The 103,245-nt window shown below is 31.5% G+C and overlaps 10 protein-coding genes and 2 pseudogenes across 14 annotated transcripts in view; 8 read left to right on the top strand and 4 right to left on the bottom strand.

Annotated features, from left to right (window-relative positions):
* Positions 1 to 15,898: 15,898 nt before the first annotated feature.
* Positions 15,899 to 16,715, bottom strand: LOC114181593 (uncharacterized protein PAM68-like). Its single transcript, XM_028068090.1, has one exon. It carries the CDS (start codon positions 16,667 to 16,669, stop codon positions 16,121 to 16,123), a length of 549 nt encoding a protein of 182 aa, XP_027923891.1. The 5' UTR covers positions 16,670 to 16,715; the 3' UTR covers positions 15,899 to 16,120.
* Positions 16,716 to 17,662: 947 nt separating this feature from the next.
* Positions 17,663 to 20,428, bottom strand: LOC114180847 (DUF21 domain-containing protein At5g52790-like; the record flags this gene model as incomplete). The annotated part of the gene is made up of 9 exons (XM_028067138.1): positions 17,663 to 18,148; positions 18,244 to 18,317; positions 18,735 to 18,822; positions 18,921 to 19,060; positions 19,142 to 19,228; positions 19,380 to 19,493; positions 19,588 to 19,671; positions 20,083 to 20,159; positions 20,245 to 20,428. Coding segments are annotated over 9 exons (1,089 nt in total), but the record flags the coding sequence as incomplete, so codon positions are not given.
* Positions 20,429 to 21,314: 886 nt separating this feature from the next.
* LOC114180239 (putative F-box protein At1g58310) lies at positions 21,315 to 23,496 on the top strand. Its single transcript, XM_028066524.1, has 2 exons — positions 21,315 to 22,395; positions 23,216 to 23,496. Exons 1-2 carry the CDS (start codon positions 21,490 to 21,492, stop codon positions 23,390 to 23,392), a joined length of 1,083 nt encoding a protein of 360 aa, XP_027922325.1. The 5' UTR covers positions 21,315 to 21,489; the 3' UTR covers positions 23,393 to 23,496.
* A 693-nt stretch (positions 23,497 to 24,189) lies between these two features.
* Positions 24,190 to 25,547, top strand: LOC114182482 (annotated as a pseudogene).
* Positions 25,548 to 27,141: 1,594 nt separating this feature from the next.
* On the top strand, positions 27,142 to 30,449 carry LOC114180846 (DUF21 domain-containing protein At2g14520-like). Its single transcript, XM_028067137.1, has 12 exons — positions 27,142 to 27,331; positions 27,670 to 27,746; positions 27,955 to 28,038; positions 28,132 to 28,245; positions 28,605 to 28,691; positions 28,760 to 28,899; positions 28,970 to 29,057; positions 29,226 to 29,299; positions 29,531 to 29,661; positions 29,800 to 30,059; positions 30,168 to 30,214; positions 30,305 to 30,449. The coding sequence occupies exons 1-12, from the start codon at positions 27,142 to 27,144 to the stop codon at positions 30,447 to 30,449; spliced, it is 1,437 nt and encodes a 478-aa protein (XP_027922938.1).
* Positions 30,450 to 32,981: 2,532 nt separating this feature from the next.
* Positions 32,982 to 40,069, top strand: LOC114181468 (DNA-directed primase/polymerase protein). 3 transcript variants are annotated; one of them, XM_028067935.1, is made up of 14 exons: positions 32,983 to 33,114; positions 33,247 to 33,392; positions 34,239 to 34,414; positions 34,540 to 34,686; positions 34,781 to 34,832; positions 34,963 to 35,137; positions 35,853 to 35,935; positions 36,186 to 36,398; positions 36,846 to 36,962; positions 37,661 to 37,817; positions 38,012 to 38,119; positions 38,391 to 38,456; positions 38,554 to 38,816; positions 39,668 to 40,069. In XM_028067935.1, exons 1-14 carry the CDS (start codon positions 33,060 to 33,062, stop codon positions 39,770 to 39,772), a joined length of 1,863 nt encoding a protein of 620 aa, XP_027923736.1. In that variant the 5' UTR covers positions 32,983 to 33,059; the 3' UTR covers positions 39,773 to 40,069. The 3 variants fall into 3 exon arrangements, with proteins under 3 accessions (XP_027923737.1, XP_027923736.1, XP_027923735.1); XM_028067934.1 differs by having other exon boundaries at positions 39,665 to 40,069; XM_028067936.1 differs by lacking the exon at positions 39,668 to 40,069 and having other exon boundaries at positions 32,982 to 33,114; positions 38,391 to 38,471; positions 38,554 to 38,644.
* A 1,297-nt stretch (positions 40,070 to 41,366) lies between these two features.
* On the top strand, positions 41,367 to 42,420 carry LOC114182751. The gene is made up of 2 exons (XM_028069681.1): positions 41,367 to 41,991; positions 42,081 to 42,420. The coding sequence occupies exons 1-2, from the start codon at positions 41,767 to 41,769 to the stop codon at positions 42,399 to 42,401; spliced, it is 546 nt and encodes a 181-aa protein (XP_027925482.1). The 5' UTR covers positions 41,367 to 41,766; the 3' UTR covers positions 42,402 to 42,420.
* A 3,388-nt stretch (positions 42,421 to 45,808) lies between these two features.
* Positions 45,809 to 52,523, bottom strand: LOC114181906 (uncharacterized protein At3g49140-like). The gene is made up of 11 exons (XM_028068567.1): positions 52,381 to 52,523; positions 51,890 to 51,986; positions 50,269 to 50,491; positions 48,908 to 49,010; positions 48,750 to 48,817; positions 48,090 to 48,263; positions 47,868 to 47,993; positions 47,387 to 47,722; positions 46,721 to 46,873; positions 46,263 to 46,358; positions 45,809 to 46,128 (listed from the first exon to the last, which is right to left on the bottom strand). Exons 1-11 carry the CDS (start codon positions 52,439 to 52,441, stop codon positions 46,024 to 46,026), a joined length of 1,542 nt encoding a protein of 513 aa, XP_027924368.1. The 5' UTR covers positions 52,442 to 52,523; the 3' UTR covers positions 45,809 to 46,023.
* Positions 52,524 to 53,164: 641 nt separating this feature from the next.
* On the top strand, positions 53,165 to 57,690 carry LOC114181907 (pentatricopeptide repeat-containing protein At4g21190). Of its 2 annotated transcripts, none has more exons than XM_028068568.1 (6): positions 53,165 to 53,316; positions 53,836 to 53,938; positions 54,075 to 54,173; positions 55,864 to 56,007; positions 56,267 to 56,479; positions 56,646 to 57,690. In XM_028068568.1, exons 2-6 carry the CDS (start codon positions 53,855 to 53,857, stop codon positions 57,141 to 57,143), a joined length of 1,038 nt encoding a protein of 345 aa, XP_027924369.1. In that variant the 5' UTR covers positions 53,165 to 53,316; positions 53,836 to 53,854; the 3' UTR covers positions 57,144 to 57,690. The 2 variants fall into 2 exon arrangements, with proteins under 2 accessions (XP_027924369.1, XP_027924370.1); XM_028068569.1 differs by having other exon boundaries at positions 53,176 to 53,316; positions 53,846 to 53,938; positions 56,646 to 57,143.
* An 8,429-nt stretch (positions 57,691 to 66,119) lies between these two features.
* On the top strand, positions 66,120 to 74,066 carry LOC114182285. The gene is made up of 8 exons (XM_028069123.1): positions 66,120 to 66,607; positions 67,659 to 67,753; positions 68,599 to 68,678; positions 68,840 to 68,881; positions 68,963 to 69,090; positions 69,501 to 69,681; positions 71,109 to 71,287; positions 73,260 to 74,066. The coding sequence occupies exons 1-8, from the start codon at positions 66,216 to 66,218 to the stop codon at positions 73,774 to 73,776; spliced, it is 1,614 nt and encodes a 537-aa protein (XP_027924924.1). The 5' UTR covers positions 66,120 to 66,215; the 3' UTR covers positions 73,777 to 74,066.
* Positions 74,067 to 76,862: 2,796 nt separating this feature from the next.
* LOC114180845 lies at positions 76,863 to 90,558 on the bottom strand (annotated as a pseudogene).
* A 12,061-nt stretch (positions 90,559 to 102,619) lies between these two features.
* Positions 102,620 to 103,245, top strand: part of LOC114182292 (probable WRKY transcription factor 27) — a 2,017-nt gene continuing 1,391 nt past the window's right edge. The window contains exon 1 of one of the 2 annotated variants that reach the window (XM_028069135.1): positions 102,620 to 103,245. This exon is cut by the window's right edge and continues 391 nt beyond it. In XM_028069135.1, coding sequence (XP_027924936.1) covers positions 103,056 to 103,245 — 190 coding nt within the window. In that variant the 5' untranslated portion in view covers positions 102,620 to 103,055. The other variant, XM_028069134.1, reaches the window with a different exon arrangement.

Raw genomic sequence — 103,245 nt, 5'->3', positions numbered from 1 at the left:
TTAGTCCTAATTTTTATAAAAATAGAACAATATTGTCCTTCCTTAACTTGAAATTCAATTTACTTTTTGAATAAATCTTATAGTTATATTCTTACTACAATTGACATTTTTATTAAATATTTTTAAATTAATTGTATAAGAAACTTTAAACTTTGGGTTTTGAACTTGAAATTTAGTTCCTAAAGTTATCTGTGACAAATTATTTGATTTTTAATCTTCAATAAATTTGCACTATATGATACACTTCATACCTTTATATATGATGACAAAAATGGTAGATTATTGAAATTAGGTTGGGGTTTAACTTTGTTTAATTATAAAACTAAAAACAAAAAGTTTCTTTACAAATATTTCGACAAATATTTAATAAAAATGTCAATTTTAGTAAGAATATAAGCATCAAATGTATACAAAAAGTAGATCAAGTTTCAATTTAAGAAGAGACAATATTGTTTCAGTTTTACAAAAATTGGAACTAAATTGAAACTAAAAACAAATATAGGAACCCAATTGAATTTTTTTGACATGTAGCACAACCGTGAAAAGAAATGTGTAAACAAAAATTACAAAAAAGAATTCAAAAAATTCAAAAAAACACAAATCTTATTATTTAGTTCCATAATTATATTAAGCCTTAAATATACGTTTGGTCCCTATTTTTGTTGTTTTTATTCAATTTGGTCCTTATTTTCGTCAAATTTTGCCAATTTGGTCCTTTGTACTAGCGGTGTTTAAATAGTTAACGTTTTTTTGGTTTTTTTTATTTAATTTTTTTTTTCATTTTAAAAAAAAATTGTCCACGTATCAAGTCACAATTGTGCCACATGTCAATGTCAGTACCACATGTCAGTTTGTGGTTGTATTATTTATTTTTGTTCAATTTAGTCTCGATATTCGTTATTTTTGTTTAATTCAGTTTCTATATTTGTTATTTTTGTTTAATTTAGTTTCAATTTTTGTTAAAATGGAACAATTTTTTCCCTTTCAAGTTGAAACCAAATTTAAATTTTTGTTAATATTGTATATATATTTTTAAAATTGACATTATTATTAGTTATTTTTGAAATTCAATTATAAATTATTATATTTAATTATAAATTGAATATAATTATTTAAAATATTATTAAAATATAATTATTAAATATTTTAAAAATATATATTAACATTTGTAAAATTGACATTTAAATCTAAAATATTTAATATTTTTGTTACATTTTGTAACATCCCAATTTTAGTAGCTTAAAACTAATAAAATAGGATATTTCACCTTAGTATTCAAAACAAATAAACAAATGTATGAAGTATATTAATACAGTCTTACAAATGATCAGAATATATAAATATATCAATTATACATACCAAACCTTTCTAACCCTAAACACAAGCTAACCACTTACAACAACTTCCCACTCAGACCTCTTTCGACCTAAAAGATGGCTCCTCAACCTCTAGAGGTGTCTCTGAAACTGCATCCACCACTGCTCCCACCGAATAGGTGATCATCGCAAAAGGAAAACATACAACACAAGACAAAAACACAAAAGAAGGGTAGGCTAATGACTTTTAAAGAATTTTCTTAAACCATAAAATATTGATATACCTAACAACTACAAACAAGCATATATACACACACACATATATTTCTAAACTACTACTCAACTAATCCAGATACATGCATTGAGGTCGGATCCAGTCAGTTATGCACTTGTAGTGGCATCTCATGCTCTGCAGAGCAACAGATTAAGACTCAAAACTCTACCACATGCAAGGTCAGTCCGTTAACACCTATGGTCAAGGAAAAACCCCTAGGCTAGGACCTCCTGTCACCACATACCTCATTCCTCTCTACTTGAGAATTTGAATGGTTATTAGAGTGTCAGAATAAATGCCAAGACAATCCCTACCTCAATGCATACACTACCACAATCACTGCTAATCCTCCTTGGGTTAGCATTAACCAATCTCAACTCAGTCTCATATAAACAATATCATATCATATACTCATCATTCATAATAATTACAAAGCTTCTATAATAACTAAAATACCATCCAATTTAACTCAAAAATACAAGTTTTAGGTTTTGACTCACTCGCCCAGCTAATAACACTCGCCCAGCCACTAGCTCACGCTCGCCCAGCTAGGACCGCTCGCCCAGCCACTGGTCCAGGTCTGGAAGTTTCTAACTTGGAAATTTGCCCAACGAGTAGCACTCGCCCAACGAGTATGCGAATCTGCATAATTTTGTAGATCAGTGTTCTGCGTAATTCTGCAGATCAACTTATTCGCCCAGCGAGTAGGCTCGCCCAACGAGTAAGCAAATCTGCATAATTCTACAAAAACTAATTTAAGCAAAATTATACCTATTCAACCAATCCATACAACTCCAAAACCTCCACCAAAGACCATTCAAGTATCAAACATTAATTCTATCAAAATATTCACATCAATTGTATCCAATTGCACCCACAAAATACAATTATTCTCAAACAACATATAAAACCTAAGCATTTATCGTTTTCAAACATCACAACTCAATTCACATATCAAACACATCAGTCAATTACAGAATAATCATATAATAACATTCTTAACAGGTTCGTGCGACATAATAGACATTAGCTTCCATTACCTGGTATCCTGCTTAAACAACTCTATAAACGTCAAACGTCTCTAACTCCACAGGATGCTCTATCTATATATAAAAACATCACAAGAACGATCAGGACATACCATTATGATCACTGATCAGCAGAGACTCATATTGATATAAAAAACGGCACACGCAAGCGGAAGAAGGCTTACATGCAACAGAAAACAGAAAAAACCAAAAAGACAACAGACACTTAACTTACACGAACGGAGAAATTGATCGGTTCAAATTGAAGAGCTCACCGAAAGGATCAATCCTACGGTCTTGGTTCTTCAATCAAACGACCGAAAAGACAGAACTTTTAGAGAGAAGTCAGAGAGCTCTAGAAAAGTGGTTTCTAGAGAGATGATGTGTTTTAAAATAATGAAACTCGTTTATAAGAATTCTATTTATACTAAAACCTTTTTAATATTAAAATAATCGAGTCTCACTATTTTTAACCCACTATCACTTCTAAAATGCCATTTTATGGGATTTTACATTCTCGCCAACAAGAAAAATTTTCGTCCTCGAAAATTCACTCATCAGGTAGAAGAAAACTATGCTCTCTTCATTTTCTCTTATAACAACCACCTAGACTTGGCTGATGTAACACTTCAACACTTGAACTCACTGAAAACTTTGCCTCTATGCCAAGCGATATAGTGTTCAATAGTGTAGATTGATCTAGCCCTTTCTCTCACAACAACTTCTCAACTCCAAACCTCAAACCTGAAAGATCTTTTATGTCTTGAACAACCAATTAATGTATGATATACCAACTCACCTTCCATAAGCTTCCTCATAAATCTTGTAGGTTCTTACCAAAATATAAAGATGGTCCCAGATCTTCAATTTAACATGTTAGTTATCACTTCACCTCACCTTATCCCTTTCTTTAAACATCACTCCACTGACTTGATCACACACGACTTCTGACCTACTGCCACACATTAATACTCTTAGCCACTCTTATTCATAAATACCCTTATAACATCTTGCTTCCTTTACTGACTTTGACCAAGGATAACAAAGTTCACAACCAAGTTATTCCACTTCCAACTAAAACTTTTAACCGTCGCAACCACCAGATTTTCTCGGCACTCCATCTTCATCAATAAACCACTGACTTGTAACCATCCCTTAAAAGAAATCTTAGAACCACATATTTTCTTGACTTGAAATTTATAGTTTGATTGGTAGTAACTTTATGATACATCTCAAACTAGGATTGTCCACTTGGCTTTATCTCAAGCATTTTGAGAAACTTAATAGTTTTAGTCAAATAACTATACTAATGAAACCTTTTCATCACTCCACTTCTCAACTCATATTCCTATACTTTACCAACTCTTACTATTACCTCATCAAACCAAAGCTTTGAACCCATTTTCCTGGTTAAGCATCATTTCTTACTTTCTCGCTTCTAAGTTGACATCCCATCATGAAACCATAACTTTGTTCATCTTCTACTTTTCTTGTCCAACTTCTTTTGTGCAACTTCACACTTCTGGCTTTGGATGATCACTGAACGCCTTTTACTAGTCCACATACTAATTACACCTTTGCTAATTTTAGAGAACTTGTTATCACATCAACCACCAAGTCATGAGTACAAAATTACTTCTCCACATGTACTCCCACTATTGATAAGCATGTCCTATCATCATTTCGCTGCGCCACTCTGATCAACAAACATTCTCACATCTGGTAGTTTAGTCACTAAAGACCTCAAAGACTTACTTGTACCAAGAATGATCAGCTTTGAAATGCCAATTCTGCTCTTCTTCAACATCTTGACAAAACCCTTCTTACATGAGAAACTTGCCACAAAACTGTGATAACAACAACAACCTATTTGAAAAACTTTGCTTAGAGTCACTCTTAGAACTTCATTTCCTTCCGCATGTTTCCACTCCTTCTAATCATCCATCATAGAAGATTCACCTCTTTTAAACACACTTACGCTTGTATATCTTAACGTACCACCACTTCTCTTTCCAAATTGTTATGTTGTAATCCTTAAGGTGACACACTACAACTGAACCACTAACTACTCCACCTGCATCTCTACTCCACACTTTTAGAACAAACCATCAAGTAAGGAACTATTGACACTGATTCTGCTTCAAACTCCAATGCAATAACAACCTCACTGCTTCAAGGTTAGATCTAGTATATGCTTCAGAACATAACCAAAAAACAATTTCTCCAACACAAAGATCTCTCATGTCTGTTCTTCAATTGCCTTTTCTAGATAAACACTCATAAATGTAACACTTTGTTTTCTCTTTTCAACGTTATACCATACTTGAAGCACATCCACTTACTCACCTTCTTGAAACAAGGAACATGACTTCCTTTGACAACACAATCCTCAAGAATGAGCTTGGAAAGAAACCCAATTACCCTTGAGATTATACTCCAAACTTTGCTAAGGAAACGATTTACGTTGACTTTCAGTTTGAATCCTTTGATCACCACGAGACAAACCACACACCTAAGAAAACTTCACTTGTCTGCAACTATCGCAAAACCCCCAACTCAAACTCTAACTCCCCTCTTGTAGTTAACCATGACTCATTTACCATACCGACGATACCAAACGATATTCGACCCTGAGCGAAACCAAAACCTTTAGTCCAGCCACCACCTTCATACCTTGTATTCTTGAATCTAACCATTTGCACTAATTGTTCTAGCAGCAACTATAGTGAACACCATCTCAACCATTCAGACTTTTCTTCACCTTCATTGTGCTCTTTCTTTTACAAGTTTTTTTTTTTGCCATTCTCACAAGATTAAACTTAACGATGCGCTTCATCTTTCAATACTAGAATTCCTTTTCCTCATACCAAGGTCAATTTTTCTTCTCATGTGAACTACTTTCTTTGCAACATCCCTACTATACTCGACTTTGACGCTGCTACCAACTGAAAAGATCTAATCATCTCTTTCTGATTTTTCAACCTAGCATAAAACTTTTATGCCACCTCAATATCATCCACAAATTGTTTCTTCATCTACTTGGGAAACATTAGCCTACCTGATTGATCCTCAAACTCTACTCCATCTTAACCTCCCACGAGAGATTTGTCGTCTTTACACACATTCGGTGTCTCCGTTTTTCTTAGCTCTCTCTGTCCCACACAACCTCACTATTCTGCAACCTAGGATCTGCCATCTGCTTCTCTTTTACCAATCCAAGAAAATTAATGGATATGGTCATATGAATATATCAAATTACATTTCTCCTTGAACCTCTTGTACTTACATATCTCTGAACCTGAACACTACCCGAAGGTAAAACCAAGTTAATTTTCTCAAACATTATTGCACTGGCACACATTGATATCTTCCCCTATGCTAACCTCTAGACTCAACTCCTTTTGTAAAGCTTGTGGTATCTAATCCCAAGAACTTGTATTAAACCTCTTTCATTCCACACGTTGTTGCTCAACTCCAACATCTTAGTCTACAAACCAAAAACCATAGTTTTCCTCGCTCACCGATAAGCATCATACAACAACTTCATATCTTTGAGGCAAGAAGTTGTTTCAAAGATCCCTTCCAACCTTCATAAAGGTTAGTAGGTCAAGTTGACCTTAAATCTGCATCCCTTTATCACTATAGACACTAAACACAAAGCACAGAGGTGCAACGAAGACAAACCATAACATAAAAAACAAAACTCTAACGTCTACTGACAGCCAAAACCTTGGGTCTATCACTCTTATATTCTCAAACCATTATAATTAAGAAAGGAAAACTACCTTTGATCCAGTCATGAGCGTGCACCCTCACTACTATATCAAGATGTTTTCTGTTCTTAATACTTCTAGTTTCACAAACGAATTCTACTAAACTCGAGTACTTAAACCTACAAGACATGACGAACCCACAACCCTCAAGTCATCCTAAGGACGAACTGCTTTGGTTCCAAAATGTAACATCCCAATTTTAGCAGCTTAAAACTAATAAAATAAGATATTTCACCTTAGTATTCAAAATAAATAAACAAATGTATGAAGTATATTAATACAGTCTTACAAATGATCAGAATATATAAATATATCAATTATACATACCAAACCTTTCTAACCCTAAATACAAGGTAACCACTTACAACAACTTCATACTCAGACCTCCTTCGACCTAAAAGATGGCTCCTCAATCTCCAGAGGTATCTCTGAAACTGCATCCACCACTGCTCCCACCGAATAGGTGATCATCACAAAAGGAAAACATACAACACAAGACAAAAACACAAAAGAAGGGTAAGCTAATGACTTTTAAAGAATTTTCTTAAACCATATAATATTGATATATCTAACAACTACAAACAAGCATATATTCACACACATATATTTCTAAACTACGATTCAACTAATCCAGATACATGCATTGAGGTCGGATCCAGTCAGTTATGCACTTGTAGTGGCATCTCATGCCCTGCAGAGCGACAGATTAAGAGTCAAAACTCTACCACATACAAGGTCAGTCCGTTAACACCTATGGTCAAGAAAAAACCCCTAGACTAGGACCTTTTGCTCCTCTCGCCACATACCTCATTCCTCTCTACTTGAGAATTTGAATGGTTATTATAGCGTCAGGATAACTACCAAGACAATCCCTACCTCAATGCATACACTACCACAATCACTGTTAATCCTCCTTGGGTTAACATTAACCATTCTCAACTCAGTCTCATACAAACAATCTCATATCATATACTCATCATTCATAATAATTACAAAGCTTCTATGATAACTAAAATACCACCCAATTTAACTCAAAAATACAAGATTCAGGTTCTGACTCACTCGCCCAGCCACTGGCTCACGCTCGCCCAGCTAGTACCGCTCGCCCAGCCACTGGTCCAGGTCTGGAAGTTTCTAACTTGGAAATTCGCCCAACGAGTAGCACTAGCCTAACCACTGACCCACGCTAGCCCAGCAAGTATGCAAATCTGCATAATTCTGTATATCAGTGTTCTGCGTAATTCTGTAGATCAACTCATTCGTCCTGCGAGTAGGCTCGCCCAACGAGTAAGCAAATCTGCATAATTCTACAAAAACTAATTTAAGTAGAATTATACCTATTCAACCAATCCATACAACTCCAAAACCTCCACCAAAGACCATTCAAGTATCAAACATTAATTCTATCAAGATATTCACATCAATTGTATCCAATTGCACCCATAGCATACAATTATTCTCAAACAACATATAAAACCTAAGCATTTATCGTTTTCAAACATCACAACTCAATTCACATATCAAACACATCATTCAATTACATAATAATCATATAATAACATTCTTAACAGGTTCGTGAGACATAATAGACATTAGTTTCCCTTACCTGGTATCCTACTTAAACAACTCTATAAACGTCAAACGTCTCTAACTCCACAGGATGCTCTATCTACATATAAAAACATCACAAGAACGATCAGGACATACCATTATGATCATTGATCAGCAGAGACTCATATTGATACATAAAATGGCACACGCAAGCGGAAGAAGGCTTACATGCAACAAAAAACAGAAAAAACCAAAAAGACATAAGAAACTTAACTTACAAGAACGGAGAAACTGATCGATCCAAATTGAAGAGCTCACCGAAAGGATCAATCCTACGGTCTTGGTTCTTCAATCAAACGACCGAAAAGACAGAACTTTTAGAGAGAAGTTAGAGAGCTCTAGAAAAGTGGTTTCTAGAGAGATGATGTGTTTTAAAATAATGAAACTCGTTTATAAGAATTCTATTTATACTAAAACTTGTTTAATATTAAAATAATTGAGTCTCACTATTTTTAAACCACTATCACTTCTAAAATACCATTTTCTGGGATTTTACACATTTTAGATATTAAATTAAAATCTAAAATGTTTTATTTTTAAATTTAAATTTTATAAATATTAGTTTACTCTTCTAAAATATTTATAATATTTGAAATATTTTTAAATATCAAATTTAAAAGTATCCGTATTTTAGAATATAAATATTAGAAAAAAACATTTAATATTTATATTCTTACAATATTTTAAATATTTGTATTTTATTTAATAATTAGATATAATAATTTTATACAATTTATAATTAAATTTAATAATTTATAATTGAATTTTTAAAAATAATTAATAAAATTGTCAGTTTTAGAAAAATTATTAGTATAATTTTTATAAAAGATATAAATTTGGTATCAGTTTGAAAGGACAAAATTGATTCATTTCAACCAAAATTGGGACGAAAAAGAACAAAAATAACGAATATAGAAACTAAATTGAACAAAAAAATAACACAACCATAAAGTGACACGTGTGACACTGACATTGACATGTGAAACAATTATGACTTCATATGTGGTCAATTTTTTTAAAATTAAAAAAATGTAAAAATTAGGAGTTGACACGTGGCATGTATTGTTAAAAAACGTTAACTATTTAAGCATCATTACTAAAAAAGACCAAATTGATCAACATTTGATGAAAATGATGACCTAACACAAAACGAAAATGAGAACCAAATTGAATAAAAACAACGACCAAATCTATATTTAAACCTTATATTATCTTTTAATCATATTTTAAAAAACTTAAATTTATAATACTAAATATATTTTATTATTTAAAGAAGCAATACATCAAGGTATAAACAAATTAAATACATAAATAATAATAATTCATAATAATAACTAATAATAAATAATAGATAACAAATATATAGATAATGATGATAAATAAAAGTAAACTTTATTATTTAGTTTTCATAATTATATTAAATTTTAATCATATATTTTATTATTTAAAAAAGCAGTACAACTTAAATACATTTTTATAACAAAAATATTATTATTTCAATTTACAAAATAAAATAATTATATTAAATTTTAATTCTAGTTTAATAAACATAAATTTATTTTATAGATATATATTTTTTAATTCCGTGAATTTAAAATATGTAATAACAAAAAAAATTGAATTTAAAATTTAAAATCTCTAAAAATCTTAAAAGAACGATAATGAAGTTCGAAATTGAAATTTAAAATTCATAAAGTTCAAAAAATATTCGTATTTAAGATCGGATTAAAATTCAAAGATGAAGAATTGAAGAATTAAATAAAAATATGTCAATAATTTAAAATAATAATAAGATAAATTAAAATATGATATATAGTAATAATATAATGATGTTATTAATAAACTAAAAGTAAACTAAATAATAAAATATTAAAAACAGTATTTTATTTAAAATTGTAATACACTTACGTTAGTTTAAATAATATATTATTAAAAAATAAAAATGAATTAGTTTTTAACTTTTAAATGTATAAAAAGATCTAACGATTTTAATTTTAATGATTTTCTAAATTTCATATTAACATTATCAAATATGAAATTCGAAATATATAGTAACTCAAATTGAATTTGAAATTTAAAATCTAAAAAAAACGTAAAAGCATGATAACAAAATTTGAATTCAAAATTCAAAATAAAAAAAAAATTATAAAGAAAAAATGAAGTTCTTCTAACATACTCTCCTAATGTCTCTAAACAACTTTCTCATTTTTTAACCGTTAAATCATTCTAGAGTCTTCATTTTTGTAGCGAAATCTCAAGTTGGTTCCTCATCTTTATTTGACTCAATTGAGTTTCTATTTTTGAAAATTCGTTGTAATCAGTTCCTGTGTTAATTATGTGTCACGTGTTAGCACATGGTTTTTTTGATTTTTTAATTTTTTAAAATTTTTTAATTTTTTTTACAATTTATTTTTTAAAATTAAAATTGGCACGTGTCAATATGACATTGTGCCACGTGACAGAGACTATGTGATGTGACAGTAATAGTGTCACGTGTCACTGTTGGATGTGAAAAATCCCAATGTAGTATTTGTATTTGTTATTTTGTCTTTGATCCCAATTTTTTAAAAACTGAATCAATTTCATCCCTATATCAAATTTAATTTTTATATAAATTTTACAGTGGTATTTATATTATAATTGATATTTTTAACAAAATTAAGTTTATTTAAATGTACATTTTGCATTGAACTTTATTTAAATATTGTTTCAAATATTTATATATCAATAATTTATAGACAAATGCTAGAATTGTTATAAAAAAAATTAAAATTTTTTATTTGAATTTATAAATTTTTTATTTTTAAAATAACTCTAACATTTATCTATAAATTATAGATATATAAATATTTTAAAAAAATTTAAATAAATATTAGTGCAAAATATATATTTAAATAAACTCAATTTTGTTAAAAATATCAACTATAATAAAATACCATTGTAAAATTTATATAAAAATTAAATTTGATACAAGGATGAAATTGATTCAATTTTAAAAAAATTGATACCAAATTGAGACGAAATAACAAATACAGGGACTACATTGAGATTTTTCACATTCAATAGTGACATGTGGCACTGACACGTGACACAATGTCAGATTCACACGTGGCAATTTTATTTTAAAAAACATTAAAAATTTAAAAAATAAAATAAAAATAAAAATAAAAAAACCATGTGCTGACACGTGCCACATCATTAACATTGTTGCTATACAACGGAAAGGAACTTATTGCAACGAATTTTCAGAAATAAGAACTCAATTGAGTCAAATAAAAATGGGAGGACCTACTTGAAATTTCGCTACAGAAATGGAGACCTATAGAATGATTTAATCTTTTTTAACCTATTATATTCAAGATGAAAACAAACTCCGAAAGATGAAGAATTCAAAAATTTAATGAAAATGAATAAAAACAAATAATAATAGAAATTAAAATATAATAAAAACAATAAATAAAAAAAGTAATTATGAAATTATTAATAAAAGAAATAAACAAAATAATAAAGTATTAGAGATTAATTTTTTATATTTATTTATTTATTTATTCAACAATAACTTTAAAAATAAGATAAACATGATAATTATTTTATTATAATACACTTATGTTAAATGTAAATAATAATTATAAAAATAATTTCAATAACATAAATATTATTAAAAAGTAAAAATTATAATTTATTTAGACTTTTAAAGATATAAAAATAAATTAAAGATTTCAATTTCAATTTTTTTAAATTAAGATTTATATTACTAAATTTGAAATTCTTAAAATATGAGAATAAAATTTGATTTTGAAATTCAAAATTTCTTCGACTCTTTTAATTTCCTTAAATAACTTATATATATATATATATATATATATATATATATATATATATATATATATATATATATATATATATATATATTAAATAATATTGTTCTCATCTTAAATACTAACTCACATTATAGGTGACATAATTAATATATATATATATATATATATATATATATTTATTTATTTATTTATTTAAGATGAGAACAATATATCAACTCAAAAAATTTAATGTTTCTTAAAAATTAAAATTTATTCTAAAGCATAGTAATATAATAACATTATAATAATAATAATAATTAAGTAATAGTATAAAAAAATAAATAAATAATTACATAGTAACATTTTTAATAAACTAAATAATATTTTTTTAAAAATAATACTTCATTTAAAATTTTAATTATGTCAAATGTGATAACAAAATTTACATTTAAAATTTTAATAAAAAAAATTGTAATATTGAACACTTTTTTATGGACACTTTTAATGTCTCAGACCAACTCTCACTCGTATTTTTAACATTTCAAAAGAATTTGTATTTGAGATGGAAACAAAACGTAAAAACTAAAAAATATAATAATATTTTACGATACATAATAATATTTAATAACATAATAAAATAATATCATAATAATTATAATGTATTAATGATAAAAACTAATATATGTGGTCAAATAATAAATAAATAATTAAATAATGGCATAATTAATAAACTAAATAATAAAATATATGAAATAATATTTCATTTAAAATGTAATATATTTATGCCAAATTTTAATAATGATTTAATAATTAATTTCAATAACATAGATTAAGTGTATTATTAGGATGTGAAAATTATAAATTTTGAAGATAGAAAAAATTAACGAATGATTTATATTTTAATCTTTTTTTAATATTAGGATTCAGAGAAATTTGAAATATAAATTATACAGTAATTAAATTTAAATTTGAAATAACAAAATAACAAAATAACAAAAATTATAAAAAGAAACTATTTTTATGGATTTTTTCCGTGCGTCTAAACAATTTTCATATACTTTTATGAGAGTTTGCATTTAAGTTGAAGACAAATTCTAACAACAAAAAATGTCAAACATTTGTCCGTTCTTAACGATATAATAATATACTATAATAAACAATAATATTTATTAATAATGTAATAACATAATATTTTTAATATAATAATGATAAAATTTTAAATATTATATAAAATAATAAATAAATAATTAAATATTGATATATTAAGTATCAAAGTGTGAACCCTTACTAACAGCTATAACTTTTGGTCAAGTGGCTAGCGCTGCGTACATTTATATTTTTTAATGACAATAAATAAGAGTGAAAAATAAATGAAGGTAAACTTATATTCATTGTCTATGTATATGTGGTCACGTATTTCTAAATGTTTTTACAGTAAAAGAAAAAATGTATAAATTATTTTATATTACTTTTAAGTGGTTATAATTGATTCAGTGAAACTAAATTCATTAAATGGGAGGATTTTAAATTATAAATGTCAATAACAACTTCAAAAGATGTGTCTCTATCATCTATTGGGTGACAATTTAAGTTGTAAAGCTCTTTTTCTTACTGTCTTAAGATTTAGGGTTTGGCCTTTTAGTGGGCCTAAGATCAGCCCACTTGAAGGCTTCAGGACCCTAAGCTGCCATTTCAGCTCTCATTCTGCTTGTACTTGACAAATAGCTCACTCTCAAACCCTTCCTCTCTTTGTTATAGAACTTTGCTAGGGTTTTGAGACCCATTCAATTTCAAGAGAGTTTGACTCTTTTCCCATCCACATAAGTATTTTTCGTTCATACTCTTTCCCTTTAGTTGGATTTTGTGATTCTAGCTAAGGTTCACCATGGTAACCCACTTGGAATATGTTTCCACCATTTTTTTCAGCTCATCGGATTTGTTCTCAAAATTGTGGTACTCGTAGCTTAAGTGTCTAGGCTTTCTGCTAGCTCTTTCCAGGTAAGGGAAGCTAAGGTTTGCTTGTTTATTTCGATTTGTTGCTTGCCTTGCTTCCGTTTCATGATTGTATGACTTGGTTGTCGATTTTATTTGATTGGGAATCTGTTTAAACATTATTTGGGTCGAATGCTTGACTATTGCACACGAGAACAGTGGAGGGCACTGTCTTTTTTGCCCAAGCGAGGCGAGACTAACAGAGGCTCGCCCAGGATCTCCCGCTCGAACTATCGCTCAGGCGACTAGTCTTCATTTTGAGCGAGGTGCAATCTCGCTTAGGCGAGGAGGTCTCGCCTGAGCGAGAAATCGCAGAAGCCGTTGTTCCACTACTTGAGCCCTCGCCTAGGCGAGAATGGGCTCGCATGAGCGAGAGGATCTCTCTCGCCTAAGCGAGGTCTTCTAGCCTAAGCGAGATTGGGACAAGTTTTGTGCTAAAGTGTGAATGGTTCATGGATGTGGTTGCTTGCTTGCTTGACTTAAATGCTTTACTATAAAGGTTTGAGGGATGATGCCATGATTACTGTATGAGGTTGAAAGGAAAATAAGATGTTGCTTTATCGTGTATGAATTGGGAAGTATGAGTTGTATGATTGGTTGTTTATATGTATTTACATATCGACATGATATTAGTATTGGTGGGAACTTTCTGATTGGTTGATGAAACATGTATAAAGTATGAGTAGGATGTAATTCCATGACTCTTATAGTGAGAGCTCATGGTGGTGCCTCATCTAATGGACGTAATCCCATGGACCCTCCTAGTGAGAGTCCATGGTGGTGCCTCATCTATTAGACTTAATCCCATGAACCTCGAGGTGAGAGTTCATGGTGGTGCCTCAACATCAGGACGTAATTCCACGAGGGTATCGTGGTGGTACCTCAAGGCCAGGACATAATTCCACGAAGTCCTCGTGGTGATGCCTCACTACTAGGACATAATTCCATGGTCTTGTGGTGGTCTCTCATTATGCGCATCCGGATAGTCAAGTCTTGGAGTCTTAAATGATTTGGGATCACACGTGTGGATGTTCGTTATCTATGCTTGACTTTGTGATTAAATGTTGAGTGTTATAATATAAGAATCTTTTACACTAGCTTACCCTTCTACTTGCTTGTATGTTTGTGTGTGATTTTTCTCTTTGCAATGATCATCAATTGTATTGATGTAAGCACATGTGAGAACCCCTGGCAGTGATAATGACAATAGGGATGTTGCAGCTTGATGAGTACGGACGGGTTTTGGGCTCGCCATGAAGCCTATAGCTAAAGGAGTTTTATTGGTTTATGATTCTCTTGTCTTGGACAAGACCTTGTATGCTACTCTCGAATCATTGTGTTTTGTTTTTGACAGAGTGGTGCCCTTACTTTTTTGTATGGATATGTTGGTATGTTGTAAACCTTCATATCCCAAACACGGATTATTTATGTATGCGAGGTTTTTATTAACTTGAGGTTATCTGGGACTAAGTTGATTCTTTTCTTTTTTTTATCGAAAAAAAAAATTAAGGTCATTCAATTATCACGATTTTTTATTGGAAAATTATACGTCAGGGAGTAAAAAGTTGAGAGTAAAAAATGGGAGAGAGTCATACTATAATTGTTCTTCTCTATTTATATTCTAAATACCTTTTAACATACATGTATACTATTTAATTCAAGTTGTTCTAAACTCAACATATTTCCTTATATTAAATCACAATATCTAAAAACTTTATATTATTATAACTTATCATACTTTTTTTATTCACTATTTTAATTAATTAATTAATTATTATTTTAAATAAATATCTCATGAATTTTATTATTATTTTTATATATAATAAAATATTTTCTTATAAATATTTAATAAATCTTGATTTCAATAACAAAACCGGTGTTGCAGGGTCAAAATGCTTACTAAAAAAAGTTAAACTTTTCTCATTGGCTTGAATATAAACATGATCCAATCAATGACACACGCTAACGAAAACTGAACCCTTAGAAACTCTTCATCTAGTAAGCAAATTGTATCTCCTCTGATTTCAACATCCTATGAAAAATCTTACACACACTAAATCAAATTATTGTAAAGCCAATACCACCAAATCTTTTCACTTAGATATTAGAATAACAGATTTTTACTCAATGATAGCAGGTGAGTTCAAATCTAAGTACACAACTTAATTTATCTCAGACAACATCATGAACCCATCTGCAAAGATTATCAACTTAATTAGGAGAAAGAAACTATTATATATTCTGGAATCATCATAATTCTGAACAATCATTATGACATATGTAGTATAATTAGAACTATGAATACATGGTGAAAATTCGAAACTATCTACTTTGCAGCCTCTTCTTCCTGCCACATATCTTCCCAGTTTTTCTGAATCTGTTCCACCCCAAGAAAAGAACCATCCTTTTCTGCATCCAAACTTGCAGAAAGTGCCCCATATGCAATCCCAACAGAGGAAGCTCCAAAAGTCAAGAATGCAGTGATAAAGGCTAACCACCGTGGTGCATCATACACTTGGTTTTCCCTAAGCACCCCAAAAATGTGCATGAACATCAATCCCAACCCCATTGGCACCCCCACAGAGAACAAAATCCTGCGTATTATCCTGTAAATAACTGTCCTGGGAAGCTCATCATCAGAATCAGCAACAACACCATCATCATCAATGTTTTTCCTTCTAATAGGCCTCTCATTGGCATTTCTTCGAACAGTTGGAGGAGTGGAAGAAAAGCCTTTGGCACTAGCATAAGGCTTTAATGTGCTGGAGGGGTGGTTGAGCTTTTGTGTAGGGTAAGAAGCTGGGAAGTTTGGTCTGCATGGAGAAAGTTTTGAGAGAATGAGAGAAGAGTTTGGTGCACAAATCAGAGTTTTCATTGCTTCTCTTGTTGTGTTTGATTGTTCATGATGCTTGGAGTGGAGATATTTTATTTATTCACGTATATCTTATCCATAAAGTAAATGGTTGGTCATGAGCCTCATCATCTTTGTCATCATCGTTTGGGATATTTGTTATAATACTATGGATATTTTATATATATTTATTAAGGTTCATACATAATCAGTTAAAATATTTTTACAGGGTCAACACATTAAAAGTAAATCTTATGTCATAAACAATAATTAAATGAAAATGTAAACAACTTTTCCGATGAATTGAATTTTATTGTATTGATATTTGAAAACCAAAACCATGATGTTTGTGAACTTGTGGAATCTTCATGTCACTAAGCCTGAACAAAACAAATAGTAGAAAGTTCTTTATCGATGGTTAGAACCAGAAGCCCTCCATGATGATCTTGATTGTGATTTAAGTGAATGCAGCAGATTGATTCTAATGCTGAAAATAAGAAAAATTGGAGCATGGAATCTGTCAATTGCTGTAAATTTATTTGGGAGAAGCATAGATGAAGGAGGTAATATTAAAATTCAATGCAAAATTACTCACTTCTTTTGAACGTGAACATATTCATCAGTTTCATCCAATATGTCTCCCTTGTAAATGAAAAAAGTAGATACCAATCATTATGGTAAAACATGGTAAGTTTGATATTTCAAAAAATGATGAACCATTTCACTAAACTTCTATGAAATTGTCAACTTTAAACTTAATTCAATTTCACAAAATCAAAAATCAATTTATAAGATGAGGCTTGCATCACTTATATCATCTAAATTGTTTTTATTTCTACTCGATCTAAAACCTCCAACATAGTCAGAGTCGATCAATTGGTAAGGCAAAAAGTTTAATATATTAAAGGACAAAACCAACAATTTGAAGTGTATTCTGCATTATTCACACTAGTATAAACCACATTCTAACCTGTAATAGTTCCTCCATGACATCTTCCATTGTGATGATGCCAATAACCTCGTCATCAATAAAATCTTGAATAGAGTCTATTTGTTCTTGTGAGAAATATTCATTTTCTTGACTCGCTTCACAGTCTAGTTCCATGACATTTCTTAATGTAGGGCTATGAAATTCCGCGTCACTGGAGTTCAAACAGGATTCATGTGCAGAACTTCTCTGACTCATTTCAAGGACAAAGGAAGAATCAGATTCTGCAAGTCCCAGATTGACAAAGATAAATGATTTTTTCTCTACCAAGATTCTAACTTTTTTCTACTTTTGTTTCGCAATTCATCTTAAGTAAAATGTTGTTACCTGCAACAGCTTCAGCATGAGCCGAATTTGATGTTTTATGAGTAATTATATTAAAATAGGTGGGTGCACCCACAGCATGAGTTGTAGTGTTCTCTGAGTCTTTGTTGGATTTCAAGACAATAGCCATGTGACTATGACCCTTCTGGAATTGATTCAGTATCTCATATAGTGGCCAACTTTCATAAACCCTGTTACACAATTATTAAATGAACAATATCATATAGTTAGTATAGTAGTGACTACTGCATGAACGAAGATCACAAGTTCAAATTAGCTCTATTACCTTGGAATTTTCCTAATAATCAAATTCTTTATGGCTGTCTCATCCTCAGGGCGGCAGAATATCAAGTTTTTAACCTGTAGAAAAGAATTCATGGTACTACTATATGAATACAAAATATTACTAAGCAATGTTGTGAAAAAAGCTAATGTATACTGCAAGTAACAAAATTGTCTCAAATGTCAAATGGAAGCTTTCTCTTTTGACTTTATTGATTGATATGAACATAATAATAATACTATGCTGTTCATGTGATGGGTCTTCTGAGGAAGGATCACTCAGTCATAAGTTCAACCCACACGAAGAGATTGAAATCACCTCTAGTTCAAAAATTTTATCTTTATATAGTACTTAACTTTCTCATTTTTATTCAATGTGAGACTTAGACTCAGTTGGATTCTCAACACCAAATTCATATATTCAAGTTTTATGGCAGAAAATACTTAAATCCACTATATTTCCCTTCTGTCATATGTGGTTCTTCAATTGCTTACCAATATGAGGCCAATGATACTTCTAGGGTGTCCAGAATGGATTGGTATTCGACTGTGACCTTTGCTCATTATTTGTGTCATTGTATGCCTGATGATGACAAAGGTGAACTGCATTTATAGATGAAAAATTGGGAGAAAAAACCATATGTATGTATGTGAGTTCAAAGTTGAGTTATGACAGATTACATGTCAAGTTTAGAATTTATATCTAGAGAAAAAGTTTGAGATATGGGTGTCATTGCATCTTTAGCTGTCTTCTGAGTCAAATCTATAGCACCTGTGATTATAGAAGTTTCATGGTGTGACAATTCTCCCCCTTTCCCTGCCTGCATGTGAATATTTTAGCAACTAATCTCATAAATTTGATTAAGTTAGGCCAGAGAGAATATACTAATTAAGAGGAAAACCTCATTTGCATGTAAGTCCACAAATGTCTTCAACTCAGATCTTCTGAGAAGAACTGAATGTTCTTTCCCTAGAGCCCAATCCAGCACCTGCCAAAGTAGAAGAATACTTAAAGATATTAGTTAATTTTTCTCAAAAGATGAGTTCTACAGGAAAATAACCTGATATGGATGTACTAATGAGTTTTTCCTTGAGAAACTGAAATAAATGTGTCTATGCTCTCATTCTATATTCTTTTACCTTACTAGCAGGATAGGTTATGGGGAAGAAGATCAGCAGAAGCAGTTGAACAATGGGAGCCATTTTGGCTCCTAAAGTTAGTCCATGTCGAGAGCATATAGCTTGAGGTAAAATCTAAGATGATAAATGTAACATGAGTTAATTTAAGAAAAAAAAAATGCCTTATTTCAACATTGTTTGTTGGTGCATCTTTCAAAACAAGCATTACCTCTGCAAACACAGTCACCAAGGGTGCCGACATGAGAATAGTAAACCAAGAAGGGATGATTGAGTCCATAAAAATTGGCAGTGCCTTAAACAAGAACAATTGGAATCACATTTTTCATAAATTTCAACAAAATCATACATAGTACCTTCATTTAACAGCTCAAAAAAATTGTTCTTTTTCCAAAGAATGTTACTAGACCCTGCTTGCATGAACACATAGCATACAAGTAGTGTGAGTATTTGCTTTATCATCAATTCAAGTCAAAAGGGATTTTGTTTATGTTGGAAATTCCACATTGATCAGAGATAAGATCAATTTAAAATATATATGTGGGTGCAAACCTCATCTTACAAGTTAGTTTTGTAGGATTCAATTAGGCTTAAAGTCCACTTCTTAAAGGTCAAAAGGAATATTTTAGAGAAAGAAAGGAAATACCATTTCTTCTTTAAGTTTACTAACCACATCAACTAAGTTCATGTGCTATATAAAACATACCTCCATAGCCAGTGATTTTCCTAGAAGAAGGGTACAGAGCACAAAATGTCCATTCTTTACAAAAGGTCTAATCCTTTCTGCAGATAAAGTAAGATAGTAACACCAATTATGATGAAGATCTTAAAATCTGCATAATGCAGTTACATGTGTTGTGATGGTAACCTGCATTCTTTCTGTCTTTTGGAAGACCAGCCTTAATGAGGACCTCAAGATCAACTAGGCTGAAGGACAGTAGTCCTAGAGCTAGGCCTGATGCAATGCCTGCAAGGGACACCAGCAATAGACATACCATAAAATAGCCCCAAAAGTCAAGATCACAACATGGGAACTGATATTCTTTCATTGTGTGAATGGGTCAAGTGTGGTTTATGGTGAAATATGTATCCATATTTATTGAGTGGTTTATCCAATGGCTTGGCCTTTGAAGAGAATTGTTCATGAGTACTTGTAACACCATGACAATGAGGAAGAAGATATCAGATAGATACAAATAACATTCGGCTCAAAGCTCTGAATGGATATTCTGTGCTAAAAATGGCATCAAATGGAATGAAGTACAGGAATGTCACTACATATATTAAGAAAAAGCATACTATATTTACATCAACCCTTATAAGATTTATTTTAAGTACTCAAACGTGCACATTTTTTATTAAAAGGATACTATTTTGTATGTATTTTTATACTTTCAGTTTCTTAAAATCAAATTATAAAGATTAGTGTATCAACAAAACGTATAAAGAATGTTATCTGCTAATGACAGGAGGAATGGTTTCAATTTCTTAAACTGCAGACAGCAAAAATTGATTTGATTGCTGAAATGCTTTTGCTACAGTGAAAGACAAAGAAGGAAAAGAAAGTTTAGGGTTTGGTGGAGATATCATAGTGAAGACTCTAATCAAAAGATAAAATAAGACAATGATTGAGGGGTTGAAAAGGAGATTGTAGATACAAATAATGATATAATGTAAATCTTCAATGGTTAAGCAATAATTTATTTGTTATTGGTCAAAGGAACAAATCCATTGACTCAGCATTGTAGCTATACTCCAATTAGTGGAAGACAACTCCTCAGTACTAAGTTTTAATTTATTCATGATGGTTGACCAGAAGCATCAAAATTCCAATAATATATATGAAATTTGATTACAACCAATGGAAAGTTGATTATATGAAGTTTGATTAATAAATAAAAAGTAGCTTGAAAACATTTGTTTGCTTGCTTACCAAGGACGGCCTTAGAAAATTTGCTTAGTTTTTCTTTGAAAGAAGAAATTATTTTCTTATTACAAGAAAGTAAACTTTTTGTTCTTTGTTTCTGCAGATAAATACTTCGGAAAACTCTCTTCACACACTCATTTTCTCTTAGGTTTTCAACTTCTGCTATCACCAAACACAGTAAAACTGATGGAGAGGGACATGATCAGTGAGATGCCAGACACTGTTTTTCTCCACATAATGAGTTTCATGAACACAAAATATGCTGTTCAGAGTTGTGTCTTGTCTAAAAGATGGAACCACCTCTGCAAACGACTCATCAATCTCACATACTCTCCTGTTCCAAATCTCCCGAAGAAAATTGGGGTTGAAAGGTTTAAGAAATTTGCAACCTGGGTGTTATCTACACGAGACAACTCATGTTCCCTGCATAATCTTGGTCTTCACCTTTGTTGGACAGAACCTGAACTCTTAGACAAGATCATTAAACATGCTTTGTTCTGTAACGTGCAACAGTTGATTCTAGATGTGTATTCAGGCTTTAGACCTGATTTTGAGTCCCTCCCTTTAATGTTTTGTTCTCAGTCTCTGACATCTCTTGAACTTTGCATTTCATGGAACTATGCTCTTATAGTACTTCCAAAATCTCTCCACATGCCAGTGTTGAAAAACTTGCATCTTCAAGGTGTAACATTCACAGCAAGTGACAATGATTCATGTGACCCTTTTTCAAATTGTCACTTGTTAAACACTTTAGTCCTCAGATACTGTTCTTTGCATGATGATGCACAGGTGCTTTGCATATCCAATTCTACCCTTTCTAGTTTCACATTATATGAGGGACAAACTTACCAAATTCAGCTTTCTACTCCAAATCTTAGTTCTTTTACCATCAGGGGTTCTGCTACTCACCAACTCTTCTCCACTTGCAATCTTTCTTTTCTTGAAGAAGTAAACATTGACATGTCTTGGGATGCACGTTGGGCTGAGAAAAGTTCAATCATCAGTTCAAACATCATGAGATGGCTGCAAGTGCTTGCCAATGTAAAGAAGTTGACCTTCACTTCTTGGTATCCCTTTCAAATTATGTTACATGTAAGTTACTCAGTAGGTTCTTCCTGTATTTTGTCCCAAATGTTCATATCATTTTGGAAAATGATTTTTAAAAAACTAAATTTTGACATCTTTTTCTTATAACTTGAAGTGCCATATTCTAAATAGCTTTCCATTTTTTTATTTTCTTATTTCTGTATATTCTAAAACCAAATCTTAGGTTGTAAGCGAAAGTTTCAAAATATTGTTGTCCTATCATTTTTTGGCAAAAGTACCAAAATGGTATAATTATTTTTTTCAAAATTATTGAAATGGTGCAAGTTTTAAAAAAAAAAATCTGAAATGGACAAGTTGTATCAACTTGATACTATTTCATTATGAAAAAGTCGTGTTAGTTTGATACAACTTTTGATTTATTAAAGTAAAGTCGAGTTAGTTTGATCCGACTTTAGTGCGTTTTAATTACTTTTGTTTTAATTTTAATTCAAATCATGTTAGTTTGATACGATATAAGTGTATTGTAATATTAATGGAAGTTATTCTAACTTAATACAAATTCCATGCGTTATAATTTTTTCTAAATTTTATTGAAGTCGTGTCAGCTTGTCACGACTTCACCTTAATGAGTCAAAGTTGTGTCCAACTATAACAACTTCTTCGCGATAAAATCATACTAAGTACGATTTCTCCATTTTTGTAACTTTTTTTAAAACTTGCACCGTTTTTAGTAATTTTGGAAAAAACAAATCACACCATTTTGGTGCTATTGCCTTTGCATTCATATATAAGAATTTGGCCTGTTTTCAATGTTGCATTTCAAATATCCATTTAATTATGTTTCCCTTTCACTTTAATTGTGTAGGATTTCTCTAATCCCACTTCAATGAGACCTGAACCTCCGAGCTTAGTAAGATTGGAGTCACTGAAAGTGTTTAAGCATTTCTTTGTAGAGGTATCTGATGAGAAAGTAAACACAGTAGTGGAGTACTTGCTTCGGGGATCTCCAATGGCCAAAGTTCACATCATAAGAAGGGCTTAATTGATATACATATGCTTAGTTGTTTAGGTGGAGAATTTTTTAGACTACCCAGTTTTTGTCTTTTTCATATGCTTTCTTTCTCCTTGTCCAAAATATTGCCTTGTTTGCAACGTATGGTAGAGATTTTTGTTTTATTTAGTTTGGACGAATGGAAAGTTCTAAATATTTAAGAAACCTCTACTGTCCCAAAATAAATCTTTTTTTTTTCTAACCGATAAGAGTGATACAATAAATTCTATAAACTTGATTAAAATAGATTTTCCACAGTTTTTTTTCTAATCACTCAAATGTTTTTTATTTCTTAAAAAGTTGATAATCACAGTTGAAAATTTTCCACTGAGTCAGAGTTTCTGCATTTGAGTCGGTTCAGCCCAACCTTTCTCAAGTGAAAATGATTTTCAAATAATGCAATGAAAATATTTGCTCCAAGTCCAATGCAACTCTTAAAGTGAACACAGTGGTTGTGACGTGAGCTTCAAATCCTACAATAATTGACTGAAATCTGAAGCAAGATCCAAAGCATGCAGAAAAAACCTATTCTTTATGACATTTTACAGCATTTCCATTTTATTTTCCACAACCTAAATAACTGCATGAGGTTGCAGTTTCTTGACACCTTGAGTTCTTTACCAAAGGATAAAGATAAAGTGTCAAAAGAAAAAGCAAAAGAAGAAGAACTGGCAGGTATATATCAACAAGTTCTTTTGCTTTCCAACCTTCTGTACTGGGACCAAAATCAATTTTGAACATTTTTTCTCTTTTATATGTTTCATAAACACTTGATGAAAACAATATATATAAGCATCAATTACTCATCTTTTGACTCATCAGTATCTTTTACAGCAAAAAACTATACAAAAGGTTTCTATTAACTTATACAAAGTCTATTTTATTCTGTGTGTTTGTAAAGAAGTTTATCTAAAACACATTCTACCTTTGTAATAATAGCCTAATTACTCTAACATTCTTCATCAGAATCTTCCATTCCATCACAGAACATCTTTTTCTTTTCAACACCACAAAGTTTCCCGCTCTTGGATAAGGAACAAAACCAGTTACCATATATAAATACTTACAACACCACTCACTATTTGCTTCACAGTTTCACAAAGATTTTCCAAGTTCATATATCCAACATGGGAAACTGTTTATTAGGAAACATGTCAGATCCTGAAGCAGTGATCAAAGTCACAACTTCTGATGGTGGCATCATGGAATTCTATGCTCCAATTACTGTGAGTTTCATCACCAATGAGTTCCCGGGGCATGGCATATTCCTAAGTCATGAACTCTTCTGCAAACCACTTGGCCAGTTTGATGAGTTAATGGCTGGAAAGTCATACCACCTTCTGCCACTCAACAACCAACCGGAACACCCTCCGGCCACCACCGGCTACGGCGCCGCCGCCATTAGACAAGGACATGTTCGTTCTCTTAGTGTTCCTACCACCCCTACCCTCCTCCTTACAGAATGTCCTTGGACTACCAACACCACCAAGGAGTGAGGTTTCTCAACAAAACCTCTATAGAACCTTTCTCTTGCAGGACTAGTACTAGTAATAATAATAATACTGGTAAATGCAGCGTTGTTACTAGTGGTAGTAGTAAAAGTAGCAGGTTTTGGAAAGTGAAGTTGGTGATTACTCCTCAACAGTTGATGGATATTTTGTCACAAGAGGCTAGAACGAAGGAGTTGATAGAGAGTGTTAGGATTGTAGCAAAATGTGGGGTTTCTGCAGGTGGCATTTTACCTGCATCTGCTGCAGCAAGCATAGTTTCTGATCAGTGGAGCCTCTCCAGCAGTGGTAGGAGTGCTTGTGATTCCTCTAAGATTGATGCATTGGTGGTTGATGTTTAGTGTAATGCATGAAAAATTTAGCTATAGCAACCAAGTTTCATTCTTTCTTTCTGTCTTTACACTTGTACTTTGGTTACTTAGCTCCTCTTTTTTACTGTCATATATGTTTCTTTGTTGATTTTGTATGGTTGTAAAAGTTCAGTTTTAGACACATTCTGTCATATGATATTGTATAGTGTCTGTGAAGTTGTTGTGTACTAGTGGTGGTGGTGGCATGTCCAAGGCACAAGTGTGTGAACCTTTTGCTTATTTTTTTTCACTGTTTGGAAGATTGCCGAATCAAGCCGATTTTTGCTACTCAAGTTAAACTTCTACAGAAATGCTGCTAAGATTTGAACCTAAAATGCTTAGGGGAAATAGAATTGTTTTCACTGTTTTTATTAATTTATTGAATAATTTAATTAAATATCTCAATTTAATATTTTATTAAAAAACTAGTTATTCTTTAATAATTTAGAAAAAGGTGGTTGTGAGGACATCTTTTTCCTTAAACTAACTAGTTTGTGATAGTGCAAAATCACCACACAGCATTAAAAATCACTGATGATAACTTTAAAACCTTCAGGTACCCCAAGGAATAGATATATGTGTGTGATCACAGTATAGCTGATAAGAGAACAAAATGCGTTTTCAGCATAGTGGAGAAGAACATTAAAAATCTGAAGAAATGTCTCGAGAAGAAATAAAGTACTTTGCACAATATTTCCCCACTCTATCTGTTTTAATTTTTATTTTTCTGTGTTCATCTAATTATATATATATATATATATATATATATATATATATATATATATATATATATATAAAAGTATGGTGACCAAATTAGATATGAGCGAAATTCAATAAAATTGATTTCAATCAATTCAATAGGGTCTATTTTAATTAAAATTGGACCGAATTTAACTTTTGAAATTTATCGAGTTAGTGCCAAAACTAATTTGTTTTTTATTGAATTTATTTTAATTATCAGAAAAACAAGTTTAGCATCTTATCATATATTTTTAAAATTAAACTTAATTATGAAATTTTTTAAGTGAAAATTGGATGTAAGATTTTCTTTAACCTACACAAACGTCAATGACATTCTTTTTTTTATTTAGACTAATAATAATAAAAATATTAATTTTAGCAAAACAGAAACTGTATAAAATTATTTAAATTTATGGAAAGCAATATTCATGTTAATAAATGTTTTATTTTCTAAACATATATAAAAATAGTTCTATGTACAAAAATCAAGGGAATAATCCATTTAGTTTATGGGGCATGTAAACTCCATATATAACCAATACCTGCTGAAAGAACATGCTACCTTCAAAATAAACTTCGACTCTTTATTACAGTAAATTAACTATTGGACCACTCTTCAACTCAACCAACCAAACATATTATACAATAGATTACAATTTGTTTCTTTAATCACATTTTTCAAAAGACACTTCAACTTACTACTGCCAAAACTTTAAAAAACAAAACTATATTAATAAAAATAAGTTTCAATACTTAAAATATATATATATATATATATATATATATATATATATATATTAATTTTCTCAATTGGACAGCATTTTTAAGTGTGAAATTTATTATAAAGAATTGAGTATACCCTACAAATCTGTGCCAAATTTTTAAAAGAATTTTATACACCTTTCAACTTAATTTTTCTGTCAACTGTTTAACTTTGCCTCTTACAACCCTCCCAAGAGTTGGGAAATCATTGTTTGGGACCTTTGATCCTAATGGTAGGGTACTCCATTTTTATATTCGAGTATCTGCAGGCAGTATCATTCTGCAGTGTACTAGGCTTTTGCTTATATTCTGCTTTGTTACATGTCAGGTTGCAATTCTTGTCATTGTTTTTTTCTGTCTTCTCTCATCCAAAGAAAAAATGAGTTCATATTTTGAGGAAAAGGCACCTTGTTGTGGATCTCACTTTTGGATTTTACTCAGCACTTGTTGGGGTTTTGTGTTATTTGCTGCTATCACATCTGGTCTTGCTCTAGGACTCTTATCCTTCAGCCAAGTTGATCTTGAGGTTCTTGTTAAAGCTGGGAAGCCTCAAATTCAGAGAAATGCAGGTACTTCATTGCTTTTTGTGGGTAATTTTCTTCATTTAAGAGTACCTTAACACTCACGAAAATGAAAGACTACCATGTGCACTTTGGTATACAAATATAACAAGAGAAATATGTTCCCGGTCATTTTTTCTTCGCCCTTTAAGACGAGTTTTAAAGATAAAATCATGATGGAACACACGTTCTAAAGCGAACAATACCTTATCTCGAATGTAAGATGATTCAACACAATTCTTTTGTCAAACTTGGGATTGTAACAAAATAAAAGAAATTTTGGTTATGAAACTCAACTATTTACTGCTTCATCTTGTTAAGTGATGAAAATATTTCTTTATCTGCAGCGAAGATTATGTCAGTTGTTAAGAATGAGAATTTACTTTTATGCACCCTCCTTGTAGCAAAATCAATGGCACTAGAGGTATGTTACTCAGATCATTTCAAGAACCTTCTTCTGATTTAAAGTAAGCTTCTGCATACTGATTACTAAATGAAAACCAGAAGTTTATCTTTGTGATCATATATTATTCCAAATCCAAACATTGTTTTAATCATTTACAAAGAAAAAAATATACTATTTTATCATGCTTATGATTTGGCACCACTGAACAAAAATTTTGTTATTGAAGGGGGTTTCTGTTTTTATGGAGAAAATGTTCCCAGAGTGGATTTCAGTATTACTATCAGCCACCATGTTGGCTATCATTGCAGAGGTATAGAAAAATGATCTTTACCATTAATGTATTTAGTTACCTACACACATTTGTATCCCTTTTTTACTGTCTCATCGAAGAGTTTGATCTCAGATTATCCCTCAAGCCTTGTGTTCTCGATATGGTTTAAGTGTTGGAGCAGCATTGTCTCCCTTTGTTCGAGCTCTTATGCTGATTTTCTTCCCAATTGCATATCCACTTAGTAAGGTACTCTTATCTTTACTCAAATAAGTAAGTTATCACAAATTTAGCATCTGCAATGAACAAGGATAACCTTTTTAGGATGTGAAATAAATCTGCAGTGAATTATTGACTCAGCCTATTCCAATAAATTAAAGATGTGAAGTAAATCAGGTTTTCAACTTGTAATATATACTAGGATCATTGTTAAGCTAGTTAGGCAATGTCTATTATATGTTGTTTGGTACACCTAATTTCGTTCTCACAGATGATGCCAATGTTTCTGACCTTTGAGATAACATTGTTAGAGTTAATCGGTGTATGATGTTTGCTTTTAATACCTTAATATTGTTTTATTTATAAGTTGGCAATTCCTGCCATGGTAGTTGTTGGATTGGCTTCTTGGCAAGGGACATACTGCACTTTTAGGACGAACAGAGTTGAAGACTTTAGTCCATTTACATGCAAATGAGGTTAGCTTGTTTTATTGGCTATAGAATTTTGGTAACATTTTTTTTCAAATGCTTAAGTTCACTATCAGGCAGGTAAAGGTGGAGAATTGACACTTCATGAAACTAAAATAATTGCTGGAGCTTTGGACTTAACACAGAAGACTGCTAAAGATGCTATGACACCTTTAAGTGAAACATTTTCTCTTGACATAAACTCCAAACTTGACATGTATGTCCCTCATGTCTTTCTATGATGTTTAAGCATTTCCTTGCCTCAACTTAATTTGTTTACTCTTTAGGCATACAATGGGCTTAATAATGAGCAAAGGTCACAGCCGAATACCAGTCTACTCTGGAAAACAAACAAATGTTGTTGGTATCATCTTGGTAATATATGAGTTTGATATGTTCAAGTTTATAGCAACTTATATTAGGATCATTTTCTAAGTACCACTTTTACTGATTAATGTTATGATTAATATTAAGAAGTAAATTTTAAGTCTAATTCAACTCTACAAACATTTTTTTCTGATATGTCTGTTCAATCTTGATTAGGTTAGGAATTTAATCTTCTGTCGTCCGGAAGATGAAACACCAATTAAATATATGACTATCAGGAGAGTTCCTAGGTATGAAACTTCTTTTTCCTATTTTGCTGATGATAGAGTAGCTTTGAATGGAACATATAGGAAGATGAAAATGCTTATGATGATGAAGGTGAAGGCAAAGATGAAAAGAGAAAGGAAAAAACAACATAACTATTTGGCCAACATAAAGTTCATGTGTTCAGAATACTCTACAAATGGATTAATCTCTGTTATTATCTGTGTAGAGCTTATAATGTTCCATTTGGTTATCAGAGTTGCTGAAGATTGGCCATTGTATGATATTCTGAATCAGTTCAGGAATGGTCAAAGCCACATGGCTGTTGTCCTCAAGTGTGAAGAAAATATCAGAACTGCTGCAACTGAGAGAGAAGGAAAAACTCCAGGTCTGATTATACACAAACAATTCACATTCAAAATCAACACCAATGAACAAGTTTTGATTTTGATTACATAAAAAATTTCTTTGCTTACCCTAAGTTGGTTCTTGCAAACATCTAAACTTGTAGCTGTGAACCTTATAGGACTTGGATCTTCATGTGAACCGGGAGATTATAGTCGCATCTCAACTGATGCATCAGATTGGCATTCACAAGAAACAGAATATTACAGTGCAACACTGAAGAGTGTCATGAATCGTGAGGGTGACTCAGGTCTTCCACAGAGAATATCAGAAGAACCTGATGCAAGTTCATCCTTTGAGAATGTTGAGTCTTTTCCAACAACAGATGAAGAAGTGATTGGGATAATCACATTGGAAGATGTTATGGAAGAGTTACTTCAGGTTAATGTCACTCACTATGTTCAATTCAATGGCAACAACCATATTTAGCGATTTTCTTTTTCTGGTAATCTGAGATTGCTGATGTTTTTGTTCTTTTCATCATTCAAGGAAGATATATTGGATGAAACTGATCATTATGTTGATGTTCATCAAAAGTGAGTAAAGTTTCAAAACTCCAACTTCATAATCAATCATTGAGTGTAAATGTTATGTTATTGATTGATTGATTCTCTATCTTGTTTCAGTATCAAGATCAAACTGCAACATGCAAGAAGAGTGTCATCTGGGTCATCAAGAAGGGCTTCAAGTTCTCGTCAACAACGGAGAAGTTCAGATGCATCTCGAGTTTACTTTTTAAGCCCTACATATGTTTTACCTGTTTCTCCATAACCAGAATTATTCACCACCACCCATGTTTCATCTCAAGAAACATTTGTCACAAATTTCTAAGAGGAATATTATGAGATCATGTGTTGCCTCTTTATTTTTGTTCAAGAGGATGACGATTGATGTATAAAATCGTATAGATTTTCAAATTTATAAAGCTTAACTTTTACATGTAAAGATTTTTTTATAATCACTAGCGTAACACAGGCGCGATAGCGCCTGTGTGTATGTATTTTTTAAATATACGTGACATTATATTAGTAGGTGATAATATTATAATGTTATTAAGTTAATATATATATATATTAGAATTATATTTATTAAAAATAAAGTGAAATATATCAGAACAGATAAAAGAATAATCATTAATAAATAAAGAAGAAGTAGAGACATATGATTTTATAAAATTTTTGTAAAAGTAACGGTTAATTTTAAAAAATTTAAAAATTGTTATATTTAAAGGGTAAAATCGGTATTTTGAAAAGTGGACACAAAAAGGGGAATCCCCTTTATATATTGTTATAGATGAATCATTTTAAGTAAAGATGTTTTGAAGTAGTTAACATAAAGAGCAACAAATTTGTCAGATTTTTTTTTTCAGTTTTCAAAAAAAAAAAATAGTTGAGATTCCAACCTTTGCTTAATTTTTGTATTTCGTAATTTATGTATCTATATAATATAATTAAGTGTATCTTCATACTTATCTTTAATTATATTTTAAAATTTCAATATTTTGAATTATAAAAGTATTGATTTGGTTACCTATAAAATAAAAAAAAAACAAAAATAATGAAAAGAAGTTAATCATCTAGTAAAAATAATGCGACAAATTATTATTCTTTAACACAATTTTTTTTTCCTTTCTTCCTTTTTCATGATGCGTCTTCATTTATGTTTTCACTTAAATTATAATTATAAATTGTAACATCTCATTTTTAATAAATTAACATTACTAAAATGAACCATCACATCATCAATAACCAAAAACAGTTAATCTAACATTTAGAGAGGTGGCTATTACACTTATCTAAAGCATAATCATAAACTATAAAGTTGGTTCAACTACTACATCTTCATTTGTTCACACCAATAAAGATGATCATTGCAAAAAAAGACAATCAACACAAGACATACCACACAGAAGATGAAGCTTATGTGCAAAAATAGATTTTCGTATAACAATAATACAATTAATATTTCATTCAAAGCATTCTTACAAACAAGTATATTGAAAATGAAAACTTAAACAATACTCAATCAGCGAGTAGTGCCTGAAGGCCCACTTGTCCAATGACTATACATCTCGCCTAGCGACAGTAGCACTAGAACTCACAAAGGTTAAATCCTTCAAAAGTCGACCAATAAGACTTGTCGTACCCAATTACCATCAAGTCAATGAACTCTTTAACTTTGGAGTCACTCAACAAGAATATCCTTGTTCAACAACCACCAAGTCCAATCAATATACCACACACAGAGTTTAAACATACCAATTACAATTTACACGACATTCACAAGCTAAAATCATCACATTTGTAGTACTAATTAGGCAACATTTCCAAATTTTATAAAACAATCAACTCATATAATTTAGAATCCCTAACCCCAATTCAATAGATAACTCATCACACAACTCAATCATTCATACAATTCACAGTTCAATCATACAATTGATGAGTTCAACATAGTTATAATTTATAAACACTGTAATTAGCTTCCATTATACATGTGAGACAACTCAAAAGTTCAAAGAGTACCAAATTCCCTTAAAGCTAACAAGATGATCTAGTTATACTTAGAAATAACACAAACACAATCAGTGCATGTTATTAGAACCATTGATCAACAAAGTATCATATGAAAGATTTTGATGCCACATGCAAGCTGAAGAAACTCACAGGCAAAAGAAAGAACAAATGGGTCGAGGAACAATACAAAAAATCAACTTACCCTTAAAAAGAATTTGATCGGATAGAAGCGGGGAAAATCAATTATTATTTATTAAAGTTTTTTTTTTTCATTTCATCACATGATTACAGGGAAAGTTTATAAAAGAATGTAGCCTCATTTCTTAATTTTGGAAGATGCAAAATATATATATATATATATATATATATATATATATATATATATATATATATTTGGAAAATGTGTTCCAAAAATGTTATTGGAAAGTATTATATATGTTTTGGAAGATTATATTCATAAATTTTATTATAGAAAATCCATTCTAAAATATAATTTATATGTTTTGAAAATTCTATTTCAGAAATTTTACTTCAGTAATATTCTGAAAATTTTGAAAACTTTATTTCGAAAAAGTTGTTTCATAAGATAAGATATTCCGAATAAATAATTTGGAAGTCAAATTTACAAAGGGTAAAATTATCATTTTAAAATGTATTACTTACAGCTAGAAATTATAGGAGTGCATAAAGAGAAAGTCCTTTTTGGTTGGGCTAACCCGAACTATCTTGGCCGAAAAGACCCGATCCGGTCGGAACCCTCCATTACTTTTCTCTCCAAAATTCAAATTCCCGCTGAAAAGTGAAAAATTATCAGAGAAATAAAAACAAAACGAAAATATCACCATCAACCACCACAAGCAGCAACATGAACGACGTTGATCGCTTGTTCGCGTGCTTCAAGTGCGGTTTAACACCTCCCAGTACGTTCTTCAATTTTCCTCTCTTCTCTCTCTCTCTTTCAAATCCCTAAGAAACAATGAAGTTCCAATTTCGTATTGTTTTTGTGTGAAATTGAAAAGATAAATATAAAACGGAATGTGTTGTTGCCTCAGAATCTGCTACGAGGGAAAGGAAACGAAGCAGAGGAAGATTAGAGCAAGAAAGTTCGGAATCTCCGGGTCCAGGATCGGTTGGAGAAGAACTGAAAACCCCCTTATCACGCATCAGAAAAATCAACATTGAATCTTCCATAGAGAAAGTAATGTAGTTTCTGCTGTTAGTTAAGGACTAAATTTAGATAAAGCTTATGATGCTGTTTCTAATCAAATTAGAGTTTCTTTTCAGTGACCAGTGTCATAAAGGTTCATGGTATGTCAATATAGATTAGGAATTAAAACTTCAAGTCTGATTGAAGAACAATTCTGAAAAGGTGCCCAAGGAACTCTGTCTAAGTTTTTTTCACCCAATACGTGTCGGTACTTATCGGAGCTATTTATCAGACTAATGGGGAAATTTGGAACACATAATCAAGGAACTCATATGAGGAATTGAAACACCATCTTCAACCCAAATTCTTAAGCCAATAGTTTTTTTGTGTCTTTTTTCCTTATATTCTGCTCTTCCTTTATATTTTCACCAAATGTGGAACTCCAAGTCACATTTGACTCCAACGTAATCACAACTTTTATCCCTTGAAATGTTTTGTCTACTTTAAGTAGCAGGTAACTTTAGCTTGCTTGTTATAACTTATTATTAGATTATTGGAGTTAAAATGTCTTGGAATTTGATGTATCTTTCAGTTTAATTGGTGTGCGTTTGGTTTGAGAGCCCTTTTCCTGTTTTCACTTTTGGTTATAATTATACTTTCTTATTTTCATTTTGTTCTGTCTATGAAAGTATATAAGTTTAACTTTTTGCTATACAAACCTTTGGAAATGAAAACAGGGAATGCTTGCTTTTTTTTTTGTATATTTTTGTACAGTAGATTGCTTCCTCTTCTACCCAAGCTGTTTTTAGAATGTTGCTGGATTTCTACATATATGTGCAACTTGGCTCATACACTATCCTTCCATGAAAATTAAAATACTTTGCATTTCAATTTCAGCTTAAATCAGCGGTAGCCAAAAAAGCACAAAGTATTGGTCATGGAAAGCAATTCTCTCCGATAGTATTTTATGGATCTCCTCATGGCGTGCCTCCCAAAAGGCCAACACGTATGTTATGGCGATTATTACGAGAGATATGTCCTGATCTCTCTCAAAAAAAGACATTGAACGTAAGGTATTGGTTTGTCAGATGCTGCATGTTGGTTATACCCGTTACACTTTCCATATGTCTACTGATTTACTTTTCTTTTACTTTATGTATGATTCGGAATGACTTAATACTGCTTTGTGTTTGTATAGAAAGGAAGTTTGGATGACATTCCCTAGGCAGGATGAAGCAATGAAGTTTTCCAAAGGACAAGCAGATGTTCATGTCTTCAGTTATCAAGACCACTTTAATGGCCAAAGAAGGTTCCTCGTGTCTACTTATACAGAGCTCTGGCGAAGGTTTACTTCACATTCCTTTCTTATATGATTCATAATTTGCAACTAATTAGTAATATCCTTGTGTCCATATAATTGCTGACGACCATACACACAGGTACAAGAATATGAATCCCAAATTCCGACATCATTATGAGGTTATTCAAGAGGTAATAATCTCGTGTTGTTTATATTCACTGATTTAACTAGCGAAACAATGTTGAGGTTACATTGTCTCTAATAGGTGCTTATTTGTTCTTGTTTGTTTTTTCTGGTCGTAATGTTTCCTTTTGCTTTCAGGGTTTACCATGCCATCTTTATTTTGATTTGGAGTTTAATAAGAAAGTCAACAAAGAAAAGAATGGAGAAGAAATGGTTGATCTCTTGATATCAATGGTTCTAGAAGCCTTACTTGAAAAATATGCAATCCAAGGAGACCACAATTGGGTTTTAGAACTTGATTCTTCAACTGAAGGTATGGCTTTTCTTCAGGTCTATTACTGTTATGTCTGTTGCCTATATCTTTGATGAGCTTTTGCTGTTTGCTTACATGAATTCTTTATCCTGTAGCTTTCTTACGCCTTCCATCTGTGTACAATTTTCTCTTTTTCTGCCAAATATAATTTACTGAAGAATTTGTGGCTAATCCATGTATATTAACAGTTGAAGTTTGCTTTGGCACATATTGATTTGCACTTAGGGATCAGTATTGACTTGTTCAAATTAGATGGCAGTGGTCATTGTTGGTGCTGTTTGTTGACCAAAACATTGGAAGTAGTGAATATAAAGATTGTTTGTCTTGTCTAATTTTCACTGAAATGCTTTGGTTGGAGGATTCAGTCCCCAAGACTTTATGCCAAGTGCTAAGGACTTCATCTTTGAACCAATGGACACCTGAAGCACTTACTATCATAACTAGTTAAGGATGCATATCACGGGATAGAGAAAAAAGATAACAAATTCTAAGAGATAATGGGAAATATAGAGAAACTACTACTAAAACATAATCCAAGATACAAAAATAATTTTTGATATATCTAAACATATTGTTAATTCCAACATCGTTTTACAGTAGTTTTTCTTTATTCGTTAATTTTTACAAGTAAAACAATTGTTAAGTGCTTCTATGGCATGAATTCTGATTTTTCCCATGGTAGGAATGACCCTTATTTCAGTATTTTCATTTGCAGATAAGTTCTCTCGTCATGTAATAATTTGCATACCAAATGCTGCATTTAAGGACAACTCTCACGCCGGTGCATTTGTTTCAGAAGTAAGTCCGAGTATTTTCATTATTTTCAACCTTGGCTACACATAAATTTTGGATTAGGATGGTTTTCTTCCTATTATTTAGATTCAGTAAAATTATGAATGATTCATTATTAATCACTTTTTATGAAAATGTTTTTCTTAGCTGGTAAAAGGGAAAGTTTATAGTATTTAAGCAATGTTCTATGGTATTTATTTTGTATAGCATCCAGTATCCACTATCAACCATTGCCACTCTAATGACATTTTACCAGATATGCTCAAGAGTTCAAAAAGCAAGGGCGAAAGATAAAACTTTTGATAAATTGTTTGTAATGAAAGATTCTAGCAGCGAGGAATCTGCAGACCAACTTTTTGTGGATACTGCAGTATATTCTCGGAATCGTTGTTTCCGTCTTGTTTTCTCTTCAAAAGCAGGAAAAAGTTCAGTTCTTCTACCGACAAAGCGATTTAAGTGCAAGGACTTGGTATGGCAGTTTTCTTACTAATATTTATTATATGAATTATTCCATCAAAATAATGTTATTTGGAAGGGTTTTTCCTAGAAGAAAATTACATGAAATTTGGAAAGTTTAGTTTTAGTATTTGTACTTGCATCTTTAAAATGGGAACACGAAAAGCCATTATATGGACATAGAGCTCCTTTAAAGGTCATTATCATGATTCTTCTCTTAGACCCTGTGGGGTATTGGGTATATGTTTTTTTTTACCATGTAGAAAAGGGGTAATAACATGTATTGTTGTCAATTTCCCGTTGAAGACAGTTGTAGGATCTTATTCATTTCAATGAAAGCCAAAAATATGCATTATCATGTGCAGGACAGTGCATATACGTCTTCATTCTGCCTTTTATTCATTTTGTGCAATCTTTTCTTCACTTAGTTATTTTCCTGTTTGATTTTGTTAAGTGACAGGGTGAAGAAGACATATTCATGGCTTCCTTGATATGCAATATTGATGTTGATTGCCAAACATATCTGGTCTGCAAAACAGACTTAGATTGTGTGAAAACTCTGCATTTTGATACAGAGGTAGATTTGGGCTTTAAATTTGTAAATCTTTTGTTGCATCAATTTTATTTCCTTTTGTTCTAATATGATGCTCGGATAATGTGCACGTATCCGAAAAGATGTGTTTGTTTGGGCCGTACGATTATTTTAAAAATAATAGAAGAATATACATATTTAAAAGTGTATAAAAATTATGAATCATAATAAGTTTATAATTGAAATTATGCATATTTATGTTTCATGCAGTTGTATTAGATATAGTTGCTTTAAAGGTGTGGACACTTCACCTATACATATATGTGAAGTATCTAAAACTATCGCTATCAGGTACAAGAACCAAATATAAATATTGGTAATTCATAGATTTAGATAATTCATTGATATACATCCATAAAACATTCTGTATCAATGTAAAAAACAAAAATCGAAATATTCATTCTTTGGTTATTATTTTCAATGGTGTAAAGTTTACTTTCTTTGTGTATAAAGTGTTATTATGTTAAATCTGTAGATTTCTACAAAATCTTTTATCCGTATGTTATTATTTTCAACTGTGTAAAGTTTACTTTCTTTGTGTATAAAGTGTTATCATGTTAAATCTGTAGATTTCTACAAAATCTTTTACCCGTATGCACATACCCATAACTGGACAGCTTCCTTGAAATTTAAACTTTCATGCACTTAATTCCTTAATTATTATACGTATTTAACTTTGACAGGAGAGCAATAATGTTAAAAGTCCATGCCAAAATCTTCGACAATTTACGTTGGATATTGGCACAACTGATCTTTCAACTACATACTTCATGGGAAAGTCACCATTCCCATTTCTGGACAAATTTATATTATCTGTTGCCTCTGTCGGGAATATACCAGGTGATCCATGTCAGTTGTAATTTATTATTTTAAGCATGTTTTTTCCATAAGTAAATGGACCAAACTTATACATATATATATATATATATATATATATGTGAATTTTCATGGTTTCATGTTGTCCCTGGATGTTTTCAACGTTGAGATTTCAGTATAACCCTGCTCATTGTGTTGATTTTTTTCTGCAATTATAGGAAACATTTATAGCTGGTATTTTTTATCGGAATTTAGACTGATGGTCTACAGCATGACAAAAAATAGATACTGTGAGCGAATTGGCAGACAGCATAAAAGCAATAATGGTAAATCCCCTGAAAGTGCTTTGTTTTTTTTTTATCCTGGAAGGCTGGAACGGCTGTTTGGCCGTCTCTGAATGTTAAGTATCATCCCAAATGAATTTTTTATTTTTAGGGTAGAGATTCCTTGTATTTTGATTATGATTGTTACTTTAACGAAGCCAGGGATGTTTTTCTTGTTTCTGTTGTTAGAAGTGTGGTTGCACCTTGTCTTCTATTTTTCTGTGTTCTCTAGTATAGGATTGCAACATACTAATTTGATGATTTACTGGTCCAGTTATATATGTGGTTGATCTACGAATGGCGGTGTATTATCAGAAATGTCATGATCCTGACTGCAGAGGTTAATATATTTACAGTGAAGTTCTTGAAGACCCTTTTCACACTCAGTTCTTCATTCTCTCTTAACACGTTTATTAATTCATTTTTAATGGAAATAGGTTACCGGTCTCCGTCACGACCAATCCCAGTTCATGTGTTCTCCAATTCTTCAGATGTAACTGATTCATCCTTTGGGTTGTTAGATGGTGAACAGTTAGTGGATAATAAGTGGAGACATCAACTTGATGATAACAAAGAACAAAACTCTCTACAATATGATGACACTGTTGAGAACAACTCCAACGATTCCTGGTGGGTAGAAGCCATAAGAGTTGTTGAAGATATGGAGAGTAAGCAAACAAAGACAGAGCTAAGCACTATGGTTAGTAATTCTAAACTTTATTTGAACACTGCCATTTACATTACAATGGTCATAAGATTCCCTAGTGAGTTGTTGTTATCTTGCTCCACTACAGGACTAGAGCCCTATGCCTATTATTTAGACCGTGGTGGCAGATTGTGTTTTCCAATATGATAGAATTTTGTTGGAAAACTATAGGGTCAGGGAACGAAAACGAACTAATCCAAATCGGTTCCATTGGGTATTTCTACTTATATTGCATTTTGGATTGTAAAGAATGGAGCTTGGTAGTTTTATTCAATCTAATTTGAGTTTGACATATTTATTCTGATCACTTACAAATTCTTTGATCACAATATAACGGAATTCAATTTAGATTTCATCTTATTTCAAAATTGACCCAACTTGACCTATGATAATCCTTTACGGTAACCTTTCTCAACGGGTCTTCAACTATTGAAGTAGGGTTATCTTTGAATTGAAACTGAGAATCAAATGGGTTATTGGAGAGGTGTCAACTAGCTCAGTTGGTGAAGTCCTTTGCAAGCGATTGTAAGGACCTAAGGTGAATATTACCTTTCTCTCATTTGGAGTAAACTTTTTTGACCCCTGGTCCCTCTCCTTGTGTGAGGATTTGTATGTGTTCCTGAATTGCTGTGTACATGGTGCATATAGAGAGAATCTTATTTTCTTATGAACAGAAAAGGCACCACTCAAATGGAGAGTTTTATTTTTTTCCAAACAAAGCTTTCCACCAGACTGGCCTTTGTCCTAGATCATGATTGCACCAAAGATGTTTTATTTATCTGAAGTGGCCACATAATTACATGTACATAACCCTTAATATTATTCAATAAAATATCTTGAAGCAGGAGGTAATTGATGATGAAGATGAGGAGTGGTGGCTGGCTGTAGAAAATACTGCATCCCAGGCTGAACTGGCCACCTTCAGTCAACAAGAATTTTGCGCCATCTAAGTCCATTGAGTTGAAAGAATTTCCTACTTCTGGAATTAACAAACATCTTCAGGACTTGATAGCTGAAAACCCAGAATCCGCACGTTGTCCATATATCTGCTGCAAGCAACTTATGGATCCTGTGAACTGATAGAAAATGCTCTTCAAGAGGATTGACAACTGATTCAACACACGAGCTGTATGAGTTTGACTGTAAGTTTTAACCATTTTGCTGTATCGATGTTAATAATCAAGTTAGTTCTGCTAGCCATCCATTTCATGACTTTCATAACCTTAATGAAATAAATTGAGTTAACACGCTAGTTTTTTATTATTATCTTTCAAGTCTTCTCAATCAATTTCATTTTATACCACTAAGCCGTTCCAGTATTTATAGAATTAATATTCAAGGTTTATATATTTGGGAAACCTTGTTAAACAAGATTTTAAAACAGAGATTGTATGTATTCTTGAAATAAATTAAATTTATTAGAAAATTGTAGCAAGGAATTGTTCTAACTTATGGTTTGTTTAAATTAATTTAATGAGTCTAAATATATCTAAGTATAGGCATATTTATTACCCGTTTATATGCAAGCATAAATGATTATAAAAATAAGTGCATAAATTGTTCCGAGCAAAAATAACAATTTTGTTGAGGGTGACTCAAGTTGAATCAGATAAGTACCAATTCCCTCTGTATACAATCTTCTTGAAATACCATGTTGAAGCCGTTCATATCTCTAATGGCTGATAGAGTAATCTTCCTATTCAAATCATTGAATTTATACTTGAGCATCATTTTTAATATTGTGAGACGAGTTCAAGTAATACGTAGATTTTCAACTCCACGTAAAGTCCAAAATTTTCTGATAGTTAACTGGTTAAAACATTAAAATTGTTGTTGAATAATTGTTAGCTAGAATTGTGATTGAATTGGTTCAATTAATTAAGTATAAAATATAAGGGTTAAATATGTTTTTGGTCTCTTAAGTTTCAGTGAATTTTGGAATTAGTCTCTTTTCAAAATTTTATACTAATTTAGTCCTTCATCTTTAGAAATGTATGAATTTAGTCATTCTTACTAAATTTTGTTAAGTTTATCTGACGTTTTAAGTGTATTTTATGATAGTATTTGAATTGTTTACACTGTTTGACATTTTCGCTTCAATGTTAACTTAAATATTATCATAAAATGCATTTAAAATGTCAAATGAATTTAACAAAAATTGGTAAGAAGGACTAAATTCACACATTTCTAAATTTGAAGGACTAAATTAGTATCAAGTTTTGAAGATGGATTAATTTTAAAATTGACTGAAACTTGAGGGATAAAAACATATTTAACCCAAAATATAATAATGATTAAATGATCTATAAAATAATACTAACTAAATGTAATATCATAACATTATTTTTAGGTTTAATCACACGCAAAGTCCTCGTTTTGGTTAAAAAATCTCAATTAGGTCTTCAGCTTCAAAATTGTCCCAATTGAGTCCTTAAGTTTGAAAATTTGTATTAAATAAACCATTTCTGTCAGGTACTGTGAAACAACGTTTGATGTTGCTGTGATGTAATATTGAACAGTACACGTGTAATTTGTTTATAAACTAATCATAGAATCGACTTGATCATCAGATTTTCGATTCTAAGTTCATAACCCTAGCCCATTCCCATTTTGGGCGGAGCATATCTACTAATTCTTTGATTCCAGTTAGTAAGGTAAGAGTTGAACTAAGAAATAGATTCTAGAAGCTAAAAAAGGGTATCCTGAGCAATTTCAATAATAGGGTTCATTGATATTCCTGGTATAGTAGATGCTATCACACATACAATCATACTTAATTCGATGGAATTGTTTGATCTTAAAGGGGACCTTCTATAATTTCGCACGTGAGGAGTTATTTCTTGGTTTCTGTTTATAAATTTCACTGTTGTTGACGTGTATATAGGGAGAGGCAATGCTTATGACTTTGCCCTAACAATTGAAGAAAAAAAAAAGTAAAGTAGCTATGTCATTTTCAAATTCGTCTGGATCTTGCACATGTGGGGGGAAGCAACCTAGTGGTGGGTCTGATGGTGGTCGTTCATCTCACGGTGGTGGATCTTCCCATGGCTGTGGCGCAAGGATTTTTGCTATTAAGCTCATGTGTTACTGTGGTCAGACAGCTGTATTGAGAACAACAAAAACCCCTAAGAATAGGGGCAAACAATTTTGGGGATGCCCTAAGTTTAAGGTAAGATGTGGGAAAAATTCATTTTTTGTTCAATTTAAGTTTTCTGGCATGAAAAAATGATAACATGATTGTGGTATTTTGTGAAACAGAGTGGGTCTCAAGATTTGGGTGGCTGCAATTTTTTCCAATGGTTTATTGAACAGGAAATCGAAGAAAGAGATGTGGTGAAGATGGAAGAAAAAGATGTGGTGAAGATGGAAGAAAGAGATTTTGGAGGGAATAAAGTGCTGAAAGTAGAGAAGATTGAAGAAAAAGATGTGGTAAATATGAGAGAAAGAGATGGTGGATGGATCATAACTAGGAAACTAGATGAGGCTATAGTTCGTTTGCAAAAGTGGATGAAGTTGATGTTAGGGATGATGGTTGTTGTATGCGTTATGAATGTGATAGTTATATCACTGTTATTGTAAAGACCTAACGTGTTGTATGGGGTGGTTGAACTTTTGTGTTATTTAATGTTTTCAAATGAATTCAACAGGTTTGGTTCTAAATTATGCGTTAGGAGTCATATTTTTTGTATGATAGGAAAACTAAAGTTTGGTTAACTCATATATACAGATATACCCATAAATCAATTAAGAAATTACAGTCCCTACCACACACACTGAAATGGGGGACCACAGTGAGAAAATATTTAGACACCCACGTGGGAGACAAAAACCATAAAAGAGAACCCCACCACCACACCGAATATGGAAAAGCAAACATACTTTACACACAACCAACACACTTAAACAACATTATCCACCAACCAAATCTTACGCAAAACAAAATAATCACAGGATAAAGTGCACCAAATCATACTTAAAGGAATATAATCAAATTTAGTAGCAAAACCCAACATCCAAAGCTAACTCACCTTCGCAACAGTGCACCTCCTACAAATTCTTCTTCGATGAACCACGAGCGCCAATGAAAATGACCCACCAACAAGTGAAACCCACGAACGCTAGAACAAATGCCCTAATCTTCCACCCTACCCACCTTTTCCTTAGCTTCGCGCTCCACTGCTCAGTTCCTGCGACATGAAGTAAATAAACCCTAACTTCAAATTTGGGGATTTGTTAACTTTCGAGATTACCAGCCAATGTTGTTCCAATTCTTTTCCTTTTTTTCGTTTTACATTTTTTATTTTCCACATCAGTAAAAAAGTCCAACACAAACTGTCTACTGTACATCGCGGTTAAACATTTTAACAGTGTTGACGATTTGCCCTTATTTAATACAAATTTTCAAACTTAAGGACTCAATTGGGACAATTTTGAAGCTGAGGACCCAATTGAGATTTCTTAACCAACACGATGACTTTGCGTGTGATTAAACCTTATTTTTATTGGTCTTGTTATAATCCGCCATAAAGTTGAATCTCCCTCAAGATATTATAACTGTTATTTCAATACATCGGATTACACTACTGACATTCAAAATGGAATTTTAATATATAATAAAATATATAATAATACTTTAACTTAATTTTAATAAAATAAAATAATATCCACTGACAAATAACAAGTTTACATTTAAAGTAAAGAACGAAATACAAATCAATGTAATATGGAATTATAAAATTCAAGATATAAAAATTATAAATTAGAATGAGTATTTTGTTTTATAAAAGATTAATAATTCTGAAAGTAATTATACCTATGTAACTTTTCTTAAATGTTTTTATTTATAGATGAAATATTTTATACTAAAAAAGAAAAAAACTAAAATATGGTTGTCCAAATCCGTCTTTAAAGCAATTCTTAAAGTAGTTACTATGAAACCCCTTTTTATTTTCTCTCCTTCTCTTCCACTTCACACTCACTAAAAAACAGCCACACCAACTTAATCCTTTTCTTTCTGCACTGGTCTCCTCCTTTCTCTCAAACCAGAGTACAACATCCTTTCTGACCCATCCTTCCTCTTGAATTTCAACAAATAAGCCAGAAGGATCAACCAATACTTCCTTCCTAGCTAAACCTCCATCCTCTCAAAGTAAGTAGAAATTCCTTCTCACTTCTAATCAATTTTGAATTCTGGAAGTTCTTATTGAGCTAGACCGAAATTAGGGCCCTATCCTTACTGTATGAACCTTCATTTCAGTCTCTTAGGTTGTAATTTGGAGTGCTTCACTGTGAGAAGCCATTCTTGTAGGTTGGTGATCAATTAAGGTAAGGAAAGCTGACCTCTCACTCTAATTTTGCGAATAGATCATTTTGATTTGGGTTAGAATTGCATGAATTGGGTGTTGATTGATGAGTGTGAACAATTGTGTATGGTGAAATTCGAGTTTGGCATGAACTGTTTGGCTTGCATGTAGAAATAGCTTGAAATTCTGATGATTTCGCCCAGGCGAGTAGCTTCCGCCTAAGCGAAAATACCATAAATTCACCCCTGATGCTGCGCGAGATCTCGCCTGAGCGAGAGTCAATCTCATCTAGGCGAAACAGCCTAGCTTGAGCGAGAATTTGCTCAGATTTTGGGGTTGATCCCTGTTTGGAGTCTCGCCCAAGCGAGAGTGACTCGCCTAAGCGAGATTACTCTCTAGCTCAGGCGAGATCCTCTAACCTGAGCGAGTTTCACTGCAACTTTGGATTGTCTTCTCTGTTTTAGATGAAATGGAGTTATGCTAAGTGGACTAACATTTATAATTGCCTATTATGTATGTGAGCTTTATGATTAATAGTCTATTTGATGATAATAGTGAGAATTTAGTTAATTGAGAATGTGTGGAGTTAGGATTTTAAGGGAAATTCTAAGGAAGATGGTTTTAGTGGATGTAAGGACATGATGACTCATATTGGTGGTATCCTGACGCTCCTAATAACCATTAAGACTCATATAGAGTATAATGGATTATGTCGGGAGGAGTAGTAGAAGGTCCTAGTCTATGGACCCGATCCGTCATAGATGCGAAGGGGACTTACCTTGGGAGTGGTTGGGTGAATACCCCTTGTGCCTAAAACTCTGCAGAGTTTGGGAACCGTCACAAGTGCAAGCTGCCGAGAGCTCCAATGTCACTTACATAATCCGGATATCGAGTCTAGAATGATGATAGTGTATCAGGGCTGTGGTGATGTGAATAATCTGATGATCGCGTGTTAGACACTGATTGATGCTTAACTAGTAAATTGCATGATTTCTTGTTATTTAAAGTTAGCTTACCCTTCTTGTATTTGTTTGTTCTGTGTGTCGTTCTATTTTTGCAATGATCGCCCTTGATGAATGGTGTGAGCAGTTAAAAGTGCAGGTGAGGATACACCCTTCCTGGATAGGAGTTGAGTAGTATTTGGGGCGCTTCCAGCAGTGACATTATATTCTTCTCATGCTTAGATGTTAGGGTGTTTGTAACCCTTTTTTGTTAAGACTATATGTATAGGTAGTATACGTTTGGTTATTTTGAGGATGACTGTATGGTTACCTTATTCTGGTCTGTTACTATCATTTGCCTTTGAATTACCAGAATTTTAATGTTTTGTTTGATAATATAAAAACTATGAAAACGAGATGTTACAGTTACCACATCAGTCATTAAATTAATGGTTAATCTTTAAGTAAATAAAGATTGATCGTTACTCAAAACCATGGAACCCGTCCAGTTTCCAGTTTTGGAGAACTACGTCATAATAGGCTTTCAAGTTACCATTTTTGCAGTTACATTCTCTACACAGTAAACTTTGGGTTCCACGGTGCTGGTGCTCATGCCACTGAATTGACCATAGCACCCTTGAAATCCACCGAATTTTAAAAGGCCACACTATTGTATTCGGGGCTAATGCCTGTAATTGTTTTTCCTGTACTTGCAGGTTTAAGATTAATCAAAAGAAATTGATGAATACAAAAAGTGTGGATAAGAAATCAAGAGTTAGAACTAAGGAAGCAACTGCGGAAAAATTTACTTCCAACTAAAATAATAATTAAATGTAATCAAACTACATAACCTGATTGGCATCTACAACATGGGATCTTTTTTTCCCTGCCTTTCGCATTTTATACACAATCATTGACCAAAGACATACAAACCATACAAAAATCACGTAGACAGTTTTAGCATTCATTTTGATGTGTTTGCTTCATTTTTTGCTGCTTGGGGTTAGTTCTTGGAAATAGTATATCGTTGAGTTGTCTCTCAGCACTGTACTCTGATGTGGCCTGGAAATGTATTTTCAATAAGTTAAAATAATTGGGAATAAACTACAAGGAGGACATACATGGCAGAACAAATATAAAATCTTAAGAAATGTAGAAGTATTTAAACTCATATCTATGAAAAACGACTTGTGTACCCTTTTCTTGAATGAAAATCTCAGTGTTTGAATCTGAGTCCCAGAACAAACTCTTAGGTCAAATCCGAGCGAGTCTACACAGATAAGTTGTGCTTCCTGCAATAAATTGCAATCAAAGAAAATGAAACAGACGACAAGGTAATGAACTTCATAATATCATCGTTTTATTTCAAACCATAGATGTCCTTTCCTTAGTGACTGTTTCTCATTTATAAAGATTGTGGTGAGTACCATCAGTTATAAAATACTATCCACGGCATGCAGTAGAATAAGAGAGTGCATTAACTTGATGTTCTAGTTGAATCAAATGACAAAAGTATCAAAAACTGTAACCGAAGTATGCTAAAATTGTTTACAAAACCATTCACTGGTGGTGACAAATACTAAGTGGGAGATTTAGAGAAAACTTCCTTATAGAAGTGCTCTAAAGAAATAATTTTCAAGAGTTTATGTATTACCTCCACTTGAATACCCTTGCATCTCCAACACAAGGACTTAAGGGCTTGCAAGGTCTTTTCTCCATCAGCTTTCAAACGAGATATGATTTTGGAAGCAGAGTGTGCAATAACATCAGGTTGGGCTTTCATGTAGTCTTCTACTTCAAGGACAGTCTACAAAGAATCAGAAGCAAAATTTAATTTTCAGAACAGGTGTAACTAACATACTTCACATTTTGACAATAGGCCAGGCAGGTCTAAAATATTCGTGCTTAATCTTGGGATAGAAACCAAGGAGTTGGACACAGGTGATTAATGTGCTGAACGCTAAGTTGAATTCGGGCACAGCCCGGATTCAATCCTTGACAGAAACAAATCTTGGTCAGACTTTACTTCAGCTGAACCAGATTTGTCTAAAAGCCTTGAGGCACTAGTAGACAATGTCAATGGACCAAAACAATAACTTGAGACAGTCAAATATAAGGCCAGTATCTATCAATTATTGTACATGTAGTTACTTTTTGCTGTATTTTACCTTTTTCAGTAAAATATTCCATATTACTTAACTTGGTTAAGGTAGCAAATTGCATGGTAAGGCACCAGGATCAGTTAATATGAACAAGATGCATGAATTCATGTGGTTGTCTCCAAACAATCACAAGAAAACATACAAGTCAGTAAACTTACAGGTTGCCCTTGTGCAGAAAACACTTGAATTTTAATCATCTCCAATTTGTAAAATGGAGCTTCACTAATGGGGACAATACTATTCTCATTGTTTTCCACCTGCTGTGATGCATCATCTCCAGAAGATCCTGAATTAAGCACATGACCATTAATCACACCAATATTTTCCCCTTTACTTTCTATGGATTTACTTGTGTCGGTGTCACTGGATTGACCAGTAGATAGGTGCTTCTGTATCGTAGATTGTTCTTCAACAAAAGCAGCCCTTATAACCCCTTGGATAGCTACACAAGCCGGAGGCTGCTCCATCCAATCAACAGGATCATCGGAAGCAATCTATAATAATAACAATGAAGCCAATTGATACCATAAAACCAAGGAAAATTAATATATAAAGGATTTTAGAATGAGGTCTCTTAAAACCCCACACAAGGTCATTCAAAGGCATTGGTATAAGCAACATGTTAACAGTGATATCTACCTCAGCCAACTTTTTGGCAAAATACATCGGATGAGAAGATTGCATAGTCTCCAATTTTGCCCAGTCTGCAAGTGTTTCATCATCATCATCTTGTTCATCGTCATCTGTGAAAGCAGCCACCCATTCCTGCAAACAACAATATACAAATGATGAATTCCTATTGATGGTGTTTATAGTTCAGAAATGAATATAAGCCTCAAAGTGATATGAAAAAAATCAGACCGAGTCATAATCTTCATTTTCATCTTCATCTTCATCTTCATCCTCTTCATCACTGTCTTCAAAATCCTCATTATCCTCCTCGTCAATTTCTTCAATCCCAAAGTCAATTTCTGAAGGACCAGATAAGTCCATCTCGGAGATCATTTCCATGGAATTAATACCAACAATGACTTGCTACAAGAGGCAGAACAAACAATCCATAAACCAAACATTATAACATGTCATGAGACACAAATTTTACAATTATGCAACAGAAAAGGAGACTCAAATGAAAAGTGAAAAATAAGCTAAAAACGTAGCACACAAATTATGCAAAAGGATTGATTGCTAGTGCTTCAAATAGTATAATGAAACACAACAAGCAAGTAGTGTAGGAAACAAACTGATTGTTGAACATATACTGTAATGCAGGAACAAATTACATTTTCAACAATATAGAACGATCACCAAAAAAATGCAGGAAAGTTTAGTTAATAGATAGTACATAAAATGTAATTCAGAAAAATCAGGCACTCAAATTTAAGTAAAATGAAGCTTTCCATTAGATAGATGTCTACATATACTGCATGCAGGAACAGTTAATGTAAGGCTCACTGTAGATATTTCAAACAAAAAATATATATTCAAGGGCATTATCTGAAATGTTAGGCATGGCCATACCACAAAATTATTTTCTGTTGTTAGGGACTGCAGGACATCTTCACCGTTCTTCACTTGAAAGTATATATCTGCAATGCGTACAGAATTTAATTATGTGGATAAAGCTTCACAAGCCCAAGAAAACTAATACAAAATAAATGACAATCGCTGTCACTTACTTCCATGCTCATCAGTCAAATAAGGCAAATCTGGCCAAATAATATTTTCATGAAATTCATCACTAATCAAACTTGAGAACATCAGTGTTGCTTTGTTGTTAACCTAAAAATGATATACCGCAATCATCATTAGCTAGCAATCTAGTTGTGATAATAAGAATAAATGCAACTGATAAGATTCTTGATATAGTTAGTTCTTCCCCCCAGTTCAGAGTTTTACCTAAATGAGTTAAGCCTAGGGATAAAGGACCCAAGGCTCACAGTTAATTACTACCAAAGAATTTCTTCTATAATTAAAATATTTAATAGAATAGAATATTTACATAGTTTTGGCATTACATTTTCAAAGATAAATTTAGGCATGATGAGTTTAATGATTTTGACCGGAATGAAATGATAACTCTTTTTAGGTTTAATTACTCATTTGGTTTTTGTTTTCGTCCAAAATTGTCCAGTTGGTCTTCCAAATTTTTAGTCTCAATTTGGTTCTAATTTATGAAAAATTGATGCAATTTGGTCCTTTCCATTAAATTTTTGAAACGGATCAAAGATTTTTCATCAATATTGAAATTGTTAATAAGGATGGTTTATTTTGTTGATGTAATTAACATAATCCTAGTGTCAATTTTGATGAAAAATCCTTGATCCGTTTAATAAATTAAATGAAAATGATCAAATTGCATCTAATTTTCAAAAATTAGGACCAAATTGAGACTAAAAAAAACTAGAGGATCAACTTATTTTTGTACGAAAACAGAGAGCAAATGAATAATTAAATCTTATTTTTAATAAACTTCTATAACATTGATAAATGGTCCAGCTATTCTTCTGTACGATTGCAAGAAACCTTGTCAACTTTTGTACTTTCCATGTGTCCCAACAAAGCAGAAAGAAAATTATGGTGCGGTTCTTTCCAAAAGTTCAATTAACAGTTGGGCCCAAAAAAGAATAGTACCTCACAAAAGAAAATTTATTTATTTATTTTACCTTATAACTAACTTCATACCCAAATATCAACCTAAAAATAAAATGATGTCTTCCTTTTCAAATTTTATATACATTATGAAAAATAAGTAATGCTAAATCAAACCTACAGAAGAGAACAGAACATTTTTCTAAAATGAAAGGGGGGCGCTGGCTATTTGTTTTGACATCTACTTCTACTATCATTAATTTCTTCATATATGATGAACATTACAGATTTTGGAACATAGGGTATTTTCTAGCAATCATTTAATTGAAACAGAAAGTTATTCTTTCTCTGTTGCCCAATTAGCACTAAAATGAGAAAACCTTACCAAATTTTATTTTCACCTTCTTTGAGGTTATTATTGATTATCAAAATTAATACAACTGAGTACCTCAATAATTGTTCTGCTTGTTTCTGCGGCGGAAAGTGTCGCATCTTCAGTATTCTCTGACGATGACACTGCAAGTTCTTCAAATGGATGATAGGATGACTTCTCATTTTTCTTTATAGGATCCTGAGCTGAGCCCAGATGCTCTGATGATGCCCTAATTCTATTCTTTACAAGTTTGTTTCTTCTTGTGAATGGAGTGCCTGTGTATATTTTACTTCTTACCCTGTGTAATTATATTCATTTATCATACATTTCCTCTAAAAACGTTTGGTATTTCTAGACATGAAAGTTAGCCAAAATTTTCAAAATAAGCATCACAGATTAAACAAGAGGTTTCTGAATACATCAACACACTTTGCCAGATGTCTGCAGATTAAAGAAAAATATAAATTGTGAAAGTATGCTGCTTTAGGGAACTGCATCTGACATTGCTTCAAGACATGCACCCATATAGCTTTCTCAAGTAAACTACATTATATCTCCCTTTAAATTATGGCCAGCAGTCCATCCAACTGAATATTAATACTTGACATGTCATTCAGCATCAAATGTGGAAGTAGAGAATTTTTCAATCCCCATAGAAGTTGAAAAACAAGACTAATTCATAGTGGGCACCATTAACACTAGAACTTTGGCCATTCAAATATACTTTCATGTGTATGACTAGTAGTTTGAAGCATGGTAAACCCTACCCATTATTACCTACCCCCACCAAAGAATTCTTCCAAAAAGCAAAAGATTACTCTTAGAAAGGGAGTTTTAGGCTGAATTTAATTCACAAAATCGGCAGTCAAAGTAAGGTTTACATTTACTTATGTACTATAATTTGGTCATATCTTTAATCAATATTTCATCTATAACAATTACATCACATTACACCAATCCCCATTCAAGCATTACCATTGTCACTGCCATGTTGGATTGACAATCATGCAAATTTCACAAGAACCTCAATAAGGGGCAGCTGTAGTGCTTTTGACCTCTAATAATAATAATCCTAGCATGATAACCAGCATGAACGACAAAAATGATAGTTATTTCATAGCAATTCCACCGAAAGAGAAAGTTCCAATCATCTCGATAACAACACAAGAATTAATGGTTTGAAATTGAAAGCAAAAAATTATCGTAGATAAAAATATAAAAATTGAATATTTGAGAACAACGTGGTTATTATTTGAAAATAAGCAAATAAGATAAAACCAGTACTTTCAATTAATCCATATACTTGGAATCTTATGGGTGAACACATTATCTCTCTAGATCTCATTCGGTTTCATTCCAAAGATTTTGGCGGTCAAGTTTAAAAGTGCACTATATTGTAAATATTTTTCATTGTCAACCAATAAGAAATCATCTTTGATACGACATTTATAGTAACGATTACAAAAGTCACTATCGCATAAATCAACAATTTTCAATTATACAAAATCCATGATTGGATATTCTAATTAAATTCATTTGAGGTCTCCACATTAGCAGCATCCTTCAACAATTATCCATTACTTTTGTAACCACAACACAAAAACTACTTAACTAAGTTCCACAGTTCCATTCCATTATCATCAAACTACTTCTCTATGTCATAAATGATCATAAGAAGATACCAAACTCGTCATACCGAGGCACATCGAAACCGCAGCTGCATGCGAGCCGGCACGACGCAACATAACGCACACCGTTCACATCATCAGCACTCCACATTGAACGGTTATTATCTGCCAAAAACAGCTACTGAATCAACGAATACATAATAAATACTATTACTACATTCGAACTGCAAACACCGCCGTTTTTAATTAAAACATCTCACAGCATCATACTCAATGAGTCAAAATCAAAGTTAAGGTGAGTCACAGAAAGCATTCGACAAATAGAACCAAACACTTGAAAGAAAGAATATCAGCCAAAAAAATTCAACGAGCGAATGAATAACAACTACTGTTACTCCATTAGAACTCCAAAACACTGCAAACGCCACCGTTTTATCTCCAACGTCACATTCCGTGAATCAAAATCAACCGGTAAGGTGAGTCAGCGGAAGCATTCGAGAAACAGAACCAAACTATTGGAAGAAAAAAAGAGAGAGATTAAAAGTTTAAGAGAGAGTACGAGGTGGCGCGGCGGCACCGCCGTGGAAGCGGACGGCGATGGGAGGCTCGATTATCATCATAGTATTTTTTTATTGGTGTGGTTTTCGGTTGGCAGAGAATATTATGAGAGATCCATAGTGATTTGAAGTGGAAGAAGATGAGGCTTTGTTTTTTGCTATGCTTCTTTATGATCAGGTACGGACAAAAGTATTGTAAAGTTTCTACACCTGCTCAAGCGTCCTACTTTTAACGGGTCGATCCGATTTTATTCCGATTTATCAAGTTCGTCCGGATCCAAGAAAAGAAAAAAAATGTTGGAACTAGTTTCAAATGCAGTTTCATAACCTTATTACATCTATTACAGATTTTATCATCATTTTCTTATCACATTTATTATCATCAAACATTAAATTTTACTTAAAGTAATGTCCTTGATGGGAAAAAAAATACTAGAGTAACCACCTATTTTGGTCATTTAATCACTTTATTAAAATTTTAATGAATTGGGAAATTTTATGAGAATAAAAGTAGTAAAAAATAAAAAATTATCTCTTAACTAAAATAATGATAAGGAAGCATGAATAAGTTTTGTTTTTTTTGTTTTAAACAGCGATAACTAAATGAATAAATAAAATGAATGACCCAAACGGGATCCGACCCATTTTTTACTAGTTGAATCGGTTCGGAAAACTCGCCCTATCCAACTTACCTAACCCAAGACCCGAATACACGCACGTGACACCACAGCCCTACCTTACCGGGACAGAACGCCGTCGTTTCGTGTCGAGCGATAAAAAATATCCATCCCAAACTCCTTAGCGGTATTTCACGTTCGTTGTTCTTCGCTTACAGTTATAATCTTAGTTTCTCTCTCTGAAATGGTGGAAAAGGGTAAGAGTTCAAAACACTGAGTTTCGAAGTACCACAACACTGTGTTCAAGTGTATTAAGCCCTGGTGAGTTTATTTTTTTGTATCTCTTAAGTTCAATTTTCAGTGCAATTGCACGCTTTAATGATGACTGCTGAGTGGTTGTGATTGGAAAAGAATTATTAAGATGCGTAAATTTATGCTTTTTGTTGTGATATGTAATGCCTGAAGATGATGTTCTTGTTTAAGCACCATCTAACCATATGTGGCAAAGGCCCAAGGGTATATGCAAATGGTATTTTTAAGTGCTGTATTTTTCTGCTTAATGACCACTTGCCTAGCTGTAACATAGAAGAAAAGCTTTTTCATTTCAAATAAGTGCATCAAGAAAAATAATTTCTCTGGTTTTCTGGTAACAAGTATTGTTTTTATGTATCTGTCACCTTAATCAACTGATTATGTTGTGGTACACTGTAACTGGGATATGAAGAATCTGCTAATAACAAAAATTGGAATCAGACACTGGTTAAATTGCTTTTATGTTCGTGATCATTATTATGAAAATGGCAAAAATTTCCCACTGACACAGTCACTCTTATATTTTAGAGTTTTTCAGGTTCTCAAAATGCTTGCACTTACGGATTCTCCTCTACTTATCGCTAAAACATTTGAAATCATGAAGATACCAGCCAGTACACGGTGCACTGTGGTAAGATAAGGTCTATGATTATTAAATTCTGGAAACCAAAATTATCAAGATTACATACTTTTATCATCAAACGTTTTAGCTCTAGGAAATGAAACAGTAGGTGAACTCACCTCTATTTCATTTTTTTTAATATCAGGTATGTGCTGCAAAAGGTCCAAGACCAAGGTATCCCCGAGTTTGGAAGACTAATAAAAGAGTTGGGACCATTTCCAAGGCTGAGAAGCTTGTTAAGTCTGTAAGTCCTTTCGTATGACACTCACTCTATTACAAGAGAGAAAATAGAGGACATTCAGCATAAAGCCATGTGTTAGAATAACACCACAGAAGCATGATTATACAGACTTATTGCATTCATTACACATGGTTAGAGAGTATTTTATTTCCCCTAAATGAGATATTCATGTCTATAAACTTAATTTATTACAATAAGATTTAAAATATGATGATTTGATTCTCAACATCCCCTTGAGGTGAAATGTATAAGTCATTTATGTACCCAACTTTTTACAAATACAATCAATCCATGACCCTCTCAGGAAGTAAAGACATTTGTCAACTCGTCAGCAGAATTGACAAATCTTTTCATAATATCCCTTGCCTTGATCTTTTTCTATGATGAAATGACAGTTAACTACCCAGCAATTTTATAATGCCCCTCAATTTCATAATTAGGCATTTTATTTGGAATCACTTAATGTACCTGAGAGTTTGAATAACTTCATCCCAATGGTCCCAACAAGGTGAATTTAAGAACTGACTTACCACACATTGCAAAAGCAATATCTGGACAAGTGATTGTGAGATAATTCAGTTTTGTCGACTGGCCTTCTATATTTTGCACGAACCATTAGGGCTCCCCGTGATCATTTAACAACTTTAAAATCAAGTCAGTATGAGTGTCTACTGGATTAGCATTGGCAAGGCCAATTTCTTGGGTCAAGTGCACACTTCCTCTGATAAATTACCAAGTCATCCTTGATTGAGCAATATTGGTAATTGATCACTCCTGGTAATAATAATATCGTGCACATAGACAATGAGTGATCCCACATTGAAGCTTTCAATTGAGCAACCTCTTCAAACATATCAATGTCGACTTCAACCTGTTGATCCGCTCACAACAGCTCCTACACCGGTTCTTGATGCCACAATAGAGGCCATAAAGATTCTTCTTCCTGTCATTATCTATACCAGTCTACCCGATCCAGTCCTTTCTTCTGACTTTTTTCCTAAATGCATTGGCCCTGGCTTTTCCAATCCCATTGGCCCAGACTTTTTCCCATATGCCCTAGTCCTGACCTATTTAAAATTCATTTGGTCGATTTTATCTCAGTTTTTATGTTTTTTTTATTTATTTATTTAGGGGTTAAGTAAAGTATAGCCTTGTTACATTTTATTTCCTCCCAGACAAAAATAAAAAACATAAAAATTGAGATAAAATCGGAGCATGTGAATCTGGAAAAAGTCATGGCTAGTGTATCTGAGAAAGAAGTCAAGGCCAGCAGTGCATATAGAACAAAGCCAGAGAACAACAACTACAAATCCAAGTGGCAAACAAAATTAGTCACAGCGGAAGGGGTGACTAAATAGCATTCCAATTTGCTTTGTTTAAGGGAGCTCAGCAAAATAGTGACAAAACACGTCTTAAAGAATGGTACTGCATTGATACCATGTTACAAGAGAGAAAATGGAAGCGTATTGAGCATAAATGAGATATTCATGCCTACAAACTAAATTTATTACAATAAGATTCAGAATAATAGTATTTGATTAGCAACACCCTATCCATTACTGCTGTTAATTTAAGCTTCATTTTTTTGTTTTATCTGGGAAGTTTGGGCCTTACATAATTCAGAAACTTTTGGACTATTTTTTCTTGGTTGGTTTGTATTTCTGAAATAATATTTTTTCTCTGTCTTGTACAGATTAAGGAACTGTCAAATGTCAAAGAAGAAGTTTATGGAGCTCTTGATTCCTATGTTGCTTGGGAACTAGAGTTCCCTTTAATTACAGTAAAAAAGGCGCTCAAGACCCTAGAATACGAACGAGAGTGGAAGCGTGTAATACAGGTACTTCTAAAATAGTAATGTAATCTTTAAATATTCTTTATTTTGTATGCTTTCTTTCTCTAGAGTTGCACTGACCCATTGCTTTGATATCTCTAAAAATATATGTTCTGCCAGAAATTAGTATTTTCTGATGTTATTTATATACTTATTATTTATTATTGTTTCCCTATTCTATGAATGGCGCTTTTGTAGCTACATTCCATCTGGGGTTAGCCTTTGAACTAACATCCGATTGTGCAAATTACACATGGTACTGTAGGTAACAAAATGGATGTTAAGCAAAGGTCAAGGAAAGACAATGGGAAGCTATTTTACATTAATTAATGCTTTAGTAAACGATGACAGACTTGATGAAGCTGAAGAGCTTTGGACAAAGTTATTAATGCGGTATATGGAAAGTTTGCCTCGTAGATTTTTTGATAAAATGATATCTATCTACCATAAGAGGGGCATGCATGAGAAGATGTTTGAGGTATTATGATTTTCAACTCTATTAATTTAAACTATTTACTCAGTAACATTACTAAGTAATAGTTGTCAACTTAACATGTCCTATATTAATGAGTAGAAGATACTTTATTTGAAGTTACTTCAGACTTAACACGTCATGGATATTCACTTCTTGATTTCTGCTGCAGATATTTGCAGACATTGAAGAGCTTGCTATGCGACCTAGTATATCTACTGTGTCAATGGTTGGAGAAGCCTTTCTAGAGCTGGGTATGCTAGACAAATACCATAAGTTACATGCAAAATATCCACCACCACAATGGGAATATAGATACAGCAGAGGAAGGCGTATAAAAGTCAAAGTGCAACCTCCATCTAAACAGGTCAACACATACACAGAAAGTCTTGAGAATGTTGAACAAGACTTAGACGTAAACAAGAATTATGAATCTTCAGAAGAGACTTCGGGGATAATTGAAGATCAGCAACTCAGACATGATAATGATGTAACAATATCCACGGAACCTGAACAAATTTCAGACATAAACGAGAATTATATGTCAGAAGACACTGCAGAGATAATTGATGATGAGCAACTCAGGCAGGAGGCCGATGTAACATCCATGGAACTTGAACAAATTTCAGACAATTCAAATCACAGTATGGAAACTATTTTAGATGTCTAATGGGAGAAAGAGGATATAACATCTCTGTCAGATAAGTTTCTGTTGGCAGTTAATGTTATTTGTTGGAATCGTTGTTTCCATGTCCATCTCCAACAAGTTGTTCGAAGGTTAGAGTGAAGACACTCTAGAAGTAGAACAAGCGAATCATGTTTTTAAAATTTTCACAATGTGAGATTGAGAATCTGCTAATGGCCATATCATTTGACGATGGCAAATACACCATTTAACATACCTGCAATCAAAAACCTCGGACATCCTGCAATCGAAGAGCCAAAGATGGAGGATCTACCAAGCCAGTATCAGTGCATAATTAAAAGTGGGTGCTATGACTTGAAAATTTCCTAGATGCATGACTTTATATCGACATTGGGTGACTGTTGGTGTTAAATTGCTGCTCATATGTATTTTATTAAAGTTCTAATTTATGGATAATTTTTTCAGAATCCTGACCACTACGATGCGTGATAGTCTTGGACTATGGGTTGCATAAATTTGTTTACCATGGATAAATTTTCCTTGTCTATATAATATTCTAAGTTTGTCCTCATACTCTACTATGCATCACGTCTAACAATATATCACAAGATGTTTGTTGTGAAATCTATCTTATATATTTATCTAAAAGATAGAGAATATATATATATATATATATATATATATATATATATATATATATATATATATATATATTGTTTCCATACATTGTAGTTTTACAGAGAACCCATTATGATGATAATTTATTAAACTCTGTAATTGTTTGTTTGAAATAAGTTTTTATCACGAAAGACATGGTCCTCTCTTCTTTTATAAAATTCACTTTAAATCACCGAACAGTTTAAGATGTGTGCTTCAACTAATCCTAGTTATATGATTATATTGAACATTAAGTTTTTAATTTTAAGAAAATGAGATTGACTCAGATGCAACTTGTTGGAGCTTAATTGCATTTGGACAAAGGAGAGATAATGGCTATGGTGGGAAAGCATAGTTTTGTCCGGCTCATCCCTCCTAATGACACTCTTTTCTACCAAGGTACCCTACATACTCTTTTCATCCCCAACATTGACATTTTTCTCCCTTCTCTCACCCTCTTTTCTCCAAGTCATTCTTTCACTCCTTTTTTCTCAATTTCATCTCCAATTTTCATATATTTTAGAGTTTGATCGCTCTAATTTTTATCTATTTCAGAATTGTTAGGAACAAGGCAATAAAGGAAAGAATAAAGGAGAGAAAAATAGACACAGATAATTTAACGTGGTTCGGCGTACAATGTGTATGCCTACGTCCACGACTACACTAGAAAGTATTTGTATTTCTGGTGTATCTTAAAGCTTTACATAGAGTCTCTTATATAGTAAAATAGAGAACCACATTTCACTATTCTAAGCGATGTGGGACTAAATCAAGCACCATAATACTAACAATTCTCCCACTTGGGGTTTGATTTACATTACCACCTAGTGTAGTGCCTTCATCATCAATTTTCTCGAAGGCCAGTTGAGGCAATGCAAAGCCTCAACTTAGTTGTTGTGACAGTCTTGATCAACATATCAGCTGGATTCTCTGCACCTGGAATCTTCAACAAAATCAAATCTCCATCATTTATCAAGTTTTTGATAAAATGATACTTCAATTCAATGTGTTTGCATCTGGAGTGAAGAATTGGATTTTTAGCAAGACAAATGGCACTTTGACTGTCACTGAACAATGAAGGTTCATCTTGCCCTTTTCCTAATTCTTTTAGAAGATTCTTCAACCATATCATCTCTTTTGCTGCTTCTGAGATAGCTATATATTCAACTTCAGTGGTTGAAAGGGAGACTCTTCCTTGAAGTTTGGACTTCCAACTGATAGCTGTGCCACCTAACGTAAAAATATAACTTGTTGTGCTCTTTCTACCATCCAAATCACCTCCCAAATCTACATCAGAAAATCCCTGTAAAGTGAGATTACTTCTTTTAAAGGATAAATGCATCTTTGAAGTGCCCTTCAAATATCTCAATATCCACTTCACGTCTTCCCAATGCTCCTTTCCGGGATTGGATAGAAACCTGCTCACAACTCCTACTGCATGTGCTATATCAGGTCTGGTGCAAACCATAGCATACATCAAGCTCCCTACTGCAGATGCATATGGCACTTTAGACATGTGATTTTCTTCTTCCTCTGTCTGAGAAGATTGTCTTTTTGAGAACTTTAAGTGAGTTCCCAAAGGTGTATTCCTGGTTTTAACATTTCCAACATTGAACCTGCTAAGCAATTTTTCTATATATTTTTCCTGAGATAAATTTAGAATACCTTTAGATCCATCCCTGGAAATTCTCATACCAAGAATTTGCTTGGTTGGACCAAGATCCTTCATTTCAAAATTTTCTGACAATTGTTTCTTCAACCTGTCAATTTCTGCCATATTAGCACCAACAATCAACATGTCATCAACATACAAGGCAAGAATGATATAACTATCAACATATTTCTTCACGTAACAACAATGATCTTCTTCACATCTGTGAAATCCTGAGTTTCTTATAAACTCATTAAACTTCTTATACCATTGTCGCGATGCTTGTTTCAACCCATACAAACTTTTATGAAGCTTGCATACAAGATTCTCTTTGCCTTGTACTTCAAAACCTTTTGGTTGTGCCATAAAGATTTCTTCCTCAAGATCTCCATGTAGGAATGCAGTTTTCACATCTAACTGCTCCAGATGAAGATTTTCTGCAGCTACTATACTCAAGATAACTCTGATGGTAGTCATCTTGACAACAGGAGAGAAAATTTCTGTGAAGTCAATTCCTTGTCTCTGTTGGAACCCTTTCACTACGAGTCTGGCCTTATATCGTTTGCTGCCATCTGGTTCTTCTTTTAACCGATAGACCCACCTGTTTTGCAAAACCTTCTTTCCTTCTGGAAGCTTGGTTAAAGACCATGTCTTATTCTTCTGAAGAGACTTTATCTCATCTTCCATTGCTAGCTCCCACTTAATAGATTCACCTCCCTGCATAGCCTCAGCAAAATGCTCTGACTCACCAGCATCAGTCAACAACAAGTAATGCAATGAAGAGGAGTACCTTTGTGGTGCTACAATTGTTCTGCTAGACCTTCTAGTCGGTAATTCAGGAGTTACTGACTCTACTATTTGTTCAGGTTCTGACCCAAACTATGACTCGGGCTCTGACTCAGGCTCTACTTCTGTATTCTGCCTTCTGTTGGCCACATCACTTTCTGAAATTTCTTCTAATGATACCTGCTCTGGCTTTTTATTTGCAAATTCTGCAATTTTGTCCTTATAGAACATGTTTTCATTAAAAGTAACATTTCTACTTCTGATAATTTTCTTGTTTTGGTCATCCCAAAACCTGTAGCCATACATGTCAGATCCATAGCCAATGAAATAGCATCGCTTTGCCTTAGGGTCCAATTTATCTCTACTATTAGAGTTCAACAAAAAACTTTCAGATGTGAAAGGTTTACCTCATTTCCAGACCATACTTCTTCAAGTAACTGATAGCCTAAAGGAACTGATGGTCCTCTGTTTATGAGATAGACTGCTGTGCTTATTGCATCTGCCCAAAATACCTTGGGTAATCCTGACTGGATTCTTATACATCTTGCTCTCTCATTCAAGGTTCTGTTCATTCTTTCTGCCACATCGTTTTGTTCTGGTGTTCCTGGAACCGTCTTGATCATTCTGATCCCATTCTCTGAACAAAACTCCTTGAATTGATTACTGTCATATTCTCCACCATTATCAGACTTCAAACATTTAATCTTTAAACCTGTTTGAGTCTCAACCTCCTGTTTCCACCTTTTAAACACAGAAAACACATCAGATTTATTTTTAAGAAAATAAACTCATACCTTTCTTGTAGAGTCATCAATGAAGGTTACGTAATACTGTGAACCTCCAAGAGATTTCACTGGAGCTGGCCCCCAAACATCTGTATGCACTAGTGCTAGTCTTTCAACTTTAGACGACTTACTTATTTTGGAGAAGCTAACCTTTTTCTGCTTTCCAAAGATACAATGTTCGCAAGGTCCAACGTCAACATGCTTCAAGTTAGGTATTTTACCTTTTGAGACCATGAGCTTCATTCCTTTCTCACTCATATGCCCAAGCCTCTGATGCCACAAAGAGGAACTGTTGCCAACTTCTACAACTGATATCATATCCTCATCTGCAATAATGTAAAGAGATCCTCGCTTCTTTCCACGAGCAACAACAAGATTACCTTTCATTACTTTCCAGTGTCCATCTCCAAAGGTGGTGTAATGCCCCTCATCATCCAACTGCCCTATAGATATTAAGTTTCTCTTTAAGGCAGGAATATGTCTGACATTATTCAAAGTCCACACACTTCCATTAGAGGTTCTAATATTGATATCACCTCTTCCTATAATATCAAGAGATTTCCCATCTGCAAGGTAGACCTTCCCAAACTTTCCTGGAACATAGTTAGATAATAATTCTAAGGAAGGTGTAGTATGAAATGACGCACCTGAGTCCATAATCCATGAGTCAATAGAACTATCTAGACTACATAATAGTGCATCTTCAATTTCATCAGTTGCTGCATTTGCTGATTGATCATCATCTTACCTCTTGTTGTTGTTCTTCCTTGGAGCCCTACATTGATTTGTAAAGTGACCCCTTTTCTAACAATTCCAACAAGTGATATCATTCCGGAATTTTGGTTTTGATTTCTCTCTAGACTTTGATCTGCCTCGGCCTTGATTACGACCTTTCTGGCTACTTCTTCCTCTAGTTTCAGTACTCAATGTTGAACCGGAACTAGAACTGGAAGATTCCCCTAAACTTTTCCTGCGAACATCTTTGCTTAAGATCAAGTCACGGATGTTATCAAGCTTCAACTTACTATTACTTGCAGAATTACTAACTGTAGTAACAGTTGCACTCCAACTTTCCGGAAGAGATGATAATAAAATTAATGCTTTCACCTCATCATCAAATGTTATCTGCACTGATGTCAACTGCGCAATAATTGTATTGAATTCACTAATATGATTAGTAATCGAGTTACCTTCACCCATTTTTAGGTTGACTAGCCTGCGAATCAAATACACTTTATTGGCTGCAGATGGCTTCTCATACATATTTGACAATGCCTTCATCAAATCTACGGTTGTGTTCTCGTTCATGATGTTGAACGCAACATTCTTGGCTAATGTCAACCGTATCACACCGAGTGTCTGCCGATCTAACAAATCTCATTATGCCTGCTCCATGTCGGTTGGCTTCTGCCCTGTTAAGGGTAGATACAACTTCTTTTGATATAGGTAGTCCTCTATCTGCATCTTCCAGAACGCGAAGTCACTGCCATCAAACTTCTCAATCCTCACCTTCCCTTCTTCCAATGCCATTGCTCTTGCTGCTTTGACCAAAGCTCCTGCTGTCTTTGACCATAGCTCCTGTTGCGGCTTTTGACCAAAGCTTCCACTACTTCTCTAAACTGAGATCCCCAAGAAGAAAAAGTGGAAACCAAATCTTTTCTGATGTGGAAGATCAGACAATGCTGCAACCACAGAGCATACTAAGAAAAATGGCTCTTGATACCAATTGTTAGGAACAAGGTAATAAAGGAAAGAATAAAGGAGAGAAAAATAGACACAGAGAATTTAACGTGGTTCGGCGTACAATGTGTATGCCTACGTCCACGACTACACTAGGAAGTATTTGTATTTCTGGTGTATCTTAAAGTTTTACATAGAATCTCTTATATAGTAAAATAGAGAACCACATCTCACTATTCTAAGCGATGTGGGACTAAATCAAGCACCATAATACTAACAAGAATTTGATCTTACCATGGAGCAATTCAAGAGCTAAGGAACATTATAGATTGACTGGATTTTAAAATAAAGTAAATTTCTATTTATTCTATAAAAAATTTTCTCTCTAATTTGTATAGTGTTTTAGTCATCATTCTTAATAAAGACAATTGAGAAAGGTGATATTTTTAGCTTATTCTATCATGTACTAATTTCTGTCATGTTTGGAATACTTTTCTCAAGGTCTTTAGTTGTGAGTGACTATGTTTTCAATTATGTAAAGTTTAGGTATGATAAAAGCTATATTCGAGTACGGAAAGCCAGTAAAAGGTAGAATATTACTTATTCTAGTTTATGATGATGGTGATGATAAAATTTTGATAAGTGTCTAAGATATTGAACTATGTTTGTAAAGTAAGATTGAACTATTTTGATAGAAATAAGATTTGGTAAATGTCTTGATCAGTATGGCGTATCAAATTGAGTAGATTTTGAATTGAATTAGACTCATTTTGGTATAAGAAAAGGGTAAAATGGGTAGAATAGATCCAATAGACCCATATAATACATTTACATCATATTTTGAATTGAGGAGTTCCATTGATCTCACTTACAAATTCATTTCTTAAAAAAATAAAATAAAACATATTGAAGTTAATTGTCATTTTGTTTGTAATGAAGTAACAACTGACATCATTTGCCCTTAATGTGTTCTTACTAGGATATAATTAGTAAATATTTTTTTACAAAGGCGTTGGAAAAAACACAATTTAAGTCTCTTTTGCGTAAATTAAACATTCAAGACCTTTGTGTTCCAACAATATAATTATTTACTTTATTTTATTATTTTATTATTGATTAAGAGAAATATTCTTAATCTATTCATGGTTAGAATTATGATTATATTTATAGACATTATTTAATAGACATTTTTAATAGTTATAATTTTTCCTTTAAGTTCGATAGTAGAATCATGTAATATATATATATATATATATATATATATATATATTTTTTTTTTTTATGACATGATAAATAAAAATATATGAATTTTTTTGGTATAAAACTTATTAGAACGTGAATGAGGATTTTCATTCTAGATAACTCTTGACTTTATTTTTTTTTTCAATGACCCATTTTGTCGATTGATGAGATAAGTAAAAGAAATGATATGTACACATTTATTTTAGGCTTTATTTACTTTATTTTTTGATAATTCGACATCAAAATATAAGTACAAATAAATTATTTTTTTAAGAAAGAAAGACTTGTATCATTTTGTTCATGATGATATTTTACAATTTGAAACAAATTAAAAATCTTTTGGCTAACAAGAGATCTAAATGCTCTTCGTTACATATACATCGACATGTGAAAGGAGAACTCCAAGCAAAAAGCCAAAGAATTTTTGTAAATTTTTGTGGGAACTTTAAATTTGCAATCCTCATCCAACTTTGAAGTATCCTAATGGGAAGTGCTATTTTAACAAACATTGATAAAACTTATTATAGAAAATTTTGATGTTGCAAAAAATATGGTGTGGTCAATTTGAATTTGAAAACACAAGAAAGTATAATATTTTGGTCGCAAACTTCCAACCAAACTTTTGTTTAGCATGCCCAAACAAAAATTATGAAGATCATGAAAATCAATTCCTTCCTACTCTTTAGTCATTATCAATCTGAGTTCAATAATAAAGTCCAATCCAAAAGATTATTTTTCACACAGGCCTTACTAAGTCATTTTCTTTGTTAGGAATTTTATAAAATTTGAGTCTTGTTTATATGAAATTAACATAAAGTGTAATAATATATATGATAATTTTTTAAAATACATGATAACATATTAAAGAAAACACATCTCACAAAAAAGTGCTGAAGTTTTAAAAGAAAATCATTCAATCAACTTTTAAAATTGTCTCCTAACATTTAATGTATGATATACTATATAATAAGAGAGTTAATCAATATAATAATACTAATGTTCACAAATAATATTATCTATATTTGTTTAAAAAGTTAGTCTCTCAAATTTTAAAATTTTATTTAATTAAAAAAAATCCAATATTTTTTTAAGACAAAAACTGATATATCTAATTAAATAGATTTTGATAATCTTTCCCTTCAAATATGTTTTTCATTTTCCCAGTTAGACTTTAACTAAAAATCAATACCCCAAACAACTTAGTTCAATGTTCCACAAACAATTTGCTGATTAAAATATCATAGTATGAATTGATGTAAAGTTAACTTAACCTATTTTTATCGTATCACAAAAATAATATCATTATTTTAATCACTTATTTATTTTGAATAAGGTACACATTTTTCTTAGTTTCTATTTTCAAAATCATTTTGACGTTCACAATTGTTATTATTTATGTAGGTATGTATTTTTAAATATACGTGATATTATATTAGTAGGTGATGATAATATAATGTTATTAAATTAACATATAAAATAAAATTATATTTATTAAAAATAAAGTGAAATATATAAGAAAAGATGAGAGAATAATTGTTAATAAATAAAAAAATTAAAAATAACTATCAATTTTCAAAAATTTAATAAATAATTACATTTTAAAGGATAAAATTGATAGTTTGAAATGTGGATACAAAATAGGGAATTCTCTTTATATATTGTTATAATTATTAAGTTAATATATAAAATAAACTTATATTTATTAAAAATAAAGTGAAATATATAAAAAAAGGTGAGAGAATAATTGTTGACAAATAGAGAAAAAAAGTTTATAAAAATAATGGTCAAGTTTCAAAATTTTAATAAATAATTACATTTTAAAGGATAAAATTGATATTTTGAAATGTGAACATAAAAGAGAAAATCTCTTTATATATTATTAAGGAACACACAGGCGCGACAGCGTTTGTGTATCTGCATTTTTAAATTTTTATAAGATCAATAATATTTATTTTTAAAATATATATAATAAATTTTTAATTTTTAAAATAGTAATTAGAAGTAAAATTGGAAAATGAAAAGTGGACACAAAAAGAGGAATCCCCTTTATGAATTGTTATAGATTATATGGTATAAATTATTTATTTATTTTTATTTTTATATATTGTTATAGGTTATAAATTATTTATTTATTTTTATTTTTAAAATATTTAGAAGAAAATAAAATAAAGGTCACATTAGCGTGAGCTCTTCATCCTTTGAAAATAACTGATTCCTCGACACTCTCCCTCCGTCACTCCCTCACCTCAAAACCCCCCATTCCCAACCCATACTTCATCCGTCGATGCTCACTGCATGGCTCTTCCGTCAGAGCCTCACCGCCGTCGCCGCCACCACAACAACCACATCGCCACCTTCCTCCAATCCACTGCCTCTAACTTCGCATCTCTCTTCAATCCCCCAAACCCTCCGTCTCTCACGCTCCCGCACCCGCCCTCTTCACTTTCTCTCCCTCTCCTCTTCGCGCCGCCGCTCTCAGCCTCAAACGCCCTCGACTCCACCGCGAGCACCGCCGAGCCCGCGCGCCCTGCCGCGAAATCGGTGAGCGTCGCTCGGCTAGGCGCCAATGGGAAGGGCGGCAGCGGGGGGCCTGCCTTCGTCGGGCAGGTGTTCAGCATGTGCGACCTCTCCGGGACGGGCCTCATGGCTGTTTCCACGCACTTTGACATTCCCTTCATTTCGAAAAGGTTCCTCCCTCTTTTCTAGGAATCGTATTATTTATTCTTGGTCTTTGGAATTATTTCGAGATGAAAAGAAAAGGGATTGTTAGTTCCTGAAAGTAATGGTTCGCGAAATTTTTTCTTAAAATTTCGTTTTGAATTTCAATTTCAAGAATGGCGTTTTTCATTTTGTTTGCAGTGGGAGACATATAAATGTTGAATCCATTTTGGGGTGGATTTGACTGGTAGGACCTACGAAGAGAGAGACAGAGAAAAAAAATGAAAGGTTGAGAGAAAAAGTGATAAACGTGACAAGTGATGTGGTGAGAGTGGATGAGAGGTGGGAAGAAAATGAAGTGGAATGAGATGGATGATAAACTGATTATATGAATATAGTTGTTAGTCAATGAAAACATGAAACATTTGAAAACAGAAAAAGAAATGAACAAAAAGTAGCATTTTATAATCGAAGATGAAACAAAAATCTACACTATAGAACATTTTTTCTGATAAAACTGTCTAGGACTCGTACAAGTATTTGGAAGAACTTATTTAAGCTCATCTTGCGGCGTAAGTATTTGTGAAAGTGTCTTCAGAAAGCTAATGAGAATAAAATGTTATCTGCACCAGCATATTTCAATTAACTCTCTAGATGCATGTTTGGATTTATGTTTTGGCACAGTATAATTGCGTCAACTCTGAAGCTTAGTATTTATATGTAAGTCTTTTATGTGATACATGCTTGATAAGAGTTTAATCAAGTATATATAGCCGAACACAACCATATCATATGTGATGCTTGAGTTTGGTTGCACTTAGTGATCTTACTACCTGAGATGCTAAGAGTGAAGATGTGATTCTTGTGAGATAATTCCTTACTTGTGTAGCAAACGTGGGACATCTTGCTTAAGCTTTGAAGAAGTTTAGGAGTTGCTGATTATAGATTCGTGAACATTGAAAGGAATTTTCAGCAAAGATAAAGATGCTTGGTTGAAATTGTTAGTCATATAGATCAAGCTTTTACGAACTTTATTTTTTCTGAAGATATGAATTTTCACCTATTATATATCATCTGCAGAACCCCTGAGTGGCTGAAAAAAATATTTGCAGCGATCACCAAGAGTGAGAGAAATGGCCCTGTATTTCGCTTTTTTATTGATCTAGGAGATGCAGGTTAGATATATAAATCTTATGAATTTCTCTAGTCTTTGTATAATTGTATGTTGTTGCTTTACCAATCCATTTCTTTCTTATGATTTGCTTCAAGGTTGTTTTGATCAATATTCCTATCTATTTTTTTATATAGAACTTGATGAAATTTATGTTTATGATGATATATATAAATAGCACTGTGTCCTTTAACCGTACCAAGGCTGATTAGCATTTGAATGTTCATTAGTATTTCAAATAGAAAAGAAAAACATTTTGCTGGGGTGGATTGAGGAACCTAAAAGTAGGGAAGAATAAGATATTAGATATCCTCTGTGCAACTCCAAAAAAACTGATACAAGGAAAAAATAAAATCAAGAATGTGACAAGGCTGTCCAATCTATGCATATCTAAAAATGGCAACTAAAATTAAAGTGGCCATGTACTGCACACCAAATAAAAGCCACAAATCAAGTGGCAGATTGGCACCTTCGACGATGCAATCATTTGGGCCCAATCAGTTGTTATCTTCCTTACTTTTACCATATTGTTATATGAAGCCAACAAAAACTGTTCCAAAGTGAAGGGACTAATAAACTGGGCGTAGATGCCCCAAGAATCCTAAAGGATTTTTCCATACATATAGCTACCTGCAATGCAAATATACTGGCCTACTATGTCCGATCGTGATCTCATACTGACTAATATATTCCCCTTAACTCGGTATATATTTTGTATGTTCCCATTTATCCTTGTTAGCTCCCTGCTTGTCCATGAATTTACTCTATTAACATCTTTAGCTTGGCTAATGTTAATATCTGATCAGTAATTACTTTTTCACTTGTTACTGATATTTTTAATGGCATTAGTTTCATATGTCAAAAAGCTGAATATTCCAAGTGGTGTGGTCGGTGCCTGTCGTCTTGACCTGGCTTATGAACATTTCAAGGTACTGTTGGTTCTATGTAATGTAATAATGATGAGGTTGTTTAGACATGGCAATGCATGCAGATTTATGTTCCTAATTATGGAATTTTGATGTATTAATCTTCTTTGTTAGTTTTTTCTTTTTCGCTTAATTGATAACATTGTACATTACACTTCATTCAGGAAAAACCTCACTTGTTCCAGTTTGTTCCAAATGAGAAGCAGGTATTATTAGATTTTCATTGTTGCATATCTTCCAGTTTTATTCACGGCCTTCTGTATTAATAATAAATACATCCCCATTAGGTCAAGGCAGCCAATAAACTGCTGAAGGCAATATCACAGCATGGTGTCAGGAAAAAGGTTGATGGGGTTCCTGTGTTTAGTGCCGAGAACTTAGATATTGCAATAGCAACTACAGATGGGATTAAATGGTGTGTTTCTCAGCTTCTTTCTTGTTTCATGTGAACTGTAGTTTTTTTACCACAACTTTTTATCTTTTTGATTTGATATTTAATATCAAACAAATAATTGTTTTGGATTTTCAATGGATGGATACCTTTCTTTTTTTATTAAAGTATGTAATTCAACAGGAATCTCTGTACTTGTTTCTTTTCCAATTGTATATTGACAGATTTAATATGATTTTGGTCAGTTTTCAATCCTCGGTAATAGTAATAATGTTGATTTGCGATATGCTATTTGATGTGTTAGGTTTTGTGTTTACTCTTGATTATTTATCTCATTATGTTTCATTGATACCAAACTCTTTAGATAAAAAAACGTTTCTACCAAAGCATGGAATTGAATATATTACACGTACATTGTTTCTTTGTTCAATCAGGTATACTCCCTACTTCTTTGATAAAAACATGCTTGACAATATTCTCGAAGAAGCTGTTGATCAACATTTCCATACCTTAATCCAAACCCGGCACATGCAGAGGCGGCGGGATGTGGTTGATGACAACTTGGCCGCAGAAGTTATTGAGGAAATGGGAGATAGTCTTGGGGAGCCACCAGAGGTATGATGAAATTCATGAAAAAATAATTTTGTTAAACAACATACGTGATAGAGAAAGAAAGTTTTCTTTTTCCAGCGGTAGTGCTAAAGAATCTCACAGATGGAGTTGTGCATAGCTAGCTATAGTGCCATGGTGGAGCTGAGTAGTGGCAGAGCTGATTAGCTCCTGGCCAATGGAGCTCTTCGTGGTTGTGTAGTTCATGGTTGTGACTGTAGTAGCCCTTGTCGCCAGGATTGGGCCTCTATTCTGTTTTTTCTAATTTGTCACCTGTCTCTTGATTTGGCGTTTCTCTCTCACTTCTTTACCAGCCATCTCTGGCAGTATTTTGTGACCATCTTGGTGGCGTATTCTGCAGTTGTTTGGCCCCTTCTTTTCAGAACTTCTGCTCTTGTCTAGGGTTGCAGAAGGTTTTCTAGAGAAGAGAAAACGATTGGAATTCTGGGAGCGGGTGGCATCAGAGTGGCTGATGTGAAAAAGTGATTAGGATTTTTTAATCCCTAAAGTCAAAGAGTGTTCGGCCCAAGTCCAAATTTGGCCCTTCTATACCCAAAACTGTCCTATAAGAAATTCTGTAATGTTTAAGAATATTTGGAAAAAAAAATATGGAGAAAAAAACATGAATACATAATTATGTATAACATAGTTATCTAGTATTATATAATAGAGATAAATATGTAACATTAGTCTTTTGGTGATAAAACCTCGTAAAAGATACCTTTATGCTACAAATAGACACAATACAAAAAATGAAGTTAATATACTGCAAATAAAGCTTTCAAGACTTTTTACACAAAAAAAGAGTTTAAGCTTAAAACAAATTTTCTCAAATCTTTAAGTCAAGTGAACAACTTTAGATGATATATAATAATTTGATAGTTCGTTAGAGCATAAGTTTAAAGGACTTGTGTTCAGAAGCTTATGAGATAAACATGGTAATATGTAAGAGTGGAATATGCAGCACAACATTTTGTCCTAGTTCTCCTACAAAAAAGGCTATATTTGCTTTCTTATACATGATCCACTGATGCTAGGGACAGTATTCTGAAAGTGTTATATTTTAGAATCCTGTCTCCGTGACTACTTTATCCAGACTTCAAATCGTGACTTTTTGAATACATTCAAGAAAAAACTCAGTAACATAAATTTAAAAATACTTCAAATTCAATATAGCAGGCCCTATCAATTCAAAATCCTATTCAAGATGGTCTCAAACTCAACAATTAAAGGCACCCGAAATGATCTGTGTATAATAGAAAGGTTGTTCTGAGATACATCATGTAACTTGTTCCTGAAAATAAGAGTTGTGCTCAATGTTTCATTCATTATATTTGTTTAGAAGGAATGAACTTGAGTTATACATAACATTAATATCTAGTCCTATTTCTCTTTAAAAAGATGGATTATCACTGTTGAATTTTTCCTGATAGGTTCAGGAGTTGCTTGACGAAATGGGTCATCCTAGTATACCACTAAGTGTTATTTCAAAAGCTGCCGAACTCCAGTTCCACTATACTGTTGACAAAGTATTTCTGGGTAATAGGTGGTTGAGAAAAGCAACAGGCATACAACCTAAATTTCCGTATTTGGTTGACTCATTTGAGAGAAGGTATGTTTTATATATTTTTTTTTAAGCCTTTGAAACTGAAATGTATAATTCGTTGCATTTAACTCCTGTCTTTACTTCAGTGGTTTCCTTTTCTAGAGTTTTCTTGCATTAAAAAAAAGGTTTTAGCAAATCTTGCCTAAGAATTAATAATATTTATACCAACTCAGATAACTTTGGTTGGATATGTAATTATTTTTTCATAATTTAATATCCAGGTCTGTTGTACATAGGTTAAACAGGGAAATCAAGAGCTTCCTTATTACATTATTATATATATATATACACACACACACACACACACACACACACACATTCAGTTGTTTGTGCTGTGCATTGACTTTACCATTGCACCTGTGGAAATGTGTAAATTTGGTTCAGATTTTGTTAAACTCATATCATTGATTTGTTAGGCTCCTCATCTAAATAGAGCTTTTTTTGTCTCAACCACCAAGAAGAATGTTCTGTCACTGCTTAAAGAATCCTTTCCTATTATTTATAACTGTAGAAATGCAGTATGGACAGGATTATGGAGGGATTTAAATTGGGAAGCTGTTGTCAGTCATCCCCGTTATCTTCTCTAGAATTTGTCTGCGAAGCCTTAAAATCCACTTATACATGACACGCTAAGTGTAAGCTCAGTTTAAGCTCAAATTATCCATAAATATTTATTTTCAAGCTTGAGATGCAAGTCCCAGGTGTGTTTGCAAGTCCTAGGTGTGAAGAATGTGTTGAAGATTTTACATCAAATAGATATATGTCAAATTAAAGTATGTAAATAGGTGCAAACCTTTACCAGTTCATTTTGTTAGGTTGAGTTAGACTCAAAGGATCAATGCTAGAAAAGATACATGATAAAAGCTGCATTTACATATTGTACTCCTTTCCCTATGCTACCGAAATGAATGTTGTGCCCTTCAAGTTTCTAATGTAAGGGACTGCAGTAATTAATTATAGTGATAGAGTCTAGCTTCTAAGTAAATATTGAAAGAATAGTAAAAACAGGATGGCTCCATGCCATCGACTGATTTTAAAAGACACATCTTATGGAAAATATTACAATAGTTGGACAAGAACTCTCGTGCTATTGCTTATTATTTCAGTTAATGATGACAGTGATTCACAAAGTGCTACGAACAAGTTAAAAGGTGCCATTTTGGCCACCTGTTTTTGTGGATCATATGCTGCACTTAACTTGTAGTAGCCAGAGCATAGCCAAAATTTACTAATGAAGTTGCATCATTCTGAAACCATTACGCTAGGAAACTCATGTAAACCAACATCCCCGTTGACAGAGTGCAGCTTCCCCTTGGCATAAATGAGCATATTTACTCAAATGGTCTACTGCTACCAATTTAAAAAATCTGTTCTTTTGATCATGGAACTCATAAAATCCATCGAGATATCTTATGATCCCATCCCATACCCCTCAAATTTGAGGGAGAGCGTTCTGGATGGAATGTTTTCCATATCTTTTCAGTTGTGTTTCCTTTGTATTTTAATTTTAAATTTTAAAGTTTAAACAATTCAAAGAACTGAACTAGGTGCCTTCCCATTTCAGTGCATTGTTCATTTTTTCTTCCGTTAACCATAGCCCAAATACTGTTGCTTGATCTGAAATCTTGACTGAAAAATGTTTTGGGTACTAATTTCATATGTTTAGAAAGTGTTGTACTCGTTACCCTAGCTAAACCCTCTATTTTCATGAATTTATGTTTTGCATTTGAATAGCAGCTGAAACTCCGAAATAATTTTTGTAATCAGTTGACTCCCGACCATGTTAATAAATGAGTAGGAAGCTTTATTCGACGACTTAAATCAACTTTACAACTGATTAGAGATTAATCTACAAATAAGCTCAAGCAACTGACAATCTCGATAATATTTCAATTTTAATATAACAGCGGACAATATCAAACAGAACTTTTAAAGTTGGATGTTCAATGCTTTGTAACATATATTTGTTATCCTGCAGAAGTGAAGCTTCTTATCTGAGAGCTACCGAGTCAAGGCGTTGCCTTGAGAACCCTGAAGTGGAAGATGATAGGAAAATTTCTGAATGCATAAACTCTTCTAATTGCAGTTTGGATGATAATACTGAAGCAATCAGACAACCTAGTTTCAGACTAAATCTACCATTTGGAAATTGGTTTCATCACCTATGGCCAAAACAGTGTGATGAAAAAGCAGGATCATCTAAAAAAGGTGTAAATAAGGAAGATACGAAAGCAACCCCCTTTCTTCCAAAAGTTACAATGGTTGGTCTCTCTACAGAGGAAGCAGGCCAGATGAGCAAAGCAAATTTAAAGAAGACAATGGAGGATTTGACGAAAGAGTTGGAGAAGACAGAGCTAGATAATATGTCAGGTGGTGACTGTAAAGAGGGCACAATGGAAGATAGGGATCCACTATTTGTGGCAAATGTGGGCGATTACTATTCTAGTTTGGGAAGAGCAGGATCTCATCGCTGGGTTAGAGGAGGAACCAACTAAAACCTTTTTGTCACAGAAATTTTCTTTTTCAGGTTATCTATTAACATGTTACAGTGTTCGAGCTAAAAATAAACCTCGTTTGCGGTGAATACTGAAAGTGGATGGATCAAGCTGGAGATTATGTCTTTGATCGATGTTGTAAATGATATTTTTTGTAATTCATCAGTGATGCCCATTTTGCTCTGGGAAGTTAAATAAAACTGTTACAGAATGATATTAACTATGTATAAACTTGATTGACCCTACGTATAAGAAAGTGATAAATCAATGTTGTCTTCATTTTTGGACTATTTGGTCATGGTTTTCTACGTCTGGACAAGAATTAAAATTCTGCTGCTTATTGTATCTCCCTCAAAAAATTTTAAAGGTTAAATTTTGGAAAGTTAATATCAATTAATTTTTACGACTTAGTTTGTAGATATCCAATTTTAGTTGAAGAAGTTAGTATTATTATTTTTGTATTTCTAGTTTTCCGAAAGTGCTTATTAAGAAAAGAAGTCTTAATAAGTTATTAGCATCTATTTGGTTTTCTATGATGAGGGTTTAAATTACTGTTCGAAATTAAATTGGAAATTTAAGTTGTACATAGAATTAGGGTTCACTAGAAATAATAAGGAACAACAATACTTTTGTCATAAAAAAACTCAAACAAAACGTCTTTGGTCTTATTATAAATGTCCTTTTTTATATTTACAAATAATACATGATTATGTTTTGTATGAAAATTCGGATGAAAATTTTCAGTAAGACCCACCTTTTGTATTAAATATTTTTCAGATATGTAATTGAAATTTATTATAGTTTAAACTTATTTTTGGACTGAACCAATATTATTTGTCGCCGGTTTTAGACTGATTTTAAACGAATTGATTATTTTTCAAACGGTTTTTAAGTCAAATTAACATTATTTAATGTTAATTGGACAAATTACTAAAAATGCAACATTGTTTGGTAAAAAATTGTATGCAATTTTCTGGTGAAATAAAATATTTAACTATTTTCTTAGACAAAACTGAATTAAAATGGCAATTTTTCTATTAATTTCAAAATAAAAAATAACATTTATCCGTACAATCAATATACCCGTATATTCTTATATTTTGAAATCTCCCATAACAAAAATCTATTCAAACAAAACCTATTTTTTGAAAAATTCAAAATGTTCAAACAATATTCAAATAAACTACACAGATCAACACAAGCATCTAAGATCCAACATAATCGGCTGAGTTCGAAAATTCAAATCATTTCAACTCTTTCTCTTTCTTTTCTTTTTATGTTGCAGGACACATTAAAACATTCACAAATTCAAGTTGTCTCTTAGACTGACTTGAATAGAGACAATTGGTCATATATTAATTATCATTAGAAACGATAGTTATATATGAATTTGTCAGGTTTCTGACACCAAAAGCTTTGAGAAGAGCAACAATGGTTTAACATATAAGAATCTTCATCACTCACTTTATTATCATTTCATTTTCTATCAATTGCAGATTCAAATATTGGAAAAGAGCATTAACCATTAAACTAAGACCATTGCTTATATACTCCTAAATACAAATTTAAAAAACAGTGAGTCTTTATTTTTATTTTTTTTATCAATAGTTATCAAGTCAAGGAGTATGTGATCATTTTATTTTGAGAAAAAAACAATATTTTTTTAAATTTAGTCTCTAATAAACTATATTCGTACATTTTTATGAAAGACAAATTTGCTTCCATCAAGGTTACAGAAGTTCATCGCATATTTACTTTACAGTTTACAAGTTTATCCAAATCCAATCATGATTGCATGTGCAGGTGTAGGCACACACATAATCAAGAGAGAGCAGGGGTCGTTATTCAAAGTGAAGCAAGTGAAGCGCCCTCGACGATCAAGGTGATGCCAATGTATTTTTGCAAAATTTGAATGTCGCCCTTGAATGCACGCGCTGATAGTAGTGAGTACAATATGCTTAATTCTTGACACTAACTCTCTCCAAATTGTGATTTCAACACCTAAAAGCACCTGTTTACAAGAAAGACACAAAACCCAAGTGTATGATCTGAAATAGAGATAACACATAATGAAATCATTCAAATAATGCAATAATGCATGAAAATGGCCTAAACTAAGGTATGAATGCAAAGAATATTCAACTAAAATAGACTGATAATGCTAACAGAATGATGAATGCTTTTAAATGAAAATATATCATCTCATCTCAGGTCTAATTCATACAATGATATCCCAAGAAGCACAAATTTCACAATGTTTTTAGAATAATGAATAACTTATTGGGTCCCTAAGTGCAATTGATTAATTGAGGCAAGACACAAGATACTAAGATAGATAGTCTTTGAAGCTTTACTTTCTCTTTATAAAATATTTTATCTTAGGTTTCTGACCTAGAAGACACTTACCTGTCAACTAAGCATGGATCTTCCACTCAAATGTTATGCACTTGCCACACTTGGCCTCAAAGGAGTGCCTCCTTCCCTAGTAACATATAGTCTCAAAAGGCTGTCAATTTACTACAATCTTTTTTTTTTCAATTGACAGACAATTCTCCAGTAACCAAAAGCTTGGCACTTGCCATACTTGGTCTCAAAGGAGCGTCTCTTTCCCAGTAACATATAGTCTCAAAGGGTGCCAATTTTTTTTTAATTTTTTTTTGTAATTGACCGACAATTCTCCAGTAACCAAATGCAGTGAGTGTGAAGTGAGTGTCACCATAGAAACCGTACAAAAAAATATTTCATATCTCATTTAAGTATATTATTGCAAAAACTATCTCCCTTAAGTGTCATGGTGTCAAGACTCACAATGTTGTGTGTGAAGTTTCCCAACAAGTACTCATCATCATGAAACATATATGAACAATGTACTTAGAAAATCAGTGAACAGACTTGGAACTAAGAGTTAAGATGATGAAGTTCCATTTAAACATGTCTTTTGATGAATAAACAAGATGTAATGTATATGCTACGTAGATGCATTAATGATGTAAGATGACAAAAAAGATGACATGCATAAGAATGAAGAACACAATGCATTTTGCTAACAAAAGATAAATTCATGTTTAAAGAATATAGAAAACATCTTAATTAGATGCCAGCTTAGGTAACTCATTCCATTTCCACACCCTAAGCAAACCAGCCCCATCTCCAGTGAGAAAGAGTCCTCCATCAGCGACTAACTCAAATGATGTAATGTCTTTCTTAGCAAATAAACAGCCCCTCTCTGAAAATCTATACAGGAAAAGGACATGGTTAAAATATGCAACAATATCCAACACGGTAATATGTAGTAGTATAAGAGGAAATATAATTCAAGTTTACTTACGATGGCAATTCGTACATGGAAACTAAATTTCATGTACAAGAGGAAAACAATATTGGCTTGCCATTTGCGTCATGTATCCCAAAAAGTGATATAATACCCTGTATAATAGCATAATGAATTTTGTGAATTGACCAACTTCTTTAATACTATTGTTAGCTTGTTTTCTAAGAAAAGTACAACCAAATGATTGGGTATCTTACGCTTTGTTCGTTGTGTGTATATACCACACTCAAAGTTCCCACTTTTGTCATTGCCCAGATTTTAATTGTGCCGTCAGATGAACTTGAAAACAAATATCATTCCTAGCAGAGAAGGGATGTGACTACACTAGTATGCTCATTAAGTGTCATTGTACATTGTAATGTATCTATGTTCCAGACCTGAAGAAAACATGATAACAAGATTTGGATAGTGAGTGATAACTGATTTAGTCACTTTGTAATTCAAGGAAATTTGACACAATACAAGAAAAAAAAATTTCGACATCAACTCACGATAGACATACCTTTATGCTTTGGTCCATGGATCCCGAATACAACATATTACATCCAACAGTTAGGGAAACTCTTAGGCAAACCACAGATTTAGTGTGGCCAATCAGTGAGCCAGCCAATTCAAAAGGAGACTTAGTTTCAGAGCTTTCTCTCCATGCAGTAATGACACCATCCTAAAAATTTTAAAAATTACAAAATACATAAATCAATGGACAATAGAAACAAATGTTTAAAAAACAAGAATTCTTAACCTAATCAAGGAAAAAAAGTTCTAGCATAAGCAATTACAATGAAATAATTGATAAGGTAAAAGGCACTAGATGTTTAGACAATTCAAAAAATCTTAATGTAATGAAGCATAAAACTCAATCAATTAATTTACTGCATAAGAAGAAAGAAAAAAAAGTAGAGTTTAACATGGATAACATTTAACTTCTATATGGATTATTACCTCTACCCCAGCAAAAAGGATGTTGTTTCCAACAATCATGTGAAGGATCCGTCCTTTGGGTCCATCAAGAGTGTACTCTAAATTGGTCTTGCTATTAAAAGCCTTTATAACAAACACATCCACAAAATCAATTTGCTTATACTACTCCTATAAGTAGAACATTATTATAAATTAAAATAAAACAAGGACAAAAAAGTGTTTACCTTGATAGCATTCTTTAAACCAACAAAAATCCATGGCCCCTCACTTATCAAGGAGTTAACCTCTTTGCCAAAATTTATGACTTTAAGGGATTGACCTGTATGGCAATCCCATATCCGAATAGTGCCATCAGTGCTTCCAGAATAAAGTTTGTTGGTTCCAACTAGAAGTGTAATTCCAGTTATAGCCTAATATCAAAAAATGTAATCATATCAATTTCAATTGAATTATTATTCTAAATATCCATTATCCAAAATATATTTTGTATTACTAATTATGGATTTTGAAGTGCATACCTTTTTATGTTGGTGAAGCTCTATTATTGTGGACAATTCATCACTTTGAAACCATGAATGCAAATTGATGCATTGTTCACCATACAAACACTTGTTGTTGGTCCAATACTTCCATATAGTACGAGATGATTTCTTGGACACTACAACATTTGTCCCGTCTCTATCTTCACTCTTTTGAACCAAAGTTTTCTTGGACTTGGAGATAATCTTAGAAGATGAATGATGCTTTTTCCCACAAATTTTGCTTTTGGCATTGATACCGGGATAGGAAGTATATGGAGACGGTGTTTCTGCATGCATAAATTTGCACGGATTTTTGTTACATCTCCCAACTCGCCAGTATATACAAGCTTTTCATAAATTTCTTTATTCATCTTCACCAACTTTGCATCCATAATACTATACAAAAATAAACATTACAATTACATCCCATATGCAATAATTATTCAACCAAAAAATAAATTTTTATAATATTTGTCAATTATATATACACACACACACACAAAACAAGAAAACTCCTAAAGAGTAACCAATAATTGTTAGTAACTATAGTGACCAATTTAGATACCAATCTGAAAAACTAAAAATTATTTGTTACTAAAATAGTCACTGTTATGAATAAAAATTTGTAATTGGTCACTAAATAGGTCTTTAAAATTAGCTACCAAGGTTTTGGGTACCAAATGAATTAGTCATTAAATTGGTCACTAATTAATTTAATGATATTTTAAATTTTATTAAAAATATATGTTGATTTAAAAGTACTAAAATTATTTTGACAAAAAAATAATGAAATCACATATTAGAATATGAAAGTTTAAATTAAATGAAAGATGACTGAGAGGAGATAGAAGATTCTGAAATATTTTTAATTGTACATTTGCATTAATTTATTTATTTTGTATTTATTTATAATAGTAAATAGATTGATAGAAATATAAATAGATTAAATACATAAATAAGATAAATATACAAATAAATTGGATATATAGAAAAAATATATAAAAAGATAAATGATTGAAATATTTATATATATATATATATATATATATATATATAAACATTAAATAAAGAAGCAACCGAAATTCTATGGAAATATCAACTTGATTTAAGAAATTACATGGTAAAAACTTCATCGGGATTGAGTTTCATGATTTCATTCAAAATAAAAACAACAAACAATATATTTCTACTTCATTTTCTAACATTCACACATTTTGTAACAAACCTTGATTTTGTCGCAAACAAGCCTAAACCTGAATAATAAAAACTCTATTTCTAGACATTGTTATTATTAAGTTCGCATTAATGAATTATATGATGATGTTGTTAGGAATCCAAGTGTGAGTCTAAGTCCCACATTGACCAGAATTGAGAAAGTAGAGCACTATATAAGAATAAAGACCCATAAACCCATTGCCTTAAGGTTTTGGGTTGAGAGTGGTGTCAGTGTCTTATGTGGTTAGGCTCAGATCTCATTGGTGTTGTTCTCCCCAGTGAAACCCCCTCTGTAAAACCTGACAAGTGGTATCAGAGCCGATGGTTAATACCGGCTCAGACGAGTGCAGTACCAGTATGGTCCTAGTATCGAAAGTCTTCCTGGCAAAAGTCCCAGATAAGGGTTCCAGGTAAGCGTGTCCCGTTAAGAAGAACGGCGGTACAGAAAAGGGCAGAAAAGGAGTACTCGTGGTTGGGCAGCTTCTGTTGGAGGGGGAGTGTACCAATGTGGTTGAAGGGACTCACCCTTGAGGGGGAGAACTATATAAGAATAAAGACCCATAAACCCATTGCCTTAAGGTTTTGGGTTGAGAGTGGTGTCAGTGTCTTATGTGTGAAACCCCCTCTGTAAAACCTGACAGATGTTAAGAATGACCAATGACCACATCTATGTTTAGAATGTGATATTAATTAGCTATTTATCATAATCAGGTTTCCCAAACTATCTTTTGGATCAATATGTGGAAAATTCCTAGACTATGCAATTGAAAAAAGAATAAAACAAAGAGATGAGGGAAAAGAATAATATTGAATGATGAATCCACAAATAATTAATACTTCATTACACTCAACCCAAGGAATTAGTTACTCCTAAACATATCTGAATACTAGAATGATGATGAAATCTAATGCCTTCAGCTTTCACAATGAGCTTATTTCATCAAATGTATTTAGAAGAAGTTTCTTCTTCAAGTGTGTTTTAACATTTACGAAACCTTCAATATATAGACTTTCATAATTGGATCGGACCTAAAATTTGGACTTTATTTTCATATTTGAATAAATTATAATAGATAATCATTGATATATATCTTGTAATCTATGGAGATTTCATCCATATAAAAAATAAACAAAAAAATACATTATATATATAATTTTGAAAAGATAAACTTTTTAGGAATAAAAAAATATATAAAAAAGTATATAAAAAGATATTTTAAATTTCATTAAAAATATATATTGTGATTTAAAACTATTAAAATTATTTTGACAAAAAGATAATGAAATCACATATGAAAGTTTAAATTAAATGAAAGATAATTGAGAAGAGATAAAAGATTTTGAAAAGTTTTTAATTGTAGATTTAAAAATACAAAATCAAAATTTTAAAATGAATAAATACCATAAGATAAATATAAAAATAAATAAATAAATTTGATACATAAAAAGATAGATGAGTGGTCTAGATATAAGAAAACTTTAATACTTTACGTTAGAAATAAAATATTATAAATTTTCATATTTTAATAAATTATAATAAATAATCATTGATATATATCTTATAATCTATGGATACTTCGTCAATATAAAAAAAACAAAAAAAATACAGTATATGTATAATTATGAAAAGATAAACTTTTTAGGACTAAAAAATATATAAAAAAGTATATAAAAAGATATTTTAAATTTCATTAAAAATATATATTGTGATTTAAAACTATTAAAATTATTTTGACAAAAAGATAATGAAATCACATATTAGAATATGAAAGTTTAAATTAAATGAAAGATAATTGAGAAGAGATAAAAGATTTTGAAATTTTTTTAATTGTAGATTTAAAAATACAAAATCAAAATTTTTAAATAAATACATACCATAAGATAAATATAAAAATAAATAAATAAATTTGGTACATAAAAATATAGATGAGTGTTCTAGATATAAGAAAACTTTAATACTCTGTTTTAGAAATAAGATATTATAAATTTTTATATTTGAATAAATTATAATAGATAATCATTATATACATCTTGTAATCTATGAAGAGTTCATCCATATAAAAAAAATTATATGTATAATTTTGAAAAGATAAACTTGTTCGGAATAAAAAAAATATAAAAAAGTATATAAAAGGATATTTTAAATTTCATTAAAAATAAATATTGTGATTTAAAATTATTAAAATTATTTTGACAAAAAGATAATGAAATCACATATTATATTAGAATATGAAAGTTTAAATTAAATGAAAGATAATTGAGAAGAGATAAAAGATTTTGAAAAGTTTTTAACTGTAGATTTAAAAATACAAAATCAAAATTTTTAAATAAATAAATACCATAAGATAAATATAAAAATAAATAAATAAATTTGATACATAAAAAGTAGATGAGTGGTCTAGATATAAGAAAACTTTAATACTCTATGTTAGAAATAAGATATTATAAATTTTCATATTTGAATAAATTATAATAGATAATCATTGATATATATATTGTAATCTATGGAGATTTCATCCATATAAAAAAACAAAAAAATACATTATATATAATTTTGAAAACATAAACTTTTGAGCAATAAAAAAAATATAAAAAAGTATATAAAAAGATATTTTAAATTTCATTAAAAATATATATTGTGATTTAAAACTATTAAATTTATTTTGACAAAAAGATAATGAAATCACATATTAGAATATGAAAGTTTAAATTAAATGAAAGATAATTGAGAAGAGATAAAAGATTTTGAAAAGTTTGTAATTGTAGATTTAAAAATACAAAATCAAAATTTTTAAATAAATAAATACCATAAGATAAATATAAAAATAAATAAATAAATTTGATACATAAAAACATAGATGAGTTGTCTAGATATAAGAAAAATTTAATACTATATTTTAGAAATAAGATATTATTAATTTTCATATTTGAATAAATTATAATAGATAATCATTGATATATATCTTGTAATCTATGGAGATTTCATCCATATAAAAAAATAAATAAAAACACATTATATATATAATTTTGAAAAGATAAACTTTTGAGGAATAAAAAATATATAAAAAGATATTTTCAATTTCATTAAAAATATATATTGTGATTTAAAACTATTAAAATTATTTTGACAAAAAGATAATGAAGTCACGTATTAGAATATCAAAGTTTAAATTAAATGAAAGATAATTGAGAAGAGATAAAAGATTTTGAAAAGTTTTTAATTGTAGATTTAAAAATACAAAATCAAAATTTTTAAATAAATAAATACCATAAGATAAATATAAAAATAAATAAATAAATTTGATACATAAAAAGATAGATGAGTGGTTTAGATATAAGAAAACTTTAATACTCTATTTTAGAAATAAGATATTATAAATTTTCATATTTGAATAAATTATAATAGATAATCATTCATATATATATCTTGTAATCTATGGAGATTTCATCCATATAAAAAAAACAAAAAAATACATTATATGTATAATTTTGAAAAGATAAACTTTTTTGGAATAAAAAAAATATGAAAAAGTATATAAAAAGATATTTTAAATTTCATTGAAAATATATATTAGAATATGAAAGTTTAAATTAAATGAAAGATAATTGAGAAGAAATAAAAGATTTTGAAAAGTTTTTAATAGTAGATTTAAAATTACAAAATCAAAATTTTTAAATAAATAAATACCATAAGATAACTAAAAAAATAAATAAATAAATTTTATACATAAAAAGATAGATGAGTGGTCTAGATATAAGAAAACTTTAATACTCTATGTTAGAAATAAGATATTATAAATTTTCATATTTAAATAAATTATAATAGATAATCTTTGATATATATCTTGTAATATATGGAGATTTCATCCATATAAAAAAAATTACATTATATATATAATTTTGAAAAGATAAACTTTTGAGGAATAAAAAAAAATATAAAAAAGTATATAAAAAGATATTTTAAATATCATTAAAAATATGTATTGTGATTTAAAACTATTAAAATTATTTTGACAAAAAGATAATGAAATCACATATTCGAATATGAAAGTTTAAATTAAATGAAAGATAATTGAGAAAAGATAAAAGATTTTGAAAAGTTTTTAATTGTAGATTTAATAATACAAAATCAAAATTTTTAAATAAATAAATACCATAAGATAAATATAAAAATAAATAAATAAATTTGATACATAAAAACATAGATGAGTTTTCTAGATATAAGAAAACTTTAATACTATATTTTAGAAATAAGATATTACAAATTTTAATATTTGAATAAATTATAATAGATAATCATTATATATATCTTGTAATCTATGGAGATTTCATCCATATAAAAAAAAATACATTATATGTATAATTTTGAAAAGATAAACTTTTTTGTAATAAAAAAATATATAAAAAAGTATATAAAAAGATATTTTAAATTTCATTAAAAATATATATTGTGATTTAAAACTATTAAAATTATTTTGACAAAAAGATAATGAAATCACATATTAGAATATGAAAGTTTAAATTAAATGAAAGATAATTGAGAAGAGATAAAAGATTTTGAAAAGTTATTAATTGTATATTTAAATATACAAAATCAAAATTTTTAAATAAATAAATACGATAAGATAAATATAAAAATAAAAATAAATAAATTTGATACATAAAAAGGTAGATGAGTGGCCTAGATATTAGAAAACTTTAATACTCTATTTTACAAATAAGATATTATAAATTTTATATATATATATATATATATATATATATATATATATATATATATATATATATATATATATATATATATATATATATATATATATAATAGCCAACATTAAGATTGTTATAAAAATATATATAAACACCAAAATATGATCTTCCCCCATTTAAAACCTCGGAAAATTTTGCATCTTATGAAACTTCCTTTTGTATAGTCTATGGAGCTTCCATCGTTAGCAATGATTGCTGCATTTTGCTGACTACCAAGACATGGTGGCAAGGGAACACTATTATTGTTAACAATATCTCTTCTATCTCCATTAACATTGTTGGTTCTCATCTTTTTGTGTGTAGAAATAGATGCCACACAATATATAATGTTTAAGAAGTTAAGGAAAGAAGAAAACTACATAAAAACAGAAAACTACATAATAATTAGTTATTAGTTAGCTATAATAATACTTTGACTTGATAACTACATAATATTTTAGTCAATTAGAGACCAAGTTAAAATATTTAATAATGCCATGATAGTAACTTTATAATTATTGACATGTAAACTAATCTTAAACTTTAAAGGGATTTTTAAACTAATAACAATCCTTAAATTCAAGCTCAATAATGATTGGTATAACTATGTTTGAAATTAAAGGTTATGTGGTGAAAAGTAATGAGATATTTAAAAGGAATATATATGGTGAATGTTGATTAGGATAAATTCCAAGTGAAGTATAAGCTTTCAATAGTTATTCTCTGAAATTTCAGATAAGGCCGAAATACTATGAAAATGGATGATCACATTTAAACACTCAAATTAATAAAAAATTTAGATTCACAATATAATGTTTATGCTAATTAACATGTTAATTATATTATGCAGTATGTGAAAACCCTGTGGAGAAAACATGCATGTCGTCATGCATATAAAGTTGAAAGCATGTAATTAGAGACGTAGGAACATAAATATTCTCCTATGCATTTTTTTTTTTAAATGTATTCACACTTTTATGCATCTTAGCACACACACATCAAAGATCCTTGTTAATTAAATGGAGTGATGATATCAGCCAAATATGCATGCGATTTTATCCTCCACTACTACTTAAACTTTTCCTTATATTATTGGAGTCAATAAGCTCACAAGGATTCAATAAAAAGCTACTAATCATATACTAAGTTTCTCATAAATGTTTGTAAAACATTATTTTCCTTTTATTTTTCTGTTCTAAAAATATTTGTAGAAAGGTTTCTTAAAAGAGTATAAATTAAAACTAACTTAGTATAAGTTAAAAATCTAATTTTGAAAAAGTTAAACGAGAAAAAGTTTTCCATATAAATAATTTCAATCTATAAATTTTTTAGGGTTAAATATGTTTTTGGTCCTTCAACTTTAAGTAAAAATCGAAATTAGTCCCTCTTGAAAACCTTGAACTAATTTAGTCTCTTACTTATGTAAATGCATAGATTTAGTCCTTTTAACAAGATTGTATTAAGTTTATTTGACGTTTCAAACACATTTCATTATAGTATTTTAGTCTGTTTACACTGTTTGACACATGTTTGCTACAATGTTAGGTGAGAAACACGTTTGAAATGTCAAATATAAATTTAAAAAAATGATTTAAAGGATTAAATTCACGTATTTCTAAAGATAAATGATTAAATTAGTTCAAAATTTTTGAGAGGGACTAATTCCAATTTTCACTAAAAGTAAAAAACCTGCAACATATTTAACCCATTTTTTTAAGATATACTAAATCATAGTATCGCTTTTCAATTCTTTTTTATGAAGTGGGTTTCGTCATAAGAGGGGATGATGCTGAAAACAAAAAGAAAGAGAGAGAGATCCAAGTTTTTGTAGGGTATTCCATTGGCAAAGCCAACCAAATTGAAATGGAACGAGGAACTATATCCTTGAAATATGTGATTCTTGTATAACAAAAAGAACCATGAATTTGCATCTAATAAGATGGTGGTGGTCCCATGAATTTGTACATTTTAGCTTCCTTGAGGTTCCATCTATATATGCTTTCATGTCCTTGTTATCGCTTTTTTTAATCATTTCCAATGTCAATGAACAACTTTCTGCATCACCCTTCATAAAACAAAAGTTTGATAAACTTTTCTCACAATATTCCATCATCATCAATGATGCTATATAAATTGTTGTCAACCCATATTCCTATATATCAACTAACATTTATACTTAGAGGAATTTTTCTTTCTCTTTCAATTAGGGTTGGAACTCATGCACATTTATCTAAAGACATATATATAGCATATGGATGTAGATCGAGGACATGTAACTTTTAATATGTCATTGAAAATAACATCTTATAAAACTTTTAAGTCATGTTAAATACGAGAGTGGTGTCGATATAACATAACTTTAGTTCAAAGTATTTTTTAAATTAAAATTGTACTAAGTTGATACAATTTTAGTCTAAAATATTTTGAATTAAAATTATGTCAAAATTATCAAATCTTTTTTCTTGTGTTTTATTCAATAAAAAAGAAAGAAATACAAAATGAAAAGAAAAAAAAAAAAATATATATATATATATATATATATATATATATATATATATATATATATAAAAGAAATGAACAACAAATGAGGTAAATAAGAAATATTTAGTTTATTATTACAGTTTTTATTTATTATCGTAAAAAAAAATGAAAAAAATGAAAAAAACTATTCATACCAAAATAATGATGTGAGAAAAACATTTATTTTGGATTTTGTAGCGGTAACATATGAATATCTAGGTTTCTTTTATTTATTTTAAGGTTGTTTTGAAGCAAAATTTGTAAAAATAAATTTTTTGAATTTTTTTGGAGAAAAAAGTGAAGTCGTCAGGTCAAGACTTTACTTTTCAATTTTTATTTTTATTTTTTGTAACACATTGAAGTTTTAAGTTTTTGTAACACGTTGAAGTTCTGCATTTCAATTTGAGTTTACTTCAATTGGGAAAGTAATTAGAAGCCAAGGAAAAGCAAACGGGATACAGCTTGAGACGATGAATGTACATACCCAATCAGGAAAAACAGAAACACTCTGAATTAATTAGGGAAGAGGATGTCTTCAGTTTTAAATTTTTTAAATATATAATCTCTAGAAAAGAAAAAAAAAACATAAAAAAAATTTAAAACCGGAAAAGTGTCACAAAATAAAATAAAAAAAAATTGAAAAGTGAAGTCGTCATATATCCTCCTGAAGACTTCACTTTTTCTTTAAATTGATACGGTTCTCATGTATAATGACTTTGCTTTTTCTAAAAAATAAAAATAAAAACCGGCAGGAGAGAAGACAGGACGACTTTACCTGTAATATCGTCTTGACGACTTGTTCCTATTTTAAAAATAAAAAGTAATCGACCCATTTTTACAATTTTGACTCGAGAGATTCTGAAATACAAAAAGGCCGAATATCTAGATTATATATCTCTGCTCGTTTCTTTACACTCAAGTTTGTAAAGGTTTCTCTCATTTCCCTTCTTCCTTCTTTCATTCTCTCTCTTTTTTTTTATACATATTTACTCATTTAAACCACTATTCATCCTCCATTTCTTTTTCACATAATAATTTATATTGTTCTATTTAAATCTTTGTAACAATATCCACACGTATCCCTTTTTCTCTTCTGGAGGTATAAGGTTCTTTCTATTCCTCTCCTTTTCCTGTTTCACCTCTTTATTCTATTCTATACGTGATGAATATCATAAAAAAATTATGAGAATGATTCTGTTTTTTTACTAAAGATTATATTATTCAAAGCATTTAAGTAGTATGATTCTTTCCCACATTTAGCTTGATTTTCCTTTTAAAAACACTTTTAATTTCTTTTCAACAACAACAACACTTGAAAAGGTTGTCGTTTATGTCTAGTACGCTGTATTTGATAATCAAACATTGGTATCAATAGACAAATACTCTTCAAAAATTCAAAGCAACTTTCCCTTTTTGTCCTATGTTATAAAAGAACTATGTTTCGTATGTTACAGAAAATGAAAAATAACATTTTCCCCTAATATGTTAATAACCTATGTATAGATCTTCAATAAGATATGTTAATAACATTTCTACTCTTTTTAATATTTGTATTTACTATATTGAAAATATTTAACAATTTCAATTTAAATGTTCAATTACATAGACCTTTCTTCTTTTACTAGGTAATATAACAAATTTATCTTCTTTATTTTATTATTATTAATTTTTTATTTTATTTGAAAACTCTTTTGTTCATTAAAACAATTTTCGTTATCTCTCAACTATCGACTAAGTTGATATTTGAAAAGTTTTCTTAAATCTATGAAGTATTTTTCATCTTATCATATCTTAATTACACATTTGTTTTTCTTTGTACTATTTTATTCAATGATCTCTAAGCTTGTTTCTAAGACACACATTAAAATATTTTTTTAATATTTTTATTTGTTGTTTATTTTTATTGTGTGTAAATTACTATTTTGGTATTTTTTATATAATTATTTATATTTTCTAACTCATTATCCTACGCGTAATTTTATCATTACAATTATAAATAAAATTTATTTATAATAACATAATAATTTAATGTAATTGTCATAAATTATTTTTATCACCATCCAACATATATTGAAATTCAAATATGAAAGATATATGTTAAAATCTATTATTATTAGTTTAATATTTATTTTGTGTGATTTTGATCAAATGATATGTTATAACTTTTATTAATATATAAAAAAAGATATTTCATTAGAATTTAAAAAATTGAAGTAACTAGACATTTAAACTACTCTTTAATTTAAATATTTGTTTTCTTTTTATACTTTTTAAAACTTTATCAACTAGATTTCATTTACATTTTTAAATGCAATAAATGTTTTGATTCTTATCAAATTTTATTCTGTATTGTAATTTGAAAAGTATACAATTGTAATTTCTTTCTAAATATTTGACATTGAAGAACCAATTCTTCTTTTAATATTGAATATTTAATTCTTCTTTTAATATTGAATATTTAAATATTATGTTTCTCAACCACAAAAATATAAGAAATTTATTCAAAATATTTTTAAAACCTTTTTTATGGTATTGGTTACATTAAAACAATGTTTTCTCTAACATGTTGCCATCAATAATTATTTTTCCACAGTGTCAATTGTGAAGTATTTCTTCTAAATGCTACAATTTTAAAACCCTACAACCATAAATTTATTCAAAACATAACAAGTTTTGGAGAATTATAAAGTTTTCTTGTGGTCATTTATCTTAAACTGTTCCACAAGAAGGTCTTTTGAGAGTAAGGTATTCAATCTTTAAATTTATGAAGGTAATGACGAAGAAAATCATATTTCTAGTATTATCTAATCAAATGTTTTCTTTTTTTCTTAATGGCATAACTAAAATTCATTACATATAAATGTATTGCAATATCTAATATCCTATAAGTTTAATAGTATTTTGTGTTCCTATATTTTTATCAATGATTCAATATTTTGTCTTTCGTTAAATATCTTTCTTTTATTATTTTTTGCATGTTTCTATTTTTTTAAAGAGACTCAACGTTATTCTTTTATTACGTTAATGTCATTTCTCTTTTTTTTATCCTATTATTGGATAATAAATATATAAAAAAGGTGGATAGTTATATTAACAAATATGACTCATAATCTCTAACGATAAAATGATTCCATCGATTTTTTTCTAGAAAATTAGGGTCACACTTAATCAAAAATAGATAAAATAATATTAAATTATTACTATTAATATAAGTACTAAACCTACTACGAAATATATCTGATATAAGTAATTCCTCAAATATACTGATCTGATTTAAGGCCCTGTTCTTTTTCTGCCTTTAACATAAATGGCTGCCCCAAATCTGATGGGTCTAAGAGCTGACCCAAAGGATAAAATTGATCCTAGTCTGCCCTAATGCGTACGCTTTCACTCTTTCAGAAACCAGTCGTCATCCCCCTTACTCTCATAGGACGCTCTGCTAGGGTTTTGTCCCAAGCCTTCTCGAACTAGCTCTGAACCAGTTCCTACTCCACGTAAGTGCCCCTTTCTAGATCGTATGAGTTCCATTGCTTTTCCTTTGTATTTCACAGTTAGGGTTTCGTATTAATCCGCCCCTTTGTTCCGTGTACCTTCTGTTTTCAGCTCATTAGTCAAGGTTCTGTAAACCCTTTCCAGGTACGGGAAGTTAGGGATTTTGAGTGTATGTTGCTTGTAGCTTGTCCTTGAGTTTGCTTTATGTTTGTATGGATTGATCACTATTTGGTTGTGCGTGGAATGCTTGGTATGAATGGTTGGTTTGGAAAACACATCTGCTGCAGGTGAGTCCAGGGCGAGAACTGGTAATCTCGCCCAGGCGAGTCGGACTCACCTAAGCGAGTCTGGCGGAGGCTCGCCCAAACCTTTTTCGCCAAAGGTCGCCAAGGCGGCCAACTCATTATTTTGAGCGAGCAAACAACTCGCCCAGGCGAGAGGGTCTCGCCTAAGCGAGATCCCGCGATGATTCCTATTTCTGTTTTGAGCCCTCGCCTAGGCGAAGGGGGACTCGCCTGAGCGAGACCCTTCAGCCTGAGCGAGGGGCTGGGCGAGGCACTGCGTGGTTTGGTGGTTTGGTTGCTCTTGGATGATTGGTATTGTTTGGGTATGATTGATATGATGAGAAATATGTATAATGGATTGCTATGTATGTGGGATATAATTCATGAACGGTGAATGATGGATATTGTGGGAACTTGGCATGCGAAATAAATGAGTGGGTTGGAATTAAAGGGACATGGTATTGATATGAGATGAGGCCCTATATTCATGGGGTGGAAATGACTAGTGGTATGGATTCAACATGCGATATGAATGAGAATTTATGTTCAGGGGTTGGTATGAAATTGTAAGCATGATTAGTGTTCTCTCTTTTTTTGATTTATGATTTTTGGTCCGTGTCAATGTGTAATTCCTTGGAGTCTCTAGGTGAGACCTCCGGGGTTGCGCTTTAGTGGTCGGGACGTAATTCCATGGCCCCTGTTAGTGGGTGTCTATGGTGGTGCCCCATCTGTATAACTAGGTAAGGATTCAAGGTAAGGTTGTATCCTGACGCTCTAAGGGGTCAGTTAGTCTCACCTAGAGCAGACTGACTCCTGTGGTGAGGGTAGCAAGAGGCCTGAAATTCATTAAGGGCTAACCTTGTGGTGAGGGAAAACTGATTCATTGTAACACTTGTAACACATAGCTCGGGGGTGAGCAGCTCGGGGGTGAGCAGAGGTATCCACCACAAGTGCAAGCATCCGCTGAATCCAACCAAGTTATACGTATCCGGATTAGTCGAGTCATGTCGTAGTGTATTGCCTGAGGAGTCATAACATGCTTGTCTGAGACGAATGTATGATTGTGTAAATATAACTGAATGTATGGATGAATTCTTTTGTGCTCTAGCTTACCCTACTTTCATTGTTGTGTGTTCTGCTGTGTGGTACTCTCTTTTGCGATGATCATCAACTTGTTGGTGTGAGCAGAGGCGAGGAACACCCATGGACAACAGGGAGGTGATAACTCCGCTGCATAGTCCGCGTGGATTGGACTTTAGTTTCTTTTGGGCTTTTCTTTAGGGCTATGACTCATGTATTTGTTGTTCTTGGATTTATAGACTTGTAGTAAAATCGTTATCCTGTTTCTGTTAGCATCGTGGTGTGCCTAGTTTTGTAGGGATGACATTAAGGATCCCAGTACTGCATTATTATACTATTTATGTGTGGCGTTTCTTTTAATTATGCATATTAATTAAATGGAACGTTATATTTGACGTGGTCATAATTATTCATATTTTTTTTATAGAAGTTCACTTGTACAGTTATTATTAAAAAATATTGCAACTTTATACAAGCCGCGATAAACATAAGATTGATAATATATAGAGATAAAAAAAAATATTCGTACTGCATGTAGTATAGAAAAAAAAGTATTCGTACTGCACGTTAGAATATATAAAAAAGATATTTCATTAGAATTTAAAAAATTGAAGTAACTAAACATTTAAAATACTCTTTAATTTAAATATTTGTTTTTTTTATACTTTTTAAAATTTTATCAACTAGATTTCATTAACTTTTTAAATGTAATAAATGTTTTGGTTCTTATCAAATTTTATTGTGTATTGTAATTTGAAAAGTATATACAATTGTAATTTCTTTCTAAATATTTGATATTGAAGAAATAATTCTCCTTTTAATACATAATATTTAATTCTTCTTTTAATATTGAATATTTAAATATTATGTTTCTCAAACACAAAAAATATAAGAAATTTATTCAAAATATTTTTAAAACCTTTTTTTATGGTATTGGTTACATTAAAACAATGTTTTCTCTGACATGTCATCAATAATTTTTTTTCCAGTGTCAATTGTGAAGTATTTCTTCTAAATGCTATAATTTTAAAATCCTACAACCATAAACTTATTCAAAACATAACAAGTTTTGGAAGAATTATAAAGTTTCGTGGTGGTCATTTATTTCTTAAACTGTTCCACAAGAAGGTCTTTTGCGAGTATAAGGTATTCAAATCTTTAAATTTATGAAGATAATGACGAAGAAAATCATATTTCGAGTATTATCTAATCAAATGTTTTCTTTCTTTCTTAATGGCATAGCTAAAATTCATTGCATATAAATGTGTTGTAATATCCAATATGTAACATCCCATTTAATAGTTTTTCACGCTATCAAATAAAACATTATATTATGATTAAGCACAGCAGATAGTAAAGAGAGCAGCAATATAGAATATACAGCTGATACAGTCATCCAAAACATATCCTATGAATTCCTGGTGAAGAACATAGGTACTCAAACATAAACTAAAACATCCCAAAACTACAAGGTGTTTAATCCGCGAGAACTATCACGGAACTGTTAATCAATCACTCAGCTCCTGCTAGAGAGAGGGGCATCATCATCTGGACTCGGCCCTACTCACACCAACAGCAGGTGATCATAGCAAGGAGAAAACATAAGGAAAAACAGACATAAACGATAAGGGTGAGCAAACTGAGATTTGAGAGAAAAACGTACAATTCATATTGAAAATATCAATCACAAACATATTGCAATTATACATAAAATTCTAGACTCGATATCCGGATTGTGTAAGCGACATTGGAGCTCTTGGTGGCTTGCACCTGTGACGGTTCCCAAACTCTGCAGAGTTTGGACACAAGGGGTTATCACCCAACCTCTCACAGGGTAAGTCCCCTTCGCGTCTAAGGCTCTATCGAGTCCAAAGACTAGGACCTCCTGCTACTCCTCACGACATAATCCATTCTACTCTACATGAGCATGAATGATTATTGGAATTTCAGGATGCCATCCAATATGAATTCCTCATGTCCTTACACACTAACAAGCTCTTATGAATTTCCCTTGAAACTCCATTACAAACACAACTTCTCATCATTCACAATCATCAACTATTCAATTCTCACTATGTTCATAACAACATTTCAAGCATATAGGAGGGTAACTGCACATAATTACAATTCTTCATATCATTTCACTCATTAAAACAAGACTCCAAGCCATCCACTGCAGTGACCCTCGCCCAAGCTAGAAAATCCATCCTAGGCGAGAGGCCGTCTCGCTCAAGCGAGTCAATCTCGCCTAGGCGAGACTCTAACAGTGGCGAAATTAAAAACCTGAGCGAACTCTCGCTCAAGCTAGGCTGGTTCGCTTAGACGAGGACAGCTCTCGCTTAAGCGACTCCAGCTCGCCTAGGCGAGACTTCGAGCAGGAACATGGGTGATTTCTCTGATAGTTTCGCTCAGGCGAGAGCCACTCGCCCAGGCGAAAATACCAGTTTTCAAGCCTGTTCTTACATGCAAGAGTCCAGATTCATCATAAAATCATCAACACACAGAAATCACGCAATTCAATCATCAATTTAATAATTAAACATGCAACTCAGACTTATCAAGACAAATTCTAAATGATTTGAGTAAAAATTCGTTAACCCCCCTTACCTTTGGAATTTCCACTAGAAATTACTCTTCAACCAAAGATAATACCTCAACCTCCCAACCTAAGGCACTGAATTACAAATGCAATTGGTGAGAACAGATTCTACCACAGTCCAAAATGCTGGAATTACTTAGAATTCGAAAATCAGAATATGAGGGGGATATAAGTTGACTTACGCGTAGGAAAGGAAAACTCAGCTTGGGGAAGTGGTTCTGATCTTGCTTCAGCCCTAAATTCTGCAACAGGGAAGAGGGTTAGACCTACTGCAGCAAAGTTTTGGGCGAATTTGGTAGAGAGAAGGCAGAGAAAGAGTAAGGGAAGGAGAGGGTATTAGGGAGAGACAGTGGGTTTTTGTTTTTTATAAAGTGGTGGCAGAGAGGGGTTCTCACATAATATCCTATAAGTTTAGTAATAGTTGTTGTTCCTATATTTTTATCAATGATTCGATATTTTATCTTTAGTTAAATATATTTCTTTTATTTATTTTTTACTCAATTGTGTTTTTATAATTTTTTTTATTTTTAAAAGAGACTCAACGTTATTCTTTTATTAAAATGTTAATGTCATTTCTTTTTTTATCCTATTATTAATTCGATAATAAATATATAAAAAAGGTGGATAGTTACATTAACAAATATCGGCTCATCATCTCTAATGATAAAATGATTCCATCGATTTTTTCTAAAAAATTAGGGTCACACTTAATCAAAAATAGATAAAATAATATTAAATTATTACTACTAATATAAGTACTAAACCTACTATGAAATATATCTAATATAAGTAATTCCTCAAATATACGAGATCTGACGTGGTCATAATTATTCATATTTTTTATAGAAATTCACTTTGTACAGTTATTATTTAAAAAATATTTCAACTTTATACAAGCCGCGATAAACATAAGATTGATAATATATAGAGATAAAAAAAAAAAATCGTACTGCATGCAGTATAGAAAAAAAAGAAGAAGATAGAAGTACATTTACCTAATTGAGCACGTTAGAATCTTTGTGATCACAAGCTAAAGAGAAAAGAAAAGAAAAGTAAAGAGAATAAAAAGTAAAATTTATGTATTATCATTACGAAAATCTTATTCACAATAAAAAAATATAATTCAAAAGAATACAATTTGTGGATTACAAATATTTAAATCATGCAAAGATTAATAAATATGAGTGGCATGGAAAGCACAAAACTAATTATCAATAAAAAATAATTCATAACGATAAATTATTCATCAAGAAGATCCATATATCGGTGATCAAATTTAATTTCGAAATTTTGTAAAACATAATCATCATTTTTATCAGGAGCACCAATCTTTTATTAGGAATGTGTTTCTGTAAGTAAAACAATTTGGTAGGTGGAAAAATAGTTATTAATAGTAACCTATTTTCTGGATAATTAATGCGGTTAGCAAAATATTATTACCAAACTCCAAGTGGGTCTGCTATAACACCAAATTATAATCAGATATTGATTATTGATTAATGTTCTTTCATAAAATAACTATTTTATAATCAAGTTGAAATTTTGTGAACAAGCTTGTCAGCACCACTAAAGTTAAAGACTATCCCACAAGAAATTAAAATAAAAAAATATGAATAAATTAATTTCATTGATTAATAATTTATTTTGGCTATACTTCCGGATCTAAGGCCTATGGAGAGCCTTCGAAATTCTTCAGAGAATTTGAGTAATTAAATTGATAAATTTATTTATATATATATATATATATATATATATATATATATATATATATATATAATAAAGTAAAACTTATTTTATTTTATTTCTATTCTTTTAATTTCTTATAAAAATGTCTCTGAATGAATCTTAAGTTGAAATCAACATTTTTAGATTTTAGAAGGAAATATATGAAAAAGTTTATCTTATATTTTATTTAATCTTGTGTATGTGTAACCCACTATGACGAAAGACGTGAAAGAATTCAAGTTTTTGCTCACTTTCATCCTTCATTTAATTTTCCTGCTCCTCTCTTTTTCTAGAAAACTTTTATCTTTCTTTTATCTAATTTCATTCCTTTGTAAATTGTGTTTTTTTAAAAATCGGATAGTAGTTGGAAAGTTTAGGATAATTTTTAATCGATCAAATTTTTAGAGTAAGTTTTTATTTATTTTAAAAGTTATTTATGCGAATTTGTCATCAATTTTAGTGAAATTAGTTCAGAAAAATAATCATTAATTTGGTTAAATTTATATTAAAATTTGATTATATTTAAAAACTTTACTATAAGTCCTTAAATTTTGATGAATTATCTTGCTTAAACATTTGGAAGTAAAGGTAAAATGTGCTTAATATCTTGAGTTTTTTTTTTCCATAGAGTTGTGTTTTTGTTTAAAATATATTTAAATGTTTGAATTTGAAATAAGATTCGTATAGTTTGAATGAATGAAATTCGTCATGTGTTATGATTTTTGTATTAGATTATTGTTTTTTAGATAAATTAGTTTAGGTTGTAATTATTTGAAGAACAATATTTTATATTAGTTTATGAGTTTGATGATAATATAGAAGTATCTATAATCAATTAAAATGACGAAGGTTGAATTGAAATCAACGAAGATGATATTTGAGAAAAGATTGGATTGTATTGATCATTTTAAAATGTTTAAAAATTACATTTAATAAAATGACTTTGAATAAAACATTTGAAAACTGATTTGCGTAGTTTGGTTTTTAGATGTTTTTACTGAAGAAGAGATTCTTGCTCAAGCTCAAAACAAAGTCAACTTTGCTTTTTAGTCTTATTTTTACTCAAGAGAACAATATATAATTATTGTTTTATTTTCTTTCCTTCTAGTTTCTATTAATGGTTTTATAAATATATAATGAATTAATCTGTGTACTTGATTGATACGTGATTTTGTTTAAGTGAATTATATGGCATGATAATGTTTATTAAGAATGATGCAAATTTTATTTATAAATATTATAGTTTAATTAATAAAATATTTATACTTTGTCTTAATTAAATCACTTTTATTTTTAAATATATTATTATTATTATTGGGTGCAACTTATACATTAATAAAAGAAAAACCAAAAGAAAATTATAAATTATATGAACTCAAACTACTCCCTCCCTCTGACAACAAGACATCGTATACATTGCTGCAATTGTCTGACAATATATAATTCAAAATCATATTTTCTCTACCGTAACACATGTTTTACTGAAAAATATGAAACCAAGATGATTTAAGTATACATTATTTATTACACTCAATTAATTTAACCCAATTTTCTACCGTAACACATGTTTAATATAGAATATGAAACCAAGATAATTTAACTGTGCATTTTTTATTACAGTCAATTCAAAATCAATTTAACTCAATTTTAAAGGAAAAAATCCTTCCTAATAATATTATATTTGTGCAAAACTAATACGATGAGATTTATGCTTATATATAATTCTTAAATATGCCAAAAAAAGTTAATTTGATTTCTAATAAAATTTCTTATTCTTTTACATATCTAAAAAATATTTTATTTTATTTTTTCTCTTTGAAAAACTTTTACTCTTAAATGGTCCCTTTGAAAACATATATTTTATCTTTATAACATTTCATTTTAATAGTATAATAATATGGAAAAACATATTAATCAAGTATTATTAATATAGTCCTTTTAAAGATAAAACTATAATAATGTAACATTTATATAACATTTATACAAACAAACCTTAATTATTACTAGATCAATCAAAGACTTTAAAACAAAACATTAAAACTCATATTCTCATTGTATCTAACAATTCAAAATATTGATTACTCATCCTTTAGAGGTGTCTGTGCATCTTCATCTGCTCACAGTATAATGGTGGTGATCATCACAAAAAAAAAAAAGAAAAAAAAACACAACAACCAACAAGTACAAGGATAAGCTTGCTGAAAAGATATATGTATATATATACACACATCATTCAGACAGTGGCGAAAGAATGAAGGGACTGGGGGAGCTAGGGGTGTCAAAACGGGCCATCCCGACCCGTTTTGGCCCGGCCCGTTTTTGGCCCGTTTTAAATGGACCGGGCCGGGCTGGCCCGATAAGGCAAAACGGGTTGTTTTTTTGGGCCCAACCCGTGGGCTGGCGGGCTGGCCCGCCATCCTTTTCCTGATATGTTCATTTTGTTGTCCAAAATCATATTTTAAATCAGGTCCTGTATATAAATGTAATAGTACTACATATGCATTAATACAACAATAACCTGCATAGTGACTATAATAATAGTCAGGGTGGTCTGTTATGTAACACAACCAAAGATACAACGGCGTTGTTTTCTCGCTTCTGGCAGCCACGCCGTGACTCACGGTGGAGGAGAAGAAGGTATGGCCAGCGGCGATGTGGTGGCCAGCGTCTTTCGTGGTGGCCAGCGGCGAGTGGGTGGAGGAGAAGCGAGTCTGTGTGTGTGGCGCAGAGATGAGAATCGGGAAGGAAGAAGAGTCGCAGAGTTGTGGTTTTTGGTGGTGGGGGGCGCGCGCAGTAGTGAGGGAGGAGGGATAATAGAAAAAAATAAGGCACGTGTTTATTTGTTTTAGTAAGTGGTACGGGCCGCGGGCTGGCCCGTTTTGACCCGCGGGCTAGCCCGATGGGCCAGCGGGCTTGACGGGCCGGGCTGTCATGGGCTGGCGGGCTGAAATTCTTGGCCTGGCCCATACTTTTTCAGTCGGGCTGGCGGGCCGGCCCATCGGGCCAGGCCCATTTTGCCATCCCTAGGGGGAGCCACGGTCCCCAACAATTTTTTTTACTTTATTTTCTATATATTTAAAAAATAATATCTATAAATTATTACTTTATTTATATTAATTGATTTTTATTTTATTTTATTTTCTATATATTTAAAAAAATATATTTATATATTATTACTTTATTTATATATTATTACCTTATTTATATTAATTTAGTTTGAAAATTCTTTTTTAAAATTTAAAAATCACATTTTTTTCTCTATTATAATTTCTTATACTTTTTTATTTGGTTTCTCTCTTCCGTGCTTCCATTTCTTTCTCTCGTTTTATTTCCATCTCAATTTTCACCATCAATTCCTTATTATTTTCAAAATCAAATTGCACTACGGCAAAATTGAAGAGTTAAGGAACTTTTTTGATCGAACAATTTTTTCTTTTGAGTAAGTTCATCTTTTCCTTTTTTTTTTTTGAAGCAATATGTTTCCCTCTTATATGTTGTTTTTCTACGCTCTAGGCATATCTCTATCTCTTAGAGATCATAAACTCATCCTTTAATTGTTGATCAAACTCTTCTTTGTGTAGATAGAGCTATTTTAGGCTTTGAAGTTGTGTAAGGGAAGAACAAGATTAGGAATCTACCCTAAGGTAAGGGAAGCTAATCATTTAGAAGTTATTAGTTTTCTTAAAATATTGAGTCTTGCTTTTAAGATTTAATTTGGGATATTCATAATTTTATCTTTTTGTAAATAGGTGAGAGGTGAAAATTTTATATTAGAAAAATTATGATAAAGAGTAAAAGAATTGATTTTTTTTTTCAAGAGGAAGGCTTGTGATGAAGATGAAAAAAATGCATCTACTTCATCTAAAATTGAGAAACTCCATGAGAATCCAAATATTGAAGAATCAATTACGTCTCAAGACTTCAATCGACACAGTTCGTTTTTTATCACTTCAAGCTTGTGCTTTTAGAGGTCATGATGAAAGTACTGAAAGTCATTGAAAGAGCGTAAAAGAGCACTCTGAATAAAGGTAACTTTTGTTTTTTTTATATTATTGTTGATGATAAACTTTATGTTACTCTTTCATATATATTATTGTTATATTGTTTGGATTCTATTGTCATGAGTGCTTATTTTGAATAAAAAAAATGTAAAAAAATTAATTTTTTTTAATTAAAAGAAATTAATTTTTTTTAATTTAAAAATAATAATTTATATATAACAAATATAATTTGGCCCCCTTAAAATTTTTGGTCAAGTTCCGCCACTGCATTTAGATATATTTACATATGCATCATCAAACTGTTCTAGACACAATTATCCTGATACATGCATTTAATGTCAGAATCATTAGACATATTCAATTTTGGTGGCCACTACTACTCTACACAGCCATTGTCAATGGGTTTCATCCTACCACTCACAAGGTTAATCCCTTCTGGGTCTTAGGTCATTATCTTGCCCTCAGACTATAACCTTTTGCTACTCTCACCACATAATTCATTCTACTTTATATGAGTGTGAATGATTATTATAGTGTCATGATATCTCCTTGCTTGATCCATGCATACGATAAAGAAAATATAGCAAAAGGATTTTCCCCATGAAAATACCTTATAATCTATCCATTCATACTATTGTTTCCCTTTACAACCCATCTACATCATTAGGCTCACAATTAATATCATAAAAACAGGAAAAACAAACAATCATAGATTTCTCATATAATTCCAATAATCTCAACAAAGAAATCAATGGCTCATGCTTGATACATTCACACACATGACATACATACAACAATTTCAATTGGGTCTATACATTCTCACACAAGCATTCGAAAACACATATTAGAAATCATACAACATATGTCTCTTTTAGAAATAATTAGTTTCCATCCTTTAAACAAAACAACTTTTTGATGTATATTGCACCATATATTTCTCATATATTTCCAACAATCTCAATAAATAAATCAATGGCCCATGCTTGATACATTCACACACATGGCATACATACTACAATTCCAATTGGGTCTATACATTATCACACAAGCATTTAGAAACACATATTAGAAATCATACAACATATGTCCATTTTGGAAATAACTAGTTCCTATCCTTAAAAAAAAAACTTTCTCATGTATATTACATTGCAACTTAACAACACATTTTACAAAATGTTTGAGACTTTAGAAATAAAACTATAGCTTCTACAAAATTTCAAAAATTACGTTCTTACATTCAAATTAAAGATAATTGAGTTAAGAACACAATGTAGAAAGAATCAACCTAATTAGACAATTGTAGAAAAAGTTATGCATCGAATAAACAAGGTTAAAGTTGTCAACAACCTAATCAACTTACAAGAAAAACTAGGCTCACTACAGATCTCTAACTCAAGATCTAACCAATCACAGTAACAAACTCTGTGTCTAGGACCCGTTGTTAAAATTTCAGCTTAATTTGACGATCTCGAAAACACCATTTTCAGACCCCAAATCATACATGTAATGACTTAAACTTGTTCCTTTTAAAGCCTACACATGAAATATACATTTTATAGCACCCAACATGAAATCAAGACCTAGAATTCCAAACAATCACAATTGTTCCGGTACACCCAATAAATTCCACTCACTTAGGAGTCAAGATCAAGCGTAGTTTAAATACTCTTTTCTTCCTTCGTCCTTTGAAACGTCTTTTAAGAGCAAAACCGTGACAAAGCTTCACACTCCAAAGTGAATAATAACGAGAGAATATAGATATCTAAGGAAAAAATTGTTTAAAGATAAAGGGAAAAGAGACAAACTGGAGGGAGAAGTGAGTTTCTTTTCTACTTAAAAAAAAAAGTCTTATGTTTTGCTTTTTCCTTTGAAAATTCTTTGATACGTTTTTCATAAAACAATGACATGCCAAGTCAACGTAGACAATTCAATGGCAAGAAATGGAATACAAAAGAAATCAGAAATCAAAAGACAATTTTTTATATTTATTAAAACCAAAAAAAAAATATCTAAAGCACATTTGAAGAAAAAAAAACATATATAATTCTTTATAAACATTATATGAAGAAAATTAAAAGGCTTATTAAACACGCAGCATACAGAGGGTACAAAATAGAGTAGTGTCTGAGTGTGACCCAGTTTGAGGGCAACCATGCAGAAAAAAACATGACGGTCGTTGTTTCTGCAATTTTCAAACCGTGCCAGCCACTGCTACGTTACCTCCATCACTTCCACTCACCAATCACAGCTCGAGTAAGGTAAAGACAACACGTTTTTTCTTAAATACACACAAACTTTAAATCTTGTGTATATAAATATGACAATAATATAAAAATACAATCTTTATTAAAAAATAGGCAAGTGGTAGGCCTAACATAGACAATAAACATAGGCATCTAACAAAGGAAGCATCTTCCTTAGGTTGCTCCCACCTTTTGTTGGGTCCCCTTTGACATTATACCAAAGTCAATGCAAAAACCTTGCGAAACTAAAATAAAAAACACTAAATCCATGAGGGAATTAAAAACTCAAGAACAAAACAGTCTCACTTTCATATCGACTTTTCATCTCTATCCTTTTCTTATAGAATCCATTTTTCTTCTCAGTATAAATAATTAACAATTACTCAACTGGGTCAGTGCTCCACCAGAGCATTCTCTCTCTCTTCTCTTTTGGTTCATACAAAAAGTCAGCGCCATTCTCTGTGTCTGCAATTTCACCTTTGCCCTCTAGCAGTTGTTGTCTCCATCGGGTACAACAGAAACAGAAGAACCAAACAAACACAACTCAGATTTGTTCTGCGAGGATTTCTAGGCATACCCACCACAACCTTTTCTTCAAAAAATGACTCATGAGGATTGGGATCTCTTTGCCATCGTTAGAAGTTGTAAAGCTGCCACCTTTACTGCCACCACAACCACACAAAACCCACCCACCGTGACTTCCACCGCCGCTTCTATATCTCCGAACACCACCTCTTGCTTTGATTCCGGCCACGAGAATGGCTCATTCTCTTTCCCCAATCTTGTGCAGC

The sequence above is a fragment of the Vigna unguiculata genome, chromosome 4, assembly GCF_004118075.2.
Source record: "Vigna unguiculata cultivar IT97K-499-35 chromosome 4, ASM411807v1, whole genome shotgun sequence".
Taxonomy (NCBI): domain Eukaryota; kingdom Viridiplantae; phylum Streptophyta; class Magnoliopsida; order Fabales; family Fabaceae; genus Vigna; species Vigna unguiculata.
The sequence above is the reverse complement of the archived record's forward strand: the minus strand, read 5'-3'. Positions and strand labels throughout refer to the sequence as shown.

Coding starts and splice junctions, on each gene's coding strand:
- LOC114181593 (XM_028068090.1), bottom strand. CDS start 16,669: ATGAAAACTCTGATTTGTGCACCAAACTCTTCTCTCATTCTCTCAAAA.
- LOC114180239 (XM_028066524.1), top strand. CDS start 21,490: ATGGAGAGGGACATGATCAGTGAGATGCCAGACACTGTTTTTCTCCAC. Junction 22,396..23,215: donor CCTTTCAAATTATGTTACAT/GTAAGTTACTCA, acceptor TTAATTGTGTAG/GATTTCTCTAATCCCACTTC.
- LOC114180846 (XM_028067137.1), top strand. CDS start 27,142: ATGAGTTCATATTTTGAGGAAAAGGCACCTTGTTGTGGATCTCACTTT. Junction 28,039..28,131: donor TGTTGGCTATCATTGCAGAG/GTATAGAAAAAT, acceptor GTTTGATCTCAG/ATTATCCCTCAAGCCTTGTG. Junction 28,692..28,759: donor TCCATTTACATGCAAATGAG/GTTAGCTTGTTT, acceptor GTTCACTATCAG/GCAGGTAAAGGTGGAGAATT.
- LOC114181468 (XM_028067934.1), top strand. CDS start 33,060: ATGAACGACGTTGATCGCTTGTTCGCGTGCTTCAAGTGCGGTTTAACA. Junction 35,138..35,852: donor ACTTGATTCTTCAACTGAAG/GTATGGCTTTTC, acceptor TTTCATTTGCAG/ATAAGTTCTCTCGTCATGTA. Junction 36,963..37,660: donor CTCTGCATTTTGATACAGAG/GTAGATTTGGGC, acceptor TAACTTTGACAG/GAGAGCAATAATGTTAAAAG.
- LOC114182751 (XM_028069681.1), top strand. CDS start 41,767: ATGTCATTTTCAAATTCGTCTGGATCTTGCACATGTGGGGGGAAGCAA. Junction 41,992..42,080: donor GGGGATGCCCTAAGTTTAAG/GTAAGATGTGGG, acceptor TTTGTGAAACAG/AGTGGGTCTCAAGATTTGGG.
- LOC114181906 (XM_028068567.1), bottom strand. CDS start 52,441: ATGATGATAATCGAGCCTCCCATCGCCGTCCGCTTCCACGGCGGTGCC. Junction 50,492..51,889: donor TGCGGTTTCGATGTGCCTCG/GTATGACGAGTT, acceptor ATAATTACACAG/GGTAAGAAGTAAAATATACA. Junction 48,818..48,907: donor TTTGACTGATGAGCATGGAA/GTAAGTGACAGC, acceptor TACGCATTGCAG/ATATATACTTTCAAGTGAAG.
- LOC114181907 (XM_028068568.1), top strand. CDS start 53,855: ATGCTTGCACTTACGGATTCTCCTCTACTTATCGCTAAAACATTTGAA. Junction 53,939..54,074: donor CCAGTACACGGTGCACTGTG/GTAAGATAAGGT, acceptor TTTTAATATCAG/GTATGTGCTGCAAAAGGTCC. Junction 56,008..56,266: donor AGTGGAAGCGTGTAATACAG/GTACTTCTAAAA, acceptor ATGGTACTGTAG/GTAACAAAATGGATGTTAAG.
- LOC114182285 (XM_028069123.1), top strand. CDS start 66,216: ATGGCTCTTCCGTCAGAGCCTCACCGCCGTCGCCGCCACCACAACAAC. Junction 68,882..68,962: donor TTGTTCCAAATGAGAAGCAG/GTATTATTAGAT, acceptor CATCCCCATTAG/GTCAAGGCAGCCAATAAACT. Junction 71,288..73,259: donor GTTGACTCATTTGAGAGAAG/GTATGTTTTATA, acceptor GTTATCCTGCAG/AAGTGAAGCTTCTTATCTGA.